The sequence below is a fragment of the Trematomus bernacchii genome, unplaced genomic scaffold (genome assembly GCF_902827165.1).
Source record: "Trematomus bernacchii unplaced genomic scaffold, fTreBer1.1, whole genome shotgun sequence".
Taxonomy (NCBI): Eukaryota; Metazoa; Chordata; class Actinopteri; order Perciformes; family Nototheniidae; genus Trematomus; species Trematomus bernacchii.
Window position 1 is genome coordinate 5940414 of NW_022987821.1, and position 142223 is coordinate 6082636.

Below are 142223 nucleotides of genomic sequence, written 5' to 3' on the forward strand. Positions count from 1 at the left end.
TGTTTGATTTAAATCAACCAGGACTGAAAACTTAAATTGCCTTTGCAAAGTTTCATTTAACTTCAACAGTTCTCACTTGAAGTGGAACTGCCATCAGGGCTCATTTGTGTTCACTTCACTCTCTTTATTAGTTGTTGCCTTTTGTAATCACATTCAATACTGAAATAATGAAGAGCCTAAAAACTGATTTGAACTCAGGGCCCTTCTACTTAAAGGGGCCGCAAAATTAGGTACGTTGTAAATCATAAGGTCCCTAACGTTTCAAACATTATAGGTCATATCTTTTTACATTTCTTGGGAAAGCAGCTTGTTGCAGATATCAGTGACATGAAACCATTACAGATAAGCACTCAGTGATTATAGGAGCACACACACACACACACACACACACACACTCTCTCTCTGCTCAGTGGATCAAACATCCATTCTTCTGCTAAATGAATCGCACACGCCATATTTCCCCTGTAATTATCGATTTCTAAGTGGCCTTGCAAGCATCATCAGTCAGAGGCTTCTTCGAGTACAGCAATTATTATATTACTGTAACCATGGTGATTTATTTGCTGTGCGATTTTCCAGTGGAAACGTATTTATGGATGAGAGTGGGCGGAGGATCTGCAAGTGTGTGTGTGTGTGCCAGGGGCTAGATCAAAACACACATGAGCCTTGACCTCTGATCTATGCAAAGTTCTGACTATAATCCAGATAAGATAAAAAAAAATATATATATATGTCGAGTTTATGCAGAATTTACAATGTGATGTATAACATTATTGCTTTTCGAGATCTTTTACAGGGACGTTATGATTATGTTGCTTCTTATTGGCAATAAATGAGATTCAGACAAAGATTTTACTGGCAGATATAAAAAAATGACTTATTTATTCCACTAAACTCCGTTTGAATTGTGGTAAATGTTCTGGATCATAAGAGATTAAAGTCTATTGACCTTTTTGAAGTGAATGTACCTGCTTGATATCTACATGCTTTAGTACACTTATAAGTGGGCTACGTTAAAGGTGGGGTAGGTAAGTTTGAGAAACCGGCTCGAGATACACTTTTTGTTATATTCCATGGAATGCTCTTAACATCCCGATAGCAATGAATATCTGAAGTGCTTTGACAAAAAATCCATTAAAAAAAATGTCATCTGTGGAAGCCGTAATGCTGTAAAAAGTGCGACCAATCATTTTAGCCGATGGCCTACCTGCCTTCCATCTGTGCACAAACTTATCTCGTGCCCTCATTGGTCATGTGTGCGTTCGTGTGTGTTGGAGGAGGGGCTCTGTAAGGAAGTGGTTTCTTCAAAATTACCTACCCCACCTTTAAATGTAATGTATTTGAGCTCTTGAACTCCATTAATGTATAGACTGCTCCATCTAGCGGCCATTTTTGGTACAGACATGCCTGACAAATGCAGATGTGATTCAAAACTGGCCATAGACTTCACTGTTGTCCTACATCAAGCAAGTAGACACAGAAAAGCACAGTCTTAAGATGAGGCTGGTATGTCCGTTGAATTATTGTCCAAACATTCAAAGCATGCACAACCTGCTCTCTTCAAATGCCCCCAGAGATTCAGTTAATCCACCTGTACAAGTCTTTTAATTCTGCCTCTGGATGATCGACCAATAGGAGACAGAACCGGGACACAGAGTTCTAATTAATTATCCTCTTTTTAAATCTAAGAAGTCTATTGTCTTTTCATACATGGAACACTTTGATGGTGTGTGCTGGTGATTTCCACATGGCAGTGTTGGAGGGCACGTACTCTCGCTTCAGTTCAGTTCAGGTAGACATTGCCAAACCATTCAAAGCAAATACATGAATAATGTTTTTGAAGACAGTTGTAACAAATGACATTCAGTGACGGAATAGTTTGGCAGTGCTTATTTGTGGGAATGTTCATTCAAGTCCCTGCAGGATGTTTCAGTGTTGGTGGTCAGTAACCCCTCTGCAGCAAATGCTTTAGATTTTCGTAATATAATGTAAACAAAAATAGTAAGAACATCATGTGTCACATTATTTTTAAGGCAGTCATTTCATACAAAGCAAAAGACCCGTAACAAAAATCAACATCTAACCATTTTAATGCACAGTCGTTGAAACCAATGCACAATATACGAAAACAAATCATTTGAACTTTGTTAGGCAGGCGACACCGACGATTAAAACGCTACTCTAATACTGGAATGCACAAAAAAACATGAAGTCAACTCAGGAGTGTGCCATGCTTCTCATACATGGTTCATTACACACTTCCATAGGCTATAATGTCCAGTGGTCTATGGCAAAGCACTTGCTGAACATCCAAAACATGTAAAACTGAGTAAGATTCACAATTTTGCAGTTTTCCTCTCATGACTATGTATGAAATAAAAAGGGATCGAGTTCAAGGAAGGTTTTCACTTCAATGTGTGTTGACTAATTAAAAACATTCCCTCTCAGGACACACACACCTCAGTCTTAGGTGTGATGAGCTTACCACCCTCAGCTGGAGGGCCCTCGGCTGCAGGGGCCGACCCCCCGTCAGGCTTCTCGGGGGCCACGCCCGCCATGGTCCTTCTGAAGAGACGCATGCTCATCTGCAGCAGCTCGGTGTCTACCACTGGTGTAGTGGGGTACTGCTTCGTAAGACCCTGAAGAACAAGCAGTCGATTTGAAAACATCTCAATACAGCAGAAATCAACCCAAAGGAGTTGCAGTTATTGGATGACATCTACCTTGTCATTTTTTAACAGCTGGCGGCGGATGGCGAAGTCTCTGCGGGCGCACAGGGCCTTGCAGCAGGGCCCGAGGTTCCTCAGTAATCCGGCCCTCTCCACCCGCCTGTTCAGGGCCGCCATGTTTAAAGCCCCCAGGTCATGCTCAAACAGCTTGTCGGCATCTGGCAGGACAAACATGACAAAGCATTAGACGCATGGTGATCAAAATTAGTAGTTTAATGTGTTACCATTTTAAAATGAAGGGAAAATAAGAAAAGCAGAAAGAACAAGGATTAATGTTGACGATTTCTCACCTTTAGGGTCGTCCAGCTCAGCTCTGCACACCTCCCTGACCTGCTCCAGGAGCTCAGGCCCTGCAAGTCTCTTCGAGATGCCCGCCCGAAGGAGCACGGCCCCTGGGGTGAACCGGAGCAGCGCGGCCCCTGCTGCCCGGGGCTCTGCCTTCTGCTTGGGCATCAGGCTGGACCAGTCCACATCAATGACATCCAGAGGACCTGGAACACATCGGGACTCAGTAACTGTACATTATATTTTAAAACACATTTACAATATAAACCTCGGATGTCTCAGAAAGGTTTCAATTCGATATGTATTTCCTGGTACCTGTAATTTTCTCCTCGTCCTGCTGATCTTCTTTTTTCTGGCTGTCAGCAAGGATCTCATCTAGCTCATCATCACTGATGGGTTCATACTCCTCGCCCACAGATGCAACTGACTGGCCATCGTCTTCTTTCCCATCATCGTCTTCTGAACACAGCACAAAAACATTCATTTAAAACAATGTTAGAATTTGGGAAGAAAATATCATCAAATGTTGTTCATCTCCTTGCCATCGATGCTGTCCGTCTTCTCCGGCTCACGCTGCTCTCCGATCAGATGGTGGCTGTTGGGTTTCTCCGTCTCTGGAGGGTTGAAGGCTTCTTTCGGCAGCAGAGTCTCATACTCGCTCCTCTCCGGTCTGATCATGTCCCCCCGCAGGTCCCCCCTCATATCTCCTCTAAGATCTCCTCTAAGATCCCCTCGTCCCGGCGCCCGGGGGTCCCCATGCGGCGGCAGGTCCATCATCATCCTCTCCCTCTCTCGATCTCCTCTGTCCCGATCCCTCTCTCGCTCATGCTGCTGAATGAGTCCTTCAGGGAGTAAGCGATCCCGGTCCCTGATGTCCCGCTCCCTCAGGAGGGGTTCCCGGCCGGGTCTCATCAGTAGGGGCTCCCGTCCCCTGCCGGGCCAGTCTCTCAGCTCGGGCTCCCAGTCTCTGGGCTGCTGCTGCAACGGCTGCTGGAGGAGCAGGGGCTGCTGCTGCTGCTGCTGCTGCGGCGGCGGCTGCTGCTGCGGCCGCAGATCCTTCCTGTCTCGCTCCCGCTCAAACGGCTCGCGGTCCCTTTCGCGCTCCCGGCTGTCGTAGGAGCCGGCGCGGGACCTGGACCTGGCCGGCCGCTCGGAGTCTGGAGAGCTGCGTCTGGAGCTGTGGCTGTGGGAGTCCTGCCGGTCTGTGAGACAACAGAGACAAGTCAGTTTGGTGTTTAGTCTACAAGCATGATCCTGGAAGAAAAGTCTATAAAGTTTCATGTGAATCTCACCATTTATTTATTACTACATAAACAGTGTTTTATTCCACTGTACAGTATCTCATTATTTTCACATGTTTATAGACTCCTGCATTTACCACATTATGCTCATTGTATTTTTATTTATTTACTTTATTTCTACTCAGTTTCTTCCTCTGACTAATGTACCTGAGGAGGTGCTGCGGCTGGGCTCTCCTCTCCTCAGCTGGTCGATACGAGACTTCCTCTCGACCCCCGGAGGCTCGTTCACCACCGGCCTCTCTCTCTCTCTTTCACGCTCTCTGTCCCGAGAGTTGGCGCCCTGCAGCCGGCCCCGACGAGCTCTTGGACCTTGCGGGTCTTCTCGATTGGCCGGCTCGTTGGAGGGGGATCTCAGGCGTCTGGACGAGGTGCGGCTCTGGTTGCTCCCCATGCTGCTGCTGCGCGTCTGCTCCGGGGGGAGTTTGCGGAGCAGGGTCTGGGACATGAGGGGCTGCGGAGTCGGCAGCAGGGTGGGAGTCTGGTCTTGGGGCAATAGAGGAGCGATGGGAGGAGGGTTGCCCCGCTCCCTGACCCCTCTGGGACCTGCAGCTTTCTTGAGAGGCTCAACAGGAGCCGGTGGAGCTTTTGTCTCCAGGGGGACTCCTCGGTCTGTTACCTCCTCATCTGACCAATCACTGAAATTGTCCATTTTGGACAGAGGAGACGGCTCTTTGTTTCCTGCAGCAGCACGAATATCAGGCCTCATTGAAGGCGGGGGTGTCCGGGGACCTCTCTTCTTCTTATTGTGAGGCTGAGGGGCCGATGAATCTTCCTCAGACACATCAGATTCTCCTTCTCGCGAGCGTTTCCTCTTTCGCTCGAGCGCCTTCTTCTTGGCCCCTTTCCTGGGCGAGTGTACGGGTGGAGGAACTTCTGCCAAGACGCCGGCCGGGGGCTCGGGGTTGAATCGATCTCCTGCAGCAGCCACGATGTTGCCACTAGCGATGTCATCTTCTTTGCGACCCTTCTTCAATCCCTTTCTTTGCGACTTGGTCTTCTTTTTGCCCTCCTCGTGGACAGTGTCGACGCTGACTAGGGCTTGAGGAGGCGGAGGAGGAGGGGGAGGGGGAGGGGGGGGGAGGAGTGGGCTCTCGCAGGTCTCTGCCTCTGCTTCGAGAGTCAGACGGGGGGTCAGCGAGGGGATCTCCTCGTCTGTCGCCTCTGCTCCGTTCCACGCGAGGCTCTAGTTCCTCGTGGCGGCTGCTGCGAGTTTCCCTTTTCTCCCCGGCCCCTCTGCGCTCCTCCTCCTTCCAGTGACTCGGTTTCTCCTCAGATACAGCAGCAGCCACCGGTGGAGTGCGCAGCAAAGGATCCTGGGGCCGCACCACCTGGCTCGGCAGACGATTCTTCTCTGCACCTGGAAATTAAACAAAACCACATCAGTATCTTTTCAGACCTACAGCAATCAACAGCCTCGACTCTGGGTGAGCGTTGGAAGTAACTAATGTGTGGTATTAGCTATAAAATGATTAACAGTGCAATGTTTTCAGGTTTTCAATGATTTTCAAGGACCATGACCTTTAGCTAATTTTCCATGACCAAAAAAAGTACTCTTTCTCAGCGGTACCACTGAAAATGGTTTATTTTAACATGGAACAGGAAAATAAGGTCTGCATATGAAACATGTTGTGCCTATCTAAATCAAATAGTAGGCTTACTAGCTTCTACTAAAATCTCTCACCAGCAAAACACCTCGCCAGTTAAATGCCATTTTACATTTCATTACTATACGATACAGTGTTTATTATCATTATAGTATTACTATTTCGGCGATTAGCTAAAATATAAATTATATTTGATGCAACTTTAGTTACATTTCCATGACTTTTCCAAAACTTTGGGAAAAATATTGTTTTCCATAACTTTTCCAGGGCCTGGAATTTGCATTTTGAATTTCCATGACTTTTCCAGGTTTTTAATGACCGTAAGAACCCTGTGTTTTAGATGCCTTCCACAATAAACAGAAAGTGTGTCCCTACTGTCAGATGGATGCGGACACACTGGGTTCGGGAGGAGGGGCGGAGGGTGGAGCTTGGCCTGCCCCCGGCCAATTGGGCGCTCACTCTTCTCTTCCGCACTGTTGTAGCCGTCGCTCTCTGCAGGACTGAGGTCACGAGCTGTGCGCTTCGGCGAGGCACGGGGGCTCGGGCTGCTCTCCACTCTGGGCCTCTTACGACTATGGGGAATACAAAAGGGTAGGATTATTAGGAAAAGGGCCAAAACGAACACTAGTAGTGGATAGAAACTATTTGTTATTTGGATACATGCCTGGCCTTCCTGTCGTCCCGGGTGTCTCGAACAGGTCGCTCGTCCCTGGGGTCATCCCTCCTGTCCCGTCTTTCCTCTCTCCCTCTCTCTCGCTCCTCCCATTCCCGCTGCCTCTCCCTCTCCCGCTGCTCCCTATCTCTCTCCCTGTCCCTCCTCTCCCTCTCCCGGTCCTCCCTCTCTTTCTCCCTCTCCTCGCGCTCCCGTTCCCTCTCTCGTTCTCTCTCCTTCTCCCGTTCCCGTTCCCTCTCTCTCTCCCGGGCCCTCTCCCTCTCCGCCTCCTTCTCTCGCTCCTTTTCCCTCTCGCGGTCTCGCTCTCGCTCCTTCTCCTTCTCCCTCTCTCTCTCCCGTTCCCTCTCCCTTTCTCTCTCTCTCTCTCTGTCCCGGTCGCGAGTCCTGTCGTCTCGCCGGTCTTCTGGTCGATCAGTCCGACGCTCCTCCCTCCTCTCCTCCCTCTCGGGCTCTTCGGCTCTCCCCTGGTGTCGGTTTGGGGAGGCTGCTCTTTGATCTGGAAAAACAGAAAGTAAAAGCTTAGACATTTTTTTTTTATACATAATAAAACAAATAAAAACAAAGTGCACCCTGACCTCCGGCTCTCTCCCGGATGTCTCTGCGCTCCCTCTCTCCGTGTCCTCCCCTCCGGTCGAACGAGGGGTCGCGGGCCGGCTCTCCTCTGCGCTCGCCTTCGTATCGATCTCTGTCCGAACCCCTCTCCGAGCTCCTTTCTGTAGCGCTGCGGTCCGTGCTTCTCTCGGCGCTCCGTTCCCTCACCGCGCTGCTCCGGGAGTCCCAGTTGTCATGGCTGCTTTCCAGTTGGGATCCTCGGGAGTTTCTGTTTGAGCCTGAAAGGACATCAAATATCACTTTAAAAAAAAAAGGGGAATACAAGCCTCTACCTGGGGAAAGCTACATGCGAGTATCTCGACATAAACATAAGATATATATATTATTCTGAAATGGGCCAATCTGCATAATGACTATTTGTATTTTGATGCCAATACTTTTTGATTACAGGACTTTGACATGTGAGCATTACTACATTACATTACATGTTAGACGCTTTTATCCAAAGTGACTTACATACTCAATACTGTGGGCAATCCCCACAGGAGCAATTTGGGGTGAAGTGTCTCAGGGACACAACGACATGCTGACTGCAGTGGGACTCGAACTTGCTATCCTCTGATTCAAAGATCAGCGCATTAACCCACTGCGCCACACGCCTCCCTACTACTTTAACAAGATCTGAATACTTTTCCATCCAGTGCTTACCTTTCTCAGATGTCTCAGTCCCACGTCCTCTCCCTCGCCCGTTCCTCTCCGCTCTGTCCGGCCTGTTCTCCGTCCTCGCCTCCGCTCTCCCTCCCTCCTCCCGTCCATGCCCTCTCCCATAGCTCCTGTCATCCTGAGCCGGCTCCTCCTTCCTGTGGGCCTCACTCCTTTCCCTTTCCTTTTCCTTTTCCCGCTCTCTCTCCTTCTCCTTCTCTTTCTCCTTCTCTTTCTCTTTCTCCTTCTCCTTCTCCTTCTCGCGGTCCCTCTCTCGTTCCCGTTCCCGGCGCTCTGGAGACTCTCGGCTGGGGCGGGTCTCCGTCCTGCTCTCTCTGGGGTCCTTAGCGTCTCTGGTATTGTCTCGGTTGTCACGAGAGTCTCGGGTTGTTTCCCTTCCTCTGTCGCGAGTCTCCCTTCTCTCACGAGCCTCTCTCGTCTCTCGGTCTTCCCGGGCGTCCCGTGACGAGACCTGCTCGGAGTCAAAGTCCCGGTCGTCGCGGAGGCCTTCCTTCTCACGCTTGCTGCGGCTTTCTGTTAATGACAGAGAAAAAACAACAAGTGATGAAGGAGATGATCATTTGATCAAGTCATTATCTAAATAGTTGCCGTCTCCACAAAATGGAGTTACCGTCTCTGCGCTCAGGTCTGCGCTCCTGGGCGGGGGGGCTCCTCTCTCGTTCCCCCCGGCTCCTCTCTCGGCCTCTCGAGTGCCGCTGGCTGGGGCTGGATCTGTCGGAGCGGCGGGGGGGAGAGGAGGCGTCGTGGGAGGCGAGGGGGGATCGGGAACGCCGGGAGCTCTGAGGGGAGGAGGCAGAAGCCGGAGCTGCTGCGCTGCGATGATAGGTCGGGGAGGAGGAGCGGCGGCGACGAGGAGACGGAGAGTGTCGCTGGGCGGAGGAACCAGAGTGGGAGGAGGGGGAGTGCTGTCGGGGGGGAGTGGGGGTGCGCTGGTGCCGTGGAGGAGAGGGAGACCTGTGGGGACAAAAAGGATGGTTCAAATAAAACATTATTGAATTGAATAATAACGAATAAAGCCCGCCTAATCATATACAGTGGTTGCTACACATTCATCTGTTTGAAACTTATATATATATCAACATTCTAATTACTTATATATAGACTATTCAGCACAATTTCTATTATATTCTATTTTATTTTATTGACTTGCACTATTATCTGTTGTATTGTGTTGCACTGTTGGAGGAGCCTGAGACCTAATCATTTCATTGTCATCACTACACTGTAGCTATGCACACATGACAATAAAAGCCTTGAACCTTACAACATAATGTCTGGCATGAAACTTGAAAAAGATCTGATATTCAATTCCATACGCAACCCTGGCTATGAACATTTTATACAAATATTTTTGACCAGAATAAACCCAGCACGTGCTAACCTGCGAGGAGGGGAGGCCAGCACGGGGGTTTTATGGGCCGATGCTTTAGGAGAGCTGGATTTCTTCCTGGCTGGGGGGGAGGTGCACCTCGAGGGGGACGACACGCTGCCAGATCGCTCCTCTGACGTCACTGACCGCTTGGCCTTGTGGGAACTGTCCGATCGGTCCCTAAAGGCAACACATGAATGTTCAAACAGGGATTTCTTGTATGAATGACCGCACTACTAAAAAAGAGTCATCTGAATTACACCACACCTGCGTTTCTCCTTCTTCTCCTTGTGTTTTTCTGCATCTCGCCCCTGATCTTTTGCCTCCTTCTGCTTCTCCTCTGACTTCTCCTTGTTCTTGTGCTTGCCTTTGTGTTTCTTCCCAACCACGGGAAGGTCCAGAGGCACTGGGGGAGGAGGACTGGGGGTACGGGGCCCTTTCTTCTTACTGTGGCTCCCTTTCGAAGGCCTGGATGGAAGACATCTATCATTACTTCCTCAGATATAATAATGATATCAGGTACTTGCATTTTAAATGGCCAAAACATTCCACATATGTTGACATCGTGGCTCTAGACTGCTACCTGGTAGTTTCTGAAACAGGCGAGGACACCAGTGCCTTCTTCTCTTTCTTCCCAGAGCCTGAGCCTTTGGTTCCACTTTTGTGTTTTGGGGATCCACTTGCCTTCCTGGGTGAAGGTGAATCCTTATTGCTTAACGGCTCTGGAGAAGCCTGAGGATAAGGAAAACAGTTCAGGTGAAATTAAAATCAGAGATGCTCCCAAAGGACTTTCAGAGAGGACTGTGAGCTTTCATGAAGGTAGAGAACTGTTGCCTGAAAATCAGTGATGTGACATACCTTCGGCATGGCGGTGGCTCTTGTTTTGGCGGGGGTCTCCTCCTTCTTGATGACAATCTCATCCCTCTTGTCCAAGTTCTCCAACTTCATCAGCTCACGTTGGATCTTCTGACGCTTCATCTCTAGGGATAACTCGTAGTCGTAGTCACCGATATCTGAGTCTTAAAGTGGATAAAAAAAAAAGTTGAAATGATAGAATCTGACATGCTGAAGTCCATACTTAGTTCAAATCAGAAGAAAAGAAAAAGGGACAAATCATCAGGTCACTTGAATAAAGCAAGCTAACCTTCACGATTGGTTTCCCACTCTGTGGGCTCTTCTTCACTTGCTGGGGTGCGCTCTTTTGTGATTTTGATATCCTCCTTTTCCCTGTGTCTGCCTCTGGAGGAGTCTCTCTGCTGTACATGGATACAAACACAGATGTGAGGATGACACACACATCACTTCCTGTTTTTGTGTTCTCCATAGGCTATATAGGGGTTGCAATTCAGGTTTCAAAAATAAATCACATTCCAATTCAGACTATAGAACAGCTTCAGATTTGGGGTCAGTGGGTCAGAGACTGTTTTTGTTTTAAAATAAAGCATTGATGTATTATCACCATTACATGTTTTCTTTAAAAACTAGACTGAGGGAAACTCACTCTCGCTGGGGGGGATGTGGGCTCGTCTAGGTCTCGCTTCAAGTTTTCTGGGTCAACATCCTGTCTTTTATTCTTCATCCTCTCCCGCAGATCACCTGTGGGTCTCTCGGCTGACCTGCTCCATAAAGACATAAATACACACCGTGTCAATATTATGACCCTTGTGATCTTAATTTGGAGAAGCCACACAAAAAAAACGTGATTAAAAAGGAACAGGAAATCCATATACCTTAACTATTACATAAAATCCTGATTGCCAAAATGAATAAAACAAGCCGTCTTACCGACTAAAGCTAAATCCTTTGCCTCGTGGCTGAGTTCCATGTGTGTAGCGACAAGTGTTGCCGTAAATGCAATTACCGGTCTTCAGCCAATTTCTACAGTGACTCTGAAAGAAAACATATACATGAGCCCCATGAGATACTGCAACATCCACTAAAATAAAACATCACAGTAGAAACAGTAGGAGGATGTCGAGTTCTGGATAGAAAACACAACATGTTTTATTATCTGTTGGGAAAATACTGAATGTTCTCTTCCAATATGAGAGTAACATGATAACAAAGGTATCCCAACTGTAGCTGTGTACATGACAGGATGTATGATTACCTAGAAGAGCATCAGGACTGTTTGAGGCATATGATAGCTATGTGATTAACATGATGATTCAGCCTCTATGGAGATAGACATATGACAAGCATGATCATTTCTGACGTGGAGCTAATCTGAAGTAAACATTGAATACTGCTTTCTATTCCTCCATCTTGTGACTGTGTAACTCCCTCTCTTGGATATCAGCATGTGAAGGACACTGCTCAGGAACTAGTTGATGCTCTGTATGTGACTTCCATTCTGGAGAGGATCACAAATACATGGATCCTGAGATTGAAGCTCAAGCCGGTGACCAGTGATATTTTTCTAACAGTAGTAGTAGTTGCATTAGTAGTAGTAGTGGTAGTAGTTAGGGCTGTGCGATTATGGCAAAAATCATAATCACGATTATTTTGGTCAATAATTGATATCACGATTATTAAATACGATTATTCATTGACTTTGAAAACATCCATTTATTGAACTTTAAAACAAATACAAATAATAATTTGAACAGTATCTTATAACTGTTGATTACCCTGAACGTATAATTCAACTGAAAAACTTTAAATAAATAATATCAAAATAATAAATACCAATAAACAAGATCAACAAATATTTTGGAGCGCACTTCCAAAAGCTACTAATCATATATAAATACAAATAAATTAGACCAAAATAAATTAGATCAAATATGTTGCAGTGCACTGTCACAACCTAGCAAAGCAAAATAATTGTTTTATTCGATTATGTTGTTTTCGTAATTGTGGCATGCCAAAATTGTAATTGCGATTAAAATACGATTAATTGCACAGCCCTAGTAGTAGTAGTATAAGTAGTTGTAGTAGTAGTAATATTAGTAGTAGCATGTGAAGGACACTGTTCAGGAACTAGTTGTACCAAATACTCTGTATGTGATGACTACTTCCATTCTTGAGAGGATCATAAATACATGGATCCTGAGATTGAAACTCAAGCCGGTGACGAGTGATATTTCTTCAACATTATCCTACTAAAGAAGGTGCTCCCACTTAAGGAGTCCCTAAACAAAAGACATGATAACTGACTCTCACGATGGGGTGAACTTACATCAGCAGCATTACTCCCAGTGCTGGGGCCAAGTCTCTCAAACACACTGGGCCGGCGGGAGGGGGCGGCGGGGTTGCTGCTGCTGCTGCTGCTGCTGGTGGCGGGGGTGCTGCTGCTATCAGATATGGTTTTTGAATTCTCCACTGTTACCTTCCGCCTGATCTTGGACATTCTGCAGGACTGGAAAAAGGACAATGTTAGTAAGTAATTATCTGCATCTATTCGTAGCAAATAAGTAACTTGAAACATCTGTGATGCAACACACATATTTGTTTCTTGACAAAATGCAAGCAAACGTGATCACAGTGTGTTTTAGAGCCATTTTAAGACAATATCCTGAATTTAATATTTACTTACTACTACAGTTTAATAGATTAATTGTAATTGTTGTGTGACTACATTTCAGTGCCTGTTTTCATTCATTCTGAGAGCAGTGCTAACATTACTGATTTTAAGCAACCTAGAGCGTGATAAATCCAGAAACTATATTAGATATTAGATAATGTATTCATAATTTGACAAAAATATTTTGTATTTATGTTTAAATTATGTTATTTGTATTATTTTTGGTGAGGGGGAAACAAATAGATAAATAAAGCGTCTGTAATAAAGCAACCTTCTTGAAAGACTGTTATCTATAAATATGTAGCCACCCATGCAAAACATGCACATGATTTGCCTGAGTTTGTGCAGCGGCTCCTTCTTTGACAGTCTTGCAGGCTTAGCTTAATGTTGCTAAAGTTCCTGGCTAACTGCATGTTATTATTTAGGTGTTTAATATTCATACACGTGTTGTATGTAAGATTCTTACGTGTTGCAGGGTAATTACAATCTGTTTTGTTTTGCATGGTTCATTCAGAAACAAACAAGGCAACAAAAACAAATGCTAAAGTTAGTTAGCCAAAGAGCTAATGACTTCATGCTTTATGTTAGCGCAGGGCCTTCTCTTTCAGGAGCGTGAATGCTAGATTCTGTGCAGATAAAGGAAAACATGTCTTACCCAAGATAATAATTCGGCGTCGCATCTACTTTATTACAGGTAGTGGATTCAGCACTTGTAGAAATAACAAGGCTTATTCTTTAAAGGCAGAAACTGCCCTGAGTGGCTTCATATTGGCGAAGGGTGTGCATCATATGCGCCTTTCTTCTTCGGTGGTGTGTTTGAGCGCTGTGTTAATGTCTCCTTTGGGCTTTTATTGTGTAGGGGCTTCTCGTACTGCACTTGGCTTGTTGTCATTATACATGTTTCTTCCTAAAATATATATTTGTAAACCCTTGTTCATCGTGGCTTATTAATAGTCCCATTGTTACTAATTATAGCGCTCAATGTTCAGGAGATTCAGTAAGGTAATTATTTAAAAGCTTGTTGGCAGGCTCTGTCTTATTTTGAAAGCTTTCAGCGGAAGTATTATCAGCCTTTTGTTGCTGCTGGAGATATATAGGCTAACCCTATATCTCTTTATACGGCTCTGGAGAATGTTAATTAAAATGGTGCTGCTAAAGATTTCAAGCAACGGACTACAAAAATATTGCAGTTCCTTTACATAAGCCTCATTGAAATGAGTAGCAACAGGGACCCCTGCTGTCATAAACACAAAATGCACGTCCTGTAGGTCACATGGAACTTTCCCAGCACTATTAAGTTCCTACCCGGACCTGTTTCACTGTTGTACGTCAAACAGGCATGGCGTCCTTCAGCTAAAGACACAAGCGACATACGTGTATCCATTTGCCCTTCCGTATACAGTTGCGTTTTTATTTATTTATGTAGGTGTAGACATATATATATTTTTCACAATGGTGACCAGGACCGTGTGTCAAGTTCTCCAGCGCCGTGAGTAACGTTAGCATTAGCATGTGAGCTATCTAGGTAGACATGTAATTTGAAGGCTGGATAAATAGACATTTTGACATGACATTTAATGCAAAGTGTAATTCATAACAATAAGCACGCCTCTATTCTACTAAATGTCTCAGTAAATTATTCCAGTACGTAGAGTAACGTGCAAGGACCTCTCCTTAATTGAGAGCCAGTGTTATTATTTAATTTTACGAGAGCCTACACTTCCCATAATGCAACTCCATAGATTGCTTGGTTCCTACCCCTCACTTTGAAACACAGATTTATTTTAGAACAATTTAGTTTTAAGCCCAGATATTGATATGACACGAACATAAAGTAGAGTCTTCATTATATATATTTACTTTGCATTGGCACTTTTTATACAAGGGGAATTCAAAGTGTTTCATCTGTTTGCATCTTACAAATTATTGATCTAATATATCATATTCCATTTACTTGTATATAGACTCTTAATGCACGATTGCTATTCTATTTTATTTGTATTTACTTGCACTATTGTATCTGTTTTATTTGTTCTATGTCCTATATATATGTTGCACTGTTGGAGGAGCCTGTGACCTAAGTCTTTCATTGACATATCTACACTGTAGCTAATGTGCAAATGACAATAAAGCCTTGAAGTGCTTTTGAATAAGTCCAGAAACTGCATCCCTTTTTCTGCTAGGTTCCATCATTTCCTCCTCTTTCTCTTCACAGGCTTTTCATCTGCCGCTGCAGCCCTGCGTGCTTCGCCTGCAGACATCCGCAGCCAACGCAATGCCGTGTTCTCCAGAGAGCAGGCCCGGCAGAGAGCTCTGTACCCCCGCATCGAGAAGATCGAGGTGTCCATGCAGTGCCCGGGGCTGGAAGGTACTCTGCTGGTCATGAACAGAGGGATGTCCACTCCTCTGAGCTGCGCCCGGCGTGAGTTTTTATAAAAGAACTTACATGGAGATGTACATAAAAATCACACTCGCCTCAGTTTACAATCCACTCAAATCTACACGTTATTGCTCACATACATACATTACCCCTTTCCTTCTAAGTCTTGTCAAATAAAAAATAAATACAGACATTCATTTAAATTCTCTGACCTTTCCCTGGGTAGTCGGTACAGACAGGTATGCTTACAAATCTGAAAAAAAGGTGCTAGTTAAAATTAAATATAAAAGAAAATAATCAGTTTTAAGGGAATGTGGATGCAATTAATCCACGATAATGTGTCGCTATAAATAAACACTTGTTTTGCACTCTGTGTTTCCCTCAGACTTGACAGAACATTATGTGGACAACTCGGCTCTGGCCCTGGTGGACGGGGAGCCGTGGTCCCTCCACCAGTCCCTCACTCACTCCTGCTCTCTCAACCTGCTCACATTCAAAGACAACGATCCAACAATCGCCAACCAGGTACTATTACCACGAGAATATACTTAATGTGATAGGATTTCAACATAGAGTCTCCAGCTTTTTCATGATGACTTGAAAACTGTGAAAGAATTATGAAAGTCAGGGAGTTCAAGGGGAATAAAGGCATTTGTTAAGTAGGAAATGGCTTTATTTGTTTCAGTACATGATGGTGTTTTAATACTTTTTTCATTTCTTATCTTAAATGATATGTTTACTCACGTCTTTTCAAGTCTATATTCATACTCACTTGTCCACGGGTGATGCTAAAGTGGGTCAATATTTACCGTTATCTCTCTATTGAAATGTATATGAATCCAACTGAAGGTGTTATCGCTATCTGCACTGTAAATCCACGTCCATCACAAAAGACCAACACATATACTGTACACACTAACAATTTGGATGTCTCAAAGCTTCCTTAATTGGTTTCTTTCAGCTATTAATGGCATAAGAATGTTCCATAAGGGATATGATGAAAAGTGTTTGAGATGTTCGTGGTTTCCTCTCATTTCAGGCCTACTGGCGCTCCTGCTCCGCCCTGCTGGGTCAGGTTCTGGAGACTGCCTTCAAAGAGGACTTCACTGTGGAGCTGCTCAGCACAGTGGATATTGAGTGTAAAGGAGATCCTCTTTGTTTCTCCTTATTTACCCTAACCAAACATCAGAGACCTGTAGTATTAAAACAATCTCTGCCAGGAACTTTAGAGACAGAATTGAAGGTTAGATGCAGCGTCTGTCTTTGCCCGTTCTGCTAGACTTGTTATGTCTAAGTACAATTATTTTGGCTCCTTAAACATAATTCCTGGCGGGCCATTTTCTCATAACGTTATTGAAAGATGCATGTTGACTCTGGTGAGAGGTGCTGTGGTGTTTATTTGTTTCTGTTTCATTTGCTGTAGGCACTGCCGGGGCTTTCTGCTGTGACGTGGTGCTCGACCCTCAGCTCGACTCATGGACTGCCTCTGAGGTGCGTATGTGGTCTAAAGTACAAATAAGCCTCTGCAGTCATTTCCCGTCTGTGTCTTCTTTCTAAGCTAACGTTTCCTTTTGTTGACAACAATTACATTTCATAGCAGGATATCTGTAAAAATAAAACAGTCATGTCTGATAGGAAAGCTTAATTCTGAGCTGAAAGCCATCGTTTCTGTTTACCATTAACCATTGACATCACTGTAGCAATATATGACCAATAGAGGTCAGCAAAGCTGCCAGGTCTTCAGCTCATGTTCAGTTCCTTTAAGAAGTGATCTTCCATTTTTGAATATCAAATACTCGTCTATTGAAACAATATCAATGATGCTCCTTCAGGCATCATTTGACCTTAATGCCGACGTTGCTCTAATGTTGCGCTGACACCCTCCTGTAAACTAATGCTGTCTTTAGCCATATTTTGCAAAATGAGTCTCTATACTTGGTGTTTACGCTACCACACATGCATATTCAAATGTATTTAAATGTGTGTTTTGTGCGAGGAAGAGAGTCCAGAGTGTACATTATTTATATAATCTTTGAAGTGAAGACTTAACTGGTCACCAGCAGTTGTAGAGATGGAATAGTGCAGATGTTTTTGTTGTTGTTTTTTACCTTGGATTACCAGATGCTTTGAGTGTTATAAACCAACATGGCGGTATCTTATCTCTCCAGGAGTCGCTGCGGTCTCTCACCCGAGGGGCCCAGCAGCTGATCCACCAGAACCTGGCCTGGGAGCCTCTGGTCGTGGTGTCCTCTGTGGCTCTGGAGGTCTTCTCACACAGCAGGTGCGCTTCATAAGCAACAGAACTGTCTAACACTGATACGGTTTACAGCTTTTTCACCATTTTCCAGCTGTTTCTGTACCTTTTCTAGCTTTAAACACCTCTGTGTCCTTCTTCTGCTGTCCTTGTTTCCCTCTCTGCATCGCCCCCCCACATAATAATCCTGCACACAAGCTGATCATGTTTTCTTTTTGTCATCCAGGTGTAAACAAGAAGAGGTGGAGCAGAAGGCGTCACAAAGTCCCACTGGCACCGTGATGCTCCACAGGTGACTGTTTTTTCACTTGACTTATTCCTGCGTTTGACTTTTGTTTCATTTCCACTATTTTTCTTAGTTTCCTATTTTACTTCGTAACTTCTTTGTGTGAAGGAGAGCTGATGAATCATGTACCTTCCTCTCTGTGTGCAGATGTGGTGACCATGTGCTGCTGAGTGCGGGCCCCCTGGTGGGCAGGACGGGCCTCTGCTCCCAGTACGATGTGACGGCCCTCCACAGCCTGGGGGGGGGGTCCCTTGGGCCTCCAGCGCCGAGCACAGGGCATCTCCCTGCCTCTGCAGATGGAGGTAGGATGTGTTTCTGATATGGTGATGGAAAGCACACTAATACACTAAAAGGAGACACTGTGTCAGGCTTTCATTTACTGTGTAAAAACCTTAATGTTTGACCTCTTGTTGTATTTGAAAAGATTGACCTTCCCAGTAGACCTGAGGCCTGTACTACGAAGCTGGTTCAACCTAACCTGGATATGTTTGAGTTAGCCGGTTGGCCCAATCCAAAACATACGCGCTCTCGCTAAACTGTACTACGACGCTGGTTATCAAGTGGATCGCTCAAGCCAGCCGTGTCCTATCTAGTTAGGTGCGCGTTCACATGAAAGGGGTGGTATCTGGAGCATTCGACCAATCACAAACATGGACAAGCGTACTGACAGCGCAGCGTCATACTTCCTGAATGAAAAGTGAACTTTAATATTAGTCAAATATGAAGAAGTTAAACTTTAAACATCCATGACTTAAACACTTTATCCAGGATAAAAGCCACATAGCTGCACCTGCAAGGTGAATACAGCTGGTAAAAGAAAAAGCGTTTGAATGCGTACATTAACAGGTTTATGAAATCACTGCCCCGTCTAAGACACGAGTGGATCTGACTTTAATTACATTTGACTCGAGTGTTTCGTTAACTTAATGTGTTGCTTAAAATAATACTTCTGCATACAGTATGTGACACTGTGAGTGTTGCACGGCCAGATACGGCTCAAGAAGCTGACTCAAATAAGGAGATATATGATACATTATGATGTGATATGAATGATAATGGGACGTCTGCACGTCTGCACTCACAGTGCCGCGGACTGTACTTAATGTTACTCTGATCCGGTTACTTATGTCGTGGCAGATATTTAAGTAAGCTTTCTTAACGCTAATGTTATAATAGTCAGATTGCTCTGAAGGAGGGGATATTCTATTAATTTTCACGTTCACACAGTCAGTTGATTTTTGCCAGCCGTCTTTCCTGCAACGGCAGTTTTTCTGTATTTCTTCTATCCTGTAATATGACTTGATAGCTTTAAACTCCGCACACTGAGCTCTGATTGGTCAGCAGGCGGTGCTTTCACTGAGTTGATCTCTTAGCCTGCAACCTAACCTCCTCCCGAGGAGGTTAGCCGCTCAGCATAAGTTACCATGGAGATCTAGCCCGCTAAAAAGAGAACCAGCGTCGTAGGACCGGAAAGCCCGAGTTTTCCCTGAAGTCAGCCGGCTAAGCGAAAATCCGGCTTCGTAGTACAGGCCTATGAAGTGTTGTTGACCACCATTTTATCCTAAATAAATGGAGTGAGAAAATGTTGTTATTTTGTTATTATAGATGGTTCTTATTTCCGCTAGATTGCAGTGTAAGCAAAGCCGGGTAAGTGGGAAAGAAAACAGTTTTTTTCCAAGTTAAAAATAGTTCAATACTAATAATATGAGTATCTGCAACTGTGCAGAAACAGCAGACTTAAACAGGAAGAATAGACATGCAGACAGAAAAGCTGCACAGCATTAGGATGTTGATTTGACTTAAAAGTATTCGGTACAGCCCTTTTAAAAGGTGTAAATCAGTTGAAATGGTCACCTATTGGCACCTTCGCTTGAGGCAATCCAGGTTTTAATCACAGATTTATCAAGCAGTGAGTCTGCAGTGGTTTCCCTCAAGATTATAAATACAAACGCTGTTGCCATGCAGCAGAATATTCATGACATTTGATTGTTATTCCAATATTAAAGCGTGTCCTTTTGTACGGTGCATTAAAAGCACTTTATCAGTGTTTACATGTGCCTGTCAGTCACGTTGTCGTCCTCTCTGCAGGCTCATCACACGGTGTGGAGGAAACTGAGGGAGCGGGCAGGGAGACTGGTAGGAACAACAAACACCTCTCTCTTTTATTTATTTATTTGAATACCTCAGACAGGCGTCCAACAGCAGTGACTTCAAAGGGGGAGGGTTTTAGTCTATATAATGAATACTTGGCCAAATTGCTGCTGTTTTACAGAGTGAGTAGACGTTGGGATATAACACGACTATTTTTTATTACTTAGCACTTTATATTTTTGGCAAAAACAGAGGAAATAGATGAGTGTGTGCTCCAGGTCCCATCCTCCTCATGAAGGACGAACTGCAGTTTCTTTTTTAAAACACGACATCAAAGACACAGAAGATAACACAAGATCCAAGGAAGAAGTATTTTTAAATCTCTCCAGGTTCAAGGCTCTTATTCTAGACATCGTGACGCTCAGATTGATGTCTGAGAACAAGCGGCTCTTAAAGAGAAAGCATCAATTCTTCAAATTTAAACTAGGCTGCGAGTTAATTTTGGATGGAGCCATCTAGGCGAAATATATTTTGCTCTGGCATTCTCTGTGCATCACTGATTGCGTAATGCTAACAAAGATGTACTCATTAATAGACACACTAGATCTGGCGAGAGATGACTTACTGCGCTCTGTGGCCTACATTTTATTTTCACTGAGATTTGTTCGCTGGCGGATAAAAATAGCACTTTATTAGACAAAAGTATGGACGAAGGATATTTGGATCAAGGTCTTTCTGGAGTTTTTACAAGCAAAGGATTAGCATGCAGACCTGCTGCAGGACAGCACTTCATGCTCTTAGAGGACACTGGTCCACAGCATCTCCTGACACATTAATGTTAACTGTGTCTGAGTAAAGAGAGCGTGTTGTCCTGTCCTCTAGGTCCCTTGTGTTAATCACCAATCAGTGGAGGAGCTATAAACCCTCTGAAGCACATATATCCTGCAGTTAGTTCCATATTTGTGTGCGAACCACAGCTAATGCACATGATATCCTTCTCTTCAACAACTCAGAGATCATTCGGTGGATGTTTTCGTTCCTCCCATGAACAACAAGAGGCTAGTTTGTGTTGTCATGCAGATCAAATATATTTTATTCATGTGGACAAACTGTGCGAGAGATGTGGAGCTACACTAACAAGCAGCTACGAGGACTGGGCTCAAAACACAATCTGAAAAAAGATTTGTAGACATCTGAGTGTAATTCAGTACAACTTGGGTACTGCTCTGGTCGTTTGAGAAAGACTCACATGTACTTCTTCATTTTTAAAACCAGCAGCCCTTGAGTTTGTTAGAAAGAAGAAGAATCTCAGCGTGGACAAAGTGCATTTTTGTCCCGTGCACACTTCTTGGAGTAATTCATAAGATAAACTTGGACAAGCTGTTTTCATTTAAGCACCACATTCAAGTGTGTTCTTTAATGTTGTGGTATACAGCAGACTGCAGTGAAGGTACAATATGTACAGCATATTTACACTTCACACAAGTCCTTTCCAAATGCTGCCAATAATCCCTCACAGACTGAAGTATGGCAAGCATAGAAGGTCAACGGTTGACATAGGTTGAGAACAATTTAGACAAAAAAAGTGTAAAAGATCAGAACTTTTTTTAAAGAGATATCGCTCAATATCGAAATAGTCTACTGCAGTGTTGTAATGTTGTAAAGTGTTGCTGTTATTTTGTCCACCTTCTGTGTGTGCTGCCATACAGAAACAGGGTTATAAAAGCAGAGATGTGTGGGTGTCGTGTTTTCTGAGCCGGCTGCAGGCGGTGGGGAAGCATGTCCCCCGTCTGCCTCCAGCTGGCGCTCGAAACAAGGACGCCCACGCTCCAAACCCCGCCTCCAACATAACAACAACCCCATAACAAATCTGTAGAAGGATCATTTAGACATGATATTTAAGGCCATTTCTAGTTTTAGTTACCCAATAGGTTAGAGAGGAGATGTAAGAATATATAATAATCATAAATGTGTGGATTTATTTGCGCAGGTTGAGGTGCCGAAACCTGAAGAAGTGACTCCACCCGCCTCTGAGCAGCCAGCAACAACCTCTGCATAACCTCACACATACACACACACACACACACACACACACACACACACACACACACACACACTCTCTTTCACATGTATCCCATTGTATTATTTGTTCAATAAATGTGTAAAATAATATAACAAATCACTCCCATTTTTCTCATTCTTACTTAAATTGCTCAAAAATGTAAGTAAATAATTTCCCATGACCCCTTTCTGGTACAAAACAAAGCGTTGTGTGTGTGTGTGTTGACAAAGATTGTAACACTCCTGGGGGGGGAAAGGTGCTTCAGTTGTTCAGCTGATGAGGAGGAGTAAGAGTGAAAATTGAAACGTGTGGATGTCGGTTACTGTATGCGTGTGTCAGCAGTTTGCTCAACAACAACAGCGGAGTGTGTGTGTGTGTGTGTTAGCCGAAGGCAGCTGTTGCGTCTATCACTTATCAAACAGGTGGCTCTCAATCCTCAGAGTGTGTTTGAGTCAAGTGTGAGAAAGTGTGAGCGAGCCTGAGGATCGGAGTCCAGGCATTTTGTTACATTAAACAAAACACTCCTGGAGATGTTTGCCACAGCTAGCCTTTCTCTCAGCCAACAAAAGAATCTGTGTGTGTGTAGAGACTGTATCACAATCTACAATGGTTTACCACTTTCCAATGAGACACCTTTTTAAAAGAGCTTTATAAATTGAAATGAATGGCATGTTTTCATGTGTGTATATCAACTATGTGTGAAGTCTTTTATTTATTTTATTTATAAAAGCACATGAGAATAGTTGCAGTCTTTTTGAAAGATAAAAAAAAATCAGATCAAAGAATATAAATAGATGTGTTGGGATCATCATTGATAATTTATGATACGAATAATTTACAGACTGTCCTGGTGCCTTCAGACGATCCATATTCATATTAAAGGCCTCTACAATTATTAATAATTATAGAAATGATATTTTGGGAAAAACATTTACTATAATTTGAACCCGTTTAACCGAGCGTTAGTAAGAGGTACCCATAGTTCCATAGTTTTTATTATCATGCTGCTAGCTTACTTTAGTGGGTTAGCTCTCCTCTCGTGTTACAGTACAGGTGGTTACAGACAGCTGGTAATGACCACCGAAGAAACATTGAGCAGCCCCTCCCTGTCATACAGATCTATGTCGGACATTTGAGCCCCCGCCACTGTGTGTGTTTGACAAGTAAGATAAGTTAAGACAGGTACCCCCCCTCTAACCTCAGATTAACCAGCGAGGGTTTTGTAACAGGCATTTTTCTTGCATTTAATCACAGCCCAGCGGCATCAATCCCCATCAGGAGACTTCTGAGGGTCGAGCAAAGCCACTAAACTGGGTGCAGCTGTCTGGGCTACGACCCCCACCCCAACACACACTGACAGAGTGCAAGACACACCCAAGGACATATGCCTCGGACCCTGAGAGCACAGTCACACCAATTGAGATGTTTGAATCTGTGCCATGAATTCCTCGCCTCTAGAGATGACTGCTGCGCCCGCTGCTCAAACATTATTAAAATTGAATAGCTACTAAAACATGCCGCAATAATGCATTCCTATAAATCAATTCATAATGCGTTTCTCTTATCCGGCTTTTGCGCGAGAGCTTGCGCAGTAGGAGGTCAACATTGAAGTCGCCCAAGAGGTTCCTTATTAAGTTTCATATAGTATAAGGAATCATTGGAAGCATTGAAATAGTTTGAAGCTGGTTAATAAACCAGCTCCTTACTCAAATATTGTGTAAGAAACTATGCCACAAACATCCAGAGAAAGAAAAGGGGTCTAATATCTTTAAAAATGTATAACTGCAGTGCTTCTCGACAGTTAATGTCTTTATTAGTAAAATTATGATAATCTATCAAGTGAAGCCAAACCGTAAATGTACCTTCTGTCTCTGCAAAGTGAGTAATCATAGTGCACATTTTCAGTTTCCTAGAGAAAAGGCACTGATTCATTTCCTGTTTTCCAGCCTTGGGAGTGCTTTTCCTTTATCCTTTAAGCCTTTCATTGTTTTGGGACTGCACCTGGAATTTGCTTTGAGCACAGCACCTTGATCCAAGGCTGGAATGATCTTTGTCATATATTTCCTCCTGAAACATCTCACATTTAATAATATTGGAATGTGATAATCAACTAGAGGGGTCTTTACAAGTGAAAACATTCAAACACTTCAATGCAAAACGTGCTAATGCCCATTTCAATCAATATTACAGTTGTACTTATTATAAGGCATTAGACTGTTTTGAGGGTAATTTGGATTTACATTGTCCATGTTTTAAATAAATACATGGGCCTCATCCAAGGCTTGTTTGTTAGTACATTTTAACAGGAGGCAATTCTTTAGTGCTATAGAAAAATGGCATTGAAATACATTTTTAGAACAGTTGTAAAAAGCCAAGATAATACAACTATTTCTGCTAAAAATGTAACAATGATCGAGAGTCAGACCTAAACATTTCAGATCTCACACTACACTGTAACCTTAATTCATACCTTTGTTATTCATGTTTTATTATCTTTGCTTTTAAATGAGTGTTTTGAAATGCCCTTTTATAATATGTTTCTTAATGGTCTTAATGTCTTTCATTTTTGTAAAGCACTTTGAATTTCCTTGTGTTGAAATGTGCTTGGCCTATATAAATATACTTGCCTTGCCTTACAAATAAAACTCGTTTAAATAGAATAAGACAGTCATAAAAAAACAATATTTAGTCTTCTGAAGATAAATGAAGATCTCTGATATTTCAAACCAACTTTAGGGTCACCTCGGGTCCCTAGTCTCAAGGTGCGGTAAGATGCGTGCCACACCTTGTTGCCATGCCCACGCAGTTGCCTCCCGTTATTTGGCCATTTGTCAGTGCAGTGCGCGTCTTGGACACCGCGCTGCGCTCTTGCCGCTCCGCCGCGCTGCTTGTCTGACGCGCTCCCCCCTCCCTCCCTCCCTCCCTCCCTCCCTCCTCTCCACCCTCACCCAGCGCAGGAGCAACACACCCCAGTGGGAGAGAGGACGTCCAACCGCATCTTTCATAGTAACCGAGGCTCACTTCTCAGCCAGGACCCCGGTGTTTCTGACCGATCTGTCTCGGAGGTGCGTCCAGATAATCCGCTTTCTCCGCGCCGCTTCTCTTCGCTCCCGTTCCGCTCGGCGCCGGATCGGTCCGCTCGCTTCCCCCCGGAGATCAGTTCATTCCCTGGAAGCTGGATGAATTATTGGAGAGTTGTGAATAAGTGCGAGAAGAAAGCTGAGGCTCGGGATCCTCGCTCCGTCCAGGGAAGACAACACTCTGCCAGAGTTGTGGACGAGAATGGAGGGGACGTCCCTGTATCTTCCTATTGTTATTTTACTGATGCAATGTAAGTGACTAACGGAAAGTGTTCAGAATTACTCACTGTTTCTCTGGCTGTTTGCTTCCTTACTTCTCTCTAAGAGATAATGCTTTGAAAATAGAGTTAAGTGCCTGATAGTAGCTTAATGTACTTTAATTGATCTAATTATAAGGATTTCTGTTTTATTCTAACCATGGATGTCGAGGATCTAAAAAAATGCAGTCAAATTTGTGCTCTTCGACTTAATTTGATTAACATGTTTTCTTACTCAAATAGTTGCTTTCTCATTTTCTTAAGGTTTTATTTCTAAAGCAAAAAAATAAATTTGAAATCATGAATTGACGTTTGAACCCTCCACAAGATAACACTTATGAAATTGATTACAAAAGTGCTCGCCTTAAGCAATCTTTTATTTATAATACTGTATTTGTATTGTTACTGTCCGTGGATCTCTAGGATCTATACTTTCCCCAAAAAGTCATTCAAGTGTAAAAAAATGTTTTCAACTAGTGAATTTACCTATTTTGAAATAGTGGTTTTATTTAATTACAGTTTATTTCAGGTTTTATTATTTTATTCAGAACATACATTTTTCGCAGTGTTAATACGCAGTTTCCCAGTTTAGTTGAAGCCCCTATAGATCCATAGAAAACAGCCCTAAAGGTGTATTTGGCGGGGTGCCACCCAAGGGTGTGGGCAGCATGGTGGTAGCAGGCACCTGTTTCTGGCAGGAGAGGTGTGGGATCAATGCATGAAGTCAGCGTTTGGATTTCAACCAGAAATGTCAAACTGTTTATCCTCACGCTGAGGTGTTTTTGATGCTACCAGGAGACAAGTGGAGATGAACAGGATAAAACTTGTTTATTTAAAAAGCAAAAAGGCAACCTTTCCATGATGGAAAAAAGGAGATAGTGCCTCCAGGAGAGCAGGAGCAGTGTGGGATGGATGTGATGAGACAGGGAGAGTGAGTGACGCAGATTTTACTCTGTGTTTGCCACCTGCCAGGCCACCAGGTCACAAGTTCACAGAGGTGTGCGTGTGTCCAGTCCCGCTGTGGACAACCTGTCAGAAATCACTCAAGTTACACACACACACACACACACACACACACACACACACACACACACACACACACACACACACACACACACACACACACACACACACACACACACACACACACACACACACACACACACACAGAGAGAGAGATGTCAACAGGGCAGCTTAAAATCTGTCTGATGAACGCCTGTCGAGTGTATTATTTAAAAGGAAAAAAAAGAAAAGAGGGAATGTTTTTGATTTGTCTGTGAGTTGAGAAAGACAACCCCCATCTCAACCTCACACACTCACAGAGACAGCTGTTGCTCACAGAGTTACAGTCACACAGAGAGGCTTTGTTCAAATGGAACACACACACACACACACACACACACACACACACACACGGTCAGTCCTCCCTGTTCCCCCCCCCCCTTGAAACGTGTGCCGTGCACTTCCACGTTATCTATATCACAAAGCCGGGCAGGATACGCCCTATGGGCCTACCTCCCTTCCATTTGTCCTGTTAATTTTAATAAGTGCCTTAATTATTACTGCGCCATGCTTTTGACCTCGCCACAGCCCTGGCAACACCCACCCCAGTGTCTGTAACACTCTGTACGGACCACGTAATGAGAGGAAAGCTGCGTGCCAAGGAGCGAGCGTGCCATCTTTCTATTTTTGCTCAGGCTGTGCCTCTGTGAGTTTAAGCTGTCGAGGCTTGATGTTGATACGAGATGTGTGTGTGTGTCTGTGTTGACGGCTTTGTCTGCTAGGTCCATCCCAGAAGCATTTTAATTACCCTTGTATCTGAGGCCATATTGGAGGATCTACAGAAACCTGCTGGAAAAACTTGATTTAAAAATCAATATAAGCATTTTTCTAACTTCCATTTCAGTTTGTGAGTCATACTTGTTAAAATTATCATTTTACCCGGAGCCAATTCTCAGTCTAATGTACCAGTATCTAAAGTCTGGCAACCATTTATGATCAAATCACGATTAGAACTCAAAGTATCCTGTTGACTATAGATTTTTTTTTTTTTTTCTTCAATTTGGGCCTAATACTAACTTTGAAATCTGGCAACAGGCAGCTCTTGGTTGCCGAAACTGCAAATATGCCATTTGCTGTTTTTAGTACCCTTATGTTTTGAGTGCTGAATATATGCGGTTAGCTTTATTTGAAAATGAGACATACTGTAAACGTATTTAAACTTTATTACAAGACAACAATGATCCTGCTGAGGCCTGTGTAAACGCCCTTGCAGCATTTAATGAGTCTGGGTCTGACTGACTGTCGTGTTCTATAAATATCATTAATGCAAAGAAAATATAATATATACTTCTTTATGGTGCATGTTTTTCGCTGTCCCTATATTATATATATATATATATATATGTATATATATATATATATAGCCAATGTTTTGACAATTTCTCAAAATGTTATGTTATAATCCTGCCTCCCAACAATAGTTAGTTACCTTGCAATACAGACAGAACCTCATGTGTGCAACAGAAGCCACTGAAAAGCCACCCAGTGCTCAGTGCTCCACTTCATGCCACGGATCATGCATTTGTCTAAAACCTGAGTAATGTTACTTGTCGGCTTCTTAGACAGAACGTCTTTTCATTTAAAAAGTTACACCATGTTAACATTTCCCACCATGCAGTTGTGAAACGATCCAATCTCGCCATGTGTTCATTGTCTGCCTCGACACTTCTGTACTTAATTGAGGCCATGGAAGCTGACAGTGTTCGTAGTAGAAGAGCACGACACAGGCCTCACATGCACAGCCTGATTTTTTATGTGTGCGTGTGTGTCAGTCAGTGCAGCGGTAAAGTGCGGGCATGTTGTCAGCCCCGCTTGGTTTCCTCTTCTCAAAGAGACACAGTCGAAGGTGGCGGCAGGCCTGGTCTCACATTATGTGACAAGAGCGTCTCCCATTCACAGTCCCACTGTCTGAGAGGATCTCCCTTGCCTTCAATCCCACTCTCTCTTTTATTCATGCTCCTGCAAGTCTCCCTCCGCTAACCTCCACCCGCCTCACTCTCCTCCACTCCACTTCATTTGTATTCTATTCTTAGGGCCGCTCATCTCTCCTTTGTCGTGCCTTTTTTAATCTCATTGTATCTCCCTCCCTCGTCATGCTCATCCTGAGACAATGCTCCTCAGAGGGTGTCGAGGTACGGGAGCCAAGGCCACGATGATAATCCTGTTACATCGCCACAAGTCAACACATGGCGGGGAAAAGGGAGCGTCTGCAGGGAGTGTGCAGTTTTAATTCACTTAGCGCAAAGTAAGCGAAGCTGCTATAAATTGAGCCAACTTCAGGAAAAGCTTTTAAAAAGTATGCGACATTTGGCAGACATTATTATTGTAAAGGCTGTTGTTTATTTAAAGGTTTATTTTTAAAATAGCTGTTGTCGTGGAAAAAGAGCGAGAGAGACCTTTGGGTTTTTCTAACCAGCTTCAGTTTGTGGAGACGCCCAACATGGCCTGTTTTCTGTCCACACTTCCTGCCCTTTGTCTCAGTTTGCCCTCCATTCTTCCATGTCACCCCTCCCTTCAGAAGAGAAACATCTAACTTAGAGTCATCCAGGAACAATGGGCCCACACAGGAAGTGACTGACAAACAGGAAACGGTTCTCTTGTTTTTAAATTGACAATTGTGAGATTTGAATCTGCACGCATCATGGCATCAGCAGAAACAATGGCAGGAAGTAAATGCATGTGTCAGAGAATGTATTTTAGGCTTTCCAGAATATGTGTATATTTTCAATACACCAACGTTTTTGAATAGCCCTTAATGTTCTGAGTGAGTACCGCAGAGGCCCATTCAACATTTATAATGTCATTTAAAAAATGCACGGCCTTAAGAAAAACTCTCTTTACTTAAAGTTGCAGACTTCTGGGAGACGTTACAGTGTTGGTGCAGCAGCTGCGAGTGTTTACTGTTCTTACAGTGTGCATGTTTGTAACCCTCTTTCCCTCAGGCAACCTTCAACCGCAATGAATCTGTATTTAACGGCCTGACGACCAGGCAATAATCCGCTCCGTAAACCAATCGGGACACAGGAAAGAGTTGCTCCTGCTTCCTTTTCCTGTTTGGTGGTATCAGTGACACGCAGACGTCCGGAGAAGCAAACCTGGACAGCGTGCCGTCGGCCTCTTAGCTAATGCCTCTCTCATACATCAGGGTAATCTGGACAAGCCTCTGTTGATATGCTTGGTGACCTTCACCTAACCTGCGTTTAAATAAACCCACGGCAACACGGCTCCTTAACCCCTCTGGATTAGAGCGGAGCAGGTAGTAATCCTGCTCTCACTTCGGATTTCCTGGAGATCTCTGGCTGCCTCAGACAGTAAACCAAAGACAGCCATTAAGCATTCTCCTCTCGCAGTTGGCGGGCAATGTGGAGCACTTTACCCAATTCACCTTGCCCCCTAATGGATGAAAAGCATTTTTGAAATGCTCTCACCCCTCTTGTTGTATCTCCCCCTCCCCTGTCTTCTCCACCGCCAGGTTCCCCCTCCGTTCCTGTCTCTGTGTCCACAGAAAGACACAAGGTGGAGGCGCACGAGTTTTCAGGTGAGGCAAAAAGAAAAAACATCCCCCCCTTGTGAGTTGCTGCTTTGTTAGATTCACTCTGACAGAATAAACCACAAGGCTATAAATAGACCGAGCAGTTAAAAATGTCCCTGATTGAAGGCTTCGCTATTCTGCCATAAATATCTCATTGGTGTCCCTTTTTCAGATGCCGTGCTGTCATGCACGTTCCGCACCGAGAAAGACCAGAACCCGCGCATCGAGTGGAAGAAGAAGGGCAGAGGTGTTTCCCTCGTGTACTATGATGGACACTTCAAAGGTGTGGAAGCTTGCAGTGGAGTTTGCCATGTATCATGAGAATGAAAAACCACCTGGATGCTGTGGGAGATATTTTAGCACAGTCATGTGTCAATGGTAGCAAGGCATAACGTCCTAACACACCTCTTATCCTTGACCCTTCTTCCGGGGTTAAGGATATGGATTTAATGGTTGAAATAAATGAAACACTAGCTGTCGTGCCGTCAGATTGATCAAGCATCCTCTTCCCTATTACAGCCGGAGTAGGTTTAAAGGTAATCCAGCCTGAGCCTTTTGTTGTTGAAATGCATCAAAGTCCACTTAGAAGAGCGTTGACTTGTGAAATGTTCAAAACAAGCTCTGTGTGACTTCTTTCATCTAAATCTGCACATCACACAAAGAAAAAATCTATACTATCTTTTCTTTTTCTTTTAAGACCATGGTTTAGGATTAATGTAATGTCACTTTTTAGTTAATTTATGTATAAAGAAATTTGCATATCGACTTTAGACATTTCCTCTTCGTTCTCCCTGACCTTCTGTCCTTTCCTCCAGCTCCCTTTGAGGGCCGGGCGTCTATTGAAGGGGCCACGGTGACGCTGCAGAGGGTGACCCAGGAGGATGCTGGGGAGTACCGCTGCGAGATCAGCGCTCCTAACGACTCCGTCCAACTGGGCGAGACCAACGTCACGCTCAAAGTCCTGGGTAAAGAAAATCAATGACAGAAAAAACAGCTCAAATATTTATGAGATCGGCTTGTTTTGTTTCTCCAGGTTTTTCTTATGTTTCTTTAATTTCCTCCCTTGTCCTGCCCTCCAGTTCCCCCCCACACCCCGTCCTGTGAAATTCCCAGTGGGGCAGTGACGGGCTCTGTGGTGCAGCTGCGCTGTAGGGACCAGCAGAGCATCCCGCCTGCCACATACTCCTGGTTCAAGGACAGCATACAGTTGAGCCCGCCATGGCGGGCCAACACCACCTTTGTGATCAACTCACACACAGGAGTGCTGGTGAGTGTGTGTCTGATTAGGGAAGGATGAGGAGTGTGTTGGAAATAGTTTACAATGTCTCCTTGCAATATCATGTCTCATCAGAATCAGAAACGGGTTCAGAATCAGAGACAGGTTTATTACCAGGTAGGTTGACACGTACGAGGAATTTGACTTGGTGTCGTGCACCACGACACCAAGTCAAATTCCTCGTACGTGTCAACCTACCTGGTTGTTTTTTGTTCAACAACAAAAAACACAGATAGCGAACTATTTTGAGAACACTATAATAACATTACAGAAAAAATATAGTAAAATAGAAAATGAAATAAAGCAGTAATTTACATTGAAATAGAATGCAATAAAATATGTGCAGTAAGCAAACCAGATATTGTGTGCATTATTGAAAGAATCAAGGAAGTTCTGCTGTCAGGTTTTGTTGAAGGTGCTCTTTGGTTTGATGGTAGTTCTTCTTGCTCATGGACATGTCAGCAGATCTAAATCTAAAACGCTCATCATAAATACTTTTCTTCTTCCCTCTCTGTCTCTATGCAGGAGTTTAAAGCGGTAGCCAAAGAGGACACCGGTCGATACAGCTGCCTGGCTTCCAACGGAGTGGGGCCGCCCAAGATGTGCGAGGCCAAGCACATGAAGATAGGTGTGTGTGTTCTTCCTGTGTGTGTGTGTGTGTATGCCTCTTCCCCACACCCTTCAGCACTGGAGAAGCTCAGGGATGCAGTGGAGAGGAAAGGCCTACTAAACTAATAAAAACCTTTACGAAGGGACTTCAGATTCCAAGGGCCACCGTGATCTAAAAATGAAGCATTCCTGAGGGAAGGTCTTCAGCTTGTTAATGAATCCTGTAATGGACATTAGGTTGATGCAAGACTACACTAAATAAATTATAGGAGATGTTATTAGAGTACATTAGACAGGGTTACATCCTTCCTGTTTGTTTGAGGATGTAATGTTTACCACCATGTTCTGTGACTTCCATGACATGAAATCGAGGTTTTTTCCTCCATGTATTTACTGCTGCATATGTAAAACAGACCATAACTCACACTTTATTTCCATCCCGCCTCCAGAGGATGTCAATATCTTGGCGGTGGTGGCAGCGGTGGTGGTGGTCTTCCTGGTGGTGGTGGCCTGCAGCTGTGGTGGACTCTTCTTGCATCGCAATGGCTTCTTCAGCCGTGAGTTTGTGTAGTTTAAATGTTATCTGCGCTTTAAAAAAAATCTAACAACCAATTATTTTTGTATTTATTTTAAAACAACTGACATTCACTGTTTTTTCTCTCCCATGCTTCTCCCTGATCCGTGGGCAGGACACAGAGGAAGGTAAGAGCTCTGTGATTGCATTAACATTGATGTGAACAAACACAGGCTAATACCCACACGCTTAAGACTGAGGGGGGGGGGTTGTTGTTGCACTTATAGACTGCGTGTCTGTGCTGACTCAGGACTGTATACAGTGACAGCTGTGGCTGTGTGTGTCTACATGTGTGTGTGTTTGAGCCACAGCAGTGCTTGCGTTCCTACTCCTCATGTGATTGGCGCCAGCAGATGTACAAACCATGGGGAAAAGGTTGTTTTTTTAAATTGATTGCCTCTTCCTGGCAGAGCTGCATCTGTTGAATTCATGTCAATTTGTAGCAAGACTGATGATCTAAACATGCAGACATTTAAAAAGGGGGGGGGAGGAATAATGAGTGTAACACACTTCTGGAATAATTACCCTCCGTTAATCAGCAAGGAGGAAAAATATTGGCAGAAAGAATAGCGAGCAACTAAACTGATTGGATGGGTAATTTGAAATGGATTATTTAGATATCGAGGAGATAGAAAAATGATGCTGTGGCGTGGCAGAGGGCTGTGAGTGCATTCACACACACGAGTGGGCGAAAGGCCGTTGTGATGCTTGACTGGTTTATAAGCCAGAGACCGCGGTGACATAAATGCATGTCCTCGTGTGACTGGCCTAATTCGCTTGACTTTATGTTATTTGATTACTGGCCTGTTACTGCGCAGCGTTTGATGGAGAGTCACTGTGGAGCTCATCTTGAAGCTGATGCGGAAGCTCTTTGTCTAGGTTAAAGTCTGATGCTTATCCCAGTGAGCTAACTGGAGCTGTCAGTGTCAACTTCCTATTTATAGACCGGGCTTCTTCACAAAGACTCAAAGACAATGTGACATGGTATCTGATGTACCAGTGAACAAAATAGGAATGCAGATCTGGGATTGAGCCCTGCCTTGAAAAAATAAAAATAAAAACAGTAAAGCGGACCTGGTTATTTTAGATTTCACAATGAATTTGTTGTAACACAACATTGCACTACTTTAGTATGAATACAATACATTTAACTAAAACAATCCTTTTGTAAAATAAAGTGCCCTAATCTGCAATTTTGTTAGGGTCCAATTTCATCCTCAGAGTCTGTACGTGCAGGCTCTGTGTGAACGTCCACGCTTTATCAATCAAGGCCCTTCCACAGGTGTAATACAAACCTGAAATAGAGGGAGTAGAAAAGAGTCAGAAAGCATTTAGCGTTGTGTATCAGGGTGTTGGATTGCTGCATGTGATTGGCTCACCACTTGACCTGCTCAGCTCTGCTGCATCCCGATTGGCTGCATGTCAGTACAGGTTTGTTGCCACAACCCTAGTTCTGTAAACATGTGCGTATCATTTCTGTCACTTAAATTGGTTATTGAGGGGTTGTCACGTGACATTACGATAGACCCCGAATATACAGAAATGAAATGCACAACTCCTCACTAATAGAGTTATGGTGGCACACCTTACACATCAATGACTTTACTAATAAACCCCCCCCTCCACTCCATTAAAGCATGGCGTGCAGTGTCACTCCAAAGTCATACCCTCCTTTTGTTAAAGCCAACACAATGATCCCTACAGGTCATTTTGGATCTCCCAGTGTCATGGTGCAGCCCACATCAGCAGCCAAACCCTGCACAGAACTGAGGACACGTGAGTGTGACCTTAAGGCCAACGGCAGATATGGAAGAAATTAAAAGCCATAACAATTCGAATTTGAAACAAAACTGATAGCAATCATGATGTTTAACCATGAATACAAATATAAATACGCTTGGGCTTTTGTCCTCTCCTGCAACCACTATAGACTCCATGAAATCAACGCACCTGGCCAATGAATAGTTTGGTACATAACCGTGTGTAAAACCGCAAATTGTCAGTTTTCACGTTTTGCTTTCAAGTGTTATTTTGCTTTTCAATTGAAAGGTAGGTGAAATAACAGAGACAGGTCTCTGCATAATGCACCACAGCGCTATTAACCTTTATTATGACCATACAGATTGCTTGGGTTTTACGAGAAACACTATGACCTTCGTGAAAGTCATTCTAATTACAGGACTGTTGTATTTGATTATATTATGTTTAGCCAAGTGAACGTTATACATTGGCAACTGAGTGTATATTGACTGTAAATCTAACACTGACTGAGCTAAACTCCCCTTACACATTCCTCTCCCATGCCTAATATATTCCTGCTCAGAGTCATACTTTCCTTTTTACCCACTGGGAAGTTTGCCATGTATGATGTGCATTATTTATGCAGAGCAAAATATGAGTCAGGATACAGCTGTCTGCCTGGAGAGTCTGTTCTTCTTTGTGACTGTGTCAAACTGTCCAATGTGCTTACCCACGTCTTTATCTTTCAGGTCCAATGTCAACTACATCCCTCCGCCCCAAGAAGTAAGAGTTTTTTTTTTTAATTTACTCGTTTCCTCCTTTCCCCTTCCTCTCATGATAGATTCAGAGCAGTGACATCAGCATAGTGCTGACCGAAGCAGGAGCTGTTGAGACTTCTCTAACGAATGTTGCTGTGTTGAAATCACAACCTCTGGAACCATAATTCTCAAACATGCCGTAGAAAACCGTTCGATACTAATACTTGATTTTCTGTGTGCCTCCAGGACTTCAAACACACCCAGTCCTTCATGCTCTGAGAAGCTGGCCTTCCTTTGAAAACACATCACCCTCGTGAAAAGGTGCCAAACACTGGATTCTCTGATTTATTAAGTCACTGGACTCTGAATGAGCTCTTTATCTTCCAACACATGCATTTCAATCTTCTTCTTCTACCACTCCTTTTTGGCGTGGCACGGACATTTGCAAGGCTTCTTTCTCTCTTGCTTTGCACTGTGTGGGTCCCCTCAGTCACTGGTGTTTCTGCTTTTATGAGATTAACTTCACTTTCATGACGTTGTGCTCCCCCCTGGTGGTCAGATGTTTAAAGTGGACCTATCATGCTATATTTGAATAATATATTGTAGGGCCATACCTATATAAAACATGTCTGTCAAGTTTTATTTTCAAAATACCAAACAGATCATGCATTTTAGCCATGCCTCATTTCGCTCTATTTGCTGTATTCCAGCCCTGTTTTTGCAAGGGCTGATTCTGTGGCAAATGAGCTGCAGCTGACCACGCCCCCCTGCAAAGGAGGGGGGCGAGGCACGAGCGTCATGTTACCATGCTGTTACCATGCTGTTACCATGCCACGGCAACCTCTCATTCCCCTGATAGGTGGAGAGTTGCCCATATAGGCGGAGCTCCTTGTTTCTGACGTCAGAGATATTTCAAATCTGTATCAGTCTGTATCAGATCCGTTGCAGCCCCGTTTTTAGAGATTTGGATATGGAGGAAAAGAGAGAGGGTTGTGTTTTCTGACACTTGGTGAGTTCCCTGACACACCGGGGACACATATTCATGTATAAAAGACGTACAAAAGTGCATTTTGCATGATAGGTCCCCTTTAAGTTCCACTTGATCTTTTCTAATTAATCCAGGAAAAAGGAGATATTTTCCAGATTGCGTTTCTTCCCTCTGCAGGCCAATCGTTTGAACTTGTTTTATTTTTTACCAAAGACTGACCATTTAATTGAAGGGATTTTTATTTAAAAGATATAATCATCACAAGGGAGTTCTGCTTAAAAGCCATAGAGAAAGTTTTGTTTTCAATCTACTCAAAACACAAATGCAGTTTACCTCAGCCAATGTTTTGTCTTCTGTAACACTGGGGCCCCCAGCTTCCCAAGGGCCACACAGGGTCTTCATGATCTAAGTTACAGCATGAAACCGGACAAAGCCAGTCCAGGAGAACAGGAAGTCTGTTATAGCCATTATATAGAGACCAACCCTATTCCATCCTAATGTGCCTGCATGGTCTTTTTTATATATATACATATTATATATATATATACCTTGTGCCTTTTTATTTGTCATATTTATCTATGGATCACACTTTTTTGTAAAGAACTTGCCTTACTTTTTTCTGTCTTTATATTTTTGTGCCTGATCAATGTTTATCAAAACGGAGTGTGTGTTTTAGACAGTGTGTGAATGGATTGTTCAGAGTTTTATTTGAATATGTATCAGTAATAAAATGTTTTTATATTCAATACCCTACATGCCGTTAATATGTGATCACAATTGCACAGTAGTAGAAAACACAGTACCATAACATTTTGTTTAGATAAGGGTCTAACTTTTTAGAGTGGGCTTCACCTCCTCCTGCTGCAGCAAGACGAAGACGATGAGGAGGAAGAGGGAAGGGACCATTTACCGGTTTGTACATCATCTCCCCTCTCTGGCAATACTGCAGCTATAAGCAGATTAATCTCTTCTGTGGTGAAAACTGATCGAACATGCAAACACAATTATTCTGGAGGAGACAAATGTGATCAGATAAAACACACACACACACACACACACACACACACACACACACACACACACACACACACACACACACACACTCTAGATGTGTCCCCCGCACCCTTATGTGGCAATCCCCCCATGTGAATCACACCTGGCACACACAAACACACACAGAACAATTTGACACATGTCCCGCTCTTATGTGCCCACCCGCCCCACATGGATCACACCTGGCACACGCAATACATGTTCAGTGTCTATTCTTTATATATTTACTGCAGTTTTTCATGTATACCAGTAGTCTGATACAATATTCACAGTTTGAAAGGGTGTTAAATGAAATGTGGTGATGATTAATGGTTTTTGTGTTAATGTAATAGCAGTTAAAACAGGACCGGTCAAATTTGACCGCGAACACCAAAGTAAGGGGGGAGGGGACGAAGACAATAGGAGGGTTAAGTGCATTATGTAAAACAATAGAATCACATGACCTTACAAAATAAGAGACCAAGAAGTCTAGTGTCAAAATGTGTCCTCTTTTGGGTATCTTATTTACTATTTACAATAAAGAAGTGATCAATGAAAAAGTCCAAATATGGGCTTTCCAAAGTATCTTGTTCTATGTTGCTGTCAACATGTCAATGTTAAAATAAAATAAAACACGTAGTTTATATTGTAAAAAATAAACCTTGGAGCAATATTTGTATATATTTTCTATACACACAAGTTCCTTTTAATCTACATTCACGGTTTACTTTACTTTACATTATAATCTATCTGTTAAATAGAAATTAAATGTACAATATTTGTAAAATGTACAATATGTGCCTCTTTAATGAAGGGGAGTGGTACCATACATGCGAAATACATCAAAAAATACACTTAAGTACACACCCTGGGTATATTTACTGGGTACTTTTCATCACGGATCAAGACCTGATGTTTACTGTAATCACAAATATTACTTTTTACAATGTTGTGTGATGGTTATCAACTCATATATGTTCACATACTCTATGGAGCATCATGCATAAACTTGTATTGAGGGCTGATCCACAATCAGTAATTTAATTCATGTTTCTACAACTCATAGGATCCATACAAATAAATTAGAAAGTTAAAATATCTAATAAAGAATTTGTGAAAATTCTGAATAAATGGTCTGCACTAGGTGTCGCTGTGTCCCTTTAGTTTGTGTGCCAGAGACATTTGGTGCCCCAGAAGAACTCCGTGCAGATAATTGGATAGGCGGGTCTGTTTGGCTAAGGATAACAGGTAAGGGTACACCGTTAATATTAGCAACATGCTAATAGCTAATTATCTGCAACACAATACATTCCCAATAAAACATGAACAACAAAACCCTCACTATCAGTTAATGAAGCACTAAAAGTTTATCGTATCATGTGAAACCAGCTTAGCTCGGTAGGAATGCTAATTAATGTACACAAACATTACTAAGGACTCGATGCAAGACTCCATTATAAATCCTGAAAATTAAGTGTTTTCATATTGACAAAAGCAAGCTACTCACCTCTTGTTTGATATTTTTAATCAACACAGTCAGGCTGACAATTCGGCGTGTAAGCAGTTGACCAATTATAATTCAACAATAAAGAAATGTGAGTACTAAACTCCATACAGATGCATAGTTGATACTCGACCAGCTAGATATAACTGTTTTTATTCAGAATGAGGTTGAATAACATTGCGACTTAGTGTGCTTCTAGCGTTCATAAAAGTAATTGTGTAAGCTGGGATAAGGTCATAAATTAATTATTTGATCTTTAAACGACTTCCAATGAAACCCAGAACATCCACGCTATAATTAGCCTGTTTGCTGTAACAGTGTTTGGGGGTCAAATATCAAACTTGAATGCTATTCATGCTCAATTTATACTAAAAAAGGATGCATCATGAATGCCAAACCACTTGCATTCAGATACATGTGTCAACCATTGTATCTGCATTCATAATACAAATACTGTATTTTGGAATTGCATGTGTTTTGTGCTTTGAAACCTTTGTATGAAGATTCAAAGTTTGTGCTAGACAAATATTTGTAGTTGTGAAATTGAAAGTGAGTGCTGTACACACAGAAACTCCCAGTATCTAATGACTCTATTTCCATGTGCTCTGGGTGACATCCCCTAGGCCACTTCTGTGTTACTTGGCCGTAGAAGTGTCACATTGTGTTGCATGTGGAACTAGTCTTTATTTAGCTTGGCATATCACCACGTCACAAGATCTCTGTCCATATGACCCAGGGTGCGCTGCTCTATTGTCAAAGAAGTGAAAGGAGCCACTGTCAACAGAGCTGGTAATTGAAAGTGGAATTAGATAAAGTTGCTATGTTGTACAAGTCATCAGATGTGTGTGAGAGAGTCTGCTTTTTAATTGACTGAAACCAGCCATTACTACTATAGATATGATCTGTTAAATCAAATGCTAACAGAATCGTTTTTCATCACTAGAAGTCTTGATCCACTACTTGCGAGATTCATTCATGGGAGAGGGGATGTCGGTCCCAGACGATTTGGAGCAGACGCTGGAGGTGCTGTCGACAATCAGTGGTGAGCATATCATCTAGTCTATCACCCTGAGGGGCTAAAATGTGCTTCAATGTGAATCAATGAAAGATATTATGCCGTGTTTTTGCATGTTGGACATTTGGCAAATGGGTATCTGACCCCAGGTGTCTTCAAGGATGTTGTGTTTATTTGTTTATAGTGTCGTGGACAGTCCCAATTGATTAACTGTCAGAAAAAACAGTAAATGGGGCAGCTTTAGCCAACATTGCTATTTCCAAATGATAATAGACACCTTTAAAATCACAATACATCAACAGCATTAGTTATAAAAAAATGTTTCACCAGACAAGTAGTACTTTAACCCAGTGTGAAAATGTACTTAACCTAGGGTTAGGGATACAAAAAAAATGATATTTTAGTGTCTTTTAATAAATATAATCATATATCTTGAGGTTTTGATACGCAATTATGTTGTTCAAATTGATAATATTGAGCAAAAGCTTAGGCAATGCCATTTAAATAATGCATTTTGCAATACCACTGAGAGATTATCGAACCACAAATATCAACATTTATAGCATTCAGCTTTAATGCTCAAATCCTGCGTGCCTTGTCATAATCTTATTTGTCTATATTTGTGTGCATGAAGACAAAAAAGTCATTGCATATTTGGAATATTTCCTCAGGAACACACATAGAGGGAATCTCTCCAGATTTGGGACAAACATCCACTTGGACATAAGGATGAATTTATTAGATTTTAGTGGACAAAGGTCAATGTCACTGTGTAACCCCACAACACAATAATACCAGGAAAAAACCATTATGATAATTGTAGTTAATGAAATATGAAATGATCGAGTAAGACAGTTTGGCAGAACATCTGTAGATGACCGGCAAACATACTCAATCAAATGATGGTCTGAGGCAGAAAACTATGACTATATTAGGTTTCCAAGACATGGGAAATATTTGGGAAAACTTAATTTAGCGAGCATCATGCAGCATTCATTTGAATTAACATTTCTTATCCCTGAATCAGTCTTGAAATGGTTATAAATCTTGATCTAAGTTAGGTTTCAAGTTGGGTTTTGTGCAAGCCATTTGCAAAAACAAAACATAGATGTCAACTTCTATGTAAATGTAAGACAACAACCAATCCATTATTCATCTGTTCAAATTAATACTTCATCCTATATCAGGAAAAAGTCAGATAATATTAAGTCGGATAGATTGATCAGTTTTTGATATTGTCAGGATTTTCCATTTATTGCCGTTGTTGGAAAGACAGAAACAGAGTAGCTGTATGGATTGATTTTAATAGTATCAGATGATATAACCAGTATGAACTCTTATAAAATCAGAACAACAGTGCAGTTTGAGAATAGTCTGTATGGAAAACAAGCCAGCATGATTGAGTTAGCTGGCAGTGTGATTAGTTTTGAAGGAGGGCAAAGGTTTTGATCTCTGCCTCTTCGTCATGATTAACTAATCAATCGAATGAATGCCACATAATGAGGAGTGCATGACCATCTTCGCTCGCCGCCGTTTGAAGTTTAAATCAGGAATGTTTTCTGCGATTGTGTGCTGATAAATTAGGTGAAATAAAGATAATGTGATATACGGATGGCACCAGTTTTACTGTTCTCCCCATTGCCAGTAATGCCTACAAAAAGCTGAAACCTTATGTCAGAAGCTCCTATTGTCCGAGGTGCTGCATATTACATGAGTCGTGTCGGAGCAGCTTTAAAATCAGCTGTGGTCTAGAGAGAACAATCAGTTAGGTAACAAACGTACAGCAACACAATATTCATATTCAAGGCAATAAAGATCTTTATACTTGCAAGTATGACGTCTCCTCCAAAAGAGCACGTCCTGTTCCGAGTGAAACAGGCTCTCTTTATAAGAGGACATCACAAAGCAGATGTATATGATACTAACAACATTCTGGGAGGCCAGCTGATACCCCCTCTGACACTGAATGCAAAAACATCACACCCTACAAGACAAATGGGATATACAGATACCCCTCAGACACAGTATGCAAAAACCTCACCCCCTAAACACGTCTGTTGATCACACATACATCTAAGGTTCACTCACAAGAGATGACCTAATCAGAAGGTTAGCAATGTTAACACATTTGATCGCACAATTTCCTTAACAGTCGTAAACAGGACTATTAGGTTATCGTCAATTTTGTTGACATTGACAACCCTTGGCATAATGTCTTATTGAGTTAAAGAAGAAATAAAAAACAGGAAGAAGGTGTTTTTTGTTCATCATTTTGGAGGCTGCAGTTTGCTGTGGAATTGTATTGCATTAAATCATGCTGATATAAATAAGGTGGATACAATCTTATAAACTATCTTAGTCTAATTCAGGAGCTTTTTAAAGCTTGTATTGCTCTTTAACTGTCAATGTCAAACTGGCAACAGACTGAGAATGAATAGCGGCCATCAGACCTGATATTTGATTCAAATTCAGCTGTTTGTAATATAATCATTCATAGTGATAGAGGCCTTGTGTTGATAAGAAACCAATCACTAGTTCACTCATTAGCATAGAGGGAGTTGTTTGTCTGTTGTTGGGAAGATTATGAGATAGGGAACTCTTCCTTAAAGGAGGGAACTTTGGGATTTAAGCCTTTTCAGACCATTTACATGTACCAAAAACTATATAACTCACTACAGGAAGGGACTAGCCGCTCACGCCTACATTTGTGCTTACTTTTGTACCCTGGTGAGCCCAAATATCACACGCATATTTGCCAAGCTAGTATAATTAGCTGTAGGGGGGTTTATGTCATCCCTCCACCCTCTCTTCCTGTGATAAACACAGAGCTGAACATGAAGCGAGATAAACAATCACACATTCAGAAGGGCAACACAGCGGCTAAACCGAGGAGGAGTGTGGAATAAGCTAATGGCATGCAACTTTTAGAGATATGACCATGTCTCTTTTTGAGTTAATTCAAGTGAGCCAGGAGCTGATGAGCGGACTGCTTCACAATGTGTTCGTGTCTCTCAGTCTGTTGACCCGACACACACACAGCAGGAGCTGCAGATCTACAGGTCAGTGGTAGTGTGGGATGGTTGCGACGATTCAGGTTTTATTTTGTGGATTTTAATGTCAAAAGAGCGTTCTCTTTTTCAAATCAATGTGACAGGATGACAGGATTTCCTATCGGCACGGGGAGATTCCCCCTGCCGTGTTTCCCCCTCATCCTTCAAACATAATGGAAGAACTGCACTTATTAGTTTCCTCGTTGATGCTACAGCTGTTTGCGGTAGTTATGGTGGATTTTCCATGTTCTTTTTGTCTCATTGTTGTTTGCAGTTTGCAAAATAAGTTGCTCTTGACTATAGGAGGAAAATATTGAGCATACCAAATAAATACCAGTACTTTCTGTATATTAAAAAACCCCAATATACCTTGTGGAGTTGTTGAAAGACACTAGTTCCTGCCTGGTTTCTGGTCTTTGTGCTAGGATTATATTGAAATTGTCAATATTCTGAACGTCCCAACATGTTTCTTTCTGTTGAAGCTTAGCTGTCACTTTAAAAGTTGTCTGGAGTGTTGCACTGTGACCTCTGTAACTGATTACCTGCTATAGCCTTTGTGAGTAGCTAGTTGATAACCTACATTACATCTCAATACAGCAGCAGAAATGTCTGTTAGCGTGGTTAATGGACGGACAAAGAAACTGATTAGAAAGACAGACTGGTGTTTGAGTTAATCATGTCTGAAACTCTCTGCTGTGTCTGTCAACCTGCAGAAAGGAAGCGGAAACATAAATCCACGCAGACCAGCAGACGAGGTGAGGAGCAGGAACATTTCCACTGGTTTCACTTTGCAAAGGTCATATTATAGTCGTAGTTTAGGTCAAGTTTAGTCGGTTTTTCTGTGAGCAACGTGGTACAGCCTAATCAATATTTGTCCACATGAACTTTCTCACTAGGTCAGAGGAGTAATCTAGGTTTGTAGACATTACCTGGGAGGATGATTTTGTGTTGGAGCTTTTCTGTTCAAACACTGTAATCCCTTCAGGCTTCACCACATCTGACTTCATGTGTACTGCTAATGATACTGGCAGCCGAATAAACGTCATGTTTGTTGTTTGGGTGTAGTTAGTTTCACCATTTTGTGTCACTTATGGTTCCCAATCAAAAAAGATACAGCCAAATTGCCACATTTGAGGCTTCAAAACTGTGCTCCGCAAACAAATGAGCAATTACACAGTGACTAAGTCCACTCTTATATAGGGTCAATGAGTAATGCTTTAAAAATACGGCAGGTCCCGGCTGGACTATGAAGTGTTTCCACGTCAGTTATTTGTCTTAAATCGTAGTAGTATTTGGAAAGGATCTTCTAAAACCTCTTAAGCCCAAGCTGACACCACTGTTTAAGGAAAGAGTATTTTAAAGACTGAACACTACATGCAATTGATTGATAGGATTACTTTTTGTGTGCATGTGTGTGGTCAAGATATGGACAGGTGATTTAATTTCTATACCAGTAAATATGATAGTGGCATGCCCAGTTTTCCACAGAAGCAGGGAGGGGCACATGGGAGAGGAGTGGTGTGATCACTCTCTTTGAAAGGTGTGTGCAAAAGAAACAGGGAGGGAGGGTTTGTAAAAAGAATTGAGAGCAGGACGTGGTACTCTTCTCTCTCTACCTGCTGTGAGGGAGGAAGAGGGAACACACGGGATGAAGGAGTTGACGGGAAGACGGGAATATGGAGCGGAGAGGTTTGTCCGCATCTCGCTGGAGGAGATGGAGAGCTACTACAGATGCACCCAGTGCTGCCAGCAGCTGCATAGTGAGTTTATACACAGATGTGGTTCAAACTGTAGTGTGTGAGGTGTGTCCGTGCATGGAGAGTCTCATGTTCATGGGGAAGGAAGTTCTCAGTATAAAAAATGAAACTGCTTTTTTCTCTTAGCTGGGTCTTTTTAGCCACGTGATGATCACAGGTCTTGGATGTAGTTTCCAGTTTTGACCCTTGGTCTTCTATGACCCTCAACTCTTATGAAAAAGTCTTCAGTGACTACTTGCTGCAAGCAACCATAGCAACCCTTAAAACATGTAGAAAAGCAACGGTCCCTGCTGTCATGAGTTTCTTTTTCTAATGAAGAGAAAGCTTTCATGACAAAGAAGTCATTCTTGTTTTATTGGAAGTAAAAATGACTAGTGGCGTTCACTGGTCTTACAAAGTCTGCAGGGTGACGACAGTACATATAAACTGATTGTGGCTAAACAGCATTTGGTCTTCAAGGCATTTTCACACGCTTTTATATCCTATCTCCTATTTCTACATCGTAGCCCCTGCACATATTTACAACAGAAGATAATCAAATCCAAAAATAGCGCAAAAAAAAACGGTTCCTTCTGTTAAATGTCTCCTCTTCCTCATCACAGGAGCTCAAAGTAAACGTGGGAAAAGAAAGATTATAAGAGTTTATTACTACATCCTTATTTACTCAAGGCGGTTCAATAAAGGTTGGCATAATTATGCTACAGCCTGCGTGTTATCATGCATGAGGAGTGTGCAGTGTGTGCTCGATGATTTTTCAGATCTTACTGCCTGTCAGCGACGGTTCAGAACTATTCTGGTCTGCTTCCTGTGGTCTGTATTTAGAGAAGACGTGTGTATTTTTAGAAAGAGCTATTGTAGATATGCTTTGTCACTGGGACAGGTGCTTCAATCTGGCACTTGATGTTTCCCTCCTTGCTGTTGCTTCATCAACTCTACTTACAGCTTGTTTTATGGTATTTAATGGTTTGTAGATTTCTCTTTGAGGCTCTCACTTTTTAAATCTCATGTTTTTTTTAACGGTCAGCTGCTCTTACTTCCTCTGGTGTTTTCCTGCAGCATGATCCATCCTGATAGTCTTCCCCCTATTTGTCAAAACTTCCTCTTTCCTCAGTATTCTCGTGAGTTTGCTTTCGTTTTCATGATTTTCGCGTCTTTCGCATGAAATCATTCATCATTCATCACCTGCTGACCTTTTTAAATAGAAAGGTTCAAGGTTCTTTATTGTCAAACTGACATAGCTACAGAGTAATTATGTTGTTGAAAATCTTATGTCACAGGCTTCTCCAACAATGCAACATAATAACATACAGATAGCAAGAGCAATACAAAAAGAAAAATAGTTATAAAATAAAGTGAGCATGTGGAAGAGTGCAGTACGAGTCTATATACAAGTTATTGGAATTAGATATTAGATACATATTACTGAGTAGCAGATGAATGTTTTTGAAGTTGTTTCAGCAGTTCAATTGTTTAACAGTCTCACTGCCCGCGGGAAGCAACTGTCTCCGAATCTTCCGAAAATCCCCGGTCATGATCAGTCGTTCCTGATGTTAGTGCCCCTGACCCCTCCTCTTCTTCAGGTTTATTGTCTTCATCCTGATCAGGGATTTATTGGAGGGATGTGAGCCACAAGCGCCATAGACACACATTTATGAGCTGTTTTATTGCACGTCTGATCAGAGGAGTATTGAATTTATATTATACTTGAACATGTGGGATTAATGACAGGTTTCATAAGAGAGTTTTCATAGTTTTCCTGCTCTTATGGTTCTCCCCAATATCCTGCTTTATCCCATAGACCAGTTTTTCTTTAGTTTCATTAGCCAGTAAATTGCGGACTATTGAGTTGTCAAACTGTCCACTTGTTCACACCTTCAGTTGTCTTCCTTCGTTTCCTCTGCTGCTTGTTTCGGACTGTGAGTCACTTCTCAATTGCTGACTTCCTGTTTACGCTCCAGCTGGCCAATAGTGTTTGATCCTGCGGAGGAAGGAGTCGATAGTGTTTCATTTTAGCCAACACAGACGTGGGGGGGGGGGGGGGAAAGTCTCAAATAAATAATTCAGCTGGGAGTTATTCTAGCTGCAGTCTGCAACACATCCTTAATACACACACACACACAGGTCCCCTTTACATCCCGTATACACACACTGAAGTCTGCTCTGCATCCCATGTAAACACACACGGATCTCAACAAATATTTTTAACTTGAGGTTGATCTTATAGTCGCAAGTGTCATATTAACTGACGCACTTACACACACCTAATGTCCCTCCTGTCCTAAAAATTACGTAAATCAATTTGAATTAGACCTGCTTAAGATTAGGTCATATTAAAGTGTGTGTGTGTGTGTGTGTGTGTGTGTGTGTGTGTGTGTGTGTGTGTGTGTGTGTGTGTGTGTGTGTGTGTGTGTGTGTGTGTGTGTGTGTGTGTGTGTGTGGTGTGTGTGTGTGTGTGTGTGTGTGTGTGTGTGTGTGTGTGTGTGTGTGTGTGTTGTGTGTGTGTGTGTGTGTGTGTGTGTGTGTGTAGTGTGTGTGTGTGTGTGTGTTGTGGGTGTGTGTGTGTGTGTGTGTGTGTGTGTGTGTGTAGGTGTGTGTGTGTGTGTGTGTGTGTGTGTGTGTGTGTGTGTGTGTGTGTGTGTGTGTGTGTGTGTGTGTTGTGTCGTGTGTGTGTGTGTGTGTGTGTGTGTGTGTGTGTGTGTGTGTACTGTAAATCGTCCACACGTACAGAGATAGGAAATGAACCATTATAAACCCTCGGCCATTTCCTGTCCCATAGCCAGCGTGCTCTCTCTATCATCTAAATCTGACAGTAGGTAAACACACACACACACAGTCAGTCTTTCACGGACTTTCATTGTTCCTTTCAGATCTTTTTAAATCCTGTTGAATCCCTTCATTAATCGATAATCTTATCTCAGACTAGACGGAGAGATGCCTCTTTAATCTAACTCTTAATCTCACATATGCATTGTTTTTCATCTCCTCTTCCCGTCTAATCCCAGTTCTACGGTTCACGGTGAAAGCAGGAACCACAAATGTCAATATTTGTGAATAAAACAGTGATAACAACAGTTAATTGAGAGATGATAATTGACATGAAACCGACAAAGGTTAGGGTGGAGAATGAGCGAAAGATAGTGTTTGCTTTCCTCAGGGGGGCAGCATTTAATGAATTAAGTCCTGACGGGTTTATTCACATATCAGTCAGTCCAAATTCTCACTGTGTCTGTGTGTGGCACACTGGGTCCCCCTGCTGTCTTCACTGGCATTGTGTGTGTGTGTGTTTTGTGCCCGTGAGAGGGTGTGAGAAAAGCAGAGAGAAAGAGGCCAGCCTCCCCTCTGGCACTGACATGGGTCTCATTTGAATTGTGAGCAGCACACACACACTTAATCTTTTCTTTACATTAGGCTAATTAGATTTTCTTTTCTTGGAGCGTTTAAATGTTGGGATATCTGACATTTGAAATATGAATGTTCCCTTCCACTAATGTACATAACTCTTGTTGAAGTATACTTTATTACTATCTATTCGCTTGTTTTAGTGCACTTATAAGATACCACAAAAATACAAAAACATCAGCAAGAAAAATGTAAACACACAGATCAGTATCAGCCAAAGATATAATTTGGACCCTATTTACATACTGCCTAAAATACATTTAACGTCTAATTTCTCGACTTAATGTCATGGAACCTGGCTGGAAATGATCAAACATAGTTATTATTTTAATGAACTGTAATCATCTTTATGTGTGAGCAGTTATTGTCACTGCACAGGGCTGAAGTCTTTCAGTGTGACATGTGAAACTGGGGGCGGACCGTGTGGAACTCCTCCTCACTGGCTGGTACAGATGGGGAGGGGGGAGGTGTGTGTGTGTGTGTGTGTGTCAGAGTGTGTGTGTGTGTGTGGGCTGCGCTGATCACTGACAGCTCAGTAAGCGGCTGAAGTCCTCGGCTGTGGAGGAATGGACCGCCGCGATGTGCTCCGTGTGTGAATGTGTTTTAACAGTGTGTGTGTGTGTGTGTGTATCAGGGGGCATACATGCACCGGCTAAACAATGGCTGTAAACCGAGTTTCTCAACTCTGCCACGATATCACCCGGCTGTGGCTGCAACTGAAGATGATGACAGGTAGAGTGTGTGTGTGTGTGTAACTGCGTGTCTGAGGAATCTGTTATTAGTTGGTGCGTGTGAGTAAGGCAACTTGTTTTCTTGTGTGTGAATATCTTTTATATATAGAGAAAAGGAGAGATAAGACTATGAGAATCCTGCAGGTGCTTACCTGTGCGTGTTGTGTGTTAGTGGAAGCAAATGTGTTACGCAGTCACATAGCGGAGACTTGCCTTACTTTTTAAGACAAAATGCAAGTCCCTTTTTGTTAAAAATTACATTTTAGGTTGAAGGATTGGTGCAAGTTTAAGTAAGGGTAATTTTGGAAGAGACTTCTATACAAAAATACTTGGAGCCGCAAACAACCTGAAGTTGTCGCCACTGTATGGAACAAATGGGATGTTAAACCAGTGTATAAATGGTTGTATGAATGAGCTTTATGAATGAACATGACCTGACTTTGTTCTCCACATTGATTTCATCTCATTGCCCAAAGATGTTCCTCCCGCCGAAGCCATTACTATCCATCAGACGCTTACATAACCCGATGTAAAGTGACCCTCGGGCTGACTGTGTGTTGAGCTGTGTGTTAACGTCTCAGTACAGTACACAGCAGAGCACGCTGACAGCATGTTAATCACATTGGTCCCATTAACGCACTGTGTTTCCTCCTGTCAGTGAGGACAAAACCCTTTTGAGAGTTTGAATGTCAACATCTCCTCCCCCCCAATGTCCACTCTGAGCTGTGTGTGTGTGCGTTGTGTGGCATTTATTCAGTTTCAGAGTTTTGTTTAATCTGATGCGCAATAACGGCAAACCTCTGAACCATGGAGTTTATGATCAAATCTTGTCATGCTTTCTTTGGCCCTCTGCAGGATTGTTCAGGTGTGTGTGTGTTGCTATGCAGAAAGAGTGTTTGCTCTACTGGCAGATGGACTTAGGTCATCTGTGCATTCTGCTTAAAAAACCAGAAACACACACAGTTAGTACCAGAGTATCAACCTGTCCGATCTTCTCTGCTTTTTTGCCAAATCAAGATTAGAAGTTGACGAGGGTCAGTTAAGCTCCCATAATGCAATCCGGGATGTGGATCTACCAGTGTGTGTGTGTGTGTGTGTGTGTGTCTCAGAAGGAAAGGGATGCACTTATCCTTCTTTAAAGAAAACTAAATGCACCTTTCATTCAATGTAATGTGCCCTCAAGAGTCTGTTTACAGTAAACAACAGCAAAACAAAACAAGAGAACATAATCAATAAACTCAAAGCAGAAGACGATTGGATTAAGTAGACGGGATGAATCTTTAATGATCCCTGATAGGATGATGGCAACAAGACACAACAAATCAAACATATTGATTGTTTTAGAAGCAGCAACATATTTATCAGAGCACTATGTCGTCCCAGTGACTTCTTCAAATGATGTGAGCTGATATTCATTTCCTTTAAGTGTCCCGCTTTCTAAATTTAGGAGATTTGTTAGAGACTTAGGGGAAACATTTATGCAGCAGAGGCTAATGTATCATAACTGTTAGTCAAAACTTCCCATAAGCATTTTATTATTTATAAGACATGTCTAGTGAATCGAACTTACTATAAATTCGCCCCAGCAATCAAAATGAATGCATTGTGCATTACGTACCTATTCCTAGATCATAAAGATGCACACATGGTGATTGTGGATGCGTATCAGCAGAAGGGGTCTCGGATCATCTCTGCTTTCTACCAGGCTTTGGGGGGAAACAGGGGGAATCGACTATATGGAGGGAATTCTGCTGGAAGAACCTGACTCGCTTTTTCACAACACCCAAAATAAAGAGCAGGCAACTTGGTGTACAGCAACAGTGTTGGAGGTTGTGTGGGAACATGGAGGCTGACCACTCGCACATGTTCTGGAACTGTACAAAGATAAGGTCATATTGGGAGAAGGTTAATGCAGTTGTCAAAATTATTATGGGGTATGGAATCCCAAATACCTGCCCGGTGATGCATCTTGGGAACATTAAGGATGTTGTGATGGGAGGCGATCTATATTTGACGAAGGTTTTACTTGCAGCGAGTAAGAAAGCTATAACTAGGAGTTGGCTTAATGTGAACGCTCCGACTCGGGAGCAGTGGCTGGAAATTGTTCGAGATCTTTTTGTCATGGAAAAGTTGACATATGTTTTAAGAATGCATTCAATAGGAAATGGGAAAAGTGGAATATTTACATGGTTGACACCAATGAGTAAGTGAATGACTAATTCAATCCTGCACAGTATGTGTGAATATTGAAGGTCTTCAGACAACTAGTATTTAAAAAAAAGATGCACACATACCTTATACCTTCGTTGAAATGAAGTGAAATGGCTCTCTTCAAAGCTGTATATCATACCCCTAAGGCAGTGTATCTTCTTTTCATATTGCCCTACATGTCTACTTTTGAGAGAGGGATCACTTTCTGCTGACCTTTTCATTATGACCTACTCAACTTCAGCACAGATACAGTTTAATATGAACCGATTAGGATCACATTTCTGCAAGCTAAGATCAGAGTGCTGCGGGAAAAAGCTCCCATCAACTTTTTGCCAATCCTACTTTCGCCAAAACATCCTAAAGTGAATCCAGCACACTTGGTGACCTTTTAAGACTTTTATAGAAGATAAGTCTTCCAGTACATGATGTCATTGTGTAAAAAAAGTAGTGTCAGGTTCTTCCTAGGGCAAGTATAAACACAGACCTCCTGGATTCTTCCTGGCTCTTCTTCTCTGTGCGTATGTCATTTTCCCTTTTCTTCCCCCTCTCTGTCTTCCTCAGTTTTCATGTTGACTTTGTTCTGAGCAGTGTAATGACTGGTATGGCCAGAGGCAGCTAAAAAAAGGCTGTTGTTTTGTTACTCTAATGGTAGAGAGTAGGGAGGAGGACCTGAAAGCCACAGGATTACCAGGACATGCTTTGCAGTTTAGTGAGTTGCACCACAGAGGCTTCAACACTGTGATTCAGACATTCCCATGGCACTACATCTGGTGTAGAGATTGAAGCAGGTGGAGGTGCACTTTGGCACACATTGAGACATTTTGGCTGCTATCTAACTTCTCTGTGCAGAAAGGCTGGGTGCACATGTTGACAACCAGTGGAAAATCTATATGTAACATGTTTAATAGTGAGCTTTGTAGCGGTTTTGTTCAACTGAAAAAGCCCAATTAATAAAATCTCAACTAATTGTTTGCTTGAGCGTTAGATGGGAACTCGGCGGTTGCGTGTGTGTGTGTGTGTTATGACGGCAGCACAGACTGCAGACAGGGGACAGTAGTGTGTTGTTTTGCTGAGATGATGATGCCACCATCTATTCAGTCAAATCAGGGCTCGCTGCCAGTGACCGTGTCAGGACTGAAGCCATTGTTCGGGATTTATAACCGTCTTCTTGGCCTCACCAAGACACACATGTAGGATGAAGCAAAACTTTAAACATGATGCTGTATTTTTGTGCATTTCTTCATTAGAACAACAGTCACAAGAAGGAAGATACATTCAGATGCGTCATAATCCATGTGGTATTGGACATAATCCTGATATTGCCTTTGTGTAAGAGATATTAGTTCCCTTTATTGCATGTCTATTTACTCTGAACTGGCTATATAAAGATGTTTAGTCATATTGCTTAGCTTCTTATCTTTTAAAGAAGACCTCACACATGAATATAAGCCTCAAGTTATTCCTGATTTATTTTGGGTATGTTCTTTTCTGGTGTTTTTTGTCCTAGGGCTTAAAAGGTTAAGTGGAAATAAAATAGAAGTGATTCTGGAATATCCTCAGTGGGTTTCCCCTGGTTGCCTGTGACAGCTGAACAACCCAAACAGTCAGGATTGAACTCACGTGAGCGTCGGTAATATTTTATTGTTCGTCTGGCTGCCGCTTTTTGACCCAGTTGTTGTTTGGCATGGTGTGTGTGTGTGTGTGTGTGTCAGATACCCCACAGCAGCGACAGATGGGGATTTGGTTAACCCTGCCTATAATGCCAGATAATAAAGCTCAGATTCCCTCACACAAGCGTGCACACACACACACACACACACACACACACGTAAACACACAGCTGCAGAGCGGCTGGCAAATCCTGGCTTCTCCATATGCAAATACACACAATGCAGCTGACCATCTCTCTGCTGGCATTTGATACCAGCTTGTAACCACGCTGCCACACACACACACACACACACACACACACACACACACACACACACACACCCTCACACACACACAAACGTAACCCCATGCCTTCAAGTCTACATACCAAAGTCAGTCCTTTACATTTGGTGCATACCGGAGCAGCAGATGGAGTTTGCAGAGTCTCCAAAGTGCTGGACGTCTGTCTTATTAGCGTCTTGATGCACAATTTACTCCGATATGATGCTCATGTTGTAGCCTGGAATATGAGGATGCAGGTTTATTTTGAGATATTAGTCATTTCCCTCAGCACCTGCATTGTGTGTCTGTTTCTGCGTCTGTGTGGTTGTTTCTGTGTGTTCCTCTGTGTCTGACCATGTCATGCTTGTTTTTGTTTGCACAGCCCTCAGCCAGGGTCCTGTGTGTGTGTGTTGTGTGTGTGTGTGTGAGCATCAGACAGCCCTCCAGCTTCCTGTGGCTTTGAACTTTGACCAGCACAGCAGCACTAGCAGCCGTTAACCAGTGGAGAAACAGCTGGCTGCCATCTTTGAACTGACAGTGTGTGTTTAGCGATGAGGACCTGTAGGAACATGACTGCAGAACAAAGGAAAAGGCGGAGGTGTGGCGAGCCGGACGCTGATAGACCACGCTTTGTGTGTGTGTAATGGACTGTACCTTCATGAGACTTAATTGGGCTGCTGCCTCTTTTTCACCTCTGACTAGTAGTGACCTTTACAAAGTGTGATTCACAAATTGAGTTTCTACAAATAACATTGTAAAGGAGTGTTGGCGCTAATCAAATCCAAACACATGCACACAGTGTGCATTTATTTTTAACTGTGTAGGGATGGGATGCTATATTGGGCTATTTTCTGGATGTCTGTGCTGTTTGACTGCCCGTTCATTCTTCAACAAATCAACGTTGATAGCAATTCCTGAAACATTGGGAATAAGGAAAGACAAGACAGTAAAGTTTGAGAGTAAAGTGTGGTACTGCTGTTGACCCAGAGCACACACACCCACAGTATCAACTCGCAGCAGGCCAACACATTAAATATGTAGGCATGTGTAAAGAAACCCTGTCCTCTGTTTCATCGTATTCAGACGAGAGCACCTCTACGCTCTTTTTTTTCCGACTGCCTCATTCCACCTCTTCCCCTCCTCCTCTTCTCCACTATCTCACTCACACACACGCACACGCGCACACACACACAGGCCGGAGACACTCAAGAACTGGTTTAATTCTTTACTTGTTGAGTTTTCTCCCACTTATATCCTAAAAATACAAGTTATAGCAATCTGTTATATTACTTCAAAACCGCAGATATAGCGACTCTAATAATGTAGTATTTGAATATGGAGCTTTAATGGACAGATAGGTGGGTTATGTATCCGTTTGCCCCTCAGTTAAGCCCCTGAAAAAAAAGGATGAATGAAATAGTGAGGGGGTGTTTGGGGGAAGGGTATAAGGAGGCGGGGGGACATTCTTTCTAGGCCCCCCATAATCACTATTTGTGTTTGGCTGCATTGCCCCACTTCCAGTGTGTGTATATGTGTGTGTGTGTGTGTGTGTGTGTGTGTGTGTGTGGTGGGTAAAGGGGTTCACTTGCAGCCCGGCCGCTATACTTTAATTTCATTCATCCGATGGGGACAAAGCAGGGAGTTTTGGGAGTTTCAGTGAAAAGCAGCCTGACGCCTGAATGTCTGATAAATGTGAGCACCATTCACCCCCAATCACATGAAGGGTTGCTTCAACTTGAGAACAAACCTGCTTTTTCAATAATTTATATATATATATATATATATATATATATATATATATACATTTCATTTAAAAACCCTAGATTTGATTTATTGGAAATATATAATAAAGGCAAGAGACAGGCTGAGACGGGACTACTTTTTTGTGTAATATTAAAAGAGACTAATTTAATGGAGTTTTATTTATCATAGAAATTGCCTTAATTGCTGACAAAATATGTTTTATCAATTTTATAATAAGTATACAAAATGCTGAGAATGTCTCTTGCATTAGGGGATAGCAAAAACAAGATAACTCGTATACATTTAAAGGGATTTCCCCATGTTTTTAACTCTAAAACCCCCAAAAGGTTGGGTTAAATTGACCTCAACTATAAGTAAATGATGTCATAAAAAAGAAGAATGTTTACATTTCAGTTGGTCTTAAATGACATTCTAAGTGGCATTAATAAAGTCTTAACTTGCTTAACCTGTAGGGACCCTGAGGAGTATAAAGAGCTGTAAAGGTGGTGAAGCGTCTAATTAGCTAATCTCATTCAGCTGTGTGTTCCCACCTGCAATTAACGGTAGCCATGGTGATGGTACTTGCTGGGTCAGACAGTAAATTAAACAGATAGGATTTTACATATCGAGGGCTAGTAAAACCAGATATATCTTAATAATTTATTGTATATTATATATTATACTATTGTGTTAATTGTGTCTTTGCACTATACTCTATCAGTCAGAGAGCGCTGGCTGTTTTCCAGACGTTTAACCCGAGCTTTCTGCCCGACACACTGACAGCTGGCCCGACGACACGCTGCAACACACACCGCTGACATATGACAACACTTGCTCACAAACTTCTCAAAAGCAATTTTAAACTGTGTCTATTGGGTTTTTATAGAGGTATTCACATTTTTCAAAGCACATCCTCCCTTTCTTGTCTTTTTCCTTTGTTGTTTTTGCTAATGGCGGAGTTTGGGGTTAATTAGAAGCTGGTGGACTCTGTTTGAAGACTTGTGGTCTGTTAGAGTCGAATGAAGTGTACCTGCCATGTTAAATACCTGTCTAAACTGCATCCTGCTTAAAAACGGTCCTCTTTTAGACTCTTTTCAGTCTGTTCTCTTTTTGCCTGATGATTTAGTTCCTTCTCTAAATCCCTGACTCATGTCCTTATTTCCTTCCTTACTTCCTTATTGTCCCCATCTTCCTCTTTTCTTCCTCTCCTTTAAGAGATGATAGAGATGTGTGTTTTCTATCTGTGTTATATTTTGTCCAGGGTGTTCCTGTAAGACGCTGTCCCTGTTTATCATCTTAAAGGTCCCATGTCATGGCCATTTCTACTGATCATATTTCCATTGTTGAGGTCTACTAGAATAGATTTACATTGTTCAATGTTCCAAACTCACATTGGTTTCTCATACAGCATCTCTGTATAGTATGTGTATTCACTCTCTGTCCTAAACGGCTTGTTGGAGCTCCTGCCCCCCCCCTCCCTGTGAGCCCAGTGGCCGTCTGCGAGACAGCGAAACCCAGCTCGAAACCAGCCCGAGCACAAACACACACCCGCAGCCTGGCTGGGAGTGTGTGTGTGTGCTCACCGAGCTGCAGCTGAGAAAAGATTGTGTGTGTTTGTGAGGAAGTCCGCGGATTGGTCCATTTGGACTTAACGTAACGGCTCCGTGGACGTAACGTAACGTCACTATACCCAAGAAGAAAACAATGGAAAAAGAGAAATCCCCAACGAGGCGTTCTGGGGCAGCATAGACAGGTCTTTTCTGTGTTAGAGTTTTACTCCCTACAGGGTGTACTTTGAGGGTTTGTGACTCTGCAGACCGTTTACATGCAGAAGAAGCTTCATAACACACAAGGGGACGGGTCATAACCAGAAAAGCATGACATGGGACCTTTAATATAATCCCCTAAAATCAGGAGTAATTCCTGGTGCTTTACTGGCTTTATATCTGTGTGTGTGTGTGTGTGTACAATAGAGTAGATTCCAGCCTGCCCACAGCTACATGTATTAACTGTGTAATGGTAACCAGCTGCACTCTCACACACGCTGCTTTACGGACGACACATGGGACCTTTACAGTGTGAGTCACTGTCTAGCCATTGTTGTGCTGACACACTGCATGTAGCATTACTGAGGATCTAAGCTCTTAATCTGTCAGGTTTCTTCATCAAATGGAGCTGAAAACAGTGTCCTCAGAGTACCCTTTTTAACACATATTTATTGGGGGATGCTATGAAAACAGCCTGAGCATACATCATCCTGCACAGTGAAGCCAAAGTGAAATAACAGTAAGAAAACACAGTTATGAGACCAGGGGGATTTTAAATATTTAGGTATAAAAGGTCTGTCGATTAGTCTTTTCTTAATGTTTTTTTTCACAACAATTACAGCCATATCCTGTGAAACGGTGCAGTTGTCGTAGGCTCTCCTTTTTTATTAATTTATTTATTTATTTGTTATAAATATGAACAGTTTGCTCGGTTTGCACTTAGATGATAATTAATGCCTCTCACTGCCAGTTCAACCATACTGCTTTGAAACCTTGCCACAATACCCTCACACCACTCAGTGCCAGCCTTTGTCTATATGCCCAAACACACACACACACACACACACACACACACACAGACTTCACAGTGAGGCTCCTTTACACACGCTAACATGACAGTTTTATTCACACGATTGTACACAATTCTTGTCCTTGTGTTTGACATCCAAATGGCTAGAGGAGGGGGTTTATTTTTCTTTATCCGTATATTTTTATGTCTGCACATGTCTCAGAGGGTAAATGAGATTACTATAATCCATCATGGCCAGAGAGAGGAGCAAATCCAATCCCAGTTTACATCGCTTTCTCCTCTCTTTAAATTCTTATTCATTCATGACCATCTTTCCGGATTTCCTCCCCTTCCTTTTCTTGTTTCCAGCAGATGAGACCATACAGATATAAGAAAAAACAACAAATGAATTAGTCCTGGAATGAATATAGTCTCAGATTTTCATATCCAGCAACTACACTGTAGCTATTTGGCATTTGTATGACAATAACGTTTTTAAATTGGATCTTAGACGGGTATTTCTGTGTAACAACAAGGCTGGGAATGGTTATCAAGCCAGTGATTGCTACATAGTTGGACAACACATTTATATTATCACATTTATATTATATACACTTGATTGAATTTTCTATGATAAAAAAGGTCAGCTGTTGGCTGTACGGAACATAATAGTCACACTGGATGATTACACATCAGCCACAACACATTACCCACAGCCTGGTTTTAAACTGCAATGGTTAGCCAAGCGCAATATTATTATCCGTAAACTTTACAGAGTGGTAATAACGATGAGTTTTATGTGTGGGGACATTAGCATCTAATAAACATATCTTCTGCTCTCTGTCTTTTTCTCCAGATGACATCCTGCAGACTCAGGATGGCACTCTGTGTGCGGCAGAAATCGGCTCTGAACTCCAGAAACAGTTTGCCATCCTACCAGGTGGGTTTCATTTCTGTCCCTCCTGACTTTTATGCATATGTAGGGGCATTACAGGAACTAAATACAGTTTACATATGATCTGTTGTTCTCGTGTAATTGTACAGTAGGGCTAAGGGCTTGCAAGAGATTCTCAAATAATCCAATTCAGTGACAGCTTTCTTTCTACTAGTGCAATTAGACCCAGGATTTTGAATGAGCTTATTACATTTAATTAAACAAAACAATGTTTTACTGTTGAGTTATTATGTTAGTGTAAAAGTGAAGTAGAGTTCAGGATGAACTAGTAACCCCAGCAAGGTCTTTTTCCAAATAGGCAGCATGGATTAGATTAGATTAGAGAATTGGGTTGTCGGTGCAAAAACACACTCGAGTAAACTGAAGTGGGTTTTATTTAAGGATAGATAACATTAGGGTTATTAACATAATGCAAGAGTTGGACTAAGGGAATACATTACGAGGAGGAGGTTTTGTTTTTCTTGCATTTTGTTCAATAACATGGGAAGATACTATACTCAAGCACTCTTTATTGTTGACCCTTATGCCAGGCCCCAATACGATTTTAAAATATTTCATTTTCAAAGTATTTTCAACGCCTTGTTTGCATGCTGCTGTGACTATAGCTTGAATCCAAGTGAGTGTGTGTCTTTGCAAATTTAACACAGATTTGTCATCCAGATTCCAGAAATAGCTCAACTTAAGCTCAGTGTGCAGACTTTAAAGTGGCATAATTTAAAAGATTATTATTATTTCTTAACCTGTTTCTATGTGGCTTGCATTTCATTGCGAAAGATGTGTCACTTCTCACGCAGCACCTTCATTTCCTAGTCAACACAATTTCAAAGTTTAGTTTTTGTTCGGATTATTTCCTTCAAGTTTAATTGCTTTATTTGTACTTTTGTCATCACACACATGCTGTAAAAAGAAAACGACCATGCAACCTAAAGTTCTCATGAACACTTTTAATATAAATCTTCCCACAAGCAACTGATCACATAGAAAAGCGTATGCACACACACAGAAACATACACTTAGGGCCCTGTGTTGGGTTACCATGACGAAAATGCCTGGCGAGTGACGGCATGTGAATAATTCATCACCACAATGATCTGCTTTGCAACTTGACCCACCAACGATTGAGAAGGCCTCTATAATGTGTGTGTGAGGCCCTTTTGATTTGATTATTTTGTCTTTGTATGGTCATAAGTGGTTTTTAACAAGTTCCAGGACACCTATTTGGGATTTTACAGACGTTAAAATCCATGAAAACAAAACAATTCAGAGAGACCATGTTTCTAAACTGATGATACAGCTACGAAAAAGGGCAATAAATGCAATATTTTTCACTTGTTTGATCTTTAATTGGGAGCTACCTTCAATATGTACCTGTCTGTTTCTGTCTCCCTGACCTTTGCGTCTCCAGGGGGCCGCGGGATGAATGGCAACCCCATCATCGTCTTACCAGAGTTCCCAGACTTCAGCGAGCTGGAGGAGGAGGAAGTCCAAAATGTCCTCGGCTACCTCAGCAGCGTCCCCAGGTTAGCATCACACACACACACACACACACACACACACACACACGCTAACACACACACACGCTAACACACACCATCTTTTATGCAGCCTAATTGGGTTTGACAACACACAAACAGTGAGGAAAATCTGGCCAATTTGTGCAGGTGCAATACCTCATGGAGCCAAGAGATGTCAGCACAATACTAACCGCCTGCTGCCACAAGGATAGCGCCAGAAAATACATAAAAAAAGAAAGAATGGACGACTGCAGGAGAACATTTTTCAGATTGAGAGACCAGGGAATAAAACATTTATGATTTGCAAACAGGAAGAAAAATCTCCCGCTTAAAATCAGATGATTTGGATGGATTTTTTTTCAAAACAAACTACCACAATAATCCAATACAATCATTTACAGTAGATGTTGGTTTATCTAACACCATCAGTTCATTATAATTGAATTCAAATCATTATATACATGTCTTTTCTTCTCTCTGCCCTTTCTCCTTTATTCTCTCCTCCCTCTCTCCGTCCCTCCTCCCCTTCCTTTAACCTCTCCGTTACTGCTGAGCGCTGCACTCCTCTCTCACACACACTCATGCATACACACACATCATTAAGGGGAGGAGAATGGATGGAGATGTATGCACTTATACACAAATCTACTAGTGTGTGTGTGTGTGTGTCATGGCGGCCTTTTTTTTGTGGCTCATCACCTTTCATATCCCACCCCCCTCCCCCTGAGTCCCCTCCCTTTCTCCCCACTAGCTATTTGCACCCTGCTGCCAATCGGCGGCACACTGCGCTCTGATTGGCTGTGGCAGAACAGCAAGATGCAGGGCTGGGTTTTGATTGGCTGAGGGTGGGAGGCAGGTGGTGGAGGAGCAGAGGGAGAAGGGGAAGGAGGAGGGAGATGCTCTTTAAGGATGTGAGCGGTCACCTCTTTCCATCCGCAAGCTGCAAACAAATGATTGTGGATGCAGGAATATGACACTGACAACAATGGAATAACATTGAGGAGGAATGGATTATTATTGGATGCTAACAATGGGATATTAAGGGATTTGTTCTGTGTGTCGTTGAATGCCAAGATTTTCCTCCGCCGGCTCCATTCATATGGTTTTGAATATTTTTTCCAGTAGAGATGGATTGAGGATTTGATGCCGCAGCGTTCTCTGGGTAGTGTAGTGTGTACATTTTACTGAATATATCTGTGTGTGACGATGACATTTGGCTAATAATAACGACCAGATGGACCAACTCAGCAGTGTTGGCCCGACTGTGTGTGTGTGTGTGTGCGTTTTACTTGTGTGTTTAGGTGTCAGGATGCATGTCAATTTGTCCAGCAGGACCTGTGCCGGAAATACTGCATTCACACACACACACACACACCCACAATGACACACACACACGCACACGCACACGCACACACACTAGCTTAATGAGGTTGCTACATATGGCAGTGCCTGTGGATTGAGTGGCAAGATTTTCACATACACACACATCGTCAAAGAGCCAAGGTTGCCATGGTAATCACAAGGGTCTCTCATAATCATCACTGATGACAGATGATTGCGACAGACAGTTGTGCCAAAAAATAAAAAAAGATATAACCTTTTGCAGCATTGCTTTTTATTACCCAAATAATATATCCTGCTCTCATGAAGACCAGTGAAATCTAGTCATTTTATATATCATTTGATATATGCTATTATGTTTCAGTTATGATAACGCTTGATTGATATTCCTCAATCCTCTCCTTGACTTGTCTAACAACTGTTAAAGGCTAGATATAAACCTGCATACAAACACACACATATATAAGAAGTGTTTTCCTTGTGTAATAACACTGTGTTCTCTCCCGCAGCGTTGCAGCATCAGGAGTGGGTTTCATCCTGGTTATCGACAGGCGACTGGACCGATGGGCTGCCGTCAGGACTACCCTGCTCCGCATCGCAGTAAGTGTGTGTTTGTTTGTGTGCATCATTTGCTGATGATGTACAACTGATGACTACAAATGGCTGTTGTGGTGTGTGTGCATCACTCTACACTGGTAATGCTTGTTTAAACACAGATCTGCGGTCTGTAGTTGCTGGTGTTAGCCGTGTGTGTAATTTGGTTTGTCACCACTTAGAGTAATGGATGTGTTGGTCTTCAGTTTGCTAGCTTGTACAAACTGTACATTATGTATGTGTGTGTTTTCCTGTACGGTAGAATATGTTGATATGAACCAGCAGGGTGGGGGTTAAAAATAGCGTATTATTATGCTAGCGTGGGTGGTGGAGTCTCACAACGTGTGAACACAGTGTGTGTGGGATGAGATGCAGTCCTGTTAGACGTGGACATCCAAACTGTGCCATTAGTCTGATTCAGTAACAGTGCCGTTAGCCTAGTAGCCTATTTTTTCTTGAGCAGTGTGAAACTTTTACCCCTCGCTGAGATGATGAATTGAAGAAGCAGCATAGAGTGACAGAGGAGGGATCTGGGGGAAAGAGGAAGAGAGGAAAGAGAATTGTGAACAGGAAAGTAAATCGTCAGCGAGTCTGAGCAGTGGAGAAGTTGATTTACATCAGACAGACTTGAGAATCAAAGTTGCTGCTCTCTGACAACCTTAGTATGAAGGATTCATAAAATAAAAAAGGAAACTGGTCCCAAAATAAAAAGTGTGGTTAGGGTGAGGCTACCAGACTGCCTTTGTGATATATTTGAGTTTAAACTCCCTCTAACAGCCTCCTAAAGTGTCCTCTATACCCTCTTCAAACCATAATTAACCAGCTCACCACACCCTGCACATCTGTTGTTAAGATGCTTTTCTTGTATTACACCCCTAAGCATGTCCAATATATGCAGATGTATGCTAATATATGCTAATCACACACTGATTATAATCAAATCTAATGGTCTTTCCATGGCATTTCTGAGAAACTATCCCCACTGTAACAATAAACCATTATGAAGCTCCTTGCTTCATAATGACTCCACCAAGTCACTTTAACCTGCACACACACACACATGCACTCACACACACTCAGCTGCACAGTGAACACACTCCCCCGCCAATAATAATGGACCATTCCAGGTTTATTATCCTATTCCAGTCTATTGGCTCAGTCCATGTCTTTGAAAGGGACATTGATGGACTCTGGGCTGCACTGATAGCAGGGAACCAATCAGGGGTTGTCTCTCTGTCTTAAAGAAATAAAAACAAGAGAAATTGAATTTGATTCAGCAATCTAATTATTATTCTCAAGAACCCTAGTTGGCCCATTTAAGCCCAATGATGTTTTTACTTTGCTCACATTGATGACAATAAAACAAGTGAAATGTGAAAAATATATATAATTATAACGCTAAGATAAAATAACACCCTTTCCTTCCCAGTCTTAAACCCTATATTGAGAGACAGGTAGTTCATTTGCATGTAAGCAGATGTCCTATTCTGACCAATAACAGCAGATTTGGCTGAAAGTGACAGGTGTGAAAACAGAGCTTTTCAGACAGAAGGTTAGTAGTCTTGACTTAAATACAAGTATGAACCTGAAAAGTAGAATAATACATGTCCCCTTTAATATAAGTCCCATTCAAAATCATAGATCATTTGCAGGTTTCCTTGAGCAGGATTGTGTCCTTGATAGCGTTATAACCTGAAGGCATGAAGAGCAGGTGGTGCTCTCCTCCTCAGACCCCGCACTTTTATCCCCAGGCGTGGATGTCCTCTTTGGGCACCGCCTGCTTTGTCCACCAGCCAATGACACGCAGCCTTACTGGAGAAAGAAGGTCGTTCGTCTTCCCGTGAGGCGTACTGCTGATCAAGGCCGCTCAAGGTCGCCCGCTGCCATTAGCTGGTTCCTTTCCAGATAAAAGAAAGTGGACTGGCCAGTATTGTCATGTAAACAGATTACTGTATGGCACACGCACAGATGCTCACCATGTACCTGTTATCTTGTACACAGTGATTTGCTACATAAAGGATGGACTCGGACCACTTGTTTATAGCCACCATGGAATAAGCAACACATGTTGTCACTTAATTGTGATGCTCTTATTAAATAGTGTAGTTTAGGAAACAGGGTTGAATCCACATGCTTTTGCAGTTAAATGAGGATTATGTTGCAGCCTGTCTTTGCGATTTAGATAAATAAATATGCGGTCATTGAAGCATGAACAACATTGCTGCAGGGTTGTAAGAGAGACAGCTCTATCACCTGGTGCAAGGAGAAGGCTTGTGTTTTTTAAGATGGAAAGCCGTTTGCAGCCTTTGTCTTTCTCTTTGTCATAATGTGACACTTTCATGTCCAAAAGCAGGCATATAAGCAGAGGGGGTTTGACTATTGGGTTTGATGCGGGCGCTATCCAACTCCCAGGAGAACAATATGGATGTCATTAGTGGACATGCCTCCCTGGAAGAATATAAATCACCCTGGTCAACAGAAAATGATATTCTAATCCCTAATCATTTATTTATGTGCGCTTCTTTTCATCTGTGAGAAGTGTGTGTGTAAGTGTGTATTCAGGGGATGTGTGTGTGTGCTCAGCAGCATGGCTGTGTTCATCTGTCGGGGGGGGGGGGTGCACTGAGCAGATTGTGTATTATCATGGTAATGCAGAGGCACAAATTAAACCATGACCTCTCAGGGTTTATTGAATTAAATTGATTCAGATTACAGGCGTATTGCTTGTTGTGATTTGTATGGTGTGTTGTTGGTAGAATAACAATACATTTCATATTTCTAAAGGGCTAAATTACGATTATTCTACTTATTAGTTACATTTTAGTCTTGACTAACGTTTAAAACTGCAGGTGATAATGAGAGCTCATGTGGTGTAATCTAAAATATGCTGTCAGTTTGGATGGAAATTGGAGATGATGAAAAACGATGAATTTTACAAAAACCTGGCTCTTCCATCAGTGTGTGTGTGTGTGTGTGTGTGTGTGTGTGTGTGTGTGTGTGTGTGTGTGTGTGTGTGTGTGTGTGGTGTGTGTGTGTGTGTGTGTGTGTGTGTGTGTGTGTGTGTGTGTGTGTGTGTGTGTGTGTGTGTGTGTGTGTGTGTGTGTGTGTGTGTGTGTGTGTGTGTGTGTGTGTGTGTGTGTGTGTGGTGTGTGTGTGTGTGTGTGTGTGGTGTGTGTGTGTGTGTGTGTGTGTTGTGTGTGTGTGTGTGTGGTGTGTGTGTGTGTGTGTGTGTGTGTGTGTGTGTGTGTGTGTGTGTGTGTGTGTGTGTGTGTGTGTGTGTGTGTGTGTGTGTGTGTGTGTGTGTGTGTGTGTGTGTGTGTGTGTGTGTGTGTGTAAAAATAACCGAGTGGAGCTGCAGCACCACTTCCATATGACTCCTCCTTCACAGAAACAGACATCAGTTCCTATCTTGTTCCTATTTTTCGCTTTCCTCTGTATCATCGCTCACATCCCATCATGCACTCTCCATCTCGCTCTGTGCGTTTCCATGGCAACGCTGTGCAGGCATTTCATGGCTATGATGTATGTTGGCCTCTGTGTGACTGCAGGTGTGTTTGTAAATTGAATTAAACATCTCTCGGCTTGCCTCTGCCCCTGTGTTTGTGAGAGTGTGTGTGTGTACATGTCACCCTACATCGATTTATGATGCCTAACAGGGTGGAGCAATTCACCCAGGGTTTTAGAGGAAGACTAATAACCGTACAGCCTTTCAGCTGAGTGGCCTCTTGGGCTGTTGTCTGTGTGAAGGCAATTCCCCGCTCTTAACCTCTTAATGTGTGGAGGTGGAGAGACGGAGGCGGCGGTTACTCCCTAAACCACAGGACTAATTTACCTTGTCGTGACAGATTGAAAGATGGAAAGTGCAACAAGGGAACAACTGTGAAGATTTGTAGCAGATTGAGTAGATGTTCAGGATTGCAGCAGAGGGAGCTGTTACACAAGTGGGCTTACTTCATACCTCTGCTGCAGAAAAATGAATGCATTCAAGAGAAAAAAGCAGCTATCAATCAAATCAGATATGGCATCTGCGGCTACTAGCAGTAAAGACCTGATTCCAAAATATAAATTGATGCATGTCACTCCACTTGATCTTGTTTTACCACATCATTTTCTATCAAATTAAAAGACATACATATGAATAGATTACTAAAACTCTTCTCCCTCTCATTTCTCTCTCTCAGGGTTCATTTCCAGGGAACTTACACTTGGTTCTGGTGTTGCGTCCGACTACTTTGTTCCAGAGGACTCTGTCAGACTTCCTGTTCAAGTACAACAGGGATGAGTTCAAAATGAAGGTATGACAAGTCTATCTTTGCTTCTTTTCTTTTTTTGATTTATGAGGACATACCGTGCCTCATGATCCGTGGATTGTGTGTTTTTTTTTAAGGTGGTGATGCTGAGTTCAGTGACTGAGCTCCATGCCTATATCGACCCGGGACAACTGACCACAGAGCTGGGAGGAACGCAGGAGTACTCCCATGAAAGCTGGATCTCACACCGCACTGTACGTACACACAAACATATCTTTTTTAAATAATATATAAATGTTTTGAAGATCAAAAGCCTAAAGGGAGCAGGCTGGGATTCAAACTGTGTCAATCAGAGACTTAAACCTGTATTTATCGGCACCTGAACGTCTCCTCCACAGGCAATCGAGGCCTTCGCTCTGATGGTGAAGACCACGGCGCAGACTCTGCAGGCGTTTGGCACTGAGCTCGCAGAGACAGAATTACCCAACGATACCGAGGCCACCACCGCCCTGCTGCACACGCACTCTCAGAAGAAGGACGAAATGAAGGTCAGATTTACATGTCAACCAACCAGATGTCCCTCTTTGTTTTCCTTCTTTCTCTGATTTTGTTAATTTTCATGTATATATATTTGGGGTGATTTTCTTTGTCGCAGAAGTGTTAAGAAATATCATTTGTTTGATTTCTAGGAGGACCTACAGGTGGCGCTGTCTCAAGGGGGGCGTCTGCTGGAGTGTATAAACGAGCCTCTGCAGACGGACCCTGAATACACCATGACCTATGATGAACTGGAAAACTTAGCGACTGTCCAGAGGTAGAGGAAAAGATGAATGGAAACATACATAGATAAAGAAGTGGTCCCTGAACGCATCATTAAATCCTCCCTCTTTCCCCTCAGACTCCTGGGTCAGCTGGATGAAACAGAAACAGCCTTCGATGACTTCTGGGAGCGTCACCGCACCAAGCTGGAGCAGTGCTTACAGCTGCGCCACTTCGAGAAGCACTTCCGTGAAGTGAGTGGAATTATGGGAAGTGTAGTTTTGCAGAAACAAGTCATGAAATGTGTGCTCTTATAACATGTGCGTGTCTGGTAGGTGCGCACTCAGCTCGACGTGACATCGGAGCGGTTGTCTGGTTTCTCTGAAGTCAGTGTAAGCCCCGCCCACGCTGAGCACGTCCTCCGAGAGCTCAGCGGACATGAGGACAAAGCCTGTGTAAGACACACACACACACACGCACAATTCTATGTCATAATGCAGCTCACGTGGGACAGAAAACACAAGCTCAACACTTTTACCTTTGATGCATCCTTGAAGCCATACGGCTGATTATATAATCAATGATATGCCCTGCTTCATCCCCCTCTCTCTAGCTGTGAGAAAGACTGTGAAATGTAGAGGTGGCACCTGTGTGGGCGTGTGGATTGGACTAAAATATAATAGCCTTTTCGTTTCAATCTCAGCTATGATGTAACCATTCATTCTTAGCACCTTATGATGTTTCATAATATCACATATTTATAAAAATAAAACCTTTAAAATGTAAAGATGCTGCTTTGCATTTTTAGCATATGGTACATTTTCTTATGTGGAAATAAAACCCTGATAATTTGCAATTACGACGACAGTAAATGTCCCCCTCCGTGCAGCATTAAGTAATGAACACTCCACTCTGCTTAGAGGACAAGTGAAGGCTGTTATACTGTCAGTGATAAATTGATCGTCCACTGATGTCCTGTATCCTAAAGTATATTCTGATCATGTGTTTCTAAAGGACGCACTAGACCACGCATTGTCCCTGGCCGGGGAAGGTGACCGGCTGATAGAAAACTCGCACTATGCCGAGGACTCCATCAGGCCGAAGTGCAGCGAGCTGAGAGGAGTGTGTGAGGAGATCAGCTGCACCCTGAGGAGCAAGAAGAGCCTCCTGCTCAGAGCCATGGAGCTGCACCACGCTCTGGAGAAGGTACATGTTGTTAAGTGATACAAGAAGAACATTTATAAACAACAGCTAAATACACATCTTTTTAGATTAGCTTTTTATTGGCAACATCCCCATGTAGGAAATTAGCCATGTTGGCTAAAGCTGCCCCATTTACAGTTTTGTGTGACAGTTGATCAATGGGGACTGTCCACGCCGCTATAAACAAATAAACTAAACTAAACTTTCGTATTATTATTGAGAAACTTTTGCCATGGTCATTAATTTCTATAATACTCTTGCTCCCAGGCGTCTCGGTGGTGTGAGGAGGGCATCTTCCTGTTGGCCAGCCAGCCTGTGGACCGCTGTCAGTCTCAAGATGGAGCTGAGGCCGCTTTACAGGAGCTGGAGCGGTACCTGGACACCGGGTCGCTGCACACGCTCACCGACCGCAGCGCCATCTGCTGCCAGTACGAGGCGGTGATCACCTCTCAGCTCAGGGTCCGTAGGAAGAGGATTTTACACACACAATTATAATGAGTTTACCTTTTAGTGAATTTACTGTAATATAGATGGATAGATAGATAGATGGATGGATAGATAGATAGATAGATAGATGGATAGATGGATAGATGGATAGATGGATGGATAGATAGATAGATAGATAGATAGATGGATGGATGGATGGATGGATAGATAGATAGATACAGTAAATAGATAGATAGATAGATAGATAGATAGATAGATTAGTACTTTATTGATCCCAATTTGGTAAATGTTTGCGTTGCTGCAGCAAAAAGAAAACAAGGCAATGTACATAAGAGAAATAAAGACACTGGAAATAAACAATCCAAAATATTTCTGAAGTAGAAATAAAATAGCATTAAAAAGTAAAAAAATATACATGTGGAAATACAAATTTCCAGTAACAAAATATAATGCAGGATATTACAGTATATGTACATTAATTGTGCAAGAAATTGATTATTCAATATTAAATTGAATATAAATGTAAACTGTACAGTGTGATTTTAAGTCCAAGAGAAGCTATGGAGCAGAGAGTTCTCTGTTATATAGAGTTATTGCAGTGGGCAGGAATGTTTACCTGTAACGGTTTTAGTGACTTATCTGTAATATCTGTAATATCTGTGTCTGGTCTCCATCAGGATCAGGTAGAGAAGGTGTTCCAGAAGCAGAGCTCGGTCCAGGAGATGTTTGAGAAGAGACGCGTCAGCCTGAAGAAGCTCGCCGCCAAACAGACCAGACCCGTCCAGCCAGTCGCTCCCAGACCTGAAGTCAAGTCCCCGCTCTCCTCTCCCAGTAAGCCTGGATCATTAGATAGACTGATATAATTAAGGAAGACTTATATTTTAAAACTCTGCTCTTCTAATGGCTAATTGTTTTGTCCCTTTCCTTCAGATCAACAGAGAAAAGAGAGGAGATACTCGGCTGATAATGCCATCTGTAAAAGGGTAAATATTTAATATATTTGTCTTAGTTTTGGATCATCCATTAGAGGTAATTGTTGTTTTAAAAAGATCAAAAGATGTTTGGGCAGAACCATATTAATACATGTGTGTGTGTCCAGGTGGAGTCTCCCATACATAACGGTGGCACTAGACATGTGTCTCTCTCAGAAGAAGAGGAAAACCTGGCAGTACTTCGGCGGTAAGGGTCTAAGGGCGGAAAGAGAGGAATCAAACATACATTCATTGATTTATATATAAATAAAATAGTAGTAAAAATCAACTGTTAAGAAAACAACTAAGTTTTTATTGTGTATTTCTGTGTTGTAGCCACGTGATGAATGAGCTTCTGGAGACGGAGAGAGCTTATGTGGAGGAGCTGCTGTGCGTGCTGGAGGTGAGTGTTTGTCACGTCACTTCAGTACATGCATATATCCTAAATATCAGCAAATCCATTGACCTAACGTATGTGACATTTAACTCCAGGGCTATGCAGCGGAGATGGAGAACCCAGCCATGGCTCACCTCATCCCCAGCACCCTGCTGAGCAAGAGGGTCGTTCTGTTTGGAAACATGTCTGAAATCTACCAGTTTCATAAGAGGTGCGCTTTCCCCCAGTCTTTATGCTAAGCTAATATGAAAGTGGGATCAATCTAACTCCCTGCAAGAAAGTGAATAGAAATAAATCTCAACACAAACTAAACTGCTATTTGTCTTCAGGACGTTTCTAAAGGAACTGGAAGCGTACACTGACTGCCCAGAACTAGTGGGCCGCTGCTTTTTAGAGAGGGTAAGCTACCTTTCCTGATCAATTAAACACTCTTTCAAAGTCAAATCAATTCCATAACTCCATGTCTCTGTGCAGATGAAGGACCTGCAGATCTACGAGGCGTACTGTCAGAATAAACCTCGCTCTGAGAGTTTGTGGAGACAGTGCTCCGACTGTGCCTTCTTCCAGGTATCACCATTCACCTCAAACTGTAACTTCCTTTTCCTGTGGCTTACAAGACCCATACACTCTAAATATCGTCCTTGTTTTTGTGAACCAGGAGTGCCAGAAGAAGCTGGAACATAAACTTGGTTTGGACTCCTACCTCCTTAAACCTGTCCAGAGAATCACCAAGTACCAGCTCCTGCTAAAGGTGAGCTGTCTCCGTGTACTGCTGTAAATCGAAGTGTTTATTTCAGGCTGTAACTGAAGCTTTGTTTGTGTTTACAGGAGTTGTTGAAGTACAGTAAGGGGTGTGATGGCTGTGATGACCTGCAGGAAGCTCTCTCCTCCATCCTGGGGATCCTGAAGGCTGTGAACGACTCCATGCACCTCATCGCCATCACAGGATACGAGGTCAGAGAAATGACTACACCTCAAACCTTACATGAATCTCCCCCGTTCCTCATTAATACTTGCTTTCTTTTCCCTCTCAGGGTAACCTGTCAGATCTGGGTCGTCTGATGATGCAGGGCTCCTTCAGCGTGTGGACGGAGCATAAGAAAGGTCACGCCAAGGTTAAAGATCTGGCCCGGTTTAAGCCCATGCAGCGGCACCTGTTCCTGCACCAGAAGGCCCTGCTGTTCTGCAAGAGGAGGGAGGAGAACGGGGAGGGCTACGAGAAAGCTCCGTCGTACAGCTTCAAACACTCCCTCAGTGTACGCTAACATCAATCTGATTATATTCAATATATTTGTGCCCTGTAGTGAAAGATTAAGACTGACTTTGTGCTTTTATTCAACCCTTTAGATGAGTGCGGTGGGCTTCACAGAGAACGCTAAAGGAGACAACAAGAAGTTTGAGATCTGGTGTAACTCAAGAGATGAAGTTTTTATAGTCCAGGTAAACTCACTCATTCTTGCTGCTTTGATAAATGGAGATTGAACCCTATCAGTTTTTGTAAATGCCGTTTTTTGTTGTTATTCTTCTCGTCCAGGCTCCAACAACAGAGATTAAAACATCGTGGGTGAACGAGATCCGCAAAGTTCTGACGCAGCAGCTCAAAGCCTGCAGAGGTATCGTGAAAACACACAGTCACACACGCCTGTTTGCATTTCTTCTTCTCTGCTTTCTGTAATACATACCTGCTTTCAACTCAAGTCAATGTTTCAGATGCCAGTCAGCAGAAGAGCTCAGACTCCGTGTTCCAGAATCCCGCCAGCAACAACTCCTCCATCTCCCTCAGGTCAGTGTCTCATATGCTGCACACACGTAAGAAGCCTCGTTAAAATGCTGTTTATTCATTTGGACGTCTTCTTTTTCTTTCCCCAGTCCCTTTCGTAGTAGTGGTTCGAAAAGCCAGAAGAAGACAGAGGAGAAGAAGGCGGAGGCGAACACGATGTCCGATTCCTCTTCTTCACCCAAACACAAAGGTGAATGTCTGATATCCTCACACACGGACATGAAAAGAGTTTCATAATTCAACTATGAAATGCTCCTGCAGTGAACTCCCACTGATCTACTTTTCTTCATCACCTTCATCGTCATGGATCCTCTTTCTGTCTCTCTACCTCTTTTGTTTATTTTTTTATCGGCTAAATGTATGAATTTTTCAATGTTTGCAACACACTCTCTTTTCGTTTCCTCCCGCTCTCCATTTCAAACCATCGTTTCCAGATGACCCAGTGACCAGTCCCACCACTGACAGGTCTGCAGTGGCTAGAAAGCGTTTTACTTTGCAGGGCTTCAGCACTCTCAAGAGTCCCAAAGGTAACGTCAGTGGACTTTAGGAGGTTTTCAAACAGGCACACAAGGCTTAGACTCATTCTTGCATTATTTCATTGATGAATACATTTTTTAAATCAGAAGCGCTAAAAGAACAACCTCAAATTTAAGAAAATAAGTATAGATGGTCCTTTCCCTACAAACAAAGTAGTTATCATACGTTCTATATTTAATACGCTACATATACTGCTGTGTTATTAATTTAAAATCAATGATTGCCCTCTGTCTGATCTTATTTAGAGCAGCACATGTGTCTGTGAGGTGATCCTAGTATGTTGTAGACACTCTGCCCTCTCGTGGTAAAGTCTAACATTGCCACAGCTCTAGATACATGATATAATAATTAAAAAGGTCAGGGTTAGTCTTGCTTTCCGGCGGATCGATTTCTCACCTTTCTCTCCTTCTCCTTCTTCTTCTTCTTCTTCTTCTTCTTCTTCTTCCCTGTCTTTATTTTCTCTGCCTGTGTGGCCAGGCTCGGCCATGAGCCCCGAGCACGGCTCCAAACGCCACTTGGTCAAGAGTGACCCCACACCGTTTGGGTTTAAAGGTATATTGTTGTCCCATAATCGGAGCCCATTTAATACTAGAGGCCATCGTTCATCCTCCCATCCCTCACCTCTGAAGCGTGCTCCACTCTGTGTGTTCTCATTATGTAGATTTCATCTGTGTCTCACATAGAAGGAAACTCATCAAGCAGTAGAAGCTGTTCGTCATACCATCACCCTTCATTTACCATGACAGCATTGTACATGTGTGGAGAGAGAAATGTGTTGCATTAAAACAGACTATCTGCAGGTCTTAAAAGTGCTAATCCCAGTTGTATTTCATTTGCACTAATCCAGTACAATATGTTACTGTTTTGCACAAATGTACACCACTGAAATATCTCCACATTTCTTTCTTTGGCTTTCTGAAACCTGCAGATGCTCTGTGACAAACATATATATTTTCTTTCACAGGTCATTATCATCATCACTGAATTATTAGTCTTGTACCTTTTTCTCATCAGGGTCACTTTAACAAATGGCAGTGGATGAATGGTTTACTAACATATAAGAGGGTGGAGTCCCTTTCTCCTGGTGTCTCACCCAGCAGTCTCACTGTCTCGCTGGCTGTTTGTCTCCGTCTAGAGCCGGGTCCTCATGTCTCTCTGAGCAGAGTCAGATGGATGAGTGCCTCTAGTCTGTTACAGAGCAAGCGGCGAGGTACAGATCGCTCTGAGGATCAGCCACTGTAGGTGTTTGCCGTGGTTTGGGGTGATGATGATTGATTTTGAATAGAGGTAAAGTGTCGCAAAATATCCACGTTTCCTTTCATTTAGCCTTCCATTGAATCTTATGATCTTCCATTTGGCATTATATACATTTTTAAATCTACTTTTCGGTGTGAAATATACGATTTTAAGACTCAATTCAGTGCTAAATGTATTTTTGCAAATATTACTCTACCTCAAATCAATCACTCTCTCTTCTTCTACTATTGGGTGTTCTGGGTTAGTGGTTGTGTGGCGTTGATTAAATAATGAGACTTACTTTTCAGCACTGGCAGTCAGAGCAGCCGTTAAATTATGAGGTGATTAAAATCATGCCTTTTTTAGGATCGTGATACTTTGATTCGATTTTTACTGGGATCTACCTGCTGTCTCCGCTGATCTTCTCTGGGCTGTGTGTGTGTGTGTGTGTGTAATGATTTGTCAGAAAAACCTCTAAATCTGGATAATTTTGCATGTTTTTGAGTCATCTGATTAGTGACCCAAGAAGCATTTTCATGCCACATGAAGTTAGTGTGTGTGTGTGTGTGTGATACCGATTCATCCAATCACTTCTCATTATCCCACCTCCTCTGCCTGTAAATCTGCTGACCTGTGTTCCCGTTCACAGGCTGGAACAAGGCGTCTCTCTCGGTGGACGCCTCAGAAGAGAATGATGGGTACTCCAGCAGCGAGGACCCCATGAACTCTGACCCCGAGGACGACGTAGGGAAGAAGCTGGTGAGCCTGAACACATTTAAATACAGCATGTGGTGTCTTTTTTTCTAATACTTTTCGGATGTTTGCCACCTCTAACTGACTCTCTTTTACCCTTTAGGCTCCAGGAAAGTATACAGTGTTTGCAGACTGCGAGAAGGCGGGACCTCAAGAGCTGTCAGTCAAGAGTGGAGACATGGTGCAGCTGATCAGAGAAGGAGAGGAGGAACAGTGGTAAACTTCTTTGGCTTTATTTTGGTATTTCTCTGAAGGCCTTGATGTGGAATAATGCCAACAAAAGGACGCTGTATGATCATATATTTACATTCCCTTTGTGTTCGATCCTCTGCAGGTTTGTGAAGAACCTCCGCAGCAGTAAGGAGGGCTGGGTCGCTGCAGCAAACCTCCTCAGCCTCATCTCAGAGTCGAAGTCCTCTCAGTCGCTCAGCAGCTCAGGTATGTTCCCTGCTTGATTAGCTCGTTGGACACTGAGTCATGCTGCGTTCCTGCCCACATCTCAGATTCCTCTTGTGTGTTTGTCCAGCAGATGGCAGCGTCTCTGGGAACATCAGCACTTCCTCCAGCTGCAGCGAGACATACACCAGCTTCTCCGACATCAAACCCTGACCTGGATCCATCACAGAACAATGTCCATGTGGATTTACAACAAAAAGCCCTAAAGCAGACCCTGACAGGAGGACGAATCAAATCACAGAGACCATCCACGTCACAGTTTGAGGATCCATCTATAAATCAATCATCTCTGAATCTGCGGATGTTGCCAGTGTTTTAGCTGAGTCATCAACACCCCTCTTTCTTACAGTATTACTTTCTCATTTTAGATTATTTCACCTTTAAAGTTATTAACATGTAAGGTATGTTCACAGTGGCAGATACTTGGAATAACATCAGGGAGAAGTAGTTTCACATCATACAGTCACGTCAGGCCTTCTTTATAAAAATAACATCACTGTAAACTACAGATAAAAGTCTTCAGTCTATTATTTAACCCATTTGGTTATGTAGCATTAAAGTGGGCACATTTAAAAATATCTGCGCTACAATGAACTCCTTCAACATCACAGCATAGCGATAGATTCTTGTGTCAAACAGCGACAGGAATAGATGCTATCAGACCGGCCTTTCACACCATGCTTTAGTGTCAGACATTAATCGCACACTGTGAAAACTGGCAGCTGGCTGCAACAAGAAAAAGCTTTCGGTGCATCGTGGAGCAGGTCACACCTTCAGGCCGTCTTACTGGAAGTCTGGTCACCTCTTTGTACGTAAGGTCATAATGTCTGGCGGGCAAACGGTGTCAAATATTCAAGAATGCTGTATTCCCCCCATGTCGTCGATAAGAGCTTCCCTGGTTTCACCGTATTAACTTATATAATTCATCACTTGGTGAATGTCACCCACAGCGCCACCCGGTGGGCAGATGTCATGCAGCTACACATGAAATCACTTAACAGAGCGGCAGCTTGGAACAACTTTTAAAACCTCTTTTCTTTTTCCAAGAGTGATTGTCTAACTGGGTTCTGCACTGCTCTGGGTTTACCTCTCAGGAAGGTGTGTGGGCAGGCAGGTGTGACTGCATACCTGTGTGTCTACCACATGTCTTTGTGTGTGAGTGTGTGTGCATTCAACTCCAACTGGCTATTTAGCCGCAGACAGCAGCTGGATCAGAGCTACATATTAGGATATTTCAGCTCAATTACTCATGCTTTTACCTGCTGGGTTAGTTTCTCATTGGGAAAAGTTAATTAATAACCATTTTAGGGACTACTTGGACAGAAAAGTCTCAATACTCTGCACACAAATCCAGTTTGTGTGTCATGGCCTATCTTTGGTTTGCACTGCAGCAACAAAAGCAGCTTTGTCCCTCCCTCTGCTCCCAGCCCCGTTCAGGCATGTGACAGCAGCCACCTCTCCTCAAGCAGGGCTAACCCGGAGACTTTTCTCAATGTGTTTGCACCACAGGCCCTGCAGCGAAATGTGTTGTGATGATGTAGCAAGGCAATTGCATAACAAGGTGCATCAAGTTTTTGACGTTTTGAGTAGGCTAATATGGCACTGTAGTGGGAACCAGGATACAGGTTGATGACACATCTCTGACAACCAGCTGCTGTGACACACACACACACACACACACACGTGCACGCGCACACACACACACACACACACACACACACTCAAAGAACCTGTGCTATTCTGAACATTGAATGACACCTTTTTTCTTACGTGGTTTTTCAAAGGTGTTTTTGATACCCCTAGATTTCTACTGTATCCACGAGGCGCACTGTAAAACTCTTCCTTTTTCCATTTTTAATGTCGAATGTGTGACTGTTGTTAAAAACAGAAAAGGTGCAGCATGCTGTTACACTAAAAACCAGCCCCGCCCGTTTATTACTTAATAAATGGGTTGTATTTGTCCATCACTGTGGTTTTGTTCAATTCGACCCTGATTTGAGCTTTTTGCTGAAAACCACTTTTATACGCATGTCCTCCCTGTGAAAGGAACGATTTTTCTCCAGAAAAAGGAAGCTTAATTATAAACCAGAGAGTAAACTGAGGCTGGCATTGTGTGTGGATCCATGTCAGAGTGGGAAATGTACTTTACACTTGTACAGATGTGTCCTCTATACCTCACATTGTTTCCCTCGAGAGCATGTACATTGTGAAGCGGATCATGAGTCTGTGCATCATCTCTCTTTGTGGCATGATCTTCATACTCCTGTCGCTTCAAAGCCCTGAACAAGGCAAGTATTTTTTACCAGGCACTGTTGTATTCTGTGAGAGTTTATTTTCTGCCCTCATAAAGCTGACACGGGCACTAAACTTGTCAGCGTTCTATCATGATCACTCAATAAGTTATTGAATAATTTGTACTTTTTGACTCGGAGGCCGGGGAGACGAGAAGGGTTCTATTTTTTTGTTTCTTTTTATGCAGCACATTGCAGCAACCACTGTCTTTATTTTCCTATTGTATCTACTGAGTATGGTGTTGATATAAATATATTATAATGAGATATATCCGTGTATATTTGTAAATATGTAATTCTGAATTGTATGTAAAATGAACAGCAGCTTTAATAAAGTCTGAGATGGTTTCCTCTATTTTATTTGCATCTTTTCATGGGAATGTAGGCTCTGAAAGCAGCATTACTCAGCTCTTTTTTTAATTAAATAAACATTTTATGAATGTTTACAAGTTTAATATCCACCATAAAAATATGGATAAATTGCCAATATTATGAATTATGCATTTTGATTCAGAAGAGTAGGTTTAACCACGTGGTTAATAACCTCCAATGGGCTTTTCCCAGTTTAGACTGTTACCATTTGGATTGGGGTGCGTTCCAATATACCACCCGACCGTCAGGCTCTTTTTTCCTTCATTTACTCCTCTCACTAGAGCAGGGGTGGGCAATTATTTTTTACAAGGGGCCACTTCAGAAACTCGAGCTGTGTTGGGGGGCCGAATCAAAAATAAGTTGAACTTAATTCTGCTCAATATACCAATACTGAAAAGGTGTTTTACAGTATGTTAAAGATAAGAAATGAATGAGTGCTTTTGATTTTTGTTTTTCAGTTAATTTGACTTGTTCAGTGAGAAAAATCCAGTCTGTCTTGGGCTTGAACAAGTGCACGGAAATCTGGTTCAATGTCTGAGGTGGATATGCGAAGGACAGCTGAGAGGTGATCATCAGTGATAGAGGATCTGTATCTGGATTTGTTGAACTTCATCACTGAGAATGTCTGTTCACATATGTAGGTAGATCCAAAGAGGACCATCATCTTCTGAGCACGTCTCCTGATGTGTGGAAAGTTCTCCTCTTTCAGGGAAGAGTAAAACTCAGGCAGTGAGACTGACCTAAAGTGCTCTGACTGAAGTGTGTCAGACTGCAGGTCAATGAGTTCAAGCTGAACATCACTGGGTGCATCATCCACATGGCATGTAAATGGGGAAAATATCCTGTTCATTTCATTCTCAACTGTTTTGAAGTCTTTAAATCGCCTTGAAAACTCACCATGCAGTGCTTCTAACATGGATGAGTACCTCTGGAGGTGATCAGCTGATGGTGTGGCTTCCTTCAGTGTTGGCAAGTGCGTGAGAATGTTGTCCTCCATTTGGCTTGAGAGAAGCTGCAGCTTTCTCATGAAAGCCTTCACTGCACTGTACATGTCATGCACAAAAAGGCCCTTGCCTTGCAGTTTGACATTTAGTTCACTCATTAGTGCAGTCACATCTACAGCAAAACCAAGGTCTGCCATCCAGTCTGCATCTGAAAGCTGTGGGATGTCGTTTCCTTTCTTCACACAGAAGTCTTGAATCTCTTCTCTCAGGTCCCCTACTCTTTTCAGCACTTTGCCCAGGCTGAGCCACCTGACAGCTGCATGGTAGGGTATGTCACGATGTTCAGTCTCACTTTCCTCCAAAAGTGCAACAAACTGTCTGTGATTCAATGCTCTTGCCCTGATGAAGTTAACTATTTTAGTTACAACATCAACAACATGGTTAATTTTTAACACTGACTTACACAACACTTCCTGATGTATAATACAATGCAAAAATACCTATTTCTGCTCAGGGTTAATTTCTGTCACTTTATCCTGCATTCTCTTCAATAGTCCAACATTTTTCCCTGTCAGATTTGGACAACCATCCGTTGTCACGCCTGTCAGCTTGTCCCATTTCAGTCCCAACTTTTCCACACATGCATTTACCTCCGTGAACAAATCACTCCCTGTTGTTGTACCTTTCATTGACTGCATGGCTGCCAGCTCCTCCGTGATTTTGAAGTCTGTAGTTATCCCACGTAGGAAGATGAGTAGCTGGGCAGTGTCACGTACATCGCAGCTCTCATCCAAAGCCAAGGAAAAAAAGTCAAAGTTGACCGCTCTGTTCTGCAGCTGAAGCTCCAGATTTCCCGCGATGTCCTCAATTCTCCTCGTAACAGTGCGTCGGGAGAGCGGCACTTTCTCAAATGCCTCCTTTTTCTCCGGGCATATTAGTGTCCAACAAACACTCCTTAATGAACTCTTCGTCCGAAAACGGTTAACTTTTAAGACATAACTCGTCTTGACAGCTGCATCTCTGGATGTGGAATGTTTTGTGAAAATGTGTTGTTGGCTTTGCAGCTTAGCTAGCAAAGCATCCGACCCCTTTGCCCGCTCTTCCTCAGACAGGTTCTTGTATTTATCTGCGTGTTTGGTAGCATAGTGGCGACTCAAATTGTACTCCTTGAACACAGCGACCTGCGCACCACAAACTAAACACACAGCTTTACCTTTCACTTCTGTAAATAAATACTTAGCGGTCCATGTCTTGTTGAAAATGCGGCATTCAGTATCGATCTTTCTTTTTTTTCCCTTAGCGGACATTTCGAGGACTAGCCGGCCAGCATCACTCGTAGCTGTTACGGCATAAGCGTTTACGTAAATAAATAAAAAAAACAGCAGCTTCCTTTTCAAAATAAAAGCAACACAGTTAGAAAAGTATTTACGCCATGCAAGCAATACAGCTGTGTTGCTTTTATTTTGAAAAGGTTGCTGTTTTTTTTCATTTTGTTGTAATTTATGATCAACCTCACACGGAAGGAAGACTTATATTTTAAAACTCTGCTCTTCTAATGGCTAATTGTTTTGTCCCTTTCCTTCAGATCAACAGAGAAAAGAGAGGAGATACTCGGCTGATAATGCCATCTGTAAAAGGGTAAATATTTAATATATTTGTCTTAGTTTTGGATCATCCATTAGAGGTAATTGTTGTTTTAAAAAGATCAAAAGATGTTTGGGCAGAACCATATTAATACATGTGTGTGTGTGTCCAGGTGGAGTCTCCCATACATAACGGTGGCACTAGACATGTGTCTCTCTCAGAAGAAGAGGAAAACCTGGCAGTACTTCGGCGGTAAGGGTCTAAGGGCGGAAAGAGAGGAATCAAACATACATTCATTGATTTATATATAAATAAAATAGTAGTAAAAATCAACTGTTAAGAAAACAACTAAGTTTTTATTGTGTATTTCTGTGTTGTAGCCACGTGATGAATGAGCTTCTGGAGACGGAGAGAGCTTATGTGGAGGAGCTGCTGTGCGTGCTGGAGGTGAGTGTTTGTCACGTCACTTCAGTACATGCATATATCCTAAATATCAGCAAATCCATTGACCTAACGTATGTGACATTTAACTCCAGGGCTATGCAGCGGAGATGGAGAACCCAGCCATGGCTCACCTCATCCCCAGCACCCTGCTGAGCAAGAGGGTCGTTCTGTTTGGAAACATGTCTGAAATCTACCAGTTTCATAAGAGGTGCGCTTTCCCCCAGTCTTTATGCTAAGCTAATATGAAAGTGGGATCAATCTAACTCCCTGCAAGAAAGTGAATAGAAATAAATCTCAACACAAACTAAACTGCTATTTGTCTTCAGGACGTTTCTAAAGGAACTGGAAGCGTACACTGACTGCCCAGAACTAGTGGGCCGCTGCTTTTTAGAGAGGGTAAGCTACCTTTCCTGATCAATTAAACACTCTTTCAAAGTCAAATCAATTCCATAACTCCATGTCTCTGTGCAGATGAAGGACCTGCAGATCTACGAGGCGTACTGTCAGAATAAACCTCGCTCTGAGAGTTTGTGGAGACAGTGCTCCGACTGTGCCTTCTTCCAGGTATCACCATTCACCTCAAACTGTAACTTCCTTTTCCTGTGGCTTACAAGACCCATACACTCTAAATATCGTCCTTGTTTTTGTGAACCAGGAGTGCCAGAAGAAGCTGGAACATAAACTTGGTTTGGACTCCTACCTCCTTAAACCTGTCCAGAGAATCACCAAGTACCAGCTCCTGCTAAAGGTGAGCTGTCTCCGTGTACTGCTGTAAATCGAAGTGTTTATTTCAGGCTGTAACTGAAGCTTTGTTTGTGTTTACAGGAGTTGTTGAAGTACAGTAAGGGGTGTGATGGCTGTGATGACCTGCAGGAAGCTCTCTCCTCCATCCTGGGGATCCTGAAGGCTGTGAACGACTCCATGCACCTCATCGCCATCACAGGATACGAGGTCAGAGAAATGACTACACCTCAAACCTTACATGAATCTCCCCCGTTCCTCATTAATACTTGCTTTCTTTTCCCTCTCAGGGTAACCTGTCAGATCTGGGTCGTCTGATGATGCAGGGCTCCTTCAGCGTGTGGACGGAGCATAAGAAAGGTCACGCCAAGGTTAAAGATCTGGCCCGGTTTAAGCCCATGCAGCGGCACCTGTTCCTGCACCAGAAGGCCCTGCTGTTCTGCAAGAGGAGGGAGGAGAACGGGGAGGGCTACGAGAAAGCTCCGTCGTACAGCTTCAAACACTCCCTCAGTGTACGCTAACATCAATCTGATTATATTCAATATATTTGTGCCCTGTAGTGAAAGATTAAGACTGACTTTGTGCTTTTATTCAACCCTTTAGATCAGGGGTGGGCAATTATTTTTTACAAGGGGCCACTTCAGAAACTCGAGCTGTGTTGGGGGGCCGAATCAAAAATAAGTTGAACTTAATTCTGCTCAATATACCAATACTGAAAAGGTGTTTTACAGTATGTTAAAGATAAGAAATGAATGAGTGCTTTTGATTTTTGTTTTTCAGTTCATTTGACTTGTTCAGTGAGAAAAATCCAGTCTGTCTTGGGCTTGAACAAGTGCACGGAAATCTGGTTCAATGTCTGAGGTGGATATGCGAAGGACAGCTGAGAGGTGATCATCAGTGATAGAGGATCTGTATCTGGATTTGTTGAACTTCATCACTGAGAATGTCTGTTCACATATGTAGGTAGATCCAAAGAGGACCATCATCTTCTGAGCACGTCTCCTGATGTGTGGAAAGTTCTCCTCTTTCAGGGAAGAGTAAAACTCAGGCAGTGAGACTGACCTAAAGTGCTCTGACAGAAGTGTGTCAGACTGCAGGTCAATGAGTTCAAGCTGAACATCACTGGGTGCATCATCCACATGGCATGTAAATGGGGAAAAGATCATGTTCATTTCATTCTCAACTGTTTTGAAGTCTTTAAATCGCCTTGAAAACTCACCATGCAGTGCTTCTAACATGGATGAGTACCTCTGGAGGTGATCAGCTGATGGTGTGGCTTCCTTCAGTGTTGGCAAGTGCGTGAGAATGTTGTCCTCCATTTGGCTTGAGAGAAGCTGCAGCTTTCTCATGAAAGCCTTCACTGCACTGTACATGTCATGCACAAAAAGGCCCTTGCCTTGCAGTTTGACATTTAGTTCACTCATTAGTGCAGTCACATCTACAGCAAAACCAAGGTCTGCCATCCAGTCTGCATCTGAAAGCTGTGGGATGTCGTTTCCTTTCTTCACACAGAAGTCTTGAATCTCTTCTCTCAGGTCCCCTACTCTTTTCAGCACTTTGCCCAGGCTGAGCCACCTGACAGCTGCATGGTAGGGTATGTCACGATGTTCAGTCTCACTTTCCTCCAAAAGTGCAACAAACTGTCTGTGATTCAATGCTCTTGCCCTGATGAAGTTAACTATTTTAGTTACAACATCAACAACATGGTTAATTTTTAACACTGACTTACACAACACTTCCTGATGTATAATACAATGCAAAAATACCTATTTCTGCTCAGGGTTAATTTCTGTCACTTTATCCTGCATTCTCTTCAATAGTCCAACATTTTTCCCTGTCAGATTTGGACAACCATCCGTTGTCACGCCTGTCAGCTTGTCCCATTTCAGTCCCAACTTTTCCACACATGCATTTACCTCCGTGAACAAATCACTCCCTGTTGTTGTACCTTTCATTGACTGCATGGCTGCCAGCTCCTCCGTGATTTTGAAGTCTGTAGTTATCCCACGTAGGAAGATGAGTAGCTGGGCAGTGTCACGTACATCGCAGCTCTCATCCAAAGCCAAGGAAAAAAAGTCAAAGTTGACCGCTCTGTTCTGCAGCTGAAGCTCCAGATTTCCCGCGATGTCCTCAATTCTCCTCGTAACAGTGCGTCGGGAGAGCGGCACTTTCTCAAATGCCTCCTTTTTCTCCGGGCATATTAGTGTCCAACAAACACTCCTTAATGAACTCTTCGTCCGAAAACGGTTAACTTTTAAGACATAACTCGTCTTGACAGCTGCATCTCTGGATGTGGAATGTTTTGTGAAAATGTGTTGTTGGCTTTGCAGCTTAGCTAGCAAAGCATCCGACCCCTTTGCCCGCTCTTCCTCAGACAGGTTCTTGTATTTATCTGCGTGTTTGGTAGCATAGTGGCGACTCAAATTGTACTCCTTGAACACAGCGACCTGCGCACCACAAACTAAACACACAGCTTTACCTTTCACTTCTGTAAATAAATACTTAGCGGCAGTGGCGAGCCGTGAGCTTTATACCTAGGCCCTCTGACCCCCACCCCTTCCCTCGAAAAAAAGACGTTATTACGTCACAGCGTATACTTCAGCGGAATATCAAAACAACGGCCCAGGGTGCAAAACGCATCAATGACAGCGACCCTCTACCACACAAAACAACACCTGTGAACCCAATTTGTGTTCTTTGACATTGAAAATGATATTGCATTGTGTTTGTTACTTTCATTGCAGTTGTATGTCTTAAGTGTAATTTGGCATGCTTTTATTTTGAAGGCGAGTTCACGCTGTTGACAGGAAGTTGTTGTTGCTATGGAAACAAGAACAGTTTCACAGCGGGCGGAACTCGTCATAAAGTCCGCGATAATAAAACCCACCCATTTAGAGGGAAGATATGATTGGTCAATTGTACTGTCATTTGACATTACTCTCTCGTTCAGTTACTATAGCGGGCCCTCTGTGAATCGCAGAGAGGCCCGCTATAGTAACTGACATTCAAACAGAGACTGAACAGGCAGATTCGAAGGATTTATTTCTTTGGAAATGTTATTTTATTAAATCAAGTTTTTTTTCGGTAAAACTAATGAAAAATATAACAAAAATAATATTAAAAAAATATATATTTTAAAAAAATATATATTTTTTTAATGTTTTTAAATATTATTTTTTGGAATATCTTAGGCCCTCACAGAGGGCCTAGAGGGCCCTGACGGCTCGCCACTGCTTAGCGGTCCATGTCTTGTTGAAAATGCGGCATTCAGTATCGATCTTTCTTTTTTTTCCCTTAGCGGACATTTCGAGGACTAGCCGGCCAGCATCACTCGTAGCTGTTACGGCATAAGCGTTTACGTAAATAAATAAAAAAAACAGCAGCTTCCTTTTCAAAATAAAAGCAACACAGTTAGAAAAGTATTTACGCCATGCAAGCAATACAGCTGTGTTGCTTTTATTTTGAAAAGGTTGCTGTTTTTTTTTCATTTTGTTGTAATTTATGATCAACCTCACACGGAAGGAAGACTTATATTTTAAAACTCTGCTCTTCTAATGGCTAATTGTTTTGTCCCTTTCCTTCAGATCAACAGAGAAAAGAGAGGAGATACTCGGCTGATAATGCCATCTGTAAAAGGGTAAATATTTAATATATTTGTCTTAGTTTTGGATCATCCATTAGAGGTAATTGTTGTTTTAAAAAGATCAAAAGATGTTTGGGCAGAACCATATTAATACATGTGTGTGCGTGTCCAGGTGGAGTCTCCCATACATAACGGTGGCACTAGACATGTGTCTCTCTCAGAAGAAGAGGAAAACCTGGCAGTACTTCGGCGGTAAGGGTCTAAGGGCGGAAAGAGAGGAATCAAACATACATTCATTGATTTATATATAAATAAAATAGTAGTAAAAATCAACTGTTAAGAAAACAACTAAGTTTTTATTGTGTATTTCTGTGTTGTAGCCACGTGATGAATGAGCTTCTGGAGACGGAGAGAGCTTATGTGGAGGAGCTGCTGTGCGTGCTGGAGGTGAGTGTTTGTCACGTCACTTCAGTACATGCATATATCCTAAATATCAGCAAATCCATTGACCTAACGTATGTGACATTTAACTCCAGGGCTATGCAGCGGAGATGGAGAACCCAGCCATGGCTCACCTCATCCCCAGCACCCTGCTGAGCAAGAGGGTCGTTCTGTTTGGAAACATGTCTGAAATCTACCAGTTTCATAAGAGGTGCGCTTTCCCCCAGTCTTTATGCTAAGCTAATATGAAAGTGGGATCAATCTAACTCCCTGCAAGAAAGTGAATAGAAATAAATCTCAACACAAACTAAACTGCTATTTGTCTTCAGGACGTTTCTAAAGGAACTGGAAGCGTACACTGACTGCCCAGAACTAGTGGGCCGCTGCTTTTTAGAGAGGGTAAGCTACCTTTCCTGATCAATTAAACACTCTTTCAAAGTCAAATCAATTCCATAACTCCATGTCTCTGTGCAGATGAAGGACCTGCAGATCTACGAGGCGTACTGTCAGAATAAACCTCGCTCTGAGAGTTTGTGGAGACAGTGCTCCGACTGTGCCTTCTTCCAGGTATCACCATTCACCTCAAACTGTAACTTCCTTTTCCTGTGGCTTACAAGACCCATACACTCTAAATATCGTCCTTGTTTTTGTGAACCAGGAGTGCCAGAAGAAGCTGGAACATAAACTTGGTTTGGACTCCTACCTCCTTAAACCTGTCCAGAGAATCACCAAGTACCAGCTCCTGCTAAAGGTGAGCTGTCTCCGTGTACTGCTGTAAATCGAAGTGTTTATTTCAGGCTGTAACTGAAGCTTTGTTTGTGTTTACAGGAGTTGTTGAAGTACAGTAAGGGGTGTGATGGCTGTGATGACCTGCAGGAAGCTCTCTCCTCCATCCTGGGGATCCTGAAGGCTGTGAACGACTCCATGCACCTCATCGCCATCACAGGATACGAGGTCAGAGAAATGACTACACCTCAAACCTTACATGAATCTCCCCCGTTCCTCATTAATACTTGCTTTCTTTTCCCTCTCAGGGTAACCTGTCAGATCTGGGTCGTCTGATGATGCAGGGCTCCTTCAGCGTGTGGACGGAGCATAAGAAAGGTCACGCCAAGGTTAAAGATCTGGCCCGGTTTAAGCCCATGCAGCGGCACCTGTTCCTGCACCAGAAGGCCCTGCTGTTCTGCAAGAGGAGGGAGGAGAACGGGGAGGGCTACGAGAAAGCTCCGTCGTACAGCTTCAAACACTCCCTCAGTGTACGCTAACATCAATCTGATTATATTCAATATATTTGTGCCCTGTAGTGAAAGATTAAGACTGACTTTGTGCTTTTATTCAACCCTTTAGATCAGGGGTGGGCAATTATTTTTTACAAGGGGCCACTTCAGAAACTCGAGCTGTGTTGGGGGGCCGAATCAAAAATAAGTTGAACTTAATTCTGCTCAATATACCAATACTGAAAAGGTGTTTTACAGTATGTTAAAGATAAGAAATGAATGAGTGCTTTTGATTTTTGTTTTTCAGTTAATTTGACTTGTTCAGTGAGAAAAATCCAGTCTGTCTTGGGCTTGAACAAGTGCACGGAAATCTGGTTCAATGTCTGAGGTGGATATGCGAAGGACAGCTGAGAGGTGATCATCAGTGATAGAGGATCTGTATCTGGATTTGTTGAACTTCATCACTGAGAATGTCTGTTCACATATGTAGGTAGATCCAAAGAGGACCATCATCTTCTGAGCACGTCTCCTGATGTGTGGAAAGTTCTCCTCTTTCAGGGAAGAGTAAAACTCAGGCAGTGAGACTGACCTAAAGTGCTCTGACAGAAGTGTGTCAGACTGCAGGTCAATGAGTTCAAGCTGAACATCACTGGGTGCATCATCCACATGGCATGTAAATGGGGAAAAGATCATGTTCATTTCATTCTCAACTGTTTTGAAGTCTTTAAATCGCCTTGAAAACTCACCATGCAGTGCTTCTAACATGGATGAGTACCTCTGGAGGTGATCAGCTGATGGTGTGGCTTCCTTCAGTGTTGGCAAGTGCGTGAGAATGTTGTCCTCCATTTGGCTTGAGAGAAGCTGCAGCTTTCTCATGAAAGCCTTCACTGCACTGTACATGTCATGCACAAAAAGGCCCTTGCCTTGCAGTTTGACATTTAGTTCACTCATTAGTGCAGTCACATCTACAGCAAAACCAAGGTCTGCCATCCAGTCTGCATCTGAAAGCTGTGGGATGTCGTTTCCTTTCTTCACACAGAAGTCTTGAATCTCTTCTCTCAGGTCCCATACTCTTTTCAGCACTTTGCCCAGGCTGAGCCACCTGACAGCTGCATGGTAGGGTATGTCACGATGTTCAGTCTCACTTTCCTCCAAAAGTGCAACAAACTGTCTGTGATTCAATGCTCTTGCCCTGATGAAGTTAACTATTTTAGTTACAACATCAACAACATGGTTAATTTTTAACACTGACTTACACAACACTTCCTGATGTATAATACAATGCAAAAATACCTATTTCTGCTCAGGGTTAATTTCTGTCACTTTATCCTGCATTCTCTTCAATAGTCCAACATTTTTCCCTGTCAGATTTGGACAACCATCCGTTGTCACGCCTGTCAGCTTGTCCCATTTCAGTCCCAACTTTTCCACACATGCATTTACCTCCGTGAACAAATCACTCCCTGTTGTTGTACCTTTCATTGACTGCATGGCTGCCAGCTCCTCCGTGATTTTGAAGTCTGTAGTTATCCCACGTAGGAAGATGAGTAGCTGGGCAGTGTCACGTACATCGCAGCTCTCATCCAAAGCCAAGGAAAAAAAGTCAAAGTTGACCGCTCTGTTCTGCAGCTGAAGCTCCAGATTTCCCGCGATGTCCTCAATTCTCCTCGTAACAGTGCGTCGGGAGAGCGGCACTTTCTCAAATGCCTCCTTTTTCTCCGGGCATATTAGTGTCCAACAAACACTCCTTAATGAACTCTTCGTCCGAAAACGGTTAACTTTTAAGACATAACTCGTCTTGACAGCTGCATCTCTGGATGTGGAATGTTTTGTGAAAATGTGTTGTTGGCTTTGCAGCTTAGCTAGCAAAGCATCCGACCCCTTTGCCCGCTCTTCCTCAGACAGGTTCTTGTATTTATCTGCGTGTTTGGTAGCATAGTGGCGACTCAAATTGTACTCCTTGAACACAGCGACCTGCGCACCACAAACTAAACACACAGCTTTACCTTTCACTTCTGTAAATAAATACTTAGCGGCAGTGGCGAGCCGTGAGCTTTATACCTAGGCCCTCTGACCCCCACCCCTTCCCTCGAAAAAAAGACGTTATTACGTCACAGCGTATACTTCAGCGGAATATCAAAACAACGGCCCAGGGTGCAAAACGCATCAATGACAGCGACCCTCTACCACACAAAACAACACCTGTGAACCCAATTTGTGTTCTTTGACATTGAAAATGATATTGCATTGTGTTTGTTACTTTCATTGCAGTTGTATGTCTTAAGTGTAATTTGGCATGCTTTTATTTTGAAGGCGAGTTCACGCTGTTGACAGGAAGTTGTTGTTGCTATGGAAACAAGAACAGTTTCACAGCGGGCGGAACTCGTCATAAAGTCCGCGATAATAAAACCCACCCATTTAGAGGGAAGATATGATTGGTCAATTGTACTGTCATTTGACATTACTCTCTCGTTCAGTTACTATAGCGGGCCCTCTGTGAATCGCAGAGAGGCCCGCTATAGTAACTGACATTCAAACAGAGACTGAACAGGCAGATTCGAAGGATTTATTTCTTTGGAAATGTTATTTTATTAAATCAAGTTTTTTTTTCGGTAAAACTAATGAAAAATATAACAAAAATAATATTAAAAAAATATATATTTTAAAAAAATATATATTTTTTTAATGTTTTTAAATATTATTTTTTGGAATATCTTAGGCCCTCACAGAGGGCCTAGAGGGCCCTGACGGCTCGCCACTGCTTAGCGGTCCATGTCTTGTTGAAAATGCGGCATTCAGTATCGATCTTTCTTTTTTTTCCCTTAGCGGACATTTCGAGGACTAGCCGGCCAGCATCACTCGTAGCTGTTACGGCATAAGCGTTTACGTAAATAAATAAAAAAAACAGCAGCTTCCTTTTCAAAATAAAAGCAACACAGTTAGAAAGGTATTTACGCCATGCAAGCAATACAGCTGTGTTGCTTTTATTTTGAAAAGGTTGCTGTTTTTTTTCATTTTGTTGTAATTTATGATCAACCTCACACGGGCCGGCCAAGGCCGGCCAACGGGCCGGATGTGGCCCGCGGGCCGTAAAATGCCCACCCCTGCACTAGAGCATAACAAGTACATTATGTCTGACAAGATATAAAGAGTTCATAGAAAATCAATCAAGTGGAATTTTGGGGGGTTTAAATGTAATATATGATACCATTATTTGCAGTAAATTGGGTCGAGGATCTTGATGTGAGAGAATGTGAACGAGACCAAGCCGTGGCTGGAAAGATACAGATGCGTAAAGTTGGCATGCGGGAGACGCACTAATACCGGAAGTGACGCGATTTCCACAATAAAACAAACGTATCTGTGCGACAGAATAATAACACGGTAATAGTGAAATTATTAATTTAATTCGTTCGTTTAGGAAGTATTTGGATTATTAGTAAATCTGTGTTTCATATTTATACTTTCAATTTCCTTGATGGTTCCATTTTTTTAATAAAACGACGGTTCACGTAGTTTTTATTGTGAAAGTGCATACCGGAAGTGAGTAATTGTATTCCCGCTAGCTTGACAGACTACTGGAAAGCGACCAGATGGAATTCAGCACTGGCTTCTTAACAGATTCCGCACATTTTAAATTGTATCGCACACATTTTTTAGCGGACTTTCTTGGCATTTGACAAGCCCTGGCGTGACTACAAGGGCCTGTGAAGCGGGGACAGAAGAAGACATTTAAAGACCCAACATCTTCCCACTGTAGGTATCATTTCTAGCCCATAATAATGTCGAAGAGAGAGGGGTGTAGCCTTGTTAAATCACGTTGTGTGGGACTGTTTATGCGGCCTAATGTGTCATTTACTGCCTATAGCGTGTATTGCTTTACACACTGTCGTTCACGGGGTCTTTAATTCTCCAGCAGCACATATACAGTGTGTGTTTTTTGTGTTCGCTTTTTTTACCTCCTTGCTATGTTACTTTAGACGACCAGAGTCATGCTGGCAAGAATGAAAACAACGCAGCTTCCGGTCCCATTTTCACAATAAAACGTGTGTTACAATGATCTAGTCCTGATATTATTAGTACATTAATTAATGCATTTCTATCTCATGATTGACCTACATTTTTACAACTATTAAATTGATTAATTGAAGAAATATTTGACAGATTGATCAATATGAATAACTAATAATAAAAGCATCCAGTTGTGATTGTACAGCAGTGTGCATAGTCATATTTTACAGCTCTTTCTGACTTCATTTTTATGTGACTCCAATTATATGTACTAATATTCCTAATGCCTATGCTAGGATTAGATTGTTGATTTGTTCTTTTCTCTTTAAATTCTTATATACACAAAACTGCAGCAACCTAATCTAATGAAGAAACTGTACAGTATATTGACATAGTGAGTTTATTCAGTATAAGCCAGGTCTGTCAGTGTGTGTGTGTGAGCCTACTGTTGAAAGACATGTACTACTGTCACGCCCCGCCATCGTTTATTGCATCACCAATTGCATTTCAGAGGTAATAATCTGATAATATATGACAAGTGGGTTTTCTCTATACCTGTAACTTGCCTTTTGGAGGCATACAAGCTTCTCAAAAGCATCTTTTACATTTGAGGCGGTCACAAAACCCCTTTGTTCTCCTTTGGAAGTTTAAAAGGAGGATTTTTTTCTCACATCATTATCAATCTCAGGAATGGATGAGCTGATGTTTGTCCTTTTCAGACAGCGTTCCTCTCCGGTTGCCTCGGAGAGAACAATCTCCTTGTGACGTCTACAGAGAACATTTCTTTGTAGCTTGAGATAGATAGATTGTGATGGAGATCAAACACTCAGACCCTCATTGCTCCCTCTCTGACAAGATACAAAACAGGGTTTTTCTAAGACTTAATGAATTTGATTACCTTCGTTCAAGGCTCTTTAAAAGTCAAATTGAAGGTGTTTGATTCAAGAACTGCTCAAAAGCCTTCATTGGACTAAAAAGGTCTTTAATCTGGCTGAGTATTTGAGGGTTAAACATCCTCCTTTCTCTTCCAGTTGTATCATGAAAAGGAAATACTGTCAGTTTAAAAGCCGCCACCTATGTTCTTGTTTGAAAGGTGCATTCATCACATTGTTGAAAGCCTACAGGTTTGCAAGCATGCCTTAAATCTGTAGGTTAAGCAAAATAAACCATGTTGAACCAGGATATTTTAACGTATGCAAGAAAGATAAATGTGAAACCTGTTTTTTAGCATGTGCCGAGACATGACCAGCTTGTATTCACTGCTTCTGACACATTGGCAGACACATAGGTGTGACGGATAACCATCTTGCTTCACTGGGATGACTTGGCGTTAGTCATCAGAGCCGCCCACTGCCAGTGTTACTACATGTTCCTGTGTGTTACCGTCATCTGAAGCGCCACAAAGCACCCTGCTGTGTGACGCTTGATAAGAAGATTGGTATCCATGTGTCACAAGACAGGACAACTTGTTATTTTATTATTTTAGTGGTGGATTTTTAACAGAAAAAACAACTTAAATAGTATTTGTCTAGCTAGAAATGTCTCTGAGTTTTGGGGAATTGCTGTCTTTCTTTGTTGTATGTGACTTTAAACTTTAAATCCTTAGGTATTAGACAGAGCATGTTGAAGTTGTTTATAGTCACGTTTTCACCATTTTATGACATTTTAAACACAAAACAGTTCATCCAAAAACTAAAATACTTAATAGTTGTAGCCCCAGATTTGTCTTTAAGGAAATCATACAGAAGATTATTATCATAAATACTGTTTACAGGAACCTCTCATTGTGACAGCAATTTGAAATCAGAAACCTAAGGTGTCTAAGAGTGGATTTATTCATTTGAACAGATTATAATTTTGGCCATACTGCTTTATTTGTATATCCTTATTTACGTCTCTTATAATTACATCTGAACATGTAATATATTTGGGGCAGTGTGCAGCCTTTTCTCTGCTCGCTGAGTGTTCAGAGGGTTCAGTGGGCACCAGATTAATTCCATTACGTAACATTTAGTCAGTCTTAAGCAGTGGAAATGAAGGCTTCGCAGCAATATAGATCCTTAAGCTCTCCAGGACTTAAAGACGTGTTATCAAACGATTAAACGGACCATTTTAGTACCGTTTTAATCATCAGAATGTTTAACTTCGGCTGCAGCAACACCGAGGGGGAGTTTTAACTTCTGATACTGTAGTTTACAATATGATAAGGTTATAAAGTCCCCCTCTTTTGATAAGTACTTCCTCATTGCCTGCTTATCCTTGGACAAATATTGACTGGGTCTGAGTTATAGGCGTGACGTAACACAATGAGGAAGGGACTAAAGCAGGGGTGTCAAACTCAATTTCATCACGGGCCACATCAGCATTATGGTTGCACTCAAAGGGCCGGTTGTAACTATATAACTATACATATATAAATATATAATATACATAAAATAATGTATTCTATTACATTATTGCCTCTGCATTGGATTATTATCGGATAGGGTAATAACTTCATAATTAACTACGTCTGAAAGCAGAAGTCCAGGGAAAATAATTGCAAGTCTCTTCAGTGCATGTCACAAAATGAGATGCATTGTGGGACATGTAGTTTATGGGCAACCTGCTTCTGTAAAGTGGCATGTAACCGTATAATAAACGTATTATATTCTTTGCAAGCTCTTGCGGGGCCACATAAAATGAAGTTGCGGGCCGGATTTGGCCCCCGGGCCTTGAGTTTGACACCCCTGGACTAAAGGGTATTTTAGGTCTTTTCTGTTGACCTTATGAAATGTTTTGTGCACTCAGCAGCTTGTGGACAAAGTGTTTCTCTGTTTCCCTGACGTTATGTTCCACGGGACGATGCCATTGTCTGTGTTTTGGGATAAAAGCTTAAAAAAACATCCCATTAGGAACAAAGTATCTCGTGCTTCTTTTATTAAAACTCTTAAAATCACTATTTCTGCACAAACTGAGAGGTCGGAGGCTACAAATCACTAAATAACCTCAGCTGAGTTTCTGCTTATGTCAGGTGAAAACCTTGTGATTCTAATTTTGGCTGTTTTTTTGCAAGCACTGAAAAACCATCCTCCTCCTTTCCCTTGTGAAACCTCAGGCTATTCATCGAGCTGCTTGTTGGGTTTTCTGTCATATAATGTGATTGTGACAATTGATGGAATATGTAGGTCGTGCAGCTTTGAGTTTACCACTTTGTATTGTCAGGGGAAATTAGTAGGATTAATTAAAGAGGCCCTATTATGCTAATGTTTAAGTACCTTTTATTAGCAGGTAAACCTGTCTTGCAGATACCTGGTTTATACCCCCATTGGTCAGGTTTTCAGGAAGCAGGTCAGGAGGAACGGCAGTAGAGGAATGGAGGTGGGAGTTTAGAGGAAGGTTACGCACTTTTACATTCCCAGATGAGGATTAGCAGTCACAAGTTCTCCGCCTGCTCCTGACCCAACCTGATTGTGAAGCTTTCTCTTCTGCTACCTTCACACACACACACACACACACACACACACACACACACACACACACACACACACACACACACACACACACACACACACACACACACACACACACACACACACACACACTTAGTCCTGGCGTGACCCTGTGTGTGTTGGAATTACATTTCCCTTCATTCATGTCCTGCATGGCTGGATTGTACATTCACAGACAGTCTATTTGCACACGTTACTGTGCTGTAGATTTCAATTTAAATGGATAAAAGTGTGAAGTTTAATTAGCTCTCAATAACTAATACTGACAGCATGCTTTTATAATTTATTGTAAATGTATTAAAAACCAGAAACAACATTTTGTTTGGGGGGATCCTGAGGTTTCCAAAACAGTCCCTTCCAAACACATCTCTCATTGTGTTCTAGGTGTTATGTAACAACTGAAGATATTGACTTATATCTCAAGAGTGAGTCTGGTTTCAAAGAGGCTTCATTTGTCAAACCTAGCACACACATAGCGTATTTATTCAGTGTAAAATCTTTATCTTAAATCATTACACATTGAACTCCAATTAGCCCACTCCACCAATCTCCGTCTTTTCTTATCGCTTTGCTTGAGAGCCCCCTAGTGTCAGAAAATGACATACTTCCGTGTTAATATTTATGTCTAAAGCTCAGTATTTGTTGGATTCTCAGTCAATATTATGTAATGTTTTGTAGGAAAACTGGCACGCTCTTAAATGTCACAGAAATGTTATGAAGCTCCCGCATGGCCAAGGAAGAAAGTCCGTCATGAACTGACTCCATTTCACTTTTGTGGTTTTATCCAGCTTTCCATTGACTTGCTCATTCATGTGTGTGTGTGTGTGTGTTTTCTCTCGTAGGTCCCAAGGCGAGTGTGTGTCCATCATGCCGCTGTTTGGTAGATCCCAGAAGAGTCCGGCGGAAATCGTCAAGACCCTGAAGGAAAACATGGCCATCCTGGTCAAACAGGATAAGAAGACAGACAAGGTAGCAAAGTGTGTGTGTGTGTGTGTGTGTGTGTGTGTGTGTGTGTGTGTGTGTGTGTGTGTGTGTGTGTGTGTGTGTGTGTGTGTGTGTGTGTGTGTGTGTGTGTGTGTGTGTGTGTGTGTGTGTGTGTGTGTGTGTGTGTGTGTGTGTGTGTGTGTGTGTGTGTGTGTGTGTGTGTGTGTGTGTGTGTGTGTGTGTGTGTGTGTGTGTGTGTGTGTGTGTGTGTATCTGTGTGTTTGTGTCTGTGTGTGTGTGTGTGTGTGTGTATCTGTGTGTTTGTGTCTGTGTGAACTTGTAAATGTCCATGGGCCCGATGGTGACAGTCCTTTGTGAAATTGGTCCTGACACTTCACTGTCGAGAAAGTTTAGACACACACACACACACACACACACACACACACACACACACATACACACACACACACACACACACACACACACACACACACACACACACACACACACACTCTTAACACACAAGCCAAGATCAAGCTCAACTCAGTTTCTTCTCTTCTCTCTTCCCTCTCTCTTCCCCTCCTCCTCTCTCTTCCCTCTCTCTTCCCTCTCTCTTCCCCTCCTCCTCTCTCTTCCCTCTCTCTTCCCTCTCTCTTCCCTCTCTCTTCCCTCTCTCTTCCCTCCCTTGCTCTCCAGGCGTCTGAGGAGGTGTCGAAGTGTCTGGTGTCCATGAAGGAGATCCTGTACGGCAGCAACGATAAGGAGCCTCACACGGAGACGGTGGCCCAGCTGGCCCAGGAGCTGTACAACAGCGGGCTGCTGCTGTCGCTGGTGAAGAACCTGCAGGTCATCGACTTCGAGGTGAGAGTCTGCCCTCCATTATCCTCTTTGAATCATTTGAAACCAGGATTTCGTGAGAATGTCTTATGTTTGTCTAATTGTGTGTGTGTGTGTGTGTGATTCTAGGGCAAGAAGGATGTGTGTCAGATCTTCAACAACATCCTGAGGAGGCAGATCGGGACGAGGAGTCCCACCGTGGAATATTTCTGTTCCCACCCAGAGGTGCTCTTCATCCTGCTGAATGGGTGAGACACACACACACACACACACACACACACACACACACACACACACACACACACACACACACACACATAGATACAGGCTTTACCTACATAACGGTCCTGTAAGAGGAGACTTAAACAGCCTCTCTGAATTTGTAAAAGTTACGAGACGCCCCAGTCAGCGTTGAATTGCGGGATCATGCTGAGGGAGTGCATTCGCCACGAGCCGCTCGCCAAGATCATCCTGCACTCCAGTGATTTCTACAAATTCTTCCTTTACGTGGAGATGTCCACCTTCGACATCGCCTCCGACGCCTTCGCCACCTTCAAGGTACGAGACTGCGCTCAAGACTAACACTGTGTATCAGAAGATCTTATTATTTTATATTTGTGTTGCACTGAAGAGGATTAGGGCCACATGTGAACGTTTCCCATCTTTCTTCACAGGATCTCCTGACAAGACACAAAGTGCTTGTGGCCGAATACCTGGAGCAGAACTACGAAGCTGTGAGTAATTAGTCTGGTAAACACATGTAAAAGCCACAGCACATGTTAATGCAAGTCGACCAGCGTTACCAGGTGGAACTTTTTTTTTTTTTTACTTGCATCATTCCTGACCACATTCATGCAAGACTCCCACGAAACATCAGCCACAGAGACACACATAAACACTGCTCTACATGAAAACACACACACACACACACACACACACACACACACACACACACACACAGACACACACACACAGACACACACACAGACACAGACACAAGGAAAGAGGGATCAGTTGAAAGCCCTCGCAGTGTCACAGCTTGATACAAAGCTCGGCTCTATGCTGGCAGAGGGGCCCTGAGTGCTGAATGAAGGGCCCCTCTGCCAGCATAGAGCCTAGGGTCTCAGGCTGATGGAGCCCCCCACAAAACTGCCTTTTCACTGGACATTGCATGTTGACAGATGTCGCAGTGAAGCCTGTTGGGAGAGGATGCTTTGAGCTCAATAGAGTCCATGTAATCCAGGAGCCAAATGGCAGAACTTTGATTCGATTGATGTGGCACCCCCAGCTACAAGCCTTAAGTCTCAAATCCAACCTATTAATAATTAAATCCACCAGTGTGTTAATAAAGTATTATAATACATGTTTTGAATGTAATTGCAGGTGTTTAAAGACTACGAGAAGCTGCTGCACTCTGAGAACTACGTCACCAAGCGGCAGTCTCTAAAGGTTTGACACTATTTTAAATTGTAGGGCGATGTATACGATATCTATAACGGAGCCATTACACCCTCACACTATCTCCCTTACCCATCGTTATGATCTTCTCTCAGCTGCTGGGCGAGCTGCTGCTGGACAGACACAACTTCACGGTGATGACGCGCTACATCAGCAAGCCGGAGAACCTGAAGCTGATGATGAACCTGCTGCGAGACAAGAGCCCCAACATCCAGTTTGAAGCCTTCCACGTCTTCAAGGTACAACACCACGCTTCTATAATTACATATCCAATAACAAAGATGTATTCATGTCAGGTATGATTTGTCATAAGTATGTAGCTGTACAGTTACTGTTTTCCGTACTAAAACCCAGACACAGTTTGCCTCTTGAAATGTTTTCTTCCTGTCTTCTTCAGGTTTTCGTAGCGAACCCCAACAAGACGCAGCCCATCATCGACATCCTGCTCAAGAACCAGACCAAACTAATCGACTTCCTGAGCAACTTCCAGAAGGATCGCACGGACGACGAGCAGTTCAACGATGAGAAGACCTACCTAATCAAACAGATCCGGGATCTGAAGAAGCCGGCCTCCTAGAGAAGCCCCTCAACCCCAACTTTTTACCGATAGGATTAAAAAAAAAAACACACACACATTAACAATAACGGTTACTCTATTTCAAAGAAAATCTTCTCTTTGTTGGTTCATTTGAAACACTAGTTCTCAATCACTGATCTTTCTTTTTGTAAATGTTTCTCATGAGATCTTTGTTTGTTTTCCATCTGTAGCATGTCGTGCCACAACTCATGGTGTTGAAGGCATTCGCTCTGCTGGGAGAACCAGCGCTTAAAAAATCCTTTTTGTAATGCGAACAGTCACCAGATGCAGTCTCTACACGTGGATTGATTTCTAACTGTTTAAGTGAAGTAGCTGCAAATCAAAAATAACTATAATAATGAAGAATTTCTGCTTATTTTTGTTTTTTTAGCTCGGTCGGCATGTGCAAAAACATATTCTCAGTCATCGCTCAAAGCTTCGTTAGCCAAACATTTAGCTGCTAAACGTCCTTCTTATTGTAAAGCCAAACAACTGTGTAGTCCACTGAGACAAATATAACATTTGTGATAATTGGGCTGTATAAATAAACATTGATTGATAGTGCCAATTAAACATGGGACAGGATTAAGTAGACCTTTGAGATTAAGAGTATACTACAAGATAAATACATTTGACTATGATCTAAGGGATGCTTTTTAATCATCTGTAATCGGATGACCAATCACAACAAAGAAATCAGCATAATAGGGCCTCTTTAAAGCTCTCCAAAACCACATATATTTGGCAATATCGAGACTGAGAATAGACGTTTTGAGAGAAGTGGTTTTAGTGACTGTTGGAACATGCTATGGGTACAGCTTCCATCCTATTGATCGCTGGTGGCTGATCGCACTTTCTGTATGATCCATCATGTTAATCTTAAGATGATCACTGTTTGAGGGTTAATTTTTTTATATATAGTTTCATTTCTTGTCATGTACAGTTGATGGTTTGTACACCTGAAGTGAGTGCCATTGTGAGTGGGAACGTTGTTTTGATTTGGATCTGACGTTGGTGTTAGAAACCAGTGAGAGGATCCCGAGGTGCCTTTTTGGTTTGGTGTGTTCTTCTTTTTGTATTTCCAGTATCTTTCTAGGGGAGCTTAATTGTTATGTTAATGAGAATATGCTCTGGACAGAACATATTTGTTGTGATTAAGCAGTGAACCTCTCAACTCACTATACTTGAGTTACGCTGTCATAGAAACGTTTTTTAAAGCTGATGCCATCGTGTACAGACCAGGGGCTTTACAGTTTCCGTTGATTTAATGTTCAAATTACAAACTGTGTTGGCGAAGAAATCATCGGGAAAGTTATCGCAGAGTGAGGCCAAAGTTGGAACTGAGAAATGTAACTGTGAAAAATCCACATGTAGTAAAAAAAAAAGCCTTAAAATGCGGTTGTTTTTACATTTGAATAATAATGAAAATTGACATTTCAATTATAGGAAATGTTTGAATTTATTCTCCAATTGATATTTGATCTGCATCCAATCAGGACACTCACTAATTTAATCATTAAAATATGTCATTGAGTCCGAATGGATGACAGTAACAGTCTTGAATCTGGAAATCAGGAAAAAATAATTCAGCCTTTTTTGTCGTCTGGGTTTAAAATAAAAAACAATCCCAGCCCTTTTTTTAGTGCTTCAAGCTGTGACATATCGTACTAAGATGCAAAAGTAGACCAACCAGTTTAACTTGAGCCAAACTCACCCACGTTTTTTATTTCTCCAACAAAAGAACAATTAGCAACTCCACATGATCCTCTCTCTCAAGGCCTCCTCCTTATTTTCCACATTGATGCTATTGTACCACATTCACAACAAATAAAAGAATGGGAATGCATGCTCTGTGTGCGGGTGCTCATTTCTTGTTAAGTGTAGTGCAATGAAATGTATTTATATTTGATCTCAAGCTTTAAATGATTGATAACTGTATTTTAATGAAACATTGGATTATTGTAGTATTATTGTGCTGACAGAGAGAAAAATAAGTGAAATACAAAATGACCAAAACCGGATTTCCTACATGAAATTAACTTCACATAATTCCTCAACACAAAACAATCACACATGTCTAAAGCTGTGTATTCTCTTTCTTCAAGCTGCTTCAATAGATTAGTAATATGATTTTAGGCTGCAATATTGTCACAGCAGCAGCCCTTCAGTCAACATTGCATACTTCAAACACAAACAGTATGGATGTCTTTATGTGCAACAATTACAATTATTCACCTCTTGTATACAAAAATAAAATGACATCACAGCATCACTATAAAACTATTTAAAATATATCATTTGTTAGTGTTTTCCCTTCTTCTCCCATCCATCCATTCACGGTTACCCTTAGAGGTGTTTCTTCTTCAATTGAATCCTTAAAAGACACAAGACTGTCCTACCCTCACAACACCTCCTAAAAGCAGCCTCTTATTGAAATATAAAGTTTTACAGTCACTTTTAACCATTTGTTTTGTACAGATTACATGCAGCAGGGAGAGATGTTGATATTCTGATTCCACAACATACAGACTACTTTCACACACCAGTTCCTCCTTAAAACAGCAAATAAATACAAATATAGTGCAGCACAGATTTGATCTACAGATGTGTCCCAGTCCTAGCCTTAAAATACCAAATCTGTGGCTAAAAAAAACAACGTTCTTTCTGGTTTAACCATGTATCCGTGTGGTGTTCAGCTGACGGGTGACATGTTGGATCTGTGGGTGCACAGCTTCTTGTTGCTGTGGCTCTCCTGCTCCTCCGGCCTGCCGTGCTTCCCCCCAAAACCGTCTGGAACAAAGAGAAATACTGTTACAATAGGATTTCCCTTTAGTGTGGTTAGTGTGTGGACATCTCTAAGCGGTTGACCAATCACAACAGAGCTGGCCAGCTAACCAATCAGAGCAGACTGGGCTCTCATTTCAGGAAACTGGTGAAAAGAGGTAGTATGAGAAAAATAGAGCTTTTTGAACATTAGAGCATGTAAACATGTCACAGTAAAGGCAGGAAATACTAATATGAACCTGAACATGTGCTCTTTAAAGGTGTAAAGATCATGTGGAACTTACTGGTGTGGTGAGAAGAGGCTGAAGGGCTCCTCTGCCACTGGGAAGACAGAAGAAAGTCACATTCTCCTCCATTTATCAAGACATCAACCTCAGCCCCTCTAAGTACTCACTATGAACTTGCTGATGTTCTTCAGGCTGCTGAACTTCAGGTAGGAGATCTCTCCCTTGTCCTTGTCCCTGTCCTGGTCGCTGGTGTAGATGTGTGTGATGCCGGCTCCTCGGATCAGAGGCACACACTCATCACACGGACACTTAGTGACAAACAGCATGGTGTGCTCCTCCGGTTTGATGTGTCGGGTCCTGAAAGCATCAGCAAACACAGATTATGGGAGGAGGCTCCAGCGTGTTAAGACCAGATCTTTGTCTTCTCTGCTGACCTGAAGGTGAGTGCGTTCTGCTCGGCGTGGACGATGTATCTGTACTTGCGTCTCTGTCTGTCCTCCTGTTTGTTGTCCATCTGGGGGTATTCTGCATACTGTGAGCCTGCTGGGTAGGCGTTGTACCCGCAACCCACCAGGTACAGACACCCAGTCCCATCACTGCCAGCCTGCGACAAGGGAGCAGTTGCAAATGTAATAATAATAATAAGGGATAAACTAATAGCCAGATCACATCTAATGGAAGACATGTGAGCTCACCGATGCTCCTTTGGCCCAGATGACAGCTCCAACACCCACTTTAGGATCCTCTGGTGACAAAATGACAGGAACACTGTTTCAAATAACTGTGACCTTAAAGCCTGTCATTCAGGAAAATTAGAGAAATCTTATGGTGGCCTCGATAGGATAAGTGTACTGTACTGGTGTGCCGAATTTGTGTCAATATTTCTGTAAACAAACAGAAAACCAGACAGACCTGTTCTATAAGCCAGCAGCCTGGCCTGGATGATACAATGGCGCACCACTTCTTGAGACAGTCCCTCGTGAGGAGTCTGCAGCGAGGCTACTGATGGCCCAGGGGCTAAATGCTGTTCTCTGCAACAGGAACAACAACATCAACAACAAATAGCAGCAGTGGATGGCAAACATGTGAAGAACCGTGGATGTTTCTGACCTGTAGAAGCCGTAGTGTTGCTGTGGCAGCCCGGCAGCCACTGCAGCTAACACCTCCACCAGCTCCGTCATGTTGTTCCTCAGGTTGGAGAAGTGAGGCTCCACGCAGAAGTCCTCCAGCCCCATGTGGGTTAAAATCTCCCGGTGCTGCAGGGACGTCCTCACCAGGAGCTGAGAGGAGAAATCCTTCAGGTGTCTCGTCCGCTCTCTGGAAAACAGGAAGAATGTATCCTTTTATAAGCAAACCAGGTGCTTTTTATAACATAAACCTTAAAGGAAAGCTTGTTACCTGTTGAAGAGTTCCTCTGTGTTCAGCCCCGGATCATCGTCCTTCATCCTCTCCATGAAATCACAGTCTCTGGACGTCTCGTAGACAAACTGGACCAGGCCGGGCGCTGGAGGCTGCAGCAGGACGCAGATGTGAGGACGGCTGTTGGACTTCAGCTTCTCCGCTGCGACGGCATCCAGCGCCGCCTCCTCAGGGATGCTGCGAGGAGGATTCTGGGAACTGGAGGTGTTTGCAGAGCTGGACCTCAGCATGCTGACTTCAGGGTCTCCGGGCCAGAAGGAGATCTGACTGACTCCAGCTGCAGAGGAGAGTGTGATTACAATATACTGAAATGAACAACTTTGGAAAACTGCTGGTTTGTTTCCCTTCCCTCAGGCATCATAATGTCATGCTCAACTTAATGGAGCTATGACTAATCCCCATGTCGGGAAACCCTTCCCAAAATCAGAATGCAACTTGATTGACTAACAACTAGGCTTGGGTTTAATTCCCCAACCTCTGTGTGTCTGACCACTAATCTCTGTCTGTGTCCTCTCCTCACCGTTGACGATCATCTTGAGGCAGGTGGCGCAGGGTCTCCTGGAGAAATACAGGTGGCAGTCAGCCAGGGAGGCGCCATGCTGGATGATGGCTGCCTGTCCTGCATGGAGCTCAGGTCCTGAGCAGTGGAGTCCCACCACCTTACTGTCCTGCACCACCACCAGACCCACCCTACGGATCTGAATCACAACAGGTCTGATTACTTAACTATAACTCACTAATCTGGAGATTTGAACATTGGTTACTTCATCGTGCGTGGTCTATCTCATTGGTACACTCACCTCACTGGGCTCATCCTCTTCAGGCTGCTCCTGTGGAAACAGCTCCATCCACAGACTGAGCAAGGTAAACAGGTTTACCTTTGATAGCCTGGGGCCATGGCCTGATGCAGGGGGAGACAACAGAAGGGTTATCTTGTCTATTCTTAAATGCACAAGTGCCTTCCTGCAAAGGTGTAATTACACTGGGTGGTGTGAGTAAGTAGAATGTGAAGGAGAGCAGGGGTTGATGTTTTGAATGTCTCAGGTTGCTTCCACACCTTACAGTAAAATGAAGTGAAGGCAGCAAAGGCAGGTCCTATCACATGCATCTACTTATCATAAATGTACATGAACCCCTCATGAAGATGGTGAAGGAACTTAATACTACATGCTATTAGTAGCTGACAGCATATAAAGACACTATATGGACACTGGAGCAGAATGCCTGTAAATGAAGGGCTTATAATATATGCAATATCATATATAAATAATAATGAACTTGATATCATAATAGAAAATCAATTATGTCTTTTTAAAATACACTCCACTTTACAAGCATTGGACTCCCTGATCCAGACTTCACTTAAACGGAGGTATCATGCAATTGAATAAGGATATAACAGTAGGTTATTTACTTTTTTCATCATTACTCTGATTATTGATAGTCTGCTAGCATACACATGCCAATACAACACGTAGCTGCTATGTTAGGTATCATATGTGCCAGTCGCCTGTCACAGATCAGCTGTTTAATGACAGGACGGAATAGAAACCGATGCAGCTAAACTCTCACCTTGCAGTCTGCAGTCAGTCTGGGTGCTGCTCTCTCTCGTATCTTGACCCGGCATGGACTGGTCCGGATCGGTTCGGTTCCTTATCTCGGTTCCTTCCATTCAATCCTCCAGCTATCAAATGATATGTCCTTTGACAAGAGGAAATAGCAGGATGGAAGGAGTCGACTCAATTGACCTGGTTTACAGTGTCAAGCTAGAGCTGAGCTAGACACGTGAATACACGATGTTTCCGGTGAGTTTTTTCAAAGATAAAAGCCAGGAGCTGTATCAAGGCATGGGAAACAAATACAAGCAGTACAAGGAGGCGAATATGTAACATAAATATAATCAAATACAACCAGGTATACTTTAAATTCAATAGGTTTTATACATTTTCAAATACATATTAGCCTTACATTTTTTTCCTATCGTTGCTGGTTGTCGTTAACTTGACAAAGATCCGGTTTGTTTCCGCAATAACACATGACGTCATAAAGAGGGCGGGATAACTAGTGGTTTGTTAGATACCAATTTATTCCACCAGGTGGCAGCAAACCACCATATTTTCATATATATTGAATAAACCGCTGCTTTCTTTTTACACTATGAAGACTTAACTACTTTACCATGAGACAAACTTTAACCCTCCTGTTGTCTTCGGGTTAAATCTGACCGATTTACTACTTTCATCAATCATAACTTTTTTGTTTTACATTCGACTGCATTAAGGCTTTATGATATCCTTCACAGTAGACATTTGAACATATACAATTGCTGATCACCACTGTCATTGAATTTTGGATGATTTAGTCAACTTTGTAACACGATCCCGGTCAAAAATGACCGCCATAAAGAAAAGGAATTAGTCACCATCCGGATCAGATAAAACACCCCCCCCCCCCACCACACACACACACACACACCACACACAAACACCCCACACACACACACACACCCACACACACACACACACACCACACACACACACACACACACACACACACACACACACACACACACACACACACACACACACACACACTCTAGATGTGTTCCCCCCCCGTATGTGCCCAATCCCCCCATGTGAGTCACACCTGGCACATGCAATACATGTTCAGTGTCTATTCTTTGTATGTTTACTGCAGTTTTTCATGTATACCAGTAGTCTGATACAATATTTACAGTTTGAAAGGGTGTTGAATGAAATGTGGTGATGATTAATGGTTTTTGTGTTAATGTAATAGCAGTTAAAACAGGACCGGTCAAATTTGACCGTGAACACCAAAGTAAGGGGGGGGGGGGGGGGGGGGGAACGAAGACAATAGGAGGGTTAATGAACTAAAATGATAAGAAATATGACGTAATAAAAGAAAGTACTTAGGAGCCAAATAAGCATTGTATGGAAACAAGTTATTTATTTATTCACTGTGACATGTAATTCAATAACTAAATATAAAAGAAACATGTCAGTTATGTAACAGCAGAAAAAACACCAAATAATGTAACGCTGATTGTAATGCTTGTCCTATTTAAAGAAATGCTAAACAAAGCACAATACAAAATATATTTTATATCTTCATACAGAAAGCAACACAATCTTTTCTTCCAGCTCATTGCTCCACTAAAGCATGTACTAACCTCAATGTAATTGCTTTTTAACTGCAAGGAATCAAAGTGGTTCTTTTAAGCATCTGAGTGCATAAAGAACATGAAACCTACAGAAGTAACAGAAACAGATCTGCTCTGTTTTATCCTCTTACACCCAGTGATGGAACAGAAAGTGAGGACTAGGCAGTTTTTTTGTCATCATAAGCCAAAGCTAACAGAATATAAACAAACATCTCATTTATCCCTACAGAGAATTTCAAAGTACTCCGATTGCCTTAGCTTGCAGCGTGTTGTGCATTGTCATTGTACGTGCAGAGAAAGTGTCCTTACAGAGGAATCATTTGGTCTAACTGAGTTTGCATTGTCGCTTGTTTCTTTGTATATGTCCAAATAAGATTAGCAAACACAAACAGATAAGAACACCTTCGATCAGTTTGTTGACAGTCCCAGTGTGAAGAGAATGCAACACATTTTACATTGTCAAAGAAGGAATTCATCTGCTAGTAATGTAACGGTGCCCTAAACACTTCTAATGCAACTTTCTTTAAAGGGGACCTATCATGCAAAATGTACTTTTGTACGTCTTTTATACATGAATGTGTGTCCCCGGTGTTCCAGGGAACTCACCAAGTGTCAGAAAACACAACTCTCTCTATTTTCCTCCATACCCAAATCTCTAAAAAAGGGGCTGCAACGGATCTGATAAAAACTGATCCAGATTTGAACACTGTCCTGACGTCAGGACGGTGGCGCTACGGCTATTGGGCCAACTCCACCAATCAGGAGGAGACAGCCACGGCCATTGCCGTTCGAAAGCGCTGGAGACGTTGTAGTACATATGCCAGGCCTGTAGATGGTGCTGTTCTCACAGAATCAACCCTTGCTAAAACAGATCTAAAAAATGTCAAATTGAGCAAAATGAGGCATGGCTAAAATGCATGATCTGTTTGGTATTTTAAGTATAAATATGCCTTATATAGGTATGGTCCTACACTATATTATTCAAATATAGCATGATAGGTCCACCTTAACTTAGTTTTCCCCTTACACAGTGTGTCAAACAATTTGAACCATTACTGTTTTACTAAATATATAGAAGAAGAAGAAGCAACCGTTTCTTAAAGGTGCCATAGGGCGAAAAACAACGTCTTACAAAAGAAAAGAGTATAAAAAGTACATTATACATAAGTGACCCAGTACAACCCACAGTAGGACCTGGATCTTGTTGTGTGTTGACGCCTAAATGGGGCTCACCCAAGAAGTACTTTTACCTAACACTGTATTTTGGAAATGATAGATATGGAAACTCAAAGTGTTTCAGTACAGTGGTTCTCCTGGCCAGAGCAAGTCAGTCATCAAAGCTATCAAAGACAACTGCTTCCTATTTCTTCCAGGTATTTGGTCTATCATGTCAACTTAAGTACAGGAAGCACTGGCCGAGCAAACATATATTCAAGTATACATACAGCATGTAAAGAATGTGTGAGAGGAAAAGGCGCCATGACTTTGCCGAGTGCCTCCACAGGGATTATCCAAAGTGCTGACTTCACATTCGTCGATAATGAAGCTTAAATTCCCATCCTTCTCGTGAGCGACGCTGCCTGTGTGCCCTCAGGAGTGTGATCAGACCTGATGCTTTTGGAGTTGCTCACATCCAGAGCACATCATCTTGGTCGGGATACAGTTTGATAAATCCTAAGAGCTCCACTCAGTTCTTGAAGGCTCCGCAGCGGCTGGCTTTGCTGATGAACTCTTTGAGCATCGCTCCGTCCACCTGCCAGAAAGCTCCAGTCTGAGTCACCTGAGTCAGGTGGTTTACACAAAACCGGAAACAAAACACCTCCAGGTCCTAGAAGAGGAATAACAACATGAAACAAGAGTAGAAGAGGCAACATCTAATGTAGAAAAAGACTCAATTTAACCTTCTGGAGAATCTGCAGCAACGTGCATAAGTAGAATATGTAATATGTCGTACCTCTGCGTCGTATCGGATGGCGGCGGACAGCAGAGTGAAGGCGTTGTCCACGGTGATCCCTCTCTTGATGATCTGCTGACACAGGCGCTTCAGACGGTTTTCACAGTAAGACGTGGCCAGGTCCAACAGGCCTGCAGACAACACACAAGACAGGATTTACATACAACAAATCAGAAGCCATACAATTATTTGACCACTGTGTCTGTGCGCTAACCGATGGCGTCCTCAGGTGGAAGGTCAACAGTGTCGGTGTAGAGGAACTGCAGGAAGGATCTGTAGACGGGGTAGGAGAACTGGCCGATCTCGATCACGTCCTGCTGGTCCTCCGTCCACTGGGAGCGGAACATGGAGCGGAAGTGCTCACACCTGCTCCGAAAAAAGACCATTATCTCCACTGTACATGTTGGAAAATCAAGCTTAAATGCTTGTATCGTTTATGGAGAAAGCAATGATAACTTTTAATATATATCTATGCTGTTGTAATATTTGACTTGCTTTTCCCAAACTTTTAAAACCTTACACGTGGACACACACCTGATCTTCAGCACAGCTTTGTGAACGTGAATACACTTTCCGTCGACGCTGAATTTAAGGTCGGACGTTTCTGGGCTGTCGAACTCTTTCCTCAGAGCCTCGGAGACCGTCAGGAAGTCGTCGTGATCTGGAATAAAGCAGAATACAATCATGAAGCTTTATACTTGAAATGAAGTCAGAGGGCACCCTCTCTCTCTTTCTCTCTCTCTCACCCATAGACATGAGCCTCCACATGACGGAGGGCGTGGCGAAGCAGGCGAAGACGTCGTCGGTGCTGGTGAAGTGTGTGAGGTGTGGCATGAGGATGGATTGACCCCGACAATGACCCCACATATACACCTGGAGGAGAAACATGGTTATAAGACAATTATACAAAAGAGATATATACACAATACACAGTGCATGAATTGCATACATACCAGCCCACTTTGGGTCTTGGCTGCTGAGGTGTGTGTTGAATGGCACGCTGCGACCTCGACAATCCTGTCAAAAGAGAGATGTGTAAAGAAATCACATGGAACAAGAAACACTTCAAGAAGATAAAACTCTGTTGGGAGACGGCAGGATTTGGACATTGTTTAAGAAGGGGAAATACTTCCTTTGCCCACTGACAGCTCCTTAAGAAGAGGAGCGGATGTCGAGGCAGGAAACAGGAACACAAAGAAATCCGCCCTTCCTCTTACCTCTCCTTGTCGGCCAGGATCTGCACCGGGCTGAGGTGGTTGCTCTTGTTTCCCGTCCCCAGCTGCCCGTAGGTGTTTGCTCCCCAGGCGTACAGCAGCCCTTCGTCAGTCAGCGCCAGGCAGTGGCTGTACCCCGACACGATCTGGAAAACACGGAACATTTGAGTCATGAAACGAGTCCAATGTGAGTCATCAGCAGTCAGCATTACTTCAGGTTCTCACCTGTTGCATGCACAGCCCCTGGAGTGCAGAGAGGCGGCAAGGCGTCAGCTGGTTTCCATTGTTTCCAATACCCAGTTGCCCGTTACCGTTATACCCCCAGCCGTACACCTAGATACACAGAGCTAACTTTACTGCATGAAGTTCAGATTTATCAGGGGATTCATATAAACATTTATGCCATTTTCACCTCTCCGTTGTCGATCAGAGCCATGGAGGAGGTCTGTCCACATGAGATGCCGATAGCAATCTTCCCCTGCAGGCAGCCGGTGACTTTCCTGGGGTAAGGCTGGTTGGCTGTGGACCCCGAGCCAATCTGACCGCAGTTATTATAACCCCATGCAAACACCTGCAGGGCAGGGAAGCAACACAGTAAACACACTGATAACGGATCATTTATCTGTTTTACAATACTGTACTCTTCTCAGGTGGGAGGAAAGAGCTCTGTGTGAGACAATTCACTTTTATTTTTCACATAGACACAACCCTGTTGAACATACTAGTGTACAGTTGGTAACATTTAACACCTTCCCTGCTTGTCACACAGCCTAAGCAGCTTTAATGCCTTGAGGTTCAAAATAAGCTGCTTAGTGGAGTACTGGCAGAGCAGGAAGAGGCTACGTCAAGTGACACGTGTAAAACTAATCAGGAAATACACAAATATTTAAGCGATCATCGTGCTTCATGGTGCACATAATGGGAAATTGTTGTATTTTTCCCCATTTAAATTCCATTTGAACTCCTACAAGTCTCTTTAGAAGTAAACAAATTCAATACACATGACCTTAATATTTCAATGTGTCATGTAAAAAGCTACCTCTCCGTCCTGAGTGAGCGCCATGGAGTGATGCGAGCCGCACGCCACCTCCCTCACTTTCTTGTTCTGAGGGTTGGCGGTGACCAGCAGCGGAGACAGAGCCTGGTTGGTGTTCCCGTTCCCCAGCTGACTGTAGCCGTTGTGTCCCCATGCAAACAGCTGTCCGTCTGCAACACACAAACACAGAGAGTGACGATCAGAATCAGAATACCTTTATGAGTTCCACATATTGTTACAGCAGTACATACTCCATACTCCAAGGCCACATGATGACATTACCTCTTACTCAAGACTCTTAACATCATAAGAAGATTTAGTTATACAAGCATTTACACACTGCAGGGTTGAAGGTAAGAGGAGCATAGATAATTACAAAGACTTAAATGGATTGATTAGTTTAGTATTCACCCTCCGTAGCCAGCAGGACGTGAGGCCCACTTCCATAGCTCAGGCTGACCACCTTCTTCCCCCGCAGGAAGTCCAGCTTCTTCGGCACTATGGTGCTCAGACTGTCTCCTGTACCCAGGCAGCTGCTGCTGTTCAACCCAAACACAAACACCTGGTGGAGAGAAGACACAGAGACACCTGAGAATACAAATACACAGGTACAAAAAAAGTGATGTCTACATTTGCATAAGTGTAATGTATATATTATCCAATGTCAATATGTTTCTGTATATGTCTATACATTTCGATCTATCTAACAAGGTGTAACTGACATCCAGCTATGAGAGGAATTGGACTAAGCAAGGTGTTTATTTTAAAAGCTTTATATGTATCTTAGGAGGCCGGAAGTGCTGGGGCCTCACCTCATTAGCATGTGTGATGTAAATGGCTTCATTAGCAGAGGTCCCAAACACACAGGCCTGCCGCACTGAAGCCAGCTCCTCGGCGCTCAGCAGAGAAAACAGGGGCCACTTACTGACGTCCACCATGGCTCCTGCAATACTCAGCCTTTCTCGTCGGGGGGGAGCAGTCACAGCTGACAGGGGAGAGGAGGGAGGGATGGGAGGGGGTTGGCGAGGAGAAGGGAGGCTGTGAGGAGGAGGAGGTGGAGGAGGGGGAGGTGATGATGGAGGAGCTGAACCATCCCTGCTGACACTTCAGGAAGGAAGAGATGAGAGGTGGTGGTTAACACATGGAACAAGACAGAGGAAACACATTTCTATAAGCATGTTGTTCAGCAGCTTTGACTCATTACTTTGCTATATCAAACCGCCACAAAGACACAGCAGTCAATATAAGGTGACATAAAACTCTATAGCAGACCAAATTGCAGAGTAATGCACCTTCAAATAGTCATGATGAGCATAATATGTTAATAAATGCTATGTGTTTAAATGATTATCAAGCACACGACGTACAAAACTGGCGTACAACAATTAAGAAAAGCAGTTTATTTATAAATATATTAAAGATAGCTTTTAAATTGCTCAATTCTTAAGTGAACCCTGGCATCTCTCCATGTTAACTAGGCAATACACATCATCACAAAGCATTATAAGCAAGCTAAAACTACATTATATACCTATATAGTTCCATTTTAGGCCATCTGTATTGAACTCCTTATATTTGACTGTGTTCACTAATGCACCACAGCAGCTTAAAGGCACTGGAGGTAAACAAGCTGTGTTCTCCTGTTCCTACCTAAAGCATCGCTCCATGACAACGAATCAACTGAGAAAAAGACAGACAGACACATGTTTAAATACAGTAATACTATTAGTAAGAACATCTGCTTCTATAATATGCGAGTATATGGTGTAAAGTTACCCGATGTCGTCTCCCTGATGGAAGCGCTGCCGTCGTCTTCTTCTTCGTCTCCTGTATTTCCGGTAGAATAGGTTATGAATGGAGGTTTTGCTGCCCCCTTCTGGACATTGGTGAAACTACTCTTATTAATTTGTTGTCTTTTTTTTCCATTGATCATGTCCAGTATTTTGGGGAGAAGCCTAAGCTGATAATATATATATTATTGCCTAACAATTATTTAACATGTAGTTAAATGCTAACCAAGTATTTAAATGTTTATTTATGTTGTTCTATCCACAACACTCATTTATTTGTTGTCATTATGTTCAAGTTAACTAAGCCATTTCAACCAGCAGGTGGAGCACGAGCACACCGACCAGGGCTCGTGGATGTGAGGCATTAAAGGTTCAACTTATAAATGGGACTCAGCAGTGCCTGTCTTTAAGTGGATAAGAGCTGCTATAAGTTTTCCATCTCATTTACTCAAAGAACTAACAAAAAAAGTTATTCTAATCATCGACAGCTCATTATAAAATGCAAAGTTGTTAAAAAAAAAAGTGCATAGTAGTTTTTAAAGGTAACAGTTTAGCTCAATTTGATCTTCTGCCTCACCCGGTGACACATCAAACGCACCTTTGTTGCCAGGTGATACAGGTGCATGTTGGTCCTAGCTTAAATACAAAATACAAAATCCGCTCGTGCTTGAAATTCCGGCGTTTACACTATTCTGAGAAACTTCTGCATTCAGTGAGGTGTGTGAGACCTTTCTGCTTATGTATTATCACTAATAGGCTACAATATATAATGTTAAAATAATAATAATTCCTGTCACAGTTTTGACTGTCAAGGCTGATTTAGCTCAACACTTTTTGACTTTTAGGAACCGAACAGGACACGAGAGGCTGAGAGGGCTCGTTATATTCCTATGGGGGATAAAGGAGCAGAAAAGTTAGAGCTGGAGAGGATTCAAGAGGATTTCAGGACTTCAGAGGACTTCTCGGTGCTTAAAAGACCCCAAAAACCACCTTCAGACAGACAGGTGACTACAACAACAAACGTATCATGGCTGTATGCTAATGCAGTACTGTTGCCTAGAAACAAGGCGTTGTAAAAGAGAGCAACGGTCGAAAAAGTACGCAGATACTTTACTCAAGTAAAAGTACTAATACCACATTTTAAACATACTCCCAGTGGTGTATAACTAACTGAGTACATTTACTAAAGTTCTGTCCTTAATGAGGTACTTGTACTTTACTTGAGTATTTCAATGTGTTGCTACTTTGTAATTCTAAAAAAACAAACACAAAACAGCTGCTGTTACTCTCAAACTCTTGCTATGTTTTTGTGGCAAACAACTTCATTTGCAAAGTAATTTTAGCTCTGAAATACAATGTAGGAAGTGGCATGAAAAGGAAACACTCAAGTACAGTAACTCAAGTACTGCACCTAAGTAAATGTAGTTAATTGCATTCCACCTCTGAAGACAGGTGTATGTAAGCTGAGCTTCTCTCGCGCCATTAAGTGTGTGTTTGTGGTTTTAGCTGCTGCCGACTTTTGTGTTTGCCTTCTTGTTGACGCTCTATTCTGATGTGAAAGTGGCAGGGTATTTTACTGATGTTGTCCAATTTCACTTGTCGCTCATAACTATTTTTTTAATGGTTTCGGACATTGTTGTTTCCTTTTTAGAGTGTTGTCTTTATTCTTGTTAGGGTACACTGAGAGATAAGGTTGCATATTAATAACAGGCTGGAAATTATTTTTAGATTCTTATATTTTATGTCTATTTTAAGTTATTTTAATTTGAATGATTACTAAGGTTTTTTCAATTATAAATCGCCTCTTTTCTGGTTCCTTTGCATTGATGAATCCCCACTGGCTGCAAACCTCACTCTCACATTTCAGTGTTTTGCCTCCTCCTCTCGCCTTGTTTTTCTCTTGCACCCTCCCTCCTCCCACTCCTTCTTTCTCTGCACCCTCAATCCTGAAAATGTTCCTTCTTCCCTTTTCGATTACACTGTATTACAAGCACACACACATACTGTTCACAGGTATGCAGCTGTGGCTCTCTGCACACAGATGATATTTTGCCCCTTGATTAAAGCAATCGCATGCTGCAGACTTGAGCTGCTCCTAACAATACAAGTCGTGCACAGAGTGTGAGAAGGAATCCGCCAGGCACTGTGTGTGTGTGTGTGTGTGTGTGTGTGTGTGTGTGTGTGTGTGTGTGTGTGTGTGTGTGTGTGTGTGTGTGTGTGTGTGTGTGTGTGTGTGTGTGTGTGTGTGTGTGTGTGTGTGTGTGTGTGTGTGTGTGTGTGTGTGTGTGTGTGTGTGTGTGTGTGTGTGTGTGTGTGTGTGTGTGTGTGTGTGTGTGTGTGTCACTGCTCATACTGCCGCTGATAGTGAAGTTCAATGCTTTGTCTGTGATTGATAATTTCTGCATATTTTCACACATTTGAGTGTGTTTTTGACATCTTGAAAACATGCAAAACTCTTGGAAAGAATTACACATGGCGTTATTTGGCTTTATTTGATTATTCACGGCTTAAAAAATCCATCCAAATCCACTGAAAACTTGTGTTGGCTTGATATGATCATTGTGAACACATCATATACGTGTTGGTGTATGACACTTTAAGGTTTGTTGTATTGTTGCATGTTGTCCGTCTTTTAACGAAGAAACACTTTTATATTTGACTAAAGCTCATCACTATTTCTCATGGCTTCTTACTGTGTTAATTTGCTTTTCCTTTAACTCCATGGTCCGCACTTTCATTCCTGTCAGCTCAGAGAGAGGATTTGATTACACTGCAAACATCAAAGGCACTTTATACATGTGAGTGGTTTCCCTTCTTCTCAGTGAAACCGCTGTTTTTATGGGTTACGGTTTAGAAATTGACTGAATCACAACCAAATGAGCCACAAACCCATTTAGAGAATGGATGGTGTGTTTTAAAAGCCTTTCAACAAAGTGCTCTAAGGGACTTTATGGTGTGTGCCAGACACATTTTTCTGTTTCCTTCAAACTATTTCCATCATTCACTGACATTTAATTATTTCCCTTGGTAAAACAGGAAAGGTATGACTTGCTGATGGATATCTGCAAAACCCTGAAGTCAGTTAATTGGGTTTTGTTAGTTTAATCTATTTGAAATGTCTCTGACACTGTTATGCCTTCCCAGAGACCTCACATGCATGTCAGCAGGATAATAAGCTGTCCTCTGATAAGGTTTCTGCCTGTGTGAGTGTGTGTGTGAGTGTGTGTGTGTGTGTGTGTGAGAGTGTGTGTGTGTGTGTGTGTGTGTGTGTGTGTGTGTGTTTGACCAGCGATTGTGGATTCAGCACTATGGACAGCGCCAGCCTCTGAAAACACTGCAGCATTTCCAGCTCCGTTTCAGACCGCAATGAGTGCACACAGTGTATAACTGAGATAAGCTTCTGACAATCTATATGAAATGCACCATGCAGCACTAAATCATTGTAGTAATTTCATTTAAACAAACTAAATGCAAAGGGACAATCAAGATAACTGCTGTTTCGTATACCATACCATCCAATCCGATGTGACTGTAAGGAGTCGTGCAACAGGTGTGCAGACAGAGAAGTCTGCATTAAACTGTCAGATTCTTGGCCGGAGCCTTTCTTTGTATCAGATATAGGCGCTTGTAAAAACTGCAGTAAACAGAGACAGAGGTGTGTGTCTCCGAACCGTATATTTATGACGCCATCTCGGCGCCCTCCTCCCCAAATGTTGCCGCTTACACTTTATATCCAGTCAGTCCAGATGCTGACGGTGTGGGAACCACGTGTCTACGTATCTGCAAGCAGCTCCTCAGAGTAGAGCTGTATCAAGCTGCACAGGCAAACCGGAAGTAGCGATTTCCCTCAGAATAAAAGTCGAGGATAAACTAGACTGAACTCTTATTATAGGAACTTTAACCACAGCTGGTTGGGTTGTTTTTAACAAGTGTGAATTGTAAGGTATCAAAGTCATATGAATAGCCTCGTGCAAACACTTTTATATGAACTTTAATTTACTTCACATTTCTTCTTTAATACTTATTAATTTAAATGCATTCAACATTAGCAATATAATAAATCAAGTAAGATGTTGAAAGAAAATACATACTACAAAAATGAATAAAATAGCCAATAAGAGAGAACCAGATCCTCGTATCAAAATGTGCTTTTGTTTTTACTTGTGATAGTGCAGTTTTTTGTTTTGAAGGAGCCAACCGGAACAGGTGTTTTGATTAATTGCTCCCACTTAGTTGCTGCTTCGGTATAGATAGTCAGTGCACCTCCTCGCGCCCCACCGGCCGCTGGTCGTCTCGAGCGCTGCTGAAGAAGACAGTGAAGCACCAGAGGAGCGCGAGAGGACCACGAGCCAGACCAGGTCTTCTTCTTCTATTTCTTCTTCATTTAGTTTCTGGAGTATCAGAGACAAAGTCCAGCAGCTTCTTCTTTTTTATCAGCAAGGTGAGGAAGAGGAGGAGGAGAAGAAGAGGAGACAGACAGACAGCAGTATATTGGCGCATTGGAGCTTATGGATTATTGAGAAGTGGAGGCCGAAACGCGGATGAAATATTCATAAGGACTTTTTAAAGAGGAAAACACAGAGTGGGATAGTGCAGAGATTCCCTGCAGTGATTCACCTGCCGCTCCTGCGCTCCCAGAGACCCTGTGTGTGTGTGTGTGTGTGTGTGTGTGTGTGTGTGTGTGTGTGTGTGTGTGTGTGTGTGTGTGTGTGTGTGTGTGTGTGTGTGTGTGTGTGTGTGTGTGTGTGTGTGTGTGTGTGTGTGTGTGTGTGTGTGTGTGTGTGTGTGTGTGTGTGTGTGTGTGTGTGTGTGTGTGTGTGTTTGGAAAGGAGCCCCCCTGCTGCAGTACTTGTCTGCTGCTGCTGGTATACAGGGATGCCACCGACTTGCTGACGGACACCCGGTATCCGCACCCTCCCCTCCTCCTCCCCTCCTCCCGGACGGACGCACCGACCCCCTGCGCTCCCCACTAATATGCAATGGTTTTTTGTGAAGAAGCCGACAGCTGCCGCGTACCGCCGACTTCACGCTAGCGCCGCCGCATGCCTGTCCGCCGCTGCGGCTCCTCTCCCTGCGCCGCGCGGCAAACGACGCAATTTGAAGAGGAGCGCTCAGGGGCTTTTGACGCCGCGGCGGCCGGGCGGCAGCAGCGACTTATCCTCCGCCGCTGAGGACCACCGGCCGCTGGGGGAAGAGACCGAGGAGAAAAACGCTGCAGCGGTTGCTCTCTTCCTCGACGCCGACGCGGAATACGCGCTGGTCTCTGGACTCTTGGAGGAACCGGGCGAGGAACCGGGCGACGAGCCGGGCTTCCTGCTCCTCTTCTTGTCTATGGTGCAGATCGGGGGGTCGAAGCACCGCCGAACTGAACCCAACAGCTGGCCGGCTCTGCTGGCATGCAAACAGGGGGGCGGATCAGCCCCCATGCGGTGGGTGAATTTTAGGCTGCCGCATCCGGAGCGCCTCTCGTCCCCTACCTCGTCTTCCTCCTCCTCCTCCTCCCCCGTCTCGGCCAAATCCATGCGGTTTATTTGGAACAACATTTTCAGCAAAGGATCGCATATGCTGCAGTGTCTTTGTGGCAGGAGCCTCAAGAAAAACAAGAACCCAACTGGTGAGTTTGTTGTGTGTGAATGTGTGTGTCTCCCTCTCTCTTTCTGTACGTCTGTGTAGAGATTGATAGGGAAGCACTTTATTGCGTTTCTGTGCGTTTATAAGTAGTGTGCGTGTGTGTGTACTCCCTCCCGAGACTGCACTGTTCCACTGCTTGCTGGTGTTTCTCTGCAATCGCAGTTGTGCAGCAAGTGAGTGCACTACAGGGAGGGGAGGGGGTGTTATGGGGTGATAACTTATTAGCACAGAAACTGACTACAGTGTGCGTGCTGTGCCTGGCAGAGATGCTGCAGAAAATCAAGTCTAATGCAGCATGCAGACCCGTTCAGGCTCCAGTAACCTGCATGATTAAACAGCACATGGCCTTATTTAGACTTCCACTGTGGATATTCATTATAGTGGAGGCTAGAACAGGACAGAGTACGTTTTTCTAGGGTCTGCAGACATTTCTGCCTGAGATTGAAGACCAGATGTGATGTTCTGTTCAGCAGAGCTTCTTGGGTGACTTACTTTAAGGCGTTTTTTTGCAGTTTATTGCAACTTTTTTCCTACCGATAAGCTGTTAATTATGTCCAACACATACTTGGTACACTCACCGGCAACTTGTCCATATTCTAAAGTTGTTCATGAATAACTTTAAAGATCAGTGATGAGATTTGTCACAAGTCTGTGGCTCTGTCCATCCACAGAGTTTAGGGATGATATCACATTTAACTTACTCTAGAGCTTCTGCTCTCCAGACGGTGTGACACATTCAACTAAATGTTTTAACCAAACCAAACAGTTTCCTTTCCTAATCCTCTGCATGATAGCACTACATAAATTGACTTTGGCATTGCAACAGGAAACGGACATTGTTGACATTATTGGCATATTGACATTGCATCCACAAGTTGGCCTCTGCAGCCTCAACACCGTTTTTAGAGGGCAACAGCAGTCCCCTTGCCATCGGGCCTTGTTTGGAAGTCGGATAGCAGTCAGATATTATGTTTTCATGACTAAATGTACACACCAAACTTCCTATCATTGTCTTTTGTTGTATTTGACCTATGAACAAGCAACTGTGATTCATGAACTAGGTGACAAACTCATTGATTGACAAGTCGATAATGATAGTAGCTGTAGTATTCAACTGGTTAGTATACAGTGACCCATCTCTTACTACAATCACAATCATAATACTATCCTTATTTACTGTACCCTTAAATAGCTGACAGATGTAGTGAGGCAACAGAGTTAATATTTGAGTATCCACACACAGTCAGCACAGAAATGTGATGAGATGAGGTCAAAGACATGAATGCTGTGTCTTCTCTTTTCCCCCCGAGTGCTTAACAGTCTCTCTGGTTCTGCTGTCTACGTCTATATCATTGTTGTTTGTGTTTTAAACTAAGAGCCAAGTTGCACCCACCTGTTAGAGACTTTAGTGTGGGGAAGATATAAAGTGCAAGATAACATCTGTGACATTTTCTTATACATTATACTGTCTGTTTTCCGTCTCATGACTGCCTGATATACTGTAGTGATGATTCAACATTTTGTGAGAGGCTGATTTCCTGAAAAATGAAGCTGTACTTTATCAACACACGGCAGATCTATGCCTTTTTCCAAGGCCCTGATCAACAAGTCATCTCTGGGAAAACACCTGAGCAGTAAGACTCCAGCTCCAAACATAAACCCCTAATCTTGCAGATTAAAGGTGGAAACAAACACGATCAATATTGATGTGTTGGCGAAAGGTGAAAGGAATAATTTGCTAACACAACAGAGCAACGTTTCCTCAGCCTCTATTCACTGCCGGCCAACACGCCACTGCATGCAATTTATAAAAGTGTCACATGATGTTTTTTCTGTCCTCTGGGCTCTTTGTTTCTGCTTTCATTCCTTTTTGCTTATTTGATGAATTGGCTCGCAGCTAAACTTGCAGGATTTATGAGAGAAGGCGTATACTCCCATGATACAAAACAGGGATTTTTAAGTAAAGAATAAATAATTTACATATAACAGCAAACTTTCCAAGGTCTTGTATTTAAAACATGGCCATAAAGCTGAAATAATTGTTGTCACATGACCTTAAAGTTTGGTCCTTCAATGTGATGGATAAATCTACTGATAAAGACCATGAGATCTGGTTGAAAGCATCGGAGAAAGCCAGTAAGTGAACATCGAGCTTCAATAAAAGTCAGTTTATGACAGTTTTGATATTCCATTAATATTTAATCTGCTATTCAAGTAAAAAAAAACTTTTGTGAATGAATTTTTATGGTCTTTTTTTGTGTTTAATAGACTTTATTAACCACCATTCTTGCTGTTTCTCCAATTCAATTCACTGTTAAGCACATAACTTTGCTTTTGGCCATCAAATTCATTATATCATATTTAAAATGGCTCAGTGTTTAGCCACATGTCCTGGTGTTTTTCAACCACATGTTGTGTAAATCCTTCCAAATGCAAGTGTTTGCTTTTCCATGTGTCGCTTTGTCATGTGACGCGATTAGCTTCTGGAAGAAAATCTCACACACACTCAGTGGGATTGCAAAGAAGAGCAGCAGGATGTACTGTACACCATTAAGTTCCCAGCGAGCATCCTGCAGCAACACTCATAGATTTATAGCAGGCAGCTCCATTTAGCTGTCACTTTCTCTTTTAATTAAAGAAAAACGTACTGAATGTACTCTGCCTCGGAGCTTTAGTGTGTGTGTGTGTGTTTATAATACACACAGCAGTTGGTGGTGAAATATGGACCCGCTGTTGATGGGTTGGAGGCAGCGAGGAGTTTTGCTGACGCAGCATTTGTTGCCGTTTTTCCTCTGAATTGCACAATTTAGTGAAAGTCCACTGGGAGGACTGAAATACAGCTTTGTTTAGTGTGTATGGATGCGTGTGTGCATCAGTGTCAGTGGGCGATTCAACAAGAAGCTAGTTAAATGTTTCATTCTTCTCTTTAGTTCATGTTGTCAAAGTTGACTTTTAATTAAAATGTGTATTATTATGATGATCAGATCATGTCTAAATTCTGGTAGAAGAGGATGTTAACTGTGGCTTTTTCTTCTTGTACATTCATTGTCTACGACTCAGACTAAGGAGCAGGTTGTTGTGAGTCACCACACCACGATAGCAATCATCAATTTCCATTCACTGTCAAAAGTAAGTGAAAAAAGAGCCATTTGTGTTGAACAATGCTGCATTGCTAACAAATTACAGCTAACTTTAGAGAAATGTACTAGATTTTCTGTGGCTGTTTAAAAGCACCCCATTATTTTCCTGTTGAATTCTTTATGATCAGTTATATGCAAATTCATTTTTCATCAGTAAGCAGGTAGGCTTTCTTCAAATTAAACTTGCAGTATCAACAAATGGCATCTATCAAAAAGGTGAATCACTTTTTCTCAAAATGGATTGATTAAGTCAGGTCCCTCCGTTTTGGAGCGTTTCCTGTAAGAACCTGTGAATGGAGCTGTTGTAAATGAGACTCCAGATAGCCCAGCATCAGTATCATTCATTGTTAAAAAGAACAAGCCCCAATGTTACTCAATGTCTTGTGTCCCATGTGATGTGACCCAGATAGAGACTTTCACCCTTTTATAGCTCAAGTAGGCGTGCACGCCCACATACACACACAAGCCTGCTCACCTTCTCTGGAGAGTTCCCATTAAGGCATCTTGCTTTATATTTTATTCAAACACTGGAGTATTGCAGTGGGGTTCGTGCCAACTCGGATCTGACTCTATTTGTGAAAGGCTCTCACACACACGCATACTGTACAATACACATTAATGTTATTTTAATATATTGAATCAGTGGAAAGCGTTGAATCAAAAATGTCTTCATGCCATATTTTCCTTCAGCTGGCAACAAACGAAGTGTGTGTGTGTGTGTGTGTGTCTCAGTTGCGTGCGGCTACATTGTCCGAAAGTGATGAGTTGACAAAATAGTGACAGTCATAGTGATGTCTGTCCTCTAAGGTCACATGGAGGGTTTTGGTGCAGTACTCTAATATTGTGTGTGTGTGTGTGTGTGTGTGTGTGTGTGTGTGTGTGTGTGGGGTCATTAGTTCCCGGCCTCATTGTTTAAAACTCTCTGAGTCTGCAGAAAAACTTGCTGGTCTGATCTTCTTTCGTCCGAACTCTCATGTACGTCACGCGTCACAGTCACACACTCATAAGCTGTCAACTAGTCACACCCGTCACAAACACACACACAGCGCAGTCACACACACACACACACACACACACACACAGCGCAGTCACACAGGTCATTTATATAATCAGAGCAAAGCAACAGTGTTTCTTATGCCATATTCCCAATGTTGAATAGCTTCTTTTCGTATGTCTTATACGCACTCTAGTGCAGTTCAGTATATTGAATACAGTGTTAAAGCTGAAAATACTTCTGTAAACAAAGTTCTGATGAATTGCTGTGCAGCTTCTGAACAGCAAACGGATGAAGTAATTGTCTCACTGGAGAACATAGTGGAACATTTAGCAGCACAAGAGCCAGATATTTCCCCTTGTACGTACTCTGAGTTTATTATAGTACTTTAATCTAATAAATGTCCTAAGTGACCCTTTAACAGCATTATCTGATCTGTGACATCCGTATCAGACAAAAGCTGTTTTGTGAAGGCTGTGTTCGTGATCGTAATTTAGTATGAAACAAATGGTCGGCGAACTTTACACTGCACAAACATTTGACACTACATCGGCAATAATATCCCACAAATGCTACAAATGTTTACACCCTAAAGCTGCCTTTACCAAATTGTTGCATTCCTGCTTTCCGGGGGCATTGTTGAGTTAAGTGAGGGGAGGTATTGAAGGGTGTCAAACAAATAATACCTTTTTTAAAAGACTGTTGCAGTGCAGTGGAAACACTCTGAATTCCCAAATGAGACCATGAGCAGGAGTGTAAAGGTGAATGAGAGAATGTGGGCGTGTGTTTGGACGGCTCTCGCTCCAGGTTGCTGTCGTGAGAGAGTGAGGGCTGAGTGTTATTTTTCCATTTGCACTTAAACAGCAGCAGGGCATCAAAGGCTCCACTAAGAAGTGTTTTCGCAGACTAAATGATAAGAACTAGAGAAACACTTGACAACAACTCGGTCTCTCGCTCTGACTCGCTGCAAAAAGAGTGTTTCATTGGAGAGACTGCAGATGCCGGATATATGTTGTCACTGAATTGTAGTGGTAGAGTATTCAAGCATAAGGCGGCGTGTGGCGCAGTGGGTTGTGTGTTGGTGTTCGGATCAGGGGGTTCAAACCCCACTGCAGTCAGCATGTCGTTGTGTCCCTGAGACACTTCACCCCAAATTGCTCCTGTGGGGATTGCCCACAGTATTGAGTATGTAAGTCGCTTTGGATAAAAGCGTCTAACAAGTGTCATGTAATGTAATAAGGCATATTGTATTTTTTGCCTAAATTAAACTCAAGATGCTTGCTTTTCCCAGAGCTTTCTACATTATTACACAGATTACACATGCATGGTCAATAGCTGTCATAAAGATAAAACAGTTCATTGTGAAAAATAAACGTGGAAGTTTGTGAAAGTTTGGAGGCTGACCTCACCGATGAGTTCCTACTCTGTAGCTTTTTCTTGGCACCTTGTCTCCTTATCTGTGCTTCCTTTGTTCCTCCTCTCCCTCACACACACTTGAGTTGACTTTTTACTCTTCTCTTGTCTGGGTTAACCTTTTGCTCGATGACAGCCACCGCATGACATAATGGCCGTATCTGTCCCCCTCACTGTGTGTCGGCATCTGAGGCCGCGTCGGGGGGGCTTCAGGCGATTTTAGAAAGTGAGTTTTCAGTGGAGTCCAATGGGCCGGTGTTTACAGGTGTGTTTGTGTGTTAGCCATGGACTATGAGTTTATACTGAAGATAGCAGAGAGGAGATTAAAGGCCGCTCTGGGCCGAGCTGACCCAGGTAAGATGCTCTTTAGACCATTTGACTCACTCATTAATGCAAAATATACAGCTCTGGGTTTCATCTGTGGTTGTACATTTACTTATTTACACTTTTATCTACCTTCATCGTGATGTCAAACTTTATATACTTTTCAAAAGTTTGCTTTAAAAAAATGCATTTTGTATGTCTACTTTTGGACTTTTCCTTGGTGCTAAGCTCTAAGCTCTAAACTCGCTTCAGAGCAATAAGACGGGGCAAAATGAGAATGGGAAGGGATCACCTGATAAAAGTGCTTTTCATGTTGTGTTATGATTGTCATTGATAGTGAAATGAGACGTTTGGGATCAATTTCATGCCTTTCTGTCTATTGCGTTATCATTTTAAAGTATGCTATCATCTGAAATCCATTAGCAGTAGTACAATTGTTATAGATTTCATATTTTGAAAGCCCTTTTTGAAATCGCACCTGTACCTGTGAGAAGTGCTGGTCTTAGATCTGTATTGTGGCACATTTTGGATTAGATGCGGTCTTATGTTAGCCTCACACGCTGAATGGGATCCTCAAACACACCGTGATGCTGGAGTGTTGACATTGTCACTTTAGAGGGATTACGGAGCGGGCATACTGTACACACGGTGCCTTTAATGCAGCAATGTGGGGAAACCGATTAGTCAGAGGCCTCTTCAGCGTTACTGTCAGCCTCAGAAATGTGTTAGCACTTAGAGCAGCTATGTTCACAATGTGGCCTTAATACCCTGCCTATTGTCATGCCACTATTATTTATCTGATTCAAAGACTGAAGGAAAAGGGACAGATCTGCTGTATCACATCAGATTCAAGTTAGGAAAGCTAGTTTTTATTTGATTGTTGGATTTGTTAGCCCTTTGGGTTTCTTTGTTTAACAGAAATCACGACTGACCACAACAAAACTTATCCAAAGATCCGCCACCTTGTCAGTTATCCTCCTCCTTTATCCCACTGTGATGTGAAGCCTGAGGAATAACACATGTTCAGAACAATAACAATTATTTAACTCAGACTACAGCTGATTGGAACTGCTGCCGTGTGTGGGTGGCACTGAAAACCTTAAGAGCTTAACAAAGTTGTATCTCTTGTTAAATGATCTACCTACGCTCTCTGTTCCGGTTATTCCAAAGTAAGGTTGTGTGTTATTCAGTCAGTCGGCCATGCAGGAGCATTTTGAAGGTAGTTGAGATACTGTTTTTAATGCTGCAACTAGCAAAGAGTTTAAAATGATATAATCTGTAAACCAAGGGGATCAAAACCAGTTCAAGTGAACAGTCTTTTACATGATGCCAAAGCGTTTTGACAGAATTGCCAACACAATCAAACGGTGACCCAACGGAGACGTGACTGACTTACAGAGCAGTTTACAGTGATGTGCAGAGGCATGAGAATAAATCAGCGTATTTTAAAGGGCCAGCACAGTGAATAAATCCACTGAGGAACCAAGTTGTGGTTTGGCGGAGACTAAAGGAGTGCCACTGGTGGGAGAAACCATTTAACTCTAAGTGCTTTCGGACCCTGCAGAAGGGAGAGTCAATGAATCGGTATATTCCTCTGACAGTACTATCCCTCTCCAGCATCACACTCCACTAAAGTGATTGCACTTGAGTGATGGCCAGGTATAATGCGAGTTATTCACAAGTCTTTTCACATCTTATTTTTCATTGTATGTTTTTAGTTGACTATAATAACCCTCCTTCAGACTTTTCCTACACATCGGTTTCACAATATATAGACATAGCTTATTTTCCAGCTCAGACTTTCAGCGTCTCTCAGTCTCATATCTCTCCCCCTCTCCCCCTCCTCCCGTCTTCCTCTATAGTTCTGACTTTTTATGGAAAGATCTGGAGCGATTATGTAACCACTGACGCAGAAGTCTCCCAACTGTTATCATTTTGCGTGAAAAATTAACACTGCCTCTAACTTGATCTCCTTGTGACCTTTGACTTCTCTGTGGAAATCCCCAAATGGAGGGTCAACACGACATGCTATTGAAAAACTGCTTTTAAAATGAATGCTTCATACACATCCAGTGGCTTTCTTTCCACAGTTGTTCACTCTGGAGAAACTGTTACTATTACTTCACACTTTAAAGTAACAACAAGAAATATAAGGACAGCACTTCCTGGGGATATCCTCGTGAAATGCCATTTCCCCTAAGACAACTGGAAGCTTTTAAAAGATAAATCCATATGTAAGGTTTAAAAAAAGATACACTTGTATGTGTTAAGGGCAGGCCAGTTTGACTAAGACCACAGCTTTATTTACCCATATATATAATATGTGGATCATTGAGCAGCTCCACATCTCTTCACAGTGAAATAACCACATTTATTTACCATCAATTTTGAATTGAGGTGAACTTGGCCACAGTGAGTCTTAGTTTTCTCCTCATATGGAAGCTAACAAACCCTTGAAGCCAGACTGAAGAAGAAATAACACATGCTTCCTCTTTGAATTGAAAAAGTGGAAATTATACTTTCAACAGACAGATATTGCTGTGTAACTTATATCGCTGTGTGTCAGATGACAGACTTCATGGCTCTTCTCTTCTCCTACTCCTGATCAACTTGAGTCTTACTTCAAACCTCAAACACCTACTTCCATTTTGATACAGGGTTAGATAATCGGCCTCTTTAATGAGGCATATATAACTGTAACTGTAGTTGCTGGGTTACACAGGCTGGCTGATGTTCTTCACTAAGAAAGTTAAAGTTATCAAGTTAACTTCTATGACTGACAAACTATGTTAAAAGGAACAACACGGATGTCTATTTTTGCCTGCTGGTGGATCCCAGAAGATCTAAAGTTATTCACTGGTGTTTGAGAAATTCAGGATGAGAGAGGAATAGGTAAAAGAGAAAGAAAGAGGGGGGGGATTGAAGACACTCGAGGCAGCAGACACACAGAGATGTAAGAAAAAAAAGAGAGAGGGGATGTTAATGAATAATTCAGTCGCTCCACTCCATCGCCTCCTCCCTGCTGAGTTGGTGATGTTACAAAGATAGACAAGGAGAGGAGAAAAAGGAGATTAGCTGGGAGGAGGAAAGGAAAGTAAAGGAATGGGAAGGAGAGGAAAAAGAAGTAGGAGTGAGGAGATAAGGAAGCAAGATGAAAGTAAGTGATATGAGAGAAAAGAGGAGAGGAGATGAAAGGAAGGGGAATGAAAGTGAAAAAGGAAAGGAGATGAGAAAGAAGACAAGAGTTTAGAGAAAAGGAGAAGAAGTGGGGGGGGCTATTGTTGTTTTCTAGCTGTGTCATTATATGCATGTGTTGCATGCATTTGGGCAAGTGTGTGTGCGTGCTGTGTGAGAAAGAGAAACACAAACCCATAGACAGTGCAGAGAGATGAAGTCAGAGCCGCAGTACGATGAATGTAATTGACGCTAGATGTGTGTGTCTTTGTGTTTGTGTGTGTGTGTGTGTGTGTGTGTGTGTGTGTGTGTGTGTGTGTGTGTGTGTGTGTGTGTGTGTGTGTGTGTGTGTGTGTGTGTTATCCTCTCGGCATTCGGCAGGTGTTTCTCTCGCTCCGTTCGGAGACCCACCTGCGTCACTAATCACTCGTTACCCTGGTAACAGTGGATTTCCCCGTGCCTCTGCTGTGAGCGAGTGTGTGGGCTGGAGTGTGAGTGTGAGCTATGACTCATCCTGCTTCGTTCAGAGTGGCTATCCTCACACTCCTGTCTGGGGAACACCCACCCCCATCTGTTACCTCCCTCTCTCTCTTTCCCCCCCGCCCGGCCATCCCCTTCCTCGCCTCTTTCTTAACTATTTTCCCCAGCCTTAAAGATGCATTTTGCCGTTGTATTCTCATTACATCCATGTGGAGTCTACCTGTTGCACACTCTGCACGTCCATTAGCATGAGCAGCCACAGCCTCCGCGATCAAAGAGCACCACCTACAGAGAAGCTGTTTTATCGACAGGCAATCCCTGGGAAAGTCTGGCTTTCATTGATTTATCGGACAGTATAAATAAAGCCTAATTCTCCTAGCTGCAACAAATCCCACCAAAGGAATCTTCTTTTTAAAGGAATAGTTTTGGAAATAAACGCTTGTTACATAAATCTCCTTCGGAAAGAGAACATTTCATTTCACAAAGGGTGGAAATATTACTTTATATAGTTAAAAAAAAGTTGTAAGACTGATCAAATAACACCAGTATACTTCACCAACTCTTACGGAGCACACGCCCCAAGTACAACTATGTCGTAGTACTCAGGCAACAAACTGACGATGCTAGAAAATGTTCCCCATCTTAAGAAAGAGGAAAGAAAGGGAGGTGAGCAATGATTGAGAGTCAGACCTAAACATTTCAGATGTGTGTATCTCACACTGCTGTCACTTTTATTCATGTGTCTTTGCTTTTAAATGAGTGTTCATAATATGTTTCTTAATGCTCTTAATGTCTTTCAGTTTTGTAAAGCACTTTGAATTTCCTTGTGTTGAAATGTGCTATATAAATAAACTTGCCTCGCCTCGCCTCGCCTCGCCTCGCCTCGCCTCGCCTATATTGTACTGAATATCATTGAGCAATGACAAAACCAAGATCAGAACCAAACAGTCATCTTCATCCTCCCACATGCAACATGTTCACTACTTTTACTCTCTTTTAAAGTACTTTTGACCATTTTTTTCTTGTCAGCGTACTCGACACTCGTTTGTAGGTGTTTACGAATAAAAAACATGTTGATTTCAGTGTCTTAATGATACTCTTTTAACTGGTTCATTGGGTTTATTCTCAGGATTTGGCTTTTAGAAGTAATACTTTGAATAAAAAACGACAAGTCTGAAGCTGTCCTTAGTGTTCATGAAAGCATCTTGAAGACCAAAAGAACAATTACAGAGCCGTGAAAATAAATTAAGGTCAAAAGTGAGTAGTGTATAAATTCAATGCTTTTAAGGAAGCAGTTTTGTGAAGAAAGAGGATTTGCGGAAAATGTGTTGTTTTCTTTTACCGCCTGTAGAGGGCGCTGCTGCCTATGTGCAGAAGCAGAGTATATGTGTTGAAGCATAGACATGCAGTAAAGCTTAAAATAGATAAGAAGTGTGTATCTGTGTGTGTGTGTGTTCCCTCAGGAGAGAGCTCTGGGTGCTTAATAAAAGCATGTATTTAATATTTATGCACACTATTGCATATTTCAGTCTACTTGCATGATTTATGTGCGTTCATCCGCGTGTTTGTTTTGGATGAGCACAGGTTTTTTTTGTAGGGGATGTATGGTGAAATAATTGCATGGAAGCGGCATGGGTTGCATATCATTTATCTTTTGAAGCTAAAGAGCTGCGTCCCGCCTTCCTCGGATGCTATAAAAAGCCGCAGAGGAGATGAATTTTAATGTAAATGAAGCTTTGATTTATTCATAACTCCTCGCATTGACTGACCTGGATAAAACAGCGTACACACACTTTTTTGTGTTCCCTTTGCTGCTGCCTGGGAAGAAGAACAGTGTTAGGGCGAAGCAGTAGTTCCTCCAGTGTGATTTAAGTGTGTCAGCAACATTGAAGACAATAATCCTGAACCTGGTAAAATAGGACAAAAGATGAATACTGATGGTGGCAGATTGCTGCTGTGTATATAGGACTCTTTGAAAATAGGCCATAAGACAATCAAGCAAGGCAAATTATGTCAGGATGAAAATAAAAAAGCAATTTAGTTCAAAAAAGATCTGACAAGCTCTCCTCCATTTAGTTATAGCGCTTGAAGGTTCTTTTTATCTTGTCTGCCTTTTGATCATTATGTATCGCTCACTGTGCTTGTGATGTTCTCTCATTATTAATCCTGTTATCAGTGAGCTCCTATTGTTGGGCTGGTGTTCTTAGACATGCTCTGGTGCCACCTAGTGGGTATGAGGAAACACATGCATTACATTTCTGTACAAAAAAACAACTGTGTGTGTGTGTCTGTGAAAAGCACAGTGTCTGAGAGGCTGTTCGCTGTCCATGGTGCTGACATATTTGGTTAGAGTGTTCCGGCCTCCAGCTGACATCAGGAAGCCTCAGAGAAACCTGATTATTTTTTTATTGCAAATGTTTCACCTGCTGCACTCGAGTCCCTTTTCGCATCCTTGTAACATAGACAGAAATACTTGAAAACTAAAAGGACTTTAATTTATTTAGAATAGTTCCAGAACCCATAGTTACATAAGAGTAACCCACATACGTACAGTAAATGCAGGCTACAGCTACTACTATAATATATTCACTGTTTACAATTAGCATTTTTGAATGTAATTAGACTTTAGCAACACATCTATTTTGGGATCAAAAGGCTAAATCCCGCCAAATGATTGTGATTACCATTCTGAATGAATCTTTTATACAGTGAGATCTCTTTAAGGCAAAGTTGACTGACAATGATGGAAATGTTTCAGCCCTATGGGAAGTACACTTCATGCATATATCATGGGGTTCCACTCTGCCTTCAAAAAGCCACACGGCCACCCTCCGCTGTCTATTATTCATTATAAGGACAGATATAAATGAAAAGGTTTGGGGATTTTATTTGATATAACTTTCCCCAGAAGAAATGTATATTTCATTTCAGCGTCCTTTTTGTTCAGCTGCGGGTCCCCGCCCAGAGATGAAGGACCTACATGCTGCACTGGAAAGGCAATTTTGTGCTGGCCAAATTTGAATCAGAACAAATCTTTCCAAAAAAGAATAATACTTTGTTTGACTTTGTCTGCTTGTACACCTGATACTGTTTCATCAGGGAGAAAATGAGAGTGCACAGTCCTGTAGTATAACCTTACCGCAGTCACAGGAAGCCGTACACGTGTACAGTCCACCTGACATGTGAGGCACATCAGCCTGTCCATCACCAGCCTCTTGCATTTTTAAACTGCCAGAGGTGAAAAGCCGGCCATCTGCTGAATACAGCAACGTATAGGATAAGGTGGAAGAAGTACTCAGTCGTAGTATTATTTGCAGTAGCAGTAGAAGTTGTAATCTTAGTGAAGGTCCTGTATTCAAATGTTTGCATATTGTTAATTTTCTAGAGTTTAAATTGCAAGTTCTGTTTCTCGTAAGATTTTTTATACATCTTCAATATTTTAGATCGGATGAAAATCGACCACTTGATGGCAGCAACAGGTAGCAACATGACAAAAGATAGAATAGGAATTAGTAGACTTGATCATTTTAATCTTGTGACTTAAAGGGTAAGTCCACTAGTTACATTTTTAGAAATGCATTTAGTTAAAAGTAGCTAAAGCTTTTAAATAAATGTAGTGGAGTTAAATTACATGATATCCCTTTTTAAATGTAGTGGAGTGTAGAAGAGTATACAATGGAAATACTCGGGTAAAGTACCTCAACATTGTAAGTACTTGAGTAAATGTATTTAGTTACTTCCCACCTCTGAGAAGCCTATTGGTCTTACCCATTTGGAAACACACATCCTATCAAGCTTTCACTTTGAAAGTCAGTCCGCCCTCTTTCCGGTGATGCTCTGAGTTCCTCTCGGTAGTTTCACGCAGCTCCTGTCAGTGGAATACAAACGGGAACACAGAAACGCTTTCTGAGCCATTATTCTCCTTTTTATTTATTTTTCTCGCCTGTTGACCATGGGAACACACAGTGACAGGCGGGCTCCGGTGATGTGGGTTGCAGGAGCCGTTCAGTGACAGCTGACTGACAGACTGACCGGTGAAACGTGACGGACAGGTAACCGGCTGGACGTTTCAAATCAATGGCCCGGGGAATAGCCACGAGAGAAAATATGCTGTAGGTGAAGTGATTATTTTGGACTTGTGGCTGAAGTACAGTATGGGGCCGTTATAGCCGGGACGCGGAGACTGGAGGTTTGCGTCTGGGTTTGTCTGCCCTCCGTCCCCTCCGGTGGACACAACTGAAGAGACTGGAGACTCGGACGGAGACGTGGCTGTTTTTGTTTCGGCGGAGACATGGCAGCAGCCATCGCCAGCGGTTTGATCCGCCAGAAGCGACAGGCGAGGGAGCAACATGCCCACCGACCGACCCCTCACCGGCGGCGGAAGAGCCCCGGTAAGAAGCCGGGGCTCTGCAACGGGAACCTGGTCGACATCTTCTCCAAAGTCCGGATATTTGGCCTGAAGAAGAGGAGGCTACGGAGACAAGGTGTGGGGGGGAACGGGGGTGCGTGTGGAGAAACGCGCACATGCATGCACACGAAATGGCTATTAAAATGCAGAAACGCACGCACGCTTATGCACTTTTACGCGCGGTCATACAAAACCACCCTTTTACGCATGCACGCGCTGGCTGGTGCACACACACGCACACACCCCAACAATCATGCACAAACACAGAATGACAGACTCGCCCCTCTCTGTCCTCTCTGTGGTGACACACACACACACACACACACACACACACACACACACACACACACACACACACACACACACACACACACACACACACACACACACACACACACACACACACACACACACACACACACACACACTGTCATGTCTTGTATTGCCCTATGGTTCAGTAGTTTCCAGGTACATCCATTATTGAAGCCACAGATTAGTCTGTCTAGTCTCTCTCTCTCTCTCTCTCCGCCTGTCTCTGTGCATCTCTACCTCGCCCTCTCATTTTCAGCTCATAATTTAAAAAGCTCCGTCACCTCGATCAGAATTTGCCTTAACACTTGCACTTTGTCCGAACTAGAACACGAACAGAGCAAGAAAATGAAAGGACACTTGCTCCATGTGATGTAGAAGGTATTTTTCCTTAATTGGAGGTCAAAAAGTAACATTTTCCACCTTTCAGGTCTCACTCAAATCCATTTGAACATTATTGTCCAATCACGGGACAGATCTCACGGTGAATGCACAGAGTATTGATTGGACATCTCGGTGAATGCAGATTAATGAGAATGTTGTGATTGTGTGCTTTGGTGTGCATTCAATAGCAGAGGCGACAAGTGCTTTTGTAATCAATTGATTGTGTGAGAAATCAGCCGGTGCTTTGAATACAGAGGGATGGATGAAGGGAGGAGAGAAGGAGGCAGGAAATGACAGGACGAGGAGATGAGGAGTCATGTCGGTTTTTAGCCGGTTTCAGAGACAAATGTGAGATCCTGTCGCCTGTCTCCTTTCGCCCTTACGCACTTTCATTTCACTTGCTCTTCTTACCTTTATGTCCTTTCACCCTTCAACATTTACCCCCCATTTCCCCACATTTCTCTTCCCTTTTGTTTTCACTGGTCTCCCTTCCTCATTACATGTTCCTTCCTTGTTCCCTTCAGGAGGTAAAAACTGCTTCCTCTCCTCTCTGCGTCTTATCTCCACATCCCATGCTCTGCTTTTTTATTCCTCTTGTTTTATCATCCCTCGTTTCTCCTTCTGCATCCCCCAACTTATTTTCACCCTTCTTCCCAACACCCTTCCAAAATCATCCTATTCCCCCCCCAACCTCCTTTTAGAGGTTTCCTTCCTTGAGCCTTTTCTCCTCTTTTCATATCCCTTTTTACGTTTAATTTCCTCTTTTGCATCGCATGTTGCTCACGCATCACCTTCAGTTCCTCTACATGTCCCCCCTTCTCTTCCCTTTCCCCCTTTTGTCACCTTTCTTCTCAATTCTTCTTTAGTTCAACCCCCTTTCTCCCCTCTAACCTTCCCTCCCCCGTCTTTGCTTCAGTTTCTCCACACAGTCCTTCCTCCATTCTCTTCTCGTTTCCCCTAATTGTTCACCATTTTTCCTTACCTTCTTCTTTCTTCCTCCTCCTCCTCCTCGGCTCACCACCTTCCTCCTCCCCATCCAATCATCCTGACACATCTTAGATCTTTTGATCCCTACTTCAAGCTTCATTCACTTCACCTTTTTCCTCCCAGTTTTCCTTTCCTTCTTCCCTACCTCCCTTCTCTCTCTCTTCTGCGTTCCCGGCTGTGAGAGCTGCTGGCGAAAGCTTGGCAACGTCCACAATTGCCCTGGTGTGTGTGTGTGTGTGTGTGTGTGTGTGTGTGTGTGTGTGTGTGTGTGTGTGTGTGTGTGTGTGTGTGTGTGTGTGTGTGTGTGTGTGTGTGTGTGTGTGTGTGTGTGTGTGTGTGTGTGGTGTGTGTGTGTGTGTGTGTGTGTGTGTGTGTGTGTGTGTGTGTGTGTGTGTGTGTGTGTGTGTGTGTGTGTGTGTGTGTGTGTGTGTGTGTGTGTGTGTGTGTGTGTGTGTGTGTGTGTGTGGAATTTGCCAACATCCCCTTCTGTCTTCCAGAGGTTTTGTGAAGGAGGCACGGACTCAAAATGATCTGCAGCCTTCCTTACGTGATGTGGTTTATTAGAGCTAAAATGTGCATGCTTTTATCAGCTATACTGACATGAAGCCACAATTAGGTTTTTTATAAAAAATGTGATATCAGTCTACTTCTGATATGAGGGAGGCTCCTCCTTGTCCACAGCTTGTCTCAGGGTGTTGCTATTAGTAATTAGACGTCTGAACGGAGAGTCAACAGCACTGATGTGGGCGGATTTTCCTCAACCGTATTTAAATCCTGCAGAGAAATCAGTCTCATTTAAGAGCTGCTAGCACACCTTAAACCACTTAATCAATCAGCGTCAGAGTGGAGGATTTGTGACATGATGGACAGGAATTCCCCGCCAAATTAAAAGATAATCGCTGCCACAATATATTGGCTTCTGGTCGCTTAAAGGTCCCATGTCTTGTGTGTTATGAAGGTTTTTATGCATGTAAACGGTCTGCAGAGTAAAAGCTAGTGGAGCCTTGCAGATGGGGGTGCTGCAGCCCCCTCAGCACCCCCCCCCCCCTTCCCGCGTCCATTTGTGATGTCTCGCTGTCTCGCTGTCTCGCAGACCCCACGCAGCAAGCAGGAAATGAACCCAGCTCACACTGTCGGCTCCTCGCAGCAGCGAGCCGCGCAACGTCCCGCCAACACGGCACCCAGACCCCACGCAGCATTCTCATCTGTTTGTCATTACTGGTGTCATTTTCTGGTTGCTAACAAACGCCATTGTAACACATATCACTGATGTTCCGCTGTAACGGTGGTGGACTCATGAGAACAGAGTGGGCGAGCTGACCAATCAGAGCACAGTGGGCTCACAGGGAGGGGGGGGCAGGAGCTCCAACAAGCCGTTTAGGACAGAGAGTGAATACACCTACTATACAGAGATGCTGTTTGAGAAACCCATGTGAGTTTGGAACATTAAACAATGTAAATCTATTCTAGTAGACCTCAACAATGGAATTATGATCAGTAGAAATGGCCATGACATGGGACCTTTAAATCAAAACAGAAATCATGCTGCCGTCACACATCAGTTGCGTCATACCGCATTCAGCTAGGAAAGTTATTCTGATATCACATTCTGCCACTGAAATGCACCTGTAATATAGCCATATCACACAGGGTTATAAGCCAATAGACAGGCCGATATATTATTATTAACTAGGACTAATTTAGTAACATTTGACATTATATTATTTAGATCAACACATAGATGATCTATCAAGGACATGTCAAGTTGTAGAGAAAGACAACAAACCATCAATTTAGCTGCTTCCTCTGATAATGCGTCACACAAACAAGCACATAGAGATTGAAATGTGACTCATTTCAGTCTGTCTGCAGCGTGTGGCAGGTAAACTTTAAATCATAGAACGGCAAGAAATATCACAGCTGTCAGTCAGAATACATTTCAGATAGAGCAGAAAAATAAAGACTTCATATTGGGAAGAGGACACAAAAGAAGGATGCAGTTAAAGTGAGGAGGTGATGTAGTGAATTGTTATTTCATTATTGATTTAAGTGTATCAATAATTCTTTGGGTCAATTGTTAAGTCTATAAAATCCCTATTTCCGACATCCTGAGGCGATGCATTGAATTGATTGTTAGTTCAAGTTTAAAAGGAGAACACACAACTACCATTACGTTTCAGTTCTAGGAAGGTTGTGTTGGTGAGAGGGGTGAAGTATCTCTGTTTCGTATCTTTATGTGACGCTGACAAGGAGCAGGAGATGAAGTGGTGTTTGGGTGCTATGGCTGAAGAGGGACCACAAAGACCTTGATTTGTTGACGTTGTGTCTCATGAACTCTACGCAGTGACCGAGAGGGTGAGATTATAGATATGCCAAAAATAAAGATTCACTGCTGAGATGAGGAGTGCAGTTATACAGGAGGGCGTAAAAGTCCATTTGCTAATCGTGCTTTTTAGGTGTGACTTAATAACACACAAAGCTCAATTTTCATTTCATTTAATTTCAAACCTTTATTTAACCAGATTGGTCCCATTGAGATCATAGATCTCTTTTTCAAGGGAGACCTGCAGCAAATAGGTTCCACATGAAACATAAAACAATAAAAGACATCATACATTATATTTACAGGTTACATTTGCATAGTTATCGACATTTAGAAGTATCCATAGTATCAACGAGCATTTCATTTAGCCTAGCTTTAAAAACATGCAGAGGAATGAGATTGCTCAGTTTCAATTCTGATCAGATTGTTCCAAGCAAGTGGAGCTGCGCACATAAAAGCTGTCTTACCTAAGACAGTCCTTGCTCTTGGCACATCTAACAATACATCATGCGATCTCAGACAATAGCTGCTTGCAACTCTCTGTGTGATCAGAGAGCATATATAACACGGGAGTTTACCCAACAAAGCTTTATAAATAAACGTGTACCAATGACTGAGCCTCCGTACAGTAAGTGATGGCAAACCTGCCTTGGCATACAGGGTACAGTGATGTGTAAGTGCTTTACAATTATACATACAATACATTCTGCACGTCTGTTTGCCTGTATGTTATTCCTGTGATTGACAGGCTCTCCCTTTCGATCAATGCATAATGAAGAGCAGGTATTGATACTAACAATCGATAGTTGACACCAGTGTCCGTCAGTATCGTATTTTTGTCAAGGCTGGAGAAGCCTCCACGATGACATGTGTTGCAGAATTGAAAAGAGAAAAAGGAATTGAGAGAAATTGAGGTTTAGGACTTTTAATATTCATAGGGCTAGACTTTAAACAAACTGCATCACTGCTGACAGATCAGAGCTGAAGTACATTTAATGCAGCTGAACCGTGTCTGTACTTTAACAAGGAATCCAGCCTTTTCAGCACCAAGTGTTTCTCTAATCACTCTGATGGAAATGAGGATGAAACGCTTGCATTCACTCAATTCTCCTCTTGGGTGTTCAGGGAGATGGTGTGTGTGAAAGAGAAAGTAAAAGGGTCTTAAATGCATCGCTTGTAGGAGACACCCTTTGTTGATGTTTTATTCTGTGTTAAACACTGTATTTAGACGCAGACTGGAGCGAATTAACAGACAATATGACATGTCAAATCAGCGTGGCCGCCTGACAGGATGACTGATTGAATCAGATCACATTATGATGAAAATACAGCTGTGTGTGTGTGTGTGTCTGTGTGTGTGTGTGTGTGTCTGTGTGTGTGGATGGGGGAATACCCTCCACTGGAACAGTCTGGAATCAAGAGGCTGTTGCTGTGGCAACGCGAGAATGGGAATTTCCCTAGTAACAGACAGTATGCACGGAGATACTGGGAAGAGTGGGAAAAATCACCTTGACGAATGTGGGACTGTCACTGTGGCAACGGCCGCACTCCTTCAGGTGGAAATGCGAGCAAGTGGATAACGTGGATGTTAGATGGATGAATGGATTCATGAATAGATGATGAGCAGAGTGGATTCAGCAGGACGGTCCCCTGTGGAGAAATATAGATTTTTCATTTGTTGCAGCGGGGAGTTATGCAAACTCCAACAATGACACTATTTGAGCCCGCAATTGTGCTCATAATAGGGAAAATCTATAGCATGATACATGATACAACACAAGATTACATTCTTAATTTTGTCTCAATAAATGACAGTATGACCAGTTCAAGAAACTGAAACTCTTTGGGATTCAGACCAACTATTTATACAAGGTGTACACACATTGGTAGCAAAATACATCTCATTTATTTTCTAGTCCATAAGTCTTGAAAACCAAAACTGCTTCCCTCCATATCTTACTTTGAGAAATATAAATGTTTCTCTACAAGCCTTTTTTGAAAAAGAAATTCCGTAGACATGAAAATTCACATGTGGTGAGTCATCAACCAGGACTAAGAGCTGCTACCACACCTTAAAGAGTTGAATATCCGAGACATGAGGGACAGGAGTTCCCTGCCAAATTAAAAGATAATCACCGCCATGAAAAATTGGCTTTTGGTTGCTTAAATAATGAAATAAATCATGCTTCCTTCACACATCAGGTGAGTCATACGGTGCCAGGAAAGGTATCTGAAAAGCACCTGTAATATATCCATATCACACAGGGTTATAAGCCGACCGAAAAACAGATTTATAAATCCTCCAGGTCTAATACAGTAACATTTTTATATTGCTTTTTGATAAGTTAACACGCCATAGATGAAATATAAATGACAGGGCACGTTCTAGAGAATGATAACGCGGTAAATTACTTTTCCAGCAGCTTCCTCTGATAATGCGTCACACAAACAAGCACAGAGAGATTGGAATGTGACTGATTTCAGTCTGTCTGCAGCGTGTGGCAGGTCAACTTTGAAATCATAAAACGGCAAGAAATATCACAGCTGTCAGTCGGAATAACATTTACATGATGCAAAGAACTGTGCTGTAGTGTATTTACAGGAAGAAGGGGGAGGGAAATTGCAATGCTCTGGGCAAGAACAATGTTGGTTCAGTAAATTAATTGTTTTTTCAATTAGCCTGGGATCATCAGTTTATATAGGGGTGCCATAAGTGAATGTCAGCCAAACTACAGATTCATTTATATGAACGAAGTAGAAATTGAACCAAGGGGAAGTAGATTTGGGATGTTTTTGTTGTTATGGTACCCTTTCAATAGGTGTCATTCTAATCTAACTGAGATGTATTACTGGCTGCAACATGCTACAGAAAGTCGTGGGCTGGGGGCTTTTTTCAGTTCGAGTGCTTGTTGCAAGCTTCACGCCTCTTCCCTCCGTCTCTCCTGCTGCACAAGATGGATCCTTCACGAAGAAGAAGGAAAACACCCCTGCCTCTTTCTCCCTCTCCCTCTTCTCATAAAGTGGGTCAGTCTCTGCTTCTTCTTTCTGTCTCTGTGCGTTAGGATATACCTTCACTCGTTCACTCTCTCACACATGTTCAAAGGGGATTCCCAATCTGCTAAACCTGCAGCCACCAAGACAAATCCTCTGATGTTTCACAGAGGGAGAATGGGTGTGGTCCAATGTAAAGAGCCATATTTAACCAGTGTGCTAACGTGGAAAAGTGTGCAGTCATTTTGTATTTGATGAACCGTGAGAGGCAGAAGTGATTGCTGTTTAATCAAAGCAATGTGGATTAGCCAAGAGCACTGCACCCACTGACTAATAATTACAATATGAAACAAAAGTGAGTTTTGTGTGTTTGCAAAATAAAATCTGTATCGTTTGAAAGAAACAATCGATATAGGGTTAAGGTTATAGATGAAGGGATACAGGTAGGGAGAAACCAGCATGATTTAATAAAGGGAATCATACCCATGAGGCAAATTATCTTTCCGTAGATAAAGAGTAAACAGAACATGTTTGATGCAAAACAATTACATCAAAGGTTCAAAAATAATTTATCAGCGTCATTCAAGTGGAACAATGACCACCAAGGAAGGATTAGTCTAAGAATCCTGTAATGGATTGGATGTGCCTGACTGGTCTCTGCGCAGGAAATCCCCCAGGATGCATCAGGTCGCATGTGGTGACATTGTTTGGAAATGTCGTGTATCTCAAATGTGTCCTACAGGATGAATATGATCACTCTGTTGAAGCTGACAAAGCAGGCAAGTCTTATTTTCCTGATTCTAAGATATTTTCCACTTCTTCTCCCTGTGTGTGTGTGTGTGTGTGTGTGTGTGTGTGTGTGTGTGTGTGTGTGTGTGTGTGTGTGTGTGTGTGTGTGTGTGTGTGTGTGTGTGTGTGTGTGTGTGTGTGTGTGTGTGTGTGTGTGTGTGTGTGTGTGTGTGTGTGTGTGTGTGTGTGTGTGTGTGTGTGTGTGTGTGTGTGTGTGTGTGTGTGTGTGTGTGTAGAACCACAGCTGAAGGGCATAGTGACCAGGTTGTTCTGCAGGCAGGGCTTCTATCTACAGATGGGCCAGGATGGAAGTATGGATGGGACCAAAGACGACAGCACCAACACCTGTAAGTGGACACACACACGGGAATTGTATACACATGACTGCAAAGATATGAATAGTTGGTGAAAGTGCATTTTGTTGAGGCAAACTGCACTACATATTCAGTTTGATTTGCCTGGGCGATCATTTATCCACACAGAATATCTGCTGTAACTAACTGTGTGCGCAACCACTTCTAACATTTGTGACTTCTCTTGACAATGCACTAATGTAAGGCGGTGCAACAAATCCCTTAATATTTAATACTGAAGTGAAAGAGCTTCAAAACTCAAATGTCATCAAGGCAAAAGAAAAAAGCCGTGACAGAGAGGCTCTTTCAAGGGCAAACAGTTATTTAGAGATGACCGTCTCGTCATTTGATTTAATGAACGTCTGAGAGCGCTTCTTCTATCTTCTCACTGTGCTACAGAGAGCCCAGCAGGAAAGATCCAATTAACCCTAATTATTGTAGCGTTAATGAAAAGCTTAAAGTAGGGTCAACACATTGTCCCGCTGCAGCATCTGACATTCAAGCATATTGAGCTAAATGAGCCACAGTTGTTGGTATCGATTGAAACTCACAGTATATGCAGTCATAAAGAGACAGCGATGGAGCTTTGTATCCATTTGGGACTCTTCTTGTTGCGCACACAGTGTGTTTTCACCAACTGTTGGCAACAAGCAACAAGTGGCTGCTCAGAAGTTGTTGTTTTTCAGTCTGTTTGACCTCTGCACCCGGCACTGCCCTCGGGGAGTGGTTACAGATGGATGGCTTATTGATGACTGGAGCCGTTGCTATATTCTGATGTGCTAGGCTGAGGGAAAATCAAAACGCTGATCAGTAATCACTCCACATTGGCTGAGCTGTTGTCTCAATGTCCCACTTGTTTACTATGATTTGATTATTTTTTGGCAACTGTCTCCACATCAAATTTTGGCGATGGGCTTTTCCTTTAGATTTCTGCCACAGCATGGCGTGTCGATCAAATATAATTTTACTGCCGCTCACACTTGTTGCCAAGCGTCATTTTCCATTAGTTTTCCTGCCTGAGCCGTGTTCAGTGACATTTCCTGCTGCATTTAAAAGCAGGGTGGTTGCCATCTCTAATCAGATGGGTGCATATTTTTATGTTAATGATGCCTGATATTTATCCAGGATGATTACTCGCAGGTGTACATTTCAATTCCTTCCGCTCGTTGCTTGTTAGAGACCATTTTTGTATGTAACCTTGATTAATGACGGCTGTGATATCCCAGGTGTAATCAGCCCTTGATTGGAAGAAAAACAAGCGCGTCCATTTCACGGCCTTCATTTCAGGTCATTGTCATGTTAGGATTTACATAATATCAATTACACAGATAAATTAAGAATATGTACACAGGAAGGCCTGTCTTGTGCATCTTAAAGGTGTTTTAGATGCTCAAAGAAATAACCAGGAGTCTTTGTTTAACTTATTAAAATGAACATCTTTACTTGAATTCAGTCAGACAGCAACAAATTAGACAAAGAAATATGTTTAACTGTACAAGTATGCATTAAATAAGCATGTTTAAATGCCTTTTTAAATGCCATTCAGGAATATTTTACTCCTTATAAGTAAACAAAATCATGTACATTTGCAAAATAAACACCCAAACTTGTCAATCTTTTGTCAAGTATAAATCAGAGTGTTTTAGAAAAGACACATTTTATAAATATTTTGAGCAGCACTAACAAAACCCCACTCATCTCCATTGTATAGGGGTGACGCAGGAACGAGACAGATATTACAAAAGCCGGGCAAATGAAAGCGTTGAATCCCCTCATCCGTCAGCACTTACTGAAAATGCAACAGTTCAGCTTTTACCAGGCATCACACTCACAACATGAAACAATTAACTTTAGCCACAGGCTGCAACCGCCGAGTGAAAAAAAATAGCACCATCAATAATTAATGAAAACACCCCTTAAATGCTTTGGAAACCAGCGTCGGTTTTAAATGCTGTGGTATGTGGCACTGGCTCAGGACAGAGAAACATGTTTTTAATGGATTCAGATTCCACTTCAACCCGTCCTCAGTTTACTCCACATGTTTATCAGAGATGTATCGTGTCCTTGTTGGATGCTGCCGTATTTAATAAAGAGGAAACTGGTAAATGTAGACTTGGAAAACATTTGGGACGTTGGGAAATGTGTTCATTTTCTTGAAACATTATGTCTGAGTTTTCCTCCAAATTGTGTACCCACATCCTAAATGGTGGCAGAATACAACTTGAATTGATTTTGACTTTGTTTCTGTCAAAACAATTCGACTATTTGTGCTGCCAGCGGGATAACCAATAAGTCTGAAATGAAATGAAAGAGCCACGCGGGTCAAAAAGTCTTTGACCTCAGAAGAAATATTTAAGAATATATTCAAAAACCTTGAAATGTCAAAATTATTTGCCCAATTTTCACATGGGAAAATACCTGGAGACAGGCTTGTATCACAATGGAAATATAAGAGTAGCAACTCCCCAACATCTTGCAAGCTGAACGGGTTTATTAATGATATTTGCTTATTTGTTAATTTAATGTTAATCTATTAAGGTAGATGTCTTTTAAGCAATCCGATTCCAAATGTATTTAAAAACAACTACTTCAGAAAAGTCAGCTTTGGTAATCCATTAAGCTCACTGAAGAGCTGACAATCATGGCTTCAAAATACTTAAAAAAAGAAAAACTATTTAATATCTCATGAGTACAACAAATTAAAAAGAGAGTAATGGGTTGCAGGAAGTGAGCAGAAACACCCGTGACACGATCATTGTCCTTTCAAATATCTGCCCGAGGCTATGAGGGTGTGTTCGGCCGTCTGTTCCTTTACCGTCTTCTTCAAATAACACCGACCCCCTGACGCTGAGAGCACTGTGCCTTCGAGAAAAAGGACTCAAGGAAAGGCTGATATTAAAATGTTATGAAGAAATGACGGCAAATATATATAATACACAACGGAGCTGATGCAGGAAAATGTGTTCTGTTCTTTCCCGTTAATAACTGATGTTACAGTTTCAGGATGCTCCTCAGTTACCAACAGGGATTTGTTTTCCAATACTTGGCCTCTATGACGAATAATACATGTTTGAATAAAGCTCGAGTTTTTGGCAAAGAAAGGGTTCATCATACATTTAATATATGTTGGGTTTTAATTGAAGGGGAAAAGATTGGTTGCAAATTAGTTTTTTTTTACATAGAAAACCTGAATGGTTAACTATACAGCTTTGAGACAGAGTATCACGGCACAGGATGTTTTTCAGGAGAATTCATATTTAAAGAAGAGGTCTGAATTTTCAATCAATGTTCTGCAGGCCTCTGAGTTTAAAACCCCCGCAGTGAGCCCCTCGAGGCCGAGATGCTTCTTCACCTCGCTCTGAACTAACTAACTGAGCAGCAGACCGGCTGACATCTGAGTCCTCAGAGCACCGGGGGAAGAAGAGGAAGAGGAGGAGGAGGAAGAAGAGAAACACGCTCCTGTAAACTCAGTTTCTCTGTTTCTGTCCTCAGCTCTGTTTAACTTAATTCCTGTGGGTCTGAGAGTCGTGGCCATCCAATCAGTGAAGACCGGCCTCTACATCGCCATGAACGGAGAGGGTCACCTCTACTCATCGGTGAGCACACACACACACAGACACACACACACACACACACACACACACACACACACACACACACACACACACACACACACACACACACACACACACACACACACACATTTTGTTCCAGTGTTTTCACCTGTATCTGTTCAGTTCTTATTGGTCCTTTTTTTGGGTGAGGTTTAAAGCTTCTTTCTGGAAAATGATGGGGCTTAATTACAAATGGTGTGTTGCTCATCCAGGTCCTGAGTGTTTGGTTTTAATCTGCCGTAATTCTTTCCAGGAGACAAATGGATGTACCAGACAAATCTCTTGGTCATTTATAAGACCTTCCTTTATCCACTGGATAAGGACAAAATAATGGCTAACATTGATTAATGAAGGCACGTCTTTTAAACCATGATAACCATTGCTAAAAGTAGTCTTATAAGAAGACATAGTCTGAAGGATTTAAATTGTTTTACTAATCTATTGGAAAACAGTGTTCCCATAGCCCAAGGTGACCCCTACAAATAGCTTGTTTTCTCCAATATACAGTCCAAAGAATATCATAGAGGACTAAGAAAACCAATTAATATTTCATTT

General features: G+C 42.5%; 9 protein-coding genes across 20 annotated transcripts in view; 6 read left to right on the top strand and 3 right to left on the bottom strand.

Annotated features, from left to right (window-relative positions):
• Positions 1-1773: 1773 nt before the first annotated feature.
• On the bottom strand, positions 1774-13565 carry zc3h13 (zinc finger CCCH-type containing 13). Its single transcript, XM_034151247.1, is given in 21 exon segments — positions 1774-2639; positions 2724-2887; positions 3020-3220; positions 3330-3473; positions 3557-4216; positions 4463-5396; positions 5398-5672; positions 6295-6491; positions 6584-7088; positions 7168-7422; positions 7853-8380; positions 8478-8821; positions 9249-9416; positions 9504-9704; positions 9820-9968; positions 10095-10255; positions 10381-10492; positions 10738-10852; positions 11022-11125; positions 12418-12597; positions 13418-13565. Coding segments are annotated over 20 exon segments (5583 nt in total). The 5' UTR covers positions 12589-12597; positions 13418-13565; the 3' UTR covers positions 1774-2444.
• A 507-nt stretch (positions 13566-14072) lies between these two features.
• mrpl39 (mitochondrial ribosomal protein L39) lies at positions 14073-21955 on the top strand. The gene is given in 11 exon segments (XM_034150992.1): positions 14073-14251; positions 14978-15184; positions 15528-15667; positions 16182-16281; positions 16566-16633; positions 17311-17423; positions 17623-17688; positions 17830-17932; positions 17934-17984; positions 19771-19818; positions 21764-21955. Coding segments are annotated over 11 exon segments (1002 nt in total). The 5' UTR covers positions 14073-14214; the 3' UTR covers positions 21833-21955.
• A 2833-nt stretch (positions 21956-24788) lies between these two features.
• jam2a (junctional adhesion molecule 2a) lies at positions 24789-35427 on the top strand. 2 transcript variants are annotated; one of them, XM_034151634.1, is made up of 11 exons: positions 24789-25166; positions 29707-29772; positions 29939-30049; positions 30582-30731; positions 30846-31033; positions 31568-31670; positions 32101-32208; positions 32341-32353; positions 33930-34001; positions 34715-34748; positions 34970-35427. In XM_034151634.1, exons 1-11 carry the CDS (start codon positions 25118-25120, stop codon positions 35000-35002), a joined length of 927 nt encoding a protein of 308 aa, XP_034007525.1. In that variant the 5' UTR covers positions 24789-25117; the 3' UTR covers positions 35003-35427. The 2 variants fall into 2 exon arrangements, with proteins under 2 accessions (XP_034007525.1, XP_034007526.1); XM_034151635.1 differs by lacking the exon at positions 33930-34001 and having other exon boundaries at positions 34970-35424.
• Positions 35428-38951: 3524 nt separating this feature from the next.
• LOC117499178 (guanine nucleotide exchange factor DBS-like) lies at positions 38952-76480 on the top strand. Of its 7 annotated transcripts, XM_034151527.1 has the most exons (34): positions 38952-39036; positions 39191-39289; positions 43026-43067; positions 57498-57581; positions 59002-59116; positions 60961-61051; positions 65227-65340; positions 65433-65549; positions 65694-65843; positions 65985-66109; positions 66194-66308; positions 66390-66509; positions 67069-67260; positions 67525-67716; positions 68382-68535; positions 68635-68687; positions 68804-68883; positions 69012-69078; positions 69168-69283; positions 69402-69471; positions 69547-69639; positions 69731-69823; positions 69901-70026; positions 70107-70328; positions 70420-70512; positions 70607-70685; positions 70771-70855; positions 70942-71042; positions 71287-71379; positions 71867-71941; positions 73275-73384; positions 73482-73594; positions 73713-73816; positions 73905-76480. In XM_034151527.1, the coding sequence occupies exons 2-34, from the start codon at positions 39223-39225 to the stop codon at positions 73985-73987; spliced, it is 3534 nt and encodes a 1177-aa protein (XP_034007418.1). In that variant the 5' UTR covers positions 38952-39036; positions 39191-39222; the 3' UTR covers positions 73988-76480. The 7 variants fall into 7 exon arrangements, 4 of the variants coding, with proteins under 4 accessions (XP_034007418.1, XP_034007420.1, XP_034007419.1 ...); XR_004557674.1 differs by lacking the exons at positions 38952-39036; positions 39191-39289; positions 71287-71379; positions 71867-71941; positions 73905-76480 and adding exons at positions 42056-42321; positions 72525-72627 and having other exon boundaries at positions 73713-73774; XR_004557675.1 differs by lacking the exons at positions 38952-39036; positions 39191-39289; positions 71287-71379; positions 71867-71941; positions 73905-76480 and adding exons at positions 42057-42321; positions 72525-72627 and having other exon boundaries at positions 70783-70855; positions 73713-73774.
• A 2541-nt stretch (positions 76481-79021) lies between these two features.
• Positions 79022-84445, top strand: LOC117499183 (guanine nucleotide exchange factor DBS-like). The gene is made up of 13 exons (XM_034151537.1): positions 79022-79079; positions 79198-79277; positions 79406-79472; positions 79562-79677; positions 79796-79865; positions 79941-80033; positions 80125-80217; positions 80295-80420; positions 80501-80722; positions 83795-83847; positions 83966-84045; positions 84174-84240; positions 84330-84445. Exons 3-12 carry the CDS (start codon positions 79413-79415, stop codon positions 84179-84181), a joined length of 921 nt encoding a protein of 306 aa, XP_034007428.1. The 5' UTR covers positions 79022-79079; positions 79198-79277; positions 79406-79412; the 3' UTR covers positions 84182-84240; positions 84330-84445.
• Positions 84446-89013: 4568 nt separating this feature from the next.
• cab39l (calcium binding protein 39-like) lies at positions 89014-98118 on the top strand. The gene is made up of 9 exons (XM_034151535.1): positions 89014-89207; positions 93796-93922; positions 94574-94738; positions 94844-94962; positions 95104-95272; positions 95389-95448; positions 96098-96163; positions 96268-96411; positions 96570-98118. Exons 2-9 carry the CDS (start codon positions 93821-93823, stop codon positions 96747-96749), a joined length of 1005 nt encoding a protein of 334 aa, XP_034007426.1. The 5' UTR covers positions 89014-89207; positions 93796-93820; the 3' UTR covers positions 96750-98118.
• Positions 98119-98439: 321 nt separating this feature from the next.
• cdadc1 (cytidine and dCMP deaminase domain containing 1) lies at positions 98440-102950 on the bottom strand. The gene is made up of 11 exons (XM_034151534.1): positions 102752-102950; positions 101980-102080; positions 101700-101877; positions 101159-101456; positions 100871-101077; positions 100673-100791; positions 100456-100505; positions 100195-100364; positions 99928-100117; positions 99818-99854; positions 98440-99539 (listed from the first exon to the last, which is right to left on the bottom strand). The coding sequence occupies exons 1-11, from the start codon at positions 102849-102851 to the stop codon at positions 99442-99444; spliced, it is 1548 nt and encodes a 515-aa protein (XP_034007425.1). The 5' UTR covers positions 102852-102950; the 3' UTR covers positions 98440-99441.
• Positions 102951-105288: 2338 nt separating this feature from the next.
• On the bottom strand, positions 105289-110360 carry rcbtb1 (regulator of chromosome condensation (RCC1) and BTB (POZ) domain containing protein 1). 3 transcript variants are annotated; one of them, XM_034151531.1, is made up of 14 exons: positions 110341-110360; positions 110215-110244; positions 109377-109668; positions 108976-109126; positions 108568-108734; positions 107941-108099; positions 107754-107861; positions 107532-107674; positions 107268-107331; positions 107061-107187; positions 106849-106975; positions 106529-106680; positions 106315-106445; positions 105289-106188 (listed from the first exon to the last, which is right to left on the bottom strand). In XM_034151531.1, the coding sequence occupies exons 2-14, from the start codon at positions 110229-110231 to the stop codon at positions 106048-106050; spliced, it is 1779 nt and encodes a 592-aa protein (XP_034007422.1). In that variant the 5' UTR covers positions 110232-110244; positions 110341-110360; the 3' UTR covers positions 105289-106047. The 3 variants fall into 3 exon arrangements, with proteins under 3 accessions (XP_034007422.1, XP_034007424.1, XP_034007423.1); XM_034151533.1 differs by lacking the exon at positions 110215-110244 and having other exon boundaries at positions 110341-110354; XM_034151532.1 differs by lacking the exon at positions 110341-110360 and having other exon boundaries at positions 110096-110274.
• A 5325-nt stretch (positions 110361-115685) lies between these two features.
• LOC117499086 (fibroblast growth factor 14-like) overlaps positions 115686-142223 on the top strand; it is a 36261-nt gene continuing 9723 nt past the window's right edge. Inside the window, exons 1-3 of one of the 3 annotated variants that reach the window (XM_034151378.1) lie at positions 115686-115968; positions 137938-138048; positions 141547-141650. In XM_034151378.1, coding sequence (XP_034007269.1) covers positions 115686-115968; positions 137938-138048; positions 141547-141650 — 498 coding nt within the window. Of the gene's footprint in view, positions 115969-121830; positions 121887-129618; positions 129995-137937; positions 138049-141546; positions 141651-142223 lie in introns of those variants that run through there. The other 2 variants (XM_034151380.1, XM_034151379.1) reach the window with 2 other exon arrangements.

Coding starts and splice junctions, on each gene's coding strand:
- jam2a (XM_034151634.1), top strand. CDS start 25,118: ATGGAGGGGACGTCCCTGTATCTTCCTATTGTTATTTTACTGATGCAA. Junction 29,773..29,938: donor GGAGGCGCACGAGTTTTCAG/GTGAGGCAAAAA, acceptor TCCCTTTTTCAG/ATGCCGTGCTGTCATGCACG. Junction 34,002..34,714: donor CTGCACAGAACTGAGGACAC/GTGAGTGTGACC, acceptor TTTATCTTTCAG/GTCCAATGTCAACTACATCC.
- LOC117499178 (XM_034151527.1), top strand. CDS start 39,223: ATGGGAGAGGGGATGTCGGTCCCAGACGATTTGGAGCAGACGCTGGAG. Junction 61,052..65,226: donor CTACCCTGCTCCGCATCGCA/GTAAGTGTGTGT, acceptor TCTCTCTCTCAG/GGTTCATTTCCAGGGAACTT. Junction 73,595..73,712: donor GAAGGAGAGGAGGAACAGTG/GTAAACTTCTTT, acceptor GATCCTCTGCAG/GTTTGTGAAGAACCTCCGCA.
- LOC117499183 (XM_034151537.1), top strand. CDS start 79,413: ATGAATGAGCTTCTGGAGACGGAGAGAGCTTATGTGGAGGAGCTGCTG. Junction 79,473..79,561: donor AGCTGCTGTGCGTGCTGGAG/GTGAGTGTTTGT, acceptor ATTTAACTCCAG/GGCTATGCAGCGGAGATGGA. Junction 79,678..79,795: donor ATCTACCAGTTTCATAAGAG/GTGCGCTTTCCC, acceptor ATTTGTCTTCAG/GACGTTTCTAAAGGAACTGG.
- cab39l (XM_034151535.1), top strand. CDS start 93,821: ATGCCGCTGTTTGGTAGATCCCAGAAGAGTCCGGCGGAAATCGTCAAG. Junction 93,923..94,573: donor AGGATAAGAAGACAGACAAG/GTAGCAAAGTGT, acceptor CTTGCTCTCCAG/GCGTCTGAGGAGGTGTCGAA. Junction 94,963..95,103: donor CTCTTCATCCTGCTGAATGG/GTGAGACACACA, acceptor AATTTGTAAAAG/TTACGAGACGCCCCAGTCAG.
- cdadc1 (XM_034151534.1), bottom strand. CDS start 102,851: ATGGAAGGAACCGAGATAAGGAACCGAACCGATCCGGACCAGTCCATG. Junction 100,365..100,455: donor TCTGGGCCAAAGGAGCATCG/GTGAGCTCACAT, acceptor CCCTTGTCGCAG/GCTGGCAGTGATGGGACTGG. Junction 99,855..99,927: donor AGAACATCAGCAAGTTCATA/GTGAGTACTTAG, acceptor CTGTCTTCCCAG/TGGCAGAGGAGCCCTTCAGC.
- rcbtb1 (XM_034151531.1), bottom strand. Junction 107,188..107,267: donor CCAAGACCCAAAGTGGGCTG/GTATGTATGCAA, acceptor TTTCTCCTCCAG/GTGTATATGTGGGGTCATTG. Junction 106,681..106,848: donor AAAGCTGTGCTGAAGATCAG/GTGTGTGTCCAC, acceptor TTTTCGGAGCAG/GTGTGAGCACTTCCGCTCCA.